Source organism: Sparus aurata, chromosome 18 (genome assembly GCF_900880675.1).
Source record: "Sparus aurata chromosome 18, fSpaAur1.1, whole genome shotgun sequence".
In the NCBI taxonomy this organism is placed as follows: domain Eukaryota; kingdom Metazoa; phylum Chordata; class Actinopteri; order Spariformes; family Sparidae; genus Sparus; species Sparus aurata.
The window spans coordinates 8097311-8223505 of NC_044204.1; the positions used below are offsets into that span (position 1 = coordinate 8097311).

The 126195-nt window shown below is 40.4% G+C and overlaps 4 protein-coding genes and 2 long non-coding RNA genes across 8 annotated transcripts in view; 2 read left to right on the forward strand and 4 right to left on the reverse strand.

Moving 5' to 3' along the window:
- The first annotated feature begins 2747 nt into the window (after nt 1-2747).
- On the forward strand, nt 2748-17518 carry hspa9 (heat shock protein 9). Its single transcript, XM_030396535.1, has 16 exons — nt 2748-3079; nt 3868-3917; nt 6691-6778; nt 9158-9339; nt 9513-9637; nt 9747-9820; nt 11272-11378; nt 11516-11678; nt 11768-11860; nt 12762-12971; nt 13860-14087; nt 14226-14448; nt 15069-15163; nt 15351-15443; nt 15784-15924; nt 16304-17518. The coding sequence occupies exons 1-16, from the start codon at nt 2999-3001 to the stop codon at nt 16394-16396; spliced, it is 2046 nt and encodes a 681-aa protein (XP_030252395.1). The 5' UTR covers nt 2748-2998; the 3' UTR covers nt 16397-17518.
- Nucleotides 17519-28602: 11084 nt separating this feature from the next.
- Nucleotides 28603-30219, reverse strand: LOC115568331 (DNA damage-inducible transcript 4-like protein). The gene is made up of 2 exons (XM_030395524.1): nt 29950-30219; nt 28603-29414 (listed from the first exon to the last, which is right to left on the reverse strand). The coding sequence occupies exons 1-2, from the start codon at nt 30050-30052 to the stop codon at nt 28969-28971; spliced, it is 549 nt and encodes a 182-aa protein (XP_030251384.1). The 5' UTR covers nt 30053-30219; the 3' UTR covers nt 28603-28968.
- Nucleotides 30220-43576: 13357 nt separating this feature from the next.
- Nucleotides 43577-83350, reverse strand: enpp6 (ectonucleotide pyrophosphatase/phosphodiesterase 6). The gene is made up of 8 exons (XM_030397340.1): nt 82966-83350; nt 77028-77207; nt 68274-68385; nt 52528-52669; nt 52204-52383; nt 45596-45733; nt 44358-44481; nt 43577-44028 (listed from the first exon to the last, which is right to left on the reverse strand). Exons 1-8 carry the CDS (start codon nt 83219-83221, stop codon nt 43817-43819), a joined length of 1344 nt encoding a protein of 447 aa, XP_030253200.1. The 5' UTR covers nt 83222-83350; the 3' UTR covers nt 43577-43816.
- On the reverse strand, nt 58359-62359 carry LOC115569312 (uncharacterized). Its single transcript, XR_003981531.1, has 4 exons — nt 60824-62359; nt 59611-59681; nt 58672-58806; nt 58359-58563 (listed from the first exon to the last, which is right to left on the reverse strand). It is a non-coding gene; the product is annotated as an uncharacterized LOC115569312 (long non-coding RNA).
- A 14731-nt stretch (nt 83351-98081) lies between the features above and the next one.
- LOC115568538 (storkhead-box protein 2-like) overlaps nt 98082-126195 on the reverse strand; it is a 60622-nt gene continuing 32508 nt past the window's right edge. For all 3 annotated transcript variants that reach the window (XM_030395881.1, XM_030395880.1, XM_030395882.1), the window contains 3 exons: nt 115017-115169; nt 109460-111854; nt 98082-105859 (listed from right to left, as the gene is read on the reverse strand). In XM_030395881.1, the coding sequence (XP_030251741.1) occupies nt 105655-105859; nt 109460-111854; nt 115017-115169 (2753 nt within the window). In that variant the 3' untranslated portion in view covers nt 98082-105654. The remainder of the gene's footprint in view (nt 105860-109459; nt 111855-115016; nt 115170-126195) is intronic.
- Nucleotides 126192-126195, forward strand: part of LOC115568539 (uncharacterized) — a 22561-nt gene continuing 22557 nt past the window's right edge. Inside the window, exon 1 of the long non-coding RNA XR_003981421.1 lies at nt 126192-126195. This exon is cut by the window's right edge and continues 131 nt beyond it. This is a non-coding gene — a long non-coding RNA (uncharacterized LOC115568539).

Here is a 126195-nt window from a genome sequence, read left to right on the forward strand (position 1 = left end):
GTCAGTCAATCTTTCAGTGACAAGCAGCACATATCGTCATGTGTTGGAGGATCGGTGTGTGCCGATGAGCAGCAAATGACATACCTTCGGCCACTTTTCAATCTTGGCATCATTCTAGTACTGCGGCCCCATTATGCACAAATTACAGTCATTGCAAATACAGTGCATCACATCATAGGACCCTGAGATAACAGAGAAAGCACAATCCTATGAGTGAAGGAAGCTGTTTTTAATGCATTTATGTTAATGCAGCTGTTGTGTTCCTGCCTCTCTCTCCATGATGTCAACAGAGGTCAAAGTAACATTTGAATGAATACAAACAAATGTGCCTTATGGCTAACAATATTATTTTTAAAATTAAACATGATTTTTGTAAATGTAATATATTAGCGCTAATTACATGTTTATGACTTGAAATTCAAAGTTTAGGACCTAGGACTTGACTCTGGACTTGAGAGGAAAGACTTGAGACTTACTTGTGACTTGAAAAACAGTGTCTCTGTCCCCTCTGGACAGTTAAAGACAAGCACAGAGATTGAAACCAACAAAGCCAACCAACCAGAGGTGGGAATTGAGCAGTATGATTGAACCCTCTGCTGTTCAAACAGAACTAAACAGTGACGAGGAGTGATACAGTGCATTTCTTCTGATTTCCCTTGTTAGATCTATAAACAAAATTTTATGTTGGTAGCTATTGTCACAGTCCAACAACGGTGAAGCTGCATTTTTAAATTGATATATTGCGAGATTTGTCGTCTCATCCTTAGCAGTCAGTCTTGAAATTGTGGACACACTTCATTCACTTGTGTTGAGGCAAAGTTGTACAGTATGCAGCACATGTGGAGATGAGATGTATGGCAACAAAAACTGTGATAAATAAAATATGTGTCATCAGTGTGGGGAGAGTGATAAAGCATGGTGAACAGACTGTCCAAACAGAAGTAGATTGAATTAATGAGAATAAGAGCCAAGAAAGGGTCATTCCAGGAAGCAGGTAGGATATTTTTTAAAATCTTTTATTGTTTCCTAGCTTTTCTGGCCACGGTGACTAACCGTGCTGCCGAGGCAGGAATGCAAACAGAAATAATAGAAATAGTTGTTGATGCTGCAAAACAGTTTTTGGGTATCACAAGGTTTTCAGGCCCTCTCAGAGCATAGATTGAGAGGAGTTGGTTTATTATATCAAAGAGTGAGTTGAGAGGTGGGGGGAAATATTCTCATTCTCTTGCTTTTCTTTTCTTTTTTCTTGTTAACAGTTGATAAGATCATGTATATTTTCAATCTGGAAGACGACGGTGATGCAACATCTTTTGTGCAAACCCCCTTTAAAAACCACAGAAGAAGAAGCACAATAGGGCTAAACCTAACTTCAATCCAAACAACTGCAGCGAGTTAAAACAGGAATAATTAGCAAGAATAAAGTAAGAAATCACTGGTAACAATTCTGCAGCGGATGATCGACTCAATGACCTTCAGTGAGGTGTCCCCTCTCCCAACATGCTGCAACATTTCTCACATGTTGTTCCAGAGTTAGATAATCACATTCATATCTTATTTGTCTTCTACAGTATTTGTTTTGCTGCATCTTAACACTAATCTACGATGTTAAACTGTCGTGCGTGCGCTGATGGACTTCTTTCTGTTTGTTTGTCGTCTACAATTTAAAACATCCTGATGTAAAACAGAAAAGACGATGACATGTAGTAGTATTAATTATATTGTTGTAGGTTCTTGCTTAAATCCAACATTTGGTGACAAGAGTGTAACTGTTGGGTGATGTATTCACAGGCATGCTGGAGTGGCGATGCTCTCAGGGCTCTGTCAAGGAGGGACTATGTGTGAGTGTCACCACAAAAGTTTAAATAAATGTACAGCCCTGCATACATAGACAGATCTTATAATACCATGACATGTCTTTCATAGTGATGTATATACAAAAAAAAATCCTGAAAAAATACATGTCATTCCTCATTACCAAGAGGGTGCACTTGCACACTGGGGATCAATTGAATCCCTCCAATGAACTTTCAGGATTTTAACTGCACAGACAATAACTTAAGTCTGATTTTACAATACATATATGGAGGTTGAGAAGCTTTAGATTAAGTTACAAGGTGCCATGCTCAGGGTTTTGCTGTGGTTGTAGATGTTATCCACTGCTGCCATGTGACAACATAACTCACTCAGTTGGTTTGGAATCTTAAGTAACTGTGTGGTATTGCAAATATTGATTCCAGCTATTCAGCTGCAATGATTAGCTGTTTTCCTCTGCCTGATGTGAGTTAATAGAATTATTTGGGCATTGTTGGTTATATAATACAAGACTTCACCTTGGGTTCCAAGACTCATACATAAATGTGTCGATATTGATTATAATAGCGTTATATGCACACACAATCGTCTGCCAAAAAAGAAAAAAAAAATGGTATTTCATGATACAGCAGATAACTTCATTCAGCATCCCTGACGTAACACACGTGAAACTCCCCTGTACCTCCGTTACATCATGACCTTCACATGCCCACTGCGTGTATCTGTCCGACTCTGTTCATGATCACAAAAAAGCAAAAAGAAACATAAATGTGTTCAGTTCCGCTACCGAAAACATTTAATGTCGTATATGTATCATATTACCCATACAATACTATATCCATTTCAGAAACAATTCAAAAATATTTTTTTAACTGTTGAAAATCACGCAGGCAGCGAATGTGTCACCCGGTTAGAGGTCCTGCAGCGGTGCATGGTGCAACATGTGTTGGATAATTCCAGAAGAAGCGACGCAGTTGCTTTGCTGTAACAGTCCAAAGACGAGAGGTTTTGCTGAACCAGAGCACTAGCTTCACCTGGGACACACCGTCTTTGAGTCTACAGACACCCGGAGTCTTCACAACTATCTTCTCTTATTAGCTGTTCAGCAGTTCGGAGAGTTTGTTTCGACATTAACCGTCGCAGTCGATTTATTAAATTGTGTTAGCCCGGTAGCCCAGTTGTCAAAATGTTGAGTGTCGCCAGAAACGTTTCAAGGACTCTCCCGACAAGCAGCTGTACGAAAGATGTGTCCTCTTTAATCAAGAAGGTGAGTACAAAACACTACGCTGTAAGTAATCGCTCTTACGATTAAATGGATCAAGTTGTGAGATTTGACAAGAAGCCGACTAGCTTAGCATGCTAATAGTGTTAGCTTGAGGCCAGTTTAATTAACGTTGACTAATAAGATGTTATTTATAGACAGCTATCAAGAGCGTTGTTAACCTGGAATTGTTAACACGAACATGAAGCTGTGTTATGCCAAACAATGCGAATCATTATGTGATTCATTGATGCACCTGGATTCACAATGCAGGGGAGGTGCTAACGTTAGGTGCTCGAGGCTAAGCTAACAGCCAACATTTTACAGTACGTCTCAATTGTCACGCAGTTGGTTAAACTTGGCACTGCATTGTGTTTAAATGCAATCTTCAGTGGTATTTTAATCACTCGATTTAAGTGTTTATAAGATAGACCACCACTGGTAACAATACTGCAGCGGATGATCGAATCAATGACCTTCAGTGAGGTGTCCCCTCTCCCAACATGCTGCAACATTTCTCACATGTTGTTCCAGAGTTAGATAATCACATTCATATCTTATTTGTCTTCTACAGTATTTGTTTTGCTGCATCTTAACACTAATCTACAATGTTAAACTGTCTTGCATGCGCTGATGGACTTCTTTCTGTTTGTTTGTTGTCTACAATTTATAACATCTTGACGTAAAACATAAAAGAAGATGACATGTAGTAGTATTGATTATATTGTTTTAGGTTCTTGCATAAATCCAACATTTGGTGACAAGAGTGTAACTGTTGGGTGATGTATTCACAGGCATGCTGGAGTGGCGATGCTCTCCGGGCTCTGTCAAGGAGGAACTATGCGTGAGTATCACCACAAAAGCTTTGATGGTATAATGTGTCCTGTAAAAATCCAGGTGAAAAAGTGATGACCAGTAGCAAAGGTGTTAAGTAATACATTTAAACCAGTGGAAATACTGGGATAAATCGGAGATCCTATCCCAATTCATAGTTTTCATGCGGCTTCACACCTGAAACACCCCCTTGGACGGCAAATGATAATTTCCCGCTGCCCTCCAGCATAGAAAGCAATGATAAATTCCATTTGGAACCAGTATCGTTTTGCCAAAATGCCAGATAGTTGAACTATCGGGTGTACTAACAGACGGGGAGACAAGCCTGGGATATTTTTCTACCGAATTCCATTAGAAAGAGAAAACCCAGAGAGGAGATTGTGGATTCGTGCCATAAGACTCTGTCCCCTAGAAGGTCAAACAATGGCAGCCGTCCAAATACACACATCTGGCGCGAACGCTTCGTCAAAGTTAAGCGCTAGTCAACCCAAGTATATACTTTTATCAATTAGTGTATATTTAGCCAGAGGTACTTTTACAATGAAGTCTTTCCTGCTCTTCATTTCCTAAACAGGGTCATGATTTAACCATCCAAATCGAAAATACATGTAACTGTTCTCACTTTTATAAACTTTCATCCTGGCAGCAGTATAAAGTGAGGATTCTTCATAAGGTATTTAAACTAAACAATATGAATGTCTATGTATTCAGTGTTGCATTTACAACGCAGGAGAGGCACTAGGTTCTCAGGGCTAAGCTAACAGGCAACATTTTACACTGTCTGAATTGTCACACAGTAAACTTTGTTGGTGGTTTTTGTTTTGGGGTGATGTCCAGGGTACATGTACAATAATAATATAAATACAATAACGTTCAGTGTCAAGTGTTAATTACTAATCACCTTTGCTTTTGCAATGAAGAACTTATTGCGCTTCACCTCCCAAATGACGTCATCATTATCCCATCCAGATCAAAAATGCATATGAATATAAATATGAATACCCGGAAATGTCACTGGAGTCGAGCTCTGGCAGGGACCTGGCGGTTTTTTATGGCTGAAATACTGCAGCGGTAGCTGTATATGGATCGCAAGTGCTCAACACCTGCAGTTTATGTACATATAGTTCCTTTTCTATGGCTGACGGGTGATCTAAACAACTGTGCACAGGAAAATTTACCAGGTTTTGACATGTCTCTAAGGGAAGTCCTCCAGGTTAGAGTGTGGGTCATGTGACTTAAAACCATGAATAGTGACTTTTGATTGTAGTTACTCACATAGGTCCTTAGGATTAGGAAGTAGGAAGGCTGTTTTAAGTAGCATTTTCTGGCATCGGAAACTCTTCTCGGGAATTTTAAATCAAGCTTTGATTGTTGTTAAATTTTAATGTTGTCTTCAATCTAAAAAAACAAAAACAAAGAAAAAACATCGAATTGATATGATCAGGATGGAATTGGTCAGAATCATAACCCTGTCTTGTCTCCCCATCTGTAAGTGCGTCCGATAGCACACCAACTATTTAGCATTTTGGTGAAACAAAACTGGTTCCAAATGGAATTGATTACACATGGGGAAAGCATCATCCAACTTGTCCTTCAGACATACTCAGACTCAAGTATAATTGCATCCAGCAATTGTGCTACTAGTTTAGCTATTTTCTTAACAGCTTGGGTGTTGCCTTCTCAACATTTCAGACAGAATTCATGAACGCATAGCTAAATATCAGTCTGCAGCCTGCTCACACATGTTACTCGTGTTACTGTATTTTCTTAGTGTAGTAAGTACGTATTTCTTTTATCACAACATTATAGAGTCACTAATAGTGAATTGTTGAGCATGGCTGACAAGATGTATTAAAAAATGTTCGTAGAAACTGTGATGTATTATCACATTTTTCTCTATTGTGGTTTATTGTTCAAAATAGTTCTTGCACAGTAGTCAATAATGTTTGTTTGTGTAGAGTATACGAAAATAAAGCAATACTTCATTCTCATTTTAAATTGTTACATTTTTTCGCTTAAAGAGGTAACAAAAAGAACCGTTAAAATCTTAACAAGACCCATCCTTACAGGCGAGATGGCTGGCCAATCAAGCCCAGTAATGCCATGGTCCGCAAACAAGTTACTAGTCCTGCTGGAAAGGAAATCGGCATCCATACAGTAAAATCCAGAAAAAAAAAGTTTTCCATGATATCGTAATTTGTATTAGAGCTGCAACTGTATATTCATGCAAACGCGCTCTTCACACCGGTGTAAAGGTGTAGCTGACACTTTTTATTGATTTTTTTTGGGGGGGGGGGGGGGGGGGGCCCAACACGCTGGTGCTGAACTGCAACCACTTGTGGTGCTCAATTTGGCACTTGGGACATTTAAATCCATTAGATGCAGATTTTTACTGGTAACTGTATCAAATTGCGCTCATAGATGCCAGCCACCAAGAAAACCCTGTTTTGTCTTTAGTTTTTTCATTCATTAAGATCCAACCATTATTCCCTGAGGAATTAACAAAAATAAACACCCTATCACATAATCTTGAAAAACTGAGAGGAAAAAATCCTGGATATGTCCCTTTATCCAGATCCACACCAAAAGTTAATGGGATCTATTCTTAAATGAGACCCATCCTCCAGTGTCATGGTAATCTGTTCAAAAGTGCTCGCGTAAGCCTGCTGACAAACTAGCATTTTCACTTAAGAAAGTGTAACGATCACCTCGGTTGACTTTTAGAACATTCTAGTAAAACTTGTTTGATATGTCGATGATGCTAAATGTGTCATGTGTTGTAGGTCAGAAGCTGTCAAGGGAGCAGTCATTGGAATTGACCTGGGTACAACCAACTCATGTGTGGCAGTCATGGAGGGGAAACAGGCCAAGGTGAGGATGAATGGACACTTAAGCATCTGTCATTGATGGTACAACTATATAGCTCAGCTGATCAACATGCAAGTCTTTGACCTTAACGGTTCAGTATGTTAAATTTGGAAAGTCACACACTGACCATTAAAGGACCAAGGGACCATACTGTTTGATAATCCACCCACACCTTTCTGACAACCGATTGGGACTCTGTCAAGTTGTTGGTTTCACTTGCAGAAATGGTCCGATACAATCACACACACTCTATGCTGTATCTGGTCAGCTGTTGGGACATGTGAAAGGGTGCAGGCATCTCTGTAGCTTTTTTTCAATCTTAACTAGGAGTAGTCAAAATTAACAATTCAGTTTGATTTTTGATTTTCCATTTTATAATAAACAAAAAAGTGCAGCACTAAACACCTAACTGATATTAAAGAGCTAGCTGTGATGAAGGCTGACCGTTGCGGTGCTTCATTTTTCCTATATTACGGCCAAAAAGCTGCACCTGAACACACTGCAAAACCTGCAGCTGGCAGCCCCCAAGCTTGTATATTCTCAGGCAATAGACAAACCTTTTGTTATGATTGAGCAGCATTTTTTATACCAGTCTCGCCAATGTAGCTGCTCCTAATGGAGAATATGCCTCTTAAAAAGTTAGGAATGGCACTGGTGAAGACGGAGAGGGGAGAAAAACAAGGATGAACTGCACTAAAAGAGTGAAATCATGGATACTACAGTGAACGGCTTAAGGGGCTCTCCCTTTCCTGTCCAATTTTTTTTTTTTTGCACCTAAACAGCTGGGTAATGATCTCTCACCAAAGAACATAAATAAATAAAAAATAAATCTCAAAAAAGAGAGAAATACAAGCACGTCTTCTAATCCTTCGGTTGGGAACGCTTTGTGTTGTTGCGTTTATTAAAGGGATATTCTGGTGTAAGTTTAATGCATGGTCTAAATCACCGTGAAACTGAGAGATCAAATTAGCAGATCGCTAATTTACGGAGTTTTATCAACCTCAGAAACGACCGCACGACAACAATACACCAAAAAGCCAAAAATAATGCTCAGAACAGCACCAAACTTCAGCAACAGTACAAATAGGGTCTCAGCACATAGTCCGGGGCATCTAACCTCCGCTAGCTTAGCTGGATTTGTACTGAAAAGCTGACTAAATTCTCTCTTCTGCAGCAGCTTCCTGTTGACGGGAAGTCCCGACGACTCGATTACCGAGTGCAGTAGAGTTCCGCGGCTCATGGATGAAAATGTATGATTATGACTCCATGGAAAAGCAATCAAAGTTCATATGTGTCTTACCTGCCAGTTTATAACAGTTATTATCGAGAGCGGACAGGGAAAAGAACGGAATTGAGCATTTCTAACCGCACTCGGTAATCGTCGCGTCTGGACTTCCCCGACCTGGAAGCTGATGGAGGAGAGTTGAAATCTGTTTTTAGCTTCCCAATAGCTTCCCTAGCTAAGCTAGCGGAGGTTGGATGCCCCGGACTATGTGCTGAGACCCTATTTGTACTGTTGCTGAAGTTTGGTGCTGTTCTGAGCATTATTTGTGGCTTTTTGGTGGTGGTTTATATTTGGATCCATTTACTGCAGTGTATTGTTGTCTTGCGGTCATTTCTGAGGTTGATAAAACTCCGTAAATTAGCGGTCTGCTAACTTGATCTCTCGAGAGGGAGTGTAACACAGTTTCACGGTGATTTAGACCATGGAATAAAGTTACACTGGAATATCCCTTTAAACATACGTGTAATAACCACCCTGTACACTACAAAATGGATACTGCACAGCCCCCTTTTGTGTGTTTTCTTAAATGTGTTTTAAAAATGTTTTGAGATGTGAATCATTTGTATTGCTGAGCTTGTCAAAGGAGAATCTCTAGTTAGGTATTTGTGTTATCTAAATAAATGCCAATAACAAGTAGAAGAGTGAAGTAGATTTTTAATTTTTTTTTGGGGGGGGGGGGCGCGGAATTCCTTGGTGTTTTGTCTCACACATTAAAAGATTGAGGTAGCTTCAATTTAGTGCAATAGTTTTGTTTTAGTGTGTCTTTGGCCAGTCAAGGGATGACGTCCCCAACTGGTGTTTCCTTTGACAACAAGCAGTGACTCTGAATGGGAGCTCAGACCAATTGAGACATACTCCCCAGTTTCACCCTCCTTTATATCTGCTCCCGATTCTGTACAGTCATGGAAGCTCACATGCATAACCACAAAATTTCACTGGGAACATCTCACATCACACCTGAGACTTTTACGCAGGCCAAGAACAAGGACCATAGTTTAAGAGACAACTTGCGAGTAAACGGGGGTTGGTCCATCATTTCGAGTCGATGAGCGGTGAAGTATCTGGAAGCAGCTGAAGAATGTATCTTTATGCCTCAGGTGCTGGAGAATGCAGAGGGGGCCAGGACGACTCCTTCAGTCATCGCCTTCACAGCAGAAGGGGAACGTCTTGTGGGCATGCCCGCTAAACGCCAGTCCGTTACCAACCCTCAGAATACACTGTACGCCACCAAGAGACTGATCGGACGGCGCTTTGATGACCCTGAGGTCCAGAAAGACATGTGGGTGCATCTTTGACCTTGTAATATAAATCATTTTCACTTTTTTCCAAAATTTGATTGTAGATACAAACTACTCAGAACTTTTAAACCAAGATAAATAACTCACTGCGTAAATGTTTAACTGAATTTTGCGCTGCGCTCATCAGACTAACTTGAATTTGTTTCATTAACAGGAAGAACGTCCCCTACAAGATTGTACGCGCATCGAACGGGGATGCTTGGGTGGAGGCTCATGGGAAGATGTATTCACCTAGCCAGGCTGGAGCCTTCGTCCTGATGAAGATGAAGGAGACTGCAGGTATGACTACAACTGCACTGGATAAGTAATGTTGCGTTAGTGTTTGTTTTTGACTTTACATCATCATATGTGAGCAATGGTTTTATTGATGATTTTGTGTGTCTGGCAGAGAACTACCTGGGAACTAAAGTGAAGAACGCTGTGGTCACTGTTCCAGCCTACTTCAACGACTCTCAGAGACAGGTACACACACAAACCCACACAACATGTTTAAGCTTCGTGGTCCAGTGTGTATCCTTTGTATCATTGCTCTGATTGATCCTTCCCCTGAAAGTATCACATGAGAACTGAAACAATCCAACAACAGCTTTAAGATCTTTAATAGAAGATCTATAAAACCTGATCATGGTACCTAATCATACAGCAGCAGAATATTTAAAAGATGAACCTTTGATGCTCTAGTCTCTGTTTTCTGTTGGGACTTGGTATTTTAACTTTATATCAAGTATTCATCTACTGGAGTTTTTTGATCAGATAATTGCTGGCCTTCAGTGGTATAGTCACTCATGTCAAACAACTATTTGAATGTGCCTATTAGAAACAGATTTTTTTCCCTTTGCATTTGCTGCAGTAGAGTGTCAGCTTCAGGTTTTGACATGAACAATCTCATGTTGTGTTGTATGCATGAACAAGTAAATGTGGACAGTTTTGATCCTATTCTCTGCTTTTTTTAATCTATAGTCTGGTGTTCATATGTGGAAGGGGGGCTATGTGACCTGACACTTTTGAGTGGTGGCGAATATCCATCCACATTGACTTCCATTGAGATATGCAACAAGATGCATACCCCTTTTTCTATTTTTATTGTCACTATTATTTACCTTTTTAGAGTGTTAAGTTTTCAACAATCAGTGCGTTTACATGCACAGCTTAGTCGGATTACAGCCATAGTTCGACTATGCTACTCAACCAGACAACTGCAATTATCCGAGTATACATGCCGGTGAGAAAATCGGATTATTGGCCGGAGCATGTCATACCCCGGTACACTAGGTGGCGCTGTACCCATTTCAACTAGTGGTAACAGAGCCACCTCCGGCTGACCTCTTTACGTCACCAGCTGCCTCGGCATTCAAGAAAGATGGCGTATGAGGAGCGAGACGAAGCTACATCTTTGTACATTTAATATATGGTGTACATGATAATTACACAAACTAGGTGCACAATGGTGCTCTCTCTTACGGTGATTTCGGAGGAAAGACGCCGCCGCCGCCGTCCGTCTACTTCCAGCTCACGGCCCCGGGGGAAAAATCTTGCACCTGCGCAGAACACAAAATCCGATCCAATCTGATGGAACGTATACATGCAGGAGTAACGCGACTATCAATCAAATAATCTGGGTGCTTTAATTCGACTATGAGAAATCCGATCCGGTCCGATTTTAGTCTGACTAAGGTGTATACATGCATCTTAAAAATCCCATCATAGTCAGACTAACGCAGTAATTCGAGTGTCATGTAAACGCACTGACTGAACGTCTCTCTTACCTGGTAGACATCAAAATAGGGAGAGGCACTCAAAGTTGGCACTCAATAGCATTTTTATAGTTTTTATCGAGATATATTTCACCCATGCAATGAACCCTTCACAAGATGGAATAATTCTCTAATATTTGATCTACTTGTGACTTCCAGGCTACCAAAGATGCCGGTCAGATCTCTGGTCTGAATGTCCTGCGTGTGATCAATGAGCCAACAGCTGCTGCTCTGGCCTACGGCCTGGACAAGACCCAGGACAAAATGTGAGTAGAGAAGGAAGAACACTACCACTGCTACAGTCAGAAGGATCCGTTCTCACTGAAACAGTAAAACAGACAGCATAATAGGTGGTTCTGCATAAAGAGAAGGTGCTTAACTGTTTTTGGTATGGTGTTCCCAGTATTGCTGTCTATGATCTGGGCGGAGGTACATTTGATATCTCAGTCCTGGAGATCCAGAAGGGAGTGTTTGAAGTGAAGTCCACCAACGGCGACACCTTCCTGGGAGGAGAAGACTTCGACCAGCATCTCCTGAGACACATTGTTAAGGAGTTCAAGAGAGAGGTGAATGATTCAGTCCGTCTTTACAAACACCTCTGACCTATTATCTGGTCTGCAAGAGCAGGATCTTATGACTGTTTTTGTCTTTTCAGTCCGGTGTGGATCTGACCAAAGACAGCATGGCTCTTCAGAGAGTCCGAGAGGCTGCTGAGAAGGCCAAGTGTGAACTGTCCTCCTCGCTGCAGGTACACAGAACATCCTTACCCTGCACATTTCTGACCAGTTCAGATAGAAAATGGGAGGGATGCACGATCATTTATTTATTGTTGTGTCTTTAAACCTTTATTGTTTTTGAGTATTTAAATCAATTGACAGTTCTTATTCAACAGATCGTGTCAAAGCATTTATTTGAAATAGAAAAATGCTCTATGAGTGTGTTATTAAGTATGTTTAATATTTTCCACTGTGTTAAACTACAAAATTAAATGAACATTTGTAGAGTCACAGCTGATTGTTTTGTGGGCAATTGATGTCAGTGATGTCAATTAGATAGTTAGAGCTGCAGAATATTCAGTCATTCACCTTTACCAACTACATCTCAGCATTTTACCCTGAGTTGCACATCAACTAAACTTTTGGAACCTTTTTGAAAATGCAGAAATGTAGACAAATTAATTATCGTTCATTGGTCCCAGGACGCAGGTAATTATAGGTTATCAGTATCAGTTGAAAACATTTATATCACGCAGCCCAACAGAAATTGGAACTATACCTTAAACTCAGCTCCGTCAGCACTAAGTCTGTGTATTCCTCACTGCCACACACATGAGATTACGTTATTGCTTAAGCCCAGGATCCAGCTCTAAGTCAGCTGTCCAGACAGTGTGTGTCTGTCTCAGTGTTACAGTGCTGGTAGAGAAGGTCCTGCCTCGTAGGTCATTGCAGCAGGTTCTGTTTTAGAGTCTGCTGCTGCTGCAGGACTCGGCCCTGTGACAGTGGACTGTCAATACTGATTGCAAGGCAGGCCTAGTACAGCGCCATTCAGACATCTCAACTGTTATATTATTTATTACCTAAACCTCAGCATGGGATGTTTTGTACCTGCTGTAACTGAATATGTTCACATTATGTTTTTCCTCGCTTCAGACTGACATCAACCTCCCCTACCTGACCATGGATGCTTCTGGGCCTAAACATCTCAACATGAAGTTGAGTCGTGCTCAGTTTGAAGGCATCGTGGCTGACTTGATCCGCCGCACCGTGGCCCCGTGTCAAAAAGCCATGCAGGATGCCGAGGTGTCCAAGGGAGACATAGGAGAGGTGCTCCTGGTTGGAGGCATGTCCCGAATGCCCAAGGTACCCCCTGACTACAAGTCCTAACATTGTGTCTTCAGTTAATCTTGAATTATGGGAAGGGGAACAGTAAATCACACGCAGCTACCAAAATGTCAAGGATACCACTGTTTTTATCGCCCATCTGCTGCAGTTCAGTTGGCAAGGTGACATTATTCTGCCAAAAAAGGCAGCATGGTACAGTAATATAACAATTGCATTATGATTAACAATTAGTGGGAGCGATCATTTTTGCATCATAAATGTAATTTTAACTGAAAAGACTTCTCAGGTTCTCTATCAAACTTGCAGATTTTTTTGGTCAGTCATCTCTGCAGATGATCTGTTTGTTTCCTTGCAGCTACTAGCCTAGGTTACAGGGTTTTGTTGCAGTGACAAACAGTCACTACACATCTTCATTTTACCTTGAAGTTAGTTTCCACCTGAAGAGTCATGTAGTGAAGATTATTAATTCTGCTGCCCAAAAGTGGCATAACAAGTATTGTGGATTATGCGTTTTGGGAAGATTTAAACAACATTGTTAGACCATGAGCAATGTCAGAACAGACGGTGCTTTGAAGTGCTTGCATTCAGCTCTGTTAGTCCATTATCAAAGACATCTTTCTTTTTTTTTTTTGCCAGGGTTGGGTTTAATCAAGCACAAATTGTTCACTGTTGACCCTTTTATTGTCAGGGGCGTTTCATATTTACCCCATTGTGTCATTGTTTCTGCTGTAAAGGTTCGACTTGCTGTCTGGCATTGTGTAAATGTTTAATTAGATAATTCCTGTACAAATAATACATTAGGTTTTGTTTTTTTCATCCAGCAATAATCCATCATCAGTTGTGTGATAGTAGTTATACTTTTATGAATTACAAGTAATAACACTCAGTGATTGTTTGTCTCTGTAGGTTCAACAGACGGTTCAGGACCTGTTTGGCCGTGCTCCCAGCAAGTCTGTCAACCCTGATGAGGCCGTTGCCATTGGAGCAGCCATCCAGGGTGGTGTTTTGGCTGGTGATGTCACTGATGTGCTGCTGTTGGATGTGACACCGCTGTCTCTGGGTATTGAAACATTGGGTGGAGTCTTCACCAAACTCATCAACCGGAACACCACAATTCCCACAAAGAAGAGTCAGGTACTTTAACCAGCAGCTTCATATGAGTTATGAATTGACTGGCATAAAGCTGTCCTCATGTGATTGAATCACTCAGGACAGATGTTGATACCAAATGTGAAATAAAGTGTCCTAAAGTTCCTGACTGCTCCCCTTCAGGTGTTCTCTACAGCAGCTGATGGACAGACTCAGGTGGAGATCAAGGTGTGCCAGGGAGAGAGGGAGATGGCATCAGACAACAAGGTGCTGGGTCAGTTCACTCTGGTGGGAATCCCCCCTGCCCCACGTGGTGTTCCTCAGATTGAGGTAACATTTGACATTGACGCTAACGGCATCGTCCACGTCTCCGCCAAGGACAAGGGCACAGGCCGAGAACAGCAGAGTGAGTGTTATTTATTCAGTGGGAGCATTCTGTTCACTTGATTGCTAAACATTCTTTCTTTCTTTTTTGGATATTTAAGCCTTCAGTTAGAATGAATCAATTCTGAATGCTAATGTTTATACATGTTTTTATGACCACCAAGGACTGAACATTTTTTCTACTTGCAGAGTAAGCATCAGTAAATAAGCTTGGCAACAAACTGTTCCAGAAAACTTTTTTTTTTAATACCAAATTGTTTCTTCAAAGATGATGGTTCACCACTGTCCTTCCAGGGTTAAATAATTTGTTGGACAGTTCTTAACCCAATTTTAGTAGTTTCAGCAATCTCCTTAGTTGTTTTCTTTGCTTTATGCCAGCCAGTAATTTTTCCACGACCACAGGATGTGTCTTCAGACATGGTGGTTTAAGAAATAAGAAGCAACTCACTGCATCAGTTAGGGTTAAATAAGTTGTTGCCAGCTGAAACATATTAATCACATATTAAGCAGTAATTATCCAATGGAAGGCTCTCACCCATTTGCTTAGTTAAATCAATGTGGTGATTTCTTATTTTTGCCAGGCAGTGTAAAAGTGTCGAGTGCTAGCATAAAGAGTGTCTCGTCTGTCTGCCCTCTCCTCAGTTGTTATCCAGTCATCAGGAGGCCTCAGTAAAGACGACATCGAAAACATGGTCAAGAATGCTGAGAAGTACGCCGAGGAGGACAGGAGGAGAAAGGTAAGCAACGGGAAACATGAAGTGGGTCAACATCTCAAGTTTCTGTGCTTGTGAAGGTAATTCAGTCCAAGTGAAAGATGGTTAAGATGTAGAAGTGCTATAAAGCCACCCGATGGTGTGTTTAGGGTGTATGTATTACACAGCCACACTCTTGTTCTCCTCTCACCCTCATTGTTGTCATTGTCAGGACCGTGTGGAGGCTGTCAACATGGCCGAGGGCATCGTTCATGACACAGAATCCAAGATGGAGGAGTTCAAGGACCAGCTTCCTGCTGATGAGGTACAGCTTTGTTTTCAGTTTATGCTGTAAATTTGCTGCTTTGAATCATGAAGTGTAAGTCAATTCATTGACATTTCTAATTGCAGTTAGCCTTGCTTAATGGATGAGATTGATTAATTCTTGAGATGAGAGGAAACCTTTTTAAGTAGCAATCTGAAAGTATGGGAGGTAGCAAGATTCTGAAAGTCAGGCACTGAATCCCATCAACATGGTCATTGACATGTAACAACACTGCCTGCAGTATTTGTATTTGATGACACAATTGGAATCCTCCATACTTCTACTGCTCATGACTCACTTTTAGACGTTAATGTTTCCTCTGTGATCTGTCTACCCACAGTGCACCAAACTGAAGGAGGAGATCTCAAAGGTCAGGGATCTTCTGGCCAACAAGGATTCAGAAACAGGAGAGAACATCAAGCAGGCGGCCACCACCCTACAGCAGGCCTCTCTCAAGCTCTTTGAAATGGCATACAAGAAGGTAGGATCATGCATTCAGTGTTCGAAAACGACTGTTAAAATTATCATTAAAGTCAAGTATCTCTGGTCGGGTCATGGTGAGATTTCTCATAGTGTCTGTTTCACACATATTGTTAGAAAATGTAAGACCATGTTTAAAAGTAGTTGTTTCAGATGTATTACCTATCTGTAAAGGATTCATTAGAAATGTCCTAAATGAACATTGTATTTTAATACTTACAATTACCCATTAAATTGCATAGTTCTTTATAACAAACAAAATCTTTAGAAATGCTTGGAAATTTAATTTAAATCAATTAGGGAGCTGAAAAATAAATCTTTGCCAGCTCCAATCTGACATGTGCTCGTACTCAGCTATAGCCTCTTCTTCCTCCCTGCAGATGGCAGCAGAGCGGGAGGGCAGCAGCGGTGGCAGCGGCGGCAGCAGCAGCTCAGGCTCGTCAGAAGGAGAGAAGAAAGAAGGCCAGCAGTAGACCTTTGCACTTGGGTGTCATGTGGTTTCCATGACGACAGAGGACTGCAGTGCTCGGGGGTATAGACTGGGTGGGGAGTGTGGCGGTCGTGCGTTACAAGCTGAATCTTAGTCATTCTCTCTGTAACATACAATTATACTGTGTTTTGGCAGTAAAATACTCGAGAGAGAGAAGTTAAATGTCAATATATGCTCCACCATGTCCAAGGATATCCTGTCTGTAATTTAATTGTCTCAAAACAATGTCATGTTTGTTATTTTTACAAAGCTGTTAATTTCCATAGTGGTAAACGTTTTTTGTTTTGTCTAAAATATCATAGGTTTCATGTTTGTGTATGACTTCCATCAGTTTTAAGTGTTTCTACCAGTTGAGCTGGGTTCAGAAGCTTGCTCACTGTTCAAGCTTTGGTACAGCAGATGGCCCTACTCCGTCTACATAATATATTTCTGTGCAGTGCTCCATCAATTATAGTTATCTTGTTTTAATAGTGCACTCAACAACTTGAAGATGGGAAGTTACTGTAGAAAATATTTAAATATATATATGACTTTTCATGTCAGAAACTTGGCCCCCATCAGTTGTCCTGAATGCACTCTAAAGATTTAAAAAATTAATGCAGAACTGTGATAATGAGGTTTTTTTTTTTTCATTTCACCAGTTTATTATTTCAATGTGTACAAATGTTTTTCTTATGTTCTCCAAGGCCAGGGGACATCACTGTCATATTGGCTGATAGCAGGATGGACAGAATACAAATAGTGTGAGTGTGTGTGTGTGTGAGAATCTGAATGTTCAAGTTGCACAATAGAGAATGAGGCCTTAGTTTACCTCTCATTACATACAGGAGGAAGAGTTGTACAGGATGGTGGAGATTCAGTACAAGCCCAGCCGTGTCATTCCCCAACAGAAGGAATTGAAGTTGCTGCCATAAACTGCTCTGTGTAACTGGATTGTTGCTGGGTGCCTGTGTGATAGTGATCCAAGCAGCCCTGTGTATGAATGAACCAAATTAAAATTGGGGGAGGTGTTATTTAGGGGTGTGTGATTATTATTGGAGTGACAATTGAGGGTCATGAAAACTGTTGCTGTCTTTTCTAATAAAAATCTGATGGATGGAATTAAAATGTGCAGTAGTTTCTCATTCCAAAATGTAAATATACATTCATTTGAACCTGTCCAATGCTTTATTTTATCATGTATAAACTAATTACATCAACTTCAATCATACTGTGTTTTTATCACTACAAATTTAATGACCAATAACCAGACCAAAATAGTCTCAGAAGAAGGGTTCACTTTAAATGTAAACATTTGTAAAATATTTTAATCTGCTTGAATGAGAAAATGGCAGAAAAACGTCTCTGAAATTATGAATGATCAATTAGAAAAATAGACACAATCGATTCCCAATTAAGATGAATTTTCTGTGTTTGAATGGAGTGAATACGTTGGAAAATGTTGAAGGAGTTAAGGGCCAAACTTTCTGACCCGGAAGATATATATTGTGAATGCCTCCCGCATTTAGTAAAAATAAGCAAAAGCAAAATAATCTGAATGGGTTATTAACTTTGTGAGTGCAATAGCAAGTAGGATTCAGAAAAGGGGAAGTATTGCCACATAAATAGAAAATAAATAAAAAGCTCTTAAACAGTCAGTTAAGTCAGTCAGTCTTAAACAAAGCAGAATGTCACCATGCAGCAAACATACATACATACACAGTTTTATTCTGTAAATTATCATATTCCCTTTAGGTAATTTTTGACGTGGTTGTTCTGAGTTCCTCTCAGAAGGGTGTTCCCCAGTCCGGGGGCGTTCATGGATAAATACAAGTATCTTTAAATCTCATGTCCAGACGGATAGCAAAAAGTGCTCCACCTTATTTTTTTTTATTTGACAAAAGCCCGATGGCAACAGGAGGGAGAGGTCCTCTTTCAGTCGTCCAACGCAAAGCCAATGAGGTAGAGATTATGTTTCTACCAACGAGGGATATCTCTGTTAGCACTGCTGAATGATAAAAAGTGCTAATTTGTCACATAAAATTATCAGGTTCTCAGCCAGAATAGTCCCACTACCTCTTCAAAAATTATTTCTGGTATGAGAAAAATCCAGAGTGTAGAAATACTAGAGCTGCAGGCAGACCCTTCCACAGTTTAACCCCTGATCTTCCATAAATGTCGAGTCACATTCTTAAAAGAATAGTGGATGAAGTAAACCTAAGATGAAAACACTTTAAAAAAAATTTAAAAATAAATATATATATATATATATATATATATATATATATAGAGAGAGAGAGAGAGAGAGAGAGAGAGAGAGAGAGAGAGAGAGAGAGAGAGATCTATATATATATAATGTTGACATTAAATCAAAGAGTGTGAAGTCCGGTCAGTTAAAACCCTTTCCATTTTTCCTTTGATACAAATAGTAGTATCATGACCATGTTATAACATTCTTTGCAAAAGCCTGTAATTCATACGATAGACTTCACTGAGAGTGTCTGTATGCACATGAGATTTCTGTGAGTGTGTGCTTGTGTGTGTGAGCACATCAGGTCTAGACACAGTGGCATGAGCTCTGCCTTACTCACAGGTGAGTAACATGGTCTGACACACGCCATTCAGACACACACACACACACCTGGTGGAGCATCGGATGTGTATCCACGAAACACTGGACTGTATTTTTCTTTTCCATGTTTAGCTCAAGGTTTACTCCCACCACCATTTCAAATGATAACCTGAATTAGATCCACAGATGTTTAACCAACATGAATAAGGAATACTGTTGCTCTTCATTTTATAGGGAGTATCAAAATGCCCATAGTAGTTATGTGTATAGAACAGGAACTATTAAAGTGTCACATTAGTTATAAAATTGATACATTCTTGTTAACATGAAGGATTGGCATTTAGTCCTGACCCTGGTTGGATTGCACACACACACACACACTGGGCTGTCCTCCCTCCCGGGCTGACGTGAGAACACACACTGAGCAGGAAGGTTTCTGCTGCAGGTTAACTTCTCTCTCATGACTCACCTTCTTGGGAAATATCCCTGCTGCTGTGACATCATGGCTGCCCACCAATCGCATTCAGATTAGAAGCTGTCATCAGAAAGACAAACCACCAAGGAGGAAGTGTTTCATTTTCAGAGAAACTGCAGGGGAACTACAGTGTGTGCTGTATGACGGTATAGCCACACCAACACTGTCTCTCTTTCTCTCTGGGATTGTGAGACGGTTCGTAAAACAAAACTACTGTCATCCAGTTCTTTATTTGTCCCTTTCATGATACACACTTGGCTTACATGTGAGTGAAATATTGTTCTCCAAAGCAACATTCAGTTGACAAGACATCTTAAAAGAAAGTCACTAAAACTAAAATTAAACAAAAAACAAAGAAATCAGTCCCTTGATGAATATTTATGTGAAACCAATAAATCTGTCCTCAAAATCAAAAATCAATCAAAATAGAACAGAGTGAGCAATCTTTAACTTATGAAATAAGTGATATTATATGCTACGAATGTTCCAATCAGGTTTTTTTAGTCCTTTGATATTTAGTATCGGCCGATAACGAGTCCCGATCTCATACTTAGCTTTAACTAATATTTTCCTGTATAATACAGCTGCATTAGGAAAAAAATACCTGCATCCAAGCTGTTCCTCAATAGGTTTTTTTATGTTGTTGAAACAAAGTATATACTGGCTCTGGCTATGGCTCTTTCTTATTCTGCATATGCTATTGCAACATTGGCCTCCACCTTCCCATCCATGGTCCTGAATTTCAGCTGTCTAAAAGTGAACCCTCTTGTCAGTCACTCTGTCTCTAGCCCCATTCACACTGCTGTTTGCATGCAGGAATCCTGAGCCAAATCTCTCTATCCTCCTCTGTGTGAAAGTTCCAGATGAGGCGAGGGGTGAAATTTCACTCTGAAGGTAGTATCAGGGCCGCATTATTGGCGACCCGAACCAGTGTGAACGGATAAGATGGCGGCGCGGAGCGGGGGCGTATTGATCGTACAGTCTGATAACTGACTCAACTTAATAAAGAGAAATTTCCCACAAAGCAATGTTACATGACCAAACAAAAGTAACACAGTAACTGTGACTGTCTTTGGCAACTTTTATAAGGAAAAAAATACCACAGCTGTACGTGGAGAAGCGTCTGTCCTCCCGCCTGTCCTACCAACACTTTGTCACATTTCTGCCCGAAAAACAGCATCTGTCACCGGCAAAAACCTTTAACTCACAGAGTGTTTGTGATGAAAAAAAATCTCCACGACGGTCAGCCCTCCAGACCGAGACTTCAGTGAACTTTTCCCCAGAAAACAGCCTCAGTCCTCGCAAGTGAGTCAGACAGGTCCAGTTTACTGATGGCGATTATGTAATTATGTAATTTAGTGCGAAAAACCTAACTTGTCACTTTCCAGGATGTTTGGTGGGTCAGGATCTCGATCACTACACATTATAACAGCATCCATATAATTATGAACTATCTGCGGGTCAAGATTGACGGGGGGACACAGGGGAAACACACCGTCATCATCATCATGACATCTACCGTCACCACTCTTTAGGAGCTGCAGTGCCGACTTTCTGTTTGAATTACACAGCAGTTCGTCTTTAAGGAAGAGATGCTTCGCTCTGTGTGAATCACCATCGGCGGAGAATTGGCGAACCACTGCTCCAGAGATAATGCAGAGACGCTGTGTCAAAAGGGCTTCTGTGTGGGAAGACGGGGCCCTGCCGCTGGCATACCACAGAGTGCAGCATAAGAGCCCTGTGAGGAGTAGCAAGCCAGAGAAAACACTAGTTGAGATTTGGAGGAATAAAAACAAAGATGGAATTGGTTTCAAAGCCGAACGCGACAGCTGCATTTAGGGAGCACTACGGATTCAAACCGAATGACCGTGGTAAACCACTTATCCTGGACGAGCCGGTATGTCGCATTTGTTGTAAAACAGTAGCAACTCAAAGCGGCAATACAACAAACATGCGTCTGCACATAAAGCGTAATCATCCGATGCAATTTTCCCAGCTGGGAAAAAAAAAATTCAACTAAAGCTCTAGAGGGGCCGTCTCCGTCTTCCCTCTGTCTTAGTCAACAAACAAATTACAAACAGGACGGTGCAAAATGGTGCGCACTCACAGACCGTGTAGTTTGTTACATCGCTAAAGAGATGCAGCCCTTTAATACTGTCAAAAAGCTGGCATTATGACAAATGCCGCAAACATTTGACAGCTGGTACGAATTGCCTGGGAGAACATACGTGTCACAAACGGCAATTCCACAACTGTACAACCGCATGAAAGACGACATACTAAAGGGTTAGGGTTGCTAACAGAGACTGAGAGTCCTTTTTATTTATTGCTTTTGGTTGTTTTGTTTATTCATTTTGGATATTTAAAATGTCTTCTTCACATTTCAATTCCAATGTTAAATATTCTTTGGAAATAAAAGTTTATTGATCTTTGAAAGGGTGTTCTTTCATTATTATGCCATTATCATTATATTATTTGAAAAAATGGTCTCAAAATTTGCTACCGTGACAGGCCTAGTCCCTGCACACTGGCTCTATTCAACCCTCCTTCCCTGCCGGCATGCCTCTCTACCTGCAACCCCGTCATCATATCCACATCACCCTCTAGCACCAGTTTGTCGAATAAACCACTTGTTCACTACTTCCTGTCTCCACTGTCTGCATTTGGGTCCGAAAATATAATCTCAACCCCAACAATTCAGTGTACTGTTCCTCCTTTAGTACAGCCAGTGTCACAATGCTGTCAGTGTCCTCCATCCACCATCCTCCATGTGTCAGCTGATGTCAGCTGACTGGGACGAAGTGTTTTTGGTGGCGAACAGGTCAGACCTGTTTCTGATCATGTTGTAGTGGCAGTGACAAAAACTCGTGTCTGCAGATGAGAGTCACTGTTGTGTTTTTAAAAATCCTTATCTAATGAAGTAGTCACATGGACAAAACACACAACCATCTCAGCATCCTGATGAAACAACTGCCTTGAGAGGAAAGTTATTGACATACAAACTTGTACTGTTTGTTACAGCAAAAACTCAAAACAGTTTAAACTACAGTCCACAAAGTTTGTTACTCTTAATGGCTTAATTGCCTGTAAAAAAAATAAATAAATCTGAAATCATTATTGTGTAGTACTTTATTATAAGTTAATAACATTATCCCAAGAGTTGGCTGGAGTCAAAAGTGGAGTTCCTATTTCTGAAATCAGCCAATCAGCTGAAAGATGAAAAACTAAAGTAGCAGTGTTTTCAAACCACTACACCTTTGTCAATATATTCTACACATTCTTTTACTACATTAAAATAACTTCTAGATTTATTTTTTTTTTTAACTGTACATGTTACATCATCTGAACACGCAGTATTCATGAACTGCTGATAATTCCGGGTGATTGGGATCATCTGATGACTCTGTCCTTCCCCTCACCGCTGCCCTGTTGATCTGACAGACGCTATAAACAAATCTGATGAAACCTCGCCGAGCAGTTTCAACTAAAGCTGTGCGGGTCATGAGATGCACGTGAGAAGCTCAGAGAGAGGCGTGGTGTCAGGTGTCAGACAGTCATAAAACACACTCCTGTACACCTGAGCTCTGCTGCCGTCAGTCTGCCTGTACTTTTCCTCTGTTTTTATCTTGTTCTCCTGATTTACCTATGACCACGACAAATTTTGCGGGAAATAAAACATTTATTGATACAAAACTTTGAATGAAAGCTTATTGGATCAAATGAAAGATATAATATATAACAATTCTGTACGTAAATGTCGACAAACTAGACCTTGGTTTTATTTTGTTGAGTTGGGTATTTATTTACAGTATAGTTACAGTGTGTTTCATTTGGTGGTCTGTCTCTATAACTGCTGGGGAAATATCAGCAGATACATCAGAGTGAGGAGGACATTGAACTTGACTAAATGTAATGGCAAAATGTTGAGACAAATACATTTTTGCCAGAGTCACGAAGATAAACACTGACCAACAATGGTGGTTGTTTAACAATGATAACTCTCCCATGCCACTAATCATACTTATTATTATTATTAAAATCAAAATGTTTAACACACTCTAACCGCCTTTAGCTTTGATTACAACACGATTTCGCTGGGGTGTTGTTTCGATAGGCTGAGTGAACGCTGGTGCGTTTGGCTGTCGCTGCTCACTCCAACACTTAGTTTGTTTGTTCGCTTGCTGATCTGTTTTCTACAAAATACTGGATTTAAGCTGAAACCATGGTGAATCTCAAAATGCTGTTGTGGATCACACTTTCCACCATGCTATCCTTCATTGCCACTGCTAACCAACTGAGATACTCACCGGATGAACTGTACCGGCCTGGTCAAACTACGAACCTCCAAGAGCTCTTCAGCTCCACCGAGACCTTCTTTTCCGGTGACCAAGGTCCATTCACTGTGGATCTCGCCGTAACCACAGCTGTGGTAGCGGTGACGCTGGGACTGTTTACGACCCGTCATAAGTTCCGCCCTCTACAACATCCGATCCGTCACCAACAAAGGTCCTCTGGTCAGCGGCTTCATCGCAGATCACAAGCTTGACTATTTATGTCTCGCGTAAACCTGGCAGCAACAGAATGATTTCCTACATCTAAATTTGCATAAAGCTTGCGCACTGTATACCAACAGACAGTAGAAGGAGAAACCGAAAAACAACAAGAAGAAGACGAAAATGGCTAGTCGGCTGTCCATAATCCTTTTCCGCTCAGCGTAGTGGCAGAGGAGCATAGTACTTTGCCCTAGTAACCCTATTAGGCTCAATATCTTCTGCGGCACGAACACAAGCATGTAGTCCGCCACTGTTGTTGTTGTTCTTATGAGACGTCGCGGGGTTCAGAGGTCGAAGGCTCGAGGTCGAGGGGTGGGGCGATGGCGTCATCGATACGCAAAGTATGCAGATTTGCTGTCCAAACAAGAACGCAAGGGCAACGTTTTCAAAATTTTCCACCCTGAGACCAGGTTTCAAAAAAGTGCGTTTACAGGATCCATGTGGACGATCGGCCAAAATGATGCAAAACATGTGCGTTTACACACAAAAGCATTTCCATGTGAATGCCCCTAAAACTAACATCACTACCTGATCAGTCCTTCTTTCAAACTACTGGCTGTTAAGCTCTGTGGACCTACACCCACCATTATTGCTGTTCTGCACAGACCACCCAAACCATCAAATGTTTTTATCTCTGAACTCTCAACAGTTTTAACTTTCCTTTGTGCAATGTCTCCTAATATAATCCTTATGGGGGATTTTAATGTTGTTTGTCCTCCTACAAGACAGTTACCAAGTAGCCTCTTCTGCTTTCCTTCTCTTTCTTTGTAAGTATTCAGGTTCTCCCTCAGATTTCACCAGAACCAGGCCACGCTCCACACACACTCGTCTCAACCCAACACACAAACACGTACACGTCGGTCTTCACCTCTCATCTCTTTTCTAGCTCTCATTCTCTTCTAGTCTAGTGGCATTAAAGGAAGCAAAATGATTTCAAAGATAGTTGTAAGGATTTAAGTTATTGTTAAAGCCCTTACAAATGCCCACAGTTATTGGTGTTAATCAATAATAATGTAACTGAAAATGTTTAATAACAATGTAACACTTTCCTTTTGGTCATTTCAGAGTGCTTCCTGGCCTGTCATCTGAGCATTTAGGCTGTTCCGACATAAAGACATGATTAAAGATTATAGCCTTAATATTGACAAAAGCCACCTTTCAAGCTTTTAAGGGGAAAATATGTAAGACTGAGTTAAAAATATCTATTTCTTGTGTTGCAGAGAAGTGAGCATGCAAACCAGCTAGCTCCAGCCCGTCCCGGTCGAAAGCTTCTGTGTAAGCAGTGAAAATGCCAACACTTGTCCCAGAGACCCCAGGCCAGACTGCTAGCTGCACAGCTTAATGAGCTTACTGGCCAATGGTAGCTACGGTTAGAGGCAGTAAGCGGCTCCTCCAGTAATGCAGTGATTTGCCTTGTATGATTTGGATTTTTTTTTCTTTGCAAAAGTAAACAAGAAATCCCAAACTAGGTGTGTGGTCATTTGTGACATTTCCATAGTTTGCTATGGCCAAATCTTGCTCGGCCACAAAAACAAATCTAAAGGATCCTGATCAATATTTTTGCAGTTGTGTGATTTATGAGAACACACAACTTAAAATATATATAGATAAATAAATAAATAATATTACAATCGGCTGATACATTGATTTGTTAGAAATTCTAAACTACGAAATACCAATATAAGAGAACTCTAGTATCAGTCGCACCATACTTATGAGTAAAAACTGTTAAAATTATTGAAACTGTAAATCTTTAACACAGCGTCCAAAACAAATGTCTTAATTTTATGTGTACAATAATGAATTAAGCCCCTGACACTAAATATTCATCACTAAATAAACAATCGAAGACACATTTGAAGACGAAAAGTTCAACACTCTTTTACACTTTTATTGGTAGAATGAATATAATAACTTCATAACTGTCACCACCCTTTGATTCAAATGATGCTACTTCCTGATTGGTGCATGCAGGTAAATAACATAATCTTTTTCACCATCAGCCCCGCCCAGCGAGAAGAGCTTAGACAAAAGTAAACACAAATACAGAAGTCTCTCTTGTAAAATGACTTGTGAATTGACTTGACACATTTCTGTGGCCTGTTTGTGTTCCCTGTTGGTGGAAAGACGCTGTCTCGTCCATCAGGTTTTACAACAGTCGTGGTGGCAAGATGTGAGATAGCGTTGCTCCAACCACTACACCTAGTTATCAAATACTCAGTAATACTCAAAAAAACTACTTAAAATACCAGCATTACCCAGCCACACTCTGCTGTATAGATGTGTGATATGGAAACAAGTAAAGGGCCTTGTCTCTCCCGCTTTCTCTCTCTGATGGTTTCACAGAAACACACTGTCTGTGTCACCATCATTAACTTTTAAGTTCTGTTTGGACACCAGGCTTCCGTTGACCTTCTGTTAAGGATCCCATGCTGGTTTCCTGTGTTTTTATGTTTCCGTGCGGGTGTCTGTGTCTCTGTGTGTTCTAATTTTCTTTTCTCCTTTTTGTTCTTGTTTTTGATCATCATGGTTTTTTTTTATGTTCTTCATTTGGGGAGGAAGCCTTCCGAGGTTGACTTTGCTGTGTATTTTTATGCAGAGGTCAATCGCGTGAGGAGGCCCACCACAGGGCCTCCCTTCACTCCTGCTCTCTTTCTTTTTCACTGTTTTTTTTTCATCTGTCTCTCTGCTGCAGGACAGAGACAACAGGGGTCACCGTAGTGCCATGGAGGCTGACCTCAAAATTAAAAAATAGACTGAGATCTCAGAGACACTTGAAGAGACAAAGAGACATTCAGAAGGTTCGTCATGTCCTTCTGCAGAGGAGGAAGAGCAAAGAGAAGGAAAAACATCACGAGCAAAAGCTTGTAACAGAAGCCTTTTCAGATTTGCTTGTGTTGAACCACAGATACATTAATGCTGGTACTGCATGTGCAATGAGACCAAGATACTGAATCTATACCAGTATCATTACTGCTCAAATACAAATCTGAGATCCAAATACAAGCTGTCATAAATCTAAACAACCAGATTTTCTGCCTCTTTTGATAAGGAGCTGAAGCTGATGACATCACCAAACTATTAGCTGTTGTCTGCTTTGCTTAGTAATAAATGAAAAAGTCTGCGTGTGTTGTCCATGTTTAGCCCATTAACTGCAAGTTGCATTTACATCACTGCTGACTGCTTTCCAAGGCACTAGTTTTTAGATTAACTACCTGGCATCAAGCCGCGCTGAGTTTCCATTACATTCAGGAAAATATAACATTCTTCTTCAAAAATCAAGTGATAAAGAGCAGAAGTGTGAACACTGGTGGAGATGTCAGCCCTCCCTGTAAATAATGCGGTATTGTTTGTTAAAGTTACATCAGCTGTGTGGTACGGCTGTTCGTATCTCGTTGTTGCATTCATTTACTGTCAGCCATCTGAAAACTGATTATGTTAGTTGTCTAAATCCAGAATGCAGGCTAGCTATCATGGAACTGTTGAAATGCATGTGTTTGTTTGTTTTGTTTGTTTGTTTTTTTACGTTTTTGATTTTTTTAGCACTGACAGTATACTTAACATCATGACCTTTAAAAACAATCAATTAAAGGAGAAAATAATCCATAATTCCACAGTGAAAATAATCATAAGTAGCAGTACGATACAGAAATCCAGCTTTTATATTAATGCAAGAGTCATAATAATCCAGTGATTTAAAATATATTAGTCTAACAGCCACAGGCGACATTTTCCTGCGTTTGGTACTTTGACTTTTAAAACTTTAGTTTTATTTGACTGATTATGCGTACAAGCTCAGAGGTGTACCACCATGTAATGATGACGCAACTTTGACGGAAAAACAGCAAGTAAGGAAATAGTGACTTGATCAATGACCCATCCTCACATAAATGTCACAGTTGTGGTGAAATTAATGGAAACCAGTAACTGCTTTTAAAGGTAGATTTCTGAAAACTAAATATATTCTTTGTGAAGTGGTCTGCAGTATAGTTTGAATGTGTTAGTGCGCTGAAACATCATATGTGAGGATTGTTGTTGCTGAAGTAGTGCTGATGCATCCCTACTCATCACTTAGGTACGGCCACAGTGTGCTATGTAAATACCGTAAGAAACATGTTTGTGTAGTGTGTGTTAGATAGGAGGACAAAAACAAGTTTTGTACCTGTGAGATGGATCATGTAGAGTTTTGTGTTTGGGTAGACGAGACATGTATCATGTGTTCTGTTGTACATTTGCTAAATAAAAAGATTATTTGATCTAAAACTAAAATGGTGTCTGATGTTTAGTTGCAGTTAAATTTAGTTGGAGGTCTTGGATCAGCACCTAGTCGTTCACCTCAGAATGTTTCACTTGGTAGAGAGATTTCTTTGGTAACATGACTTGCAGCGTTCGCTTTCTTAGAAGTCTGTCATCACCAGCTGCCTTCAGTTTTCTAAATGGGCTTATTGAAATCATCTTGTGTAATCAGCCTTCCTTGCAAACAAGTGGTGAATAAAGACGTAAGAAGACAGTCATTGAGGATGTGGCCCCATAATTGTTAGTAGAAAATGTCCATCCATATACACTGCAACATAGATGTATATTCAAACACAAACACAGGACAAACAAGATTATAGTGTAAACAAAATGTATTTTACAATTGCATAAATAATACAAGTACAGCACACTTCAGGAGTGAGACCTGCCCATTCCTGCAAGGAAGTTTCCATGTCTACAGTGTACACTTTAACATTCAACCATTCTGTGCAAAATACTGTCGTCACGTGGGCTACAGTAGGAAAACAAGCAGTGGGACCTCGTGCTCCATGACATCCATACATGAAATAAAGAACAGTCCACTTCCTTGGAAACTCCAGCATTTTCCAGTGCAGTACAGGCCACACCTTGTGCATGTAGCCTGTACATGTAAGATGAAGCTGAGAATAAACTTCACACAAAAAAAGAAAGGAAGAGGGAACAATGGATGCGTTTAGATTCTAGCTAAAATCATGAATGATCGGGCTGGCAGAGGAGTAGAGCTTCCTCTTCACCAGCCGGTACTCTGGTCTCAGCTTTAACACTTTGCTGGTATCAAAGATTTGCATGAGGGCCGGCCAGCCGTCCTCCTTGTCCGCCTTGAAGATCACGGACAGTTCAAATGTTGGGGTGACACTTCGGTCTGGGAAGATGCGCCCCAAAGACTTCAGGCCATCTTTGTGCTCTACGTAGACCTTGATGCAGGCGCCCTGGAGCCCGCAGGGCTCATCAGCCGAGGAGCGCACCACGTCCTGTCCCACCCTTGTAGTCATCTGGCGAGGAAGCAGCAGCACCTGGCAGTGGAGGGTGGAAGCTTTAGCCTCTGTGAGACAGAGCTCGATCTGCCGGGTCACATGCTGCTGAAGGAGCCGCTCTTCATGCTCCAAACCTGCATCCATGTTGGCAACTGTAAAAAAAGAAAGAGTGTTGTTAGAATAAATCAGTCTACAAAATTAAAAGTTTTATGTATGCTGAAACTCAAATGCAATTCTAGTGTGTCATAAATAAATTCATAAGTTTGACCCTTTGCCCTATCAAATGTACTTTTACTCATTACATTTATCACATGATGAATGTCTTGCAACACTGCACTAAATCATCAGAGTCAGGTCTTTGTATCAGCAGCTGAGAGCAGAAGCAGTGTGAACATCTCAGCATGACATCAGCTGATTCAAGACCAACATCAGTTACATCAGAAACATCCTCAACAGAGAGGTCAGCTTATTCTCCTGCTCTTCTGCCAAGTCATATAGTTCTAGTCTCTATGTGGTTACTTTAACGTCAGCGCATTAATATTACAACTATTCAAACTCTTACTACTATTTAACTATTAAAAAAAAATATTACAACTAAGTACACTGACTTTTTAAATTCAAATTTTTGCCGTTTCTTATTGTCTATCACTCACAAAATCTACATTCAGCTATTTAAAAACAACTTACATGGAGAGTTTTCCGTCTCATCGCAGCTTTCGACGCTTCCCCGCCGGGCTGAGGGGCTCCTCGTGCCCGGGGAGGTGAGCTGGGAGAAATACTTTCCAATCATCTCTACGACGCTTTCTTCCTCCGAAAAGAAGAGCAGAGCCGTGGTATACACCGTCCCGATTCCTGTTCGTGAAGCTCCGGTTTCTCCTCCAAGCGAGTGGTGTGTGTCTTCTCCATGTATTGAGTAAAGGTGAGCAGAGCGGCTGTCGAGGGGCAGCGGAGGCTTTTATACCGGCAGGTTGCATCAGCTGAGCCGCTCACATGTGGGCGGGGCTAACGCGGCAGTCCAGAAAGTTCCTGGCAGCTCACGCGACATGCCCTGACATCTCACAGAGGGAGGAGGAGCGAGCCGACAGCTGTGACGTAGAGAGGTAACTATTGGTCACATACTGCACAGAGTGATAGAGTTAACTCTATGGCACTGATACTGCAGAATTACAGGACCAATAACTTGTATTTGTTTTTATTTGTCATTATTTTGAGAGTGGGGGGTTATTTTACAGCAATAGCCACCTAGCTGTACCGGCCACTAGCATCACAAATAGCATCAGAGCTCATTCTTCAAATTATGCCTTACTTATAATTATTGTTTTGTCACTAAATACTACATATAGAAATTCTCATCCAAAACATAGGCTATGATTATCTGATGTGATGCGGAGTCAATTAAAGCTACCTAACAGATCTCTGTTCACTTACGTTTCACTAAACAAACACATTTATTTGTTAATAATGAGGGGTAGATGAAAAGCAAGTGTTTTCAGGGCACATACCGATACAGATAATTAATGATTACAGATAACCCATCCGCAGTAAAGTGAAGTTCTTAATTGTTCCATTTTCAGGTACTTTACATAAGTATTTCCTTTCTCTGCTACTTTATACCTTCCTCTTAAATGTGCGGGATCCTCAAATATTTATTATTTTTCATGAGCACGGTGTGCAGAGTGTGTGCTGGAAGTCCATCAGTGAAGAAGAACTTTGGATCCAAGTGCCATTTTTACATTTTTACTGTACAATACAATAGGTGCTTGCTTTGGGTAGTTGCCCACTCTTAAACTTCAGATATAAATCCCTCCATGGGAAGAAGTTTGGGCATACCTGACCTAGAGAATTAGAGGGCATGGACATTCAGCTGAAAATATGATAATGCCAATTTGTCTCCAGGCAAGCGTTTAATTCAACATATGTGGAAATGTTGGGACCCACAGATGAAGTAATTCATTGTGGATTTCAAAATTGACTCTGAACTGAACTCAGTGTCCCAGAATATCCCATTCTTCACACCTAGGTGCAAATTCAGCTTTGAGCTACTATTGGTCAGGGTGACAGACTCCCCTCTGATCAGATGGTCAAAACTCCAGCGCCTTCCTTGTTCTTTCTCTCTCACTCGACGCCTTCTACTCCTTCGACTTCTTATAGGAAAATGGAGAGGGCTTCTTATCCTCTCCATTTCCCCCCACGGAGCTGCCTGCCCTCAAGATCTCTTCTTCTGGGCCTAACAGCTGTGTAGAGCTGCGAGCTGCATTCCCAGCCGGCCCAAAGAACTAGTGATGTGTCAGTCGTGAACGAAACGGCTCTTAGAGCCGGCTCTTTGAAGTGAATGATTAGAGCCGGCTCCTGTCTGGGAGTCGGAGCCGCTTCTCTTTTTCTTTCTCTCTAATTTTTTCCTGTTCAAGCTGCACGTGTTTGGCCAACTACTTGATGTGTGGTGGCATGTGTGTGTCCACACTGAGCAGGAGCAGGAGGGGGAGGGGCTTACAGACACAGCACACATAGAGGAGAGAGGCAGACGCGAGAGGGAGAGAGAAAGAGAACAGCTGCTGCAGAGACAACGCTGGAAAGGTGACAATATGAGTGACGGCAGGAAACGAAGCAAAATTTGGATGCATTTCAATAACATTGGTAATACTAACGCAAAGTGTAGAGTATGCAAGGTGAAAATATCATATAGAGCAGGCTCTGCAAATAACCTGCACAGACATATAAGAACCGTACATCCATCAGTGCAGTTACAGGAAAAGAGACAGGCAAGTGAACCTGCAACTACTGAAGGTGCCAGTTCGTCTACTGCAACTGTTGCTGCTGCGTCAGTGTCTACATCCAGTGCATCACCACAACCACCTTGACCTCCAACCCAGAGCTCGATGAGACAATTTTTGTAAAAAGCAATGACCTCAGTAAGAGAGAACACAATTGATGAGGAATTGGCTGAAATGGTTGCATCTGATTTCCAACTATCTTCGATCGTGGATGACAAAGGATTCAAAAGCTTTACTCATGCTCTCAATCCAATGTATGCAATTCCAAGCAGGAAAACTCTCCCAAAAAATTATCCCAAGCCTATAAGACAAAGAACGTGCTTCACTGCAAGAGAGAGTTAAAAAAGCCACAGCAGTTTGCCTGACTACTGACTGCTGGACATCCCGAACCACCACATCCTACATGTCAGTTACATGCCACTTTGTTGAAAATTACAAAATGGTGTCCTGTCTTCTGGATTGATTTTTTCATTGACTGACACACTTCTGAAAACTTAGCAGAAGAGCTGCTCAAAGTGGCAAAAGAGTTCGACGTGGAAAACAAAGTGGTTCGCTGTGTTGGTGACAATGCAGCCAACATAACAAAAGCAATTGAAATCCTGAAATGGACCCACCACCCATGTCTTGCACACACAGTTAATTTGGTGTAAGAGATGCTCTGAAGGTGATGAAGCCCACTGTGGACCAAGTGAAGGCGATGGTGGAATTCTTCCACAACAGCCACAGAGAAGCTCAAATCTACTCAACAACAGATGGGCATGCCTGAGCTGAGGCCCAAACAGGAATGTATTACAAGTTGGAACTCAAACTTTCATATGCTAAAATGGATTCTGGAGTCCAAGGATGCAGTCATCTCTACCCTGGCTGTCATCAATGAACCTGTCAATGCTCTGAGCCAAGAGGAATAGGAGGTACTGCAGGAGGCATGCACTGTTCTGGAGCCATTTGAGCAGGTCACAGTGGAGATCAGTGCAGACAGGTACAGTGTACAAATGTTATCACATTATTATTATTGTTATTATTATTATTCTTCAATGATTATTATCATTTTCATTAGTTGTTGTTGTTGTTGTTGCATCATTGGTATGAAAATCAGATTAGACATGAATGGAAATAATAATATATACTGCTAAATAAAACAAAGCATAATTCTAACAGTAATTGTTTACTCTTTTTTTAATATGTGTTAGTTAGTGGCTGCTCTCTGTTCATCCATGGAAAGAAAGTTCCACGGAATTGAATACAATAGTAATCTCACAGAAACCAGCATGCTTGACCCATGATTCAAAAAGCTGTCCTTTAATGACAACATAACGGCTGATGAAGCTCTTCAGAGAATATCTGCAGCAGCAGCAAGATACAGCCAGCCAACTCTACTGCCGGAGGGCCAAGAGGGAGAAGAGACGATTCGACATTATTCAAATGATGCGTCACACAGGCTCAGGGTCTCTGTGTGCAACTAACCTCTATAACCTGGCATCACTTCTCACACACACAGTGTTGGGGAGACGTAAACTACATGTAGCTGAACTACATAGCTTAACTACAATTTGCTGTAACTTGCTGGTAGTTAAACTACATTCATATTTTGTGCTGCATCAAGTAATTCAACTACTTTTTGGGTCATTTTATGTAGTTTAACTACTCAATTTACAAACTACAATTTTGACCAATAACATGAAATATTTTTTTTATATAAAAAAGACCTATATAATATAAATTTTATTTTATTTTTCTTTGAAAAAGGCATGAAACATGTCATGACATGCTGAGCCAACGCTGTCACTAGCCGTTTTTAAACAGCCTCTCCGCATTATCTACATAGTTGCCAACTCTCCCGATTCACGCGGGAGACTCCCGATTTTTAACCCTATCTCCCTCGACGCTCCCGGTCAGTAATTTCTCCTGTTAATCTCCCGATTTTACAGTAAAGGAAACAAGTAAGATTGTGTCCCTATATTTGTTGCAGTATCTGACAACCCTGGCCTGCCAAAATCATTTGATTTTGATGATGACGTGATTTTTGTCTGTTTAATATCACGAGCGAATGGCGAATTTAAGTTGCACACAGTGAAAGCACCACACCCCAAGTTATCTTGAAATCGATTATTATTGTCATTACTGCTATTTGTATAATTTCTACAAGTCACCGTTGAAGTTGAGTGACTGAAATCCTCGTCATCCTATTCAAAGGCTGCAACAGGCGACTCATCGAACCGGGGTGAAGTTAGTTTCAGTTTGGATATTCTGTGGATATCTACTCGGGTCCAGCTGAGACTTTACTGAGGTTCTCCCAGTGTCAGCAGCAGGAGGACGGTCAGCTCACCTCTCAGAGCCTCGCGCTGAATCACTGGAGACTGATTTAGGGACCGTCATTAAATTACTTAGCATAAATATATTAATACAAAATAACTGCTGTTTTTTAGAATATCTTTCATGTCATGTGACCCAGTGACTCCAAACCAGCTGCAGATTGTATCAGTAAACTGGACGAGTAAGACACCTATTGTTATTATATTTTAGTGCTTCCTCTATTTAATATGAATATTAATATGCAGAAATTATGATGAATTATGATGATAAATATTATGAATTATTTCTCAATAGCTTCCATGGCATGTGGCTCACTGACTTCTGAACTGCTCAGGATGTTAACATATTTTCAAGCAGCAATGTCAGCTTCTACACTATTTTGTCTCATGTCTTAGATTCTGATTCTGAAATTCTGAAAATGATTTTTTTTTTAAAAAATCTCACGAGTAGGTTAGATTTAAAGGGTCATTTTTAAAAAAAAATTCTGGGGGGGAGCATGCCCCCAGACCCCCCTAGTGTTGCTAGGTTATCAACTCAGAGCACAGCTGCTATAAAAAAAATTAGGGGAAACACTGTTCTAAGAATTTTGGACATGTGTGGTTTAAAATACAAGGCAAGAAATTATGACAAATAAATCGCACACCTGGCGAAGGAACCTTGTTACTTGGGCCGATACACCGATGGAAAAAATCTCCCTATTTTTCACAACCCAATGTTGGCAAGTATGTATCTACGGAGCGGTGGTTCGGCAATTCTCTGCAGATGTTGATTCACACAGAGCGAAGCATCTCCGCCTTCACATCTGTAATTCACACAGAAAGCCGGCGCTGCGGCTCCTAAAGAGGCGTGACGGTACACGTCATGTTGATGACGTCGGTGTTTCCCTAGGTGTTCCCCCGTTAATCCAAAATCCGGACAGTTTATAATCATATGGATGCTGTTATAATGTGTAGTGATTGAGATCCTGACCCACCAAACATCTTGGAAAGTGACAGTTAAGTTTTTCGCGCTAAATTAGGCTACATAATTATACATAATCACCATCAGTAAACAGGACGCTGTCTGACTCTGGCACTCCTGGGACGGAGGCGGTTTTCTGGGGGAATTGCTCCCTGAAGTCTCGGTCCGGAGGGCTGACGGTCGCGGTGATTTATTTTCATCACAGACACTCGGCGAGTTAAAGTTTTTTGCTGGTGACAAACGCAGTTTTTTGAGCAGAAATGTGACGAAGGGTCGTGAGGACAGGCGGAGGACGGACAGGAGGACAGACAGGAGGACAGACGCTTCTGCACATACAGCTGTTGTATTTGTTTTCCTCATATAAGTTGCCAAAGACAGTTACAGTTACTACGTTACTTTTGTTCGGTCCTGTAACGTTGCTTTGTGGGACATTTCTCTGTATTTAGTTGAGTGAAGTACCTGTGCAGTTATCAGACTGTCAGACCGACACGCCCTCGCTCCGCGCCTCCGGATTATCCGTTCATACTGGGACGGCTCACCAATAATGCGGCCCTGATACTACCTCCAGAGGCGGATCAGCGCCGGAGCGAAATTTCCTCCCTCTCCGCATCTAAACTTTCACACAGAGGAGGGTGCGGAGAATTGGCGCAGGATCTCCGCATGCAAACGGCAGTGTGAAAGAGGCTTCTGATTGGCTTGCCGTGATGTGTCGGTCGCGAATGAAACGGCTCTTAGAGCCGGCTCTTTGAAATGAACGACCGGAGCCGGCTCCTGTCTGGGAGCTGGAGCCGCTTTGATTTTTGTTTTTTCCTCTATTTTTTTTTCTGTTCAAGCCGCACGTGATTGGTCAACTACATGACGTGTGGCGCTGTCTGTGTGTCCGCACTGAGCAGGAGGGGCGGGGCTTACAGAGAGAGAGAGCGGGAGACAGAGAGAGAGAGAGAGAGAGAGAGAGGGAGAGAGAGAGCAGCCACTACAGAGACAACGCGCTGGAAAGGTGAGAAAATGAGTGTCAGCAGGAAATGCAGGAAAATTGAGTGTTGAGTATGCAAGGTTAAAATCTCATATGGAGTAGACTCTACACAGAGCTCTCTACAACCAGAGCTCTATGACACAGTTTGTGCAAAAGGCCATGTACTTTAAAATGTATTCTTTGTAGCACTCTGTTCCATGCTGAGTATAATAAGCCATATAAATAATAATCATTTGATATAATGTATGTTTTTTACAACAGTAATTCATTTTCACATCATTTTTCATTATTTTTGGTAATAAATTAATTTAAGCAACAAAAAAATCTGAGGAGCCACTTGGGAGCCGAAAGAGCCAGCTCTTTTTAGTGAGCCGAGCCATAAGAACCGGCTCTCTTAAAAGAGCCGGAATTCCCATCACTAGTTAAAATCTCACATGTAGCAGGCTCTACAAATAACCTGCACAGGCATATTAGAACTGTACATCCATCAGTACAGTTGGAAGACAAAAGACAAGTAAGTGAACCTGCTGCTAATGAAGGTGCCAGTTTGTCTACTGCAGCTGTTGCTGCTGCTGCAGCCTCTACAGTGTCTACAACACCACCACAACCACCTGGACCTACAAACCAGAGCTCTATGACACAGTTTGTGCAAAAGGCTATGTACTTTAAAATGTATTTTTTGTAGCTCTGTTCCGTGTTGAGTATAATAAGCCATATAATTAATAAACATTTGATATAATGTATGTTTTGTACATTAGGTATTCATTTTACACATCATGTTTCATTATATTTGGTAATACATTAATTTAAAGCAAAAAAATCTGAGGAGCCAGTTGGGAGCCGAAAGAGCCAGCTCTTTTTAGTGAGCCGAGCCATAAGAACCGGCTCTCTTAAAAGAGCTGGAATTCCCATCACTAAACTACATGTAGTTTTACAAGCTACGCTTTAAAAGTAGCTTCCCCATCACTGCACACACACACACACACACACACACTCAGCTTGATCTCAGCTACACACCTGTAAAGTTTCATGACTACGTCCTGCAAAGTTATGGTGCTATCACATTGACAAAATGTGTTCACAGTTTCAGAAAAGTTGAGATCCCTACACTCATGCCATTCACTTTTCACAGTAAAAAAGGACATTATACCTAGTCCTTACAGTGATAAAGAAATATATAAGAGCAATGTGTAATGATGGTTGTCGTAATTACAATCTAGTTACAATGAAGTTAAAGCTGGATAAGTATAAGAAACAGAGTAAATCAAATGAAGCGTTTCTCACAATGAGAAGCCAGGTAGTGGAGGAGAGCTCTGGCTCAGGCTTGCGTGTCGACTGAAGACGAGGTGGAGGGAACACACACTTACACTGGTGGAGTGCACACCGCTTATATAACACAGTGGATCCCGGGGAGAGTTGGTGCTGGAGGCTTGGTAGTAGGTTCGTCATGGAACTGATCCTGAGAAAGAGGCAAAGTTAGATCTTTGGATGAAAAACAAAACACAAGATACTCAGTAGACACTAGCACTAACGGTTTGACCATGTACCTTTTCGATCTTGCGAAATCATTAGTCAGCGAGCAGAGAGGGTGTTTCAGCTGCCGCTGATTGCCACAATGGATCAGGGGAAAACCTCACCCAGCCTCTCCAAAGCACCTCTGAAAACACAACAAGCATAGAACAACCACAAAAAGGGCCACACCAACAATCCAAAAATGACAGCCAAATCAGGATTGGTTCACAATCCTTTCAAATCCTGCTAGAGACCATTTTGTGATAGGATCTCACCAGAAAAAGGAATGCACAACAACAAAACGTGGTTCATGTTCACTTGTTTCGCCAAACTCATACAAACAAACAACATATGGTGCTATTGTCATTTTGCGGGCAGTGGTAGGGTAATGCCCAGACTGGCAGCACTTGCCCCTCTCCCATTACCACCACAGAGGTGCCCTTAAAGGGATATTCCGGTGTAAATTTAATCCATGGTCTAACACACCGTGAAACTGTGTTAGACTCCCTCTCGAGAGATCAAGTTAGCAGACCGCTAATTTACAGAGTGTTATCAACCTCAGAAACAACCGCACGACATCAATACATTGCAGTAAATGGGTCCAAATATAAACCGCCACCAAAAAGCCACAAATAATGCTCAGAACAGCACCAAACTTCAGCAACAGTACAAATAGGGTCTCAGCACATAGTCTGGGGCATCTAATGTCCGCTAGCTTAGCTGAATTTCTACTGAAAGCTGGCAAAATGTACCTCTCTTCTGCAGCAGCTTCCTGTTGACGGGAAGTCCCGACGACTCGATTACCGAGTGCAGTAGAGTTCCGCGGCTCATGGATGAAAATGTATGGTTATGACTCCATGGAAAAGCAATCAAAGTTCATATGTGTCTTACCTGCCAGTTTATAACAGTTATTATCGAGAGCTGACAGGGAAAAGAACAGAATTGAGCATTTCTAACCGCACTCAGTAATCGTCGCGTCGGGACTTCCCCGACCCGGAAGCTGATGGAGGAGAGTTGAAGTCTGTTTTTAGCATCCCAATAGCTTCCCTAGCTAAGCTAGCGGAGGTTAGATGCCCCGGACTATGTGCTGAGACCCTATTTGTACTGTTGCTGAAGTTTGGTGCTGTTCTGAGCATTATTTGTGGCTTTTTGGTGGTGGTTTATATTTGGATCCATTTACTGCAGTGTATTGTTGTCGTGCGGTCGTTTCTGAGGTTGATAAAACTCCGTAAATTAGCGGTCTGCTAACTTGATCTCTCGAGAGGGAGTGTAACACAGTTTCACAGTGATTTAGACCATGGATTAAATTTACACCGGAATATCCCTTTAAGGCCCTTAATCCCGACTGCAGATGAAACTGTGGCTGTACTGAGGAGCTTTCAGGTGTGAATGAGTTACTGTGTGAATGTGATCAGGGCACTCCCTGAAAAAGAGAAACTCCCCTCAATAAATTAAGGTTTAAAAATGTACAGCATTTACTGTATTGATAATTGTTCTACTCTTTACAGTCACTGTATTGGTAGGGTTGATAACCAAAAGAATAAACTTTTAAAACTCTTCACAACATGCATGCAACTGACATGATATTGAAAATTCTCACTTAGCTTGTCAGATACAGTCATTTCCTTCTCATAATGTCAATGAATTCAACTTTAACTGTTCACCTGAACTGTTTATAATGTTGTATACAGTATCATTGTAACCCTTGACCATTGGTCTGGTCTTGGTTTCAGTGGACAGTAAAATGGCTGCCATGGCTGTCTCGTGTCCATCTCTGAAAATGTTCAGGGCCCCAAATTATACAACTGTACCAAGTTTCATGCTTTCATGAAAAAGTGAAGGATTTACCTTAGATCTGTTGCATATGTAGACTATGTCCACATAGAATGATTCTATGATCTATCTTTCTTAGGGGTGTGGATCTGAAGATTGCAGATTGTGATCAATCTCGAAGGAATCAACAAATTACTTTTCAGGTGAATCATACAGATTGTGGCAATTACTGTCCTCTTTCTGTTTCCAAACTTCACAAAAACTTACTGTTCTGCACCAATCACTTCTGTTTGTTGTGTGCATGCTTATTATATGCGCAGGAGTGCAGCACCACTACTGTCTCTCTGTGAGGCTATTTTTCTAAAGGCCATTGAAGGACAGGAAGGTTGTGTAGAAGCAAAATGTATCATTACCTTTTGGCCTTACATATTACTCTTTTCAATATGTGTGAGTTACATGGACGCACCCCATGTCATAAAATCTGACATGGGGTGAGTGGCTTTTTGCTAATGAACTGTGTTGAACTAGAATAAACATTCCATTCTTAGGAAACTACTCAAGGCCATCTCATCTTCAACCATAAACCTGCCTTTTTGTCCTCTGTACTTCTAAAGCCGTTTTTAGACAGGGCAGCAAGCCACCAATTTGCCCGTCCTTTTGGCGGCTAGGTCCGCGGTTTTAGACAGAGGGCGGCAAATTGGGGGTCTGTTTTGGTCCGCCGATTCGCCGCCTCGGAGGGTACACTTATTTGTGCCTCCATTGCTATCTAAATCCGTCAATGTGCCGGCCCCTGCATGAGATGGGCGGAGGTGTCGATGACCTGCACAGCCGTCGAGTTATAAAACCAAGTCAGACTTACCCAGAACGCCTGGGTATGCAGAGCCTTACCTCTCAGCTGAAATTGATTGACTCTGTCATTCTCTATTTTTCTGTTTTACCTTCTATTAAATAATAAAAAAGACAACCTTTTGTTGATCCATCCTTTATCTGTTCACTTCTCTACAAGGGGAAATAATAATTTCCACTACAAACTTAGCAACGAGGATGGGATTGGATGTGTGACCTATATTTTACTGTGCCCCCTCTTGGTGGTTGTACTCACATGATGGGGTAAAGAGCCCTCTTGAACGGTTGGTCCCGTGTCTGTAGCCCTTTTTGTTGCTAAATTATACGCCTTCAAACATACACCAGGTTAAGGTTCAGTAAAAGTAATTATAATCATCATATCAACATATGTTATTTACTAGATAAATAAAGACCTTTCCAATGATCCATTTGGTTTAGGTATAGGATAAAGTTTTGGTCATGGTCACAAGCCAGTAGGCTTATAGTTTTTGAGAGCACATATTGAAGGTCCAAAATATCCAATTAAGCTAAATGTTAATTTTTGTGGACTAAAAACTGACCAAAATGAGTCACAATAAGAAATTGCAATACTATTTACAATTTAGGTCATTATTACTGGTTACCAATGTATGTGTAAGTTTTTATACATCCCTGGATTTTTTAGGATTCTTGGTTATAGGATCTTATGTCATGATGACAGTCACTTCAATCGAATTTGTTTTATTAGCCAACAGATTTTATGCACACACCAACACACAAATACAGAGTGCTTTATTGGATGGCATGGCTCAATAGTAATGCGGTAGGCACAAAACAGAAGTTGAACGCAGCAGGTCCACCTTATGCGTCGTAGTTTATATAATAACCAGCATAGCAACGACCTGGCAAGACCTGCTACTAGTAAAACTAAGACTCATACACATTCACTGCATGAAGATCCAAACAAAAAATGCACATTACTCGCTAGAAATGTTATCAAAAGAAATTTTTTATTTCAGAAGTATCTTAAAGTATAGCATTTTCCACTGACAATAAAAACAATCATTTTCCCAGAGAAATGTATCAGTCACATGACATGGATACTGGCCAATCACAAAAAAACCTACATTTCAATTGTCATAACATATCTTTTCTGTATCCATTTTGCCAGCTACCCTCCAGTGATAATCATACATGGAAATTATTTCTTCTTCTATTTAACAATCTTGACAACAGGACTGTGTAAAAAACAAGTAATGTTGTTGTTTACTTTACAGCAAATAAAAAGAGTTATGCACAATCTCTGGCCAAGATTGGAGTTGCAGGCTTATTTTGTCATTCAAGTTTAATTGATTACCTTGAATAACATTTATAATAAGCAAATAAAGATTTAGCAGGCAATTGATCAGTCATCACCTAACAAACTTCTAACTTCTAGTCAAAAGTAATAATATAATAATTGACTTCATGTTTTGTGTAGAAAACAATGTTATCAATTTTCGGCTTATCTCTGTGAAAAAAGCATGTTTTTGCACAGTAGAATAAATAAGGCTGGATGTCAGTGAAAAGTGTTTTTTAAGGAAGTTTTCTACCAGGGAATGTGTTAAGTTGGATCATTATTATGACAAACATGGTTTCAATTGTTTCTCAATTCCTTTTTGGTCAAAGTCATTCATGCCCATTCTAGAGTTTCTCTGTGAAATAAGCTTCTTTTTGAACAGTAAAGGAAATTAAGCAATATTTTAGTGAAAAATCGTTTTTAAAGCAAGTTTCCTATCAAGGAATGTGTAAATTTGGATAAATATTATGTCAAAAATGGTTTAAATTAAGTCAAACTTCATGTTTTGTCTACAGGACAGTCATGTCAATTTGTGGCTTATATTGGCGAAAAAATGCCTATTTTTGCACAGTGAGGTAAATTCAGCTTAATTTCAATGAAAAAATGTTTTTCAAGCAAGTTTCCATCCAAGGTGTAGTTGTTGATGAAGCTTCTGACTCATCCAGGTCATGGTAACGATTGGAATGTAAATGGTTAAAAAGGTTCCACTTTATTATCAGTAGAAAGTCAGTCCAGCGACTAGAACAGAGAAGCAACATAATTAGAGGATCAGTCTAAGGCTGGAAATTGCTGTGTCATTGAGAGAGAAAGGTGGAGAAAACAAAAAAAAACTCTGCTTAAAGGGATATTCCGGTTTAATCCATATTCTAACACACCGTGACACCGAGTAGGACCCCCCCACGAGAGATAAAGTTTGCAGACCGCTAGCTTGCGTAGTTTTAGCAACCTCAGAAACGACCGCAGGACAACAATACACTGCAGTAAATGGGTCCAAGTATAAACCGCCATCAAAAAGCCACAAATAATGCTCAGAACAGCACCAAACTTCAGCAACATTAGAAACAGGGTCCCAGCACATATTTCGAGGCATCAAACATTTGATGTTGTTGCCGGATTTGTTGGAAAAGATGAACAAAACTCACCACCCGAGAAGCCTTCCTTGTTGTGGGGAAGCCCTGTGAGTCGATTACCGAGTGCAGTGGAGTTCCGCAGCTCAATGATGATCATTACTGCGGGATCTAAATCAAGCTGAAGATAATTTTTCTGAGGTTTTTCCAGCTGCTCTCCACTCTAGCGATGATGTCACGCAATACACATCCGTTATAAAATCTGAAGACGAGCCAGTAAACCTCAAAACTAAAGATTTGATCATTTCAAAACTGTAAAGGATTTTAAAAAGCTGAAATACTTGCTGAATAGTTTAAAGTTTTTTAACTTCTGAAACTGAATGAATGAATGTCTTTAGGTCAGAATATGAAGAAATCTTCAAATCCTCTTCAAACCCACCGCATGGGTTTGAAGAGGATTTGAAGATTTCTTCATCTGCTTCCATTGTAAAAATGCAAATTGCAGAAAAAGCTGAATATTTCAAATAGTACATTTTGATGGTTGAATGGTTTCTGTAGCTCAAAAGTTGTTGGAGATGATACCTTTTGATTGAAGACAGAATAATATTAAAAATATATAAGAAAGGGTAAGTGCTGAATCAGCATTCACAATAACTAGAGCTAGCATTTTTCACTTTCAGTTATTTCATCAACTTTCTATCAATTGGCAGAGTAAACTACGCAGTTTTTCCAGCTAAAATCAGCTGAACTTGGAAAAATGTGAAAATTACACACGTCATACTTAATGTCAAAATTACATTTTAATTTTTGTTTGACATGTAATGTAATGCTGTTCCACCTCAGACATCAACACATTTTGATCATACATGGAAAGCTGGAGAAGGAAAAAAACAACTTTAGCCTAGGGCTCTTAAGTATGCAGATTGGAAATAAAGTGTTGTAGGAATGGAGATGTTTTTCCCAGTCCAATTAGGAAGTTGGCAAACTTGTAGACCCTTTAAGGCTTCATTTAGGTTACATTTTAGTCCCACTGAGCCATATATATTACTAAGAAACCAATACAGCAGGTCCAAATGGTTGTGGGCTGGGATGGACCAACAGAGCAATTCAATAAGTATTCCACCCGAGACCAGGAGCCATTGTTGGGTAAAGGTTCCACTCCCAATGTCCGGCACATCACGTTATAGACATCTACTGCTCGAATTGGAGCTGCACGAACATTCCGCTTGAAATCTAGATGAAATGAGGTAAACTAAATTAGATCTACATTTCAATTATATAACTTCAAATTATGATTTACAATACTGAACTTAACTTTAACCTTTTACCCCACACAATTCACAGTCTCCATCTGGAAAAAGACACTCAGGGTACATCCCAACTTCATGCTCGGGGTTATATCTAAATTATTAGGAATTGTAGCATCTTTTCACGAACATGGTAAACCCAGCTTTAGACACACATTTCTTAACATATAGCATTGTAAAGCAGGGTGTTGCTTGCTTGATTGATCTCAAGTGTACAAGAATGACCAGATTCTTAAAATATGATTTGTTTGTTACCAGGTCCAGTCGCCAGGAAAAAACCTCTCATGTCAAGGAACTCGTTGTCGTAACCATGCCAGCCATTTTGCCATGCCAACGGCTCCCCAGAGTCATTTTTCCAGTATGGGAGTCTTGCCTTGTTCTAGGGTGAGAACACACCACACACACATCAATAAACAGACAACATATTATACAGTTGAATTGCAGAATAGGAGATTAAGAGTGCTGTGTTAACTGCTATTTCCACAGTCAAGAAAGAACTATCAAGATTGATGGTTCACTACAGAGTTTGCTTAAAAACAAAAAGAGTGAGTGAAACGTTATGTTTACATTCGATGTGACATTAATACAATGTGTGTATCCCTAAACTCTGACTAAACTGTCAAATACATTTCCTTCCAAAAATCTTAAGGTGTTTTCAATTCAGCAATGTGTACATCCATATTTATTTATTGACAAAAACTGTTCACAAGGTAGAGAACTGACATTTACAATGTAGTGGCAAAGGAAGACAACGGTTAGCTTAGGGTCAAGGATGTCCTTTGACAAGACCCTCCTCTGGACCTTAAACCTCCCTGCCTGAGGTAGACAGGTAGGCAGTCAGATCATGCAAACAATCCAAAAAGGACTGGGCAACAAGGCTGAGTCAAATTGGCATGAGCCAAATACTTTGACACTAGGGACGAAGACAGACTGGCTGTGGGAACAATCACAAGGAAACAAATAAATATATAGAATAAAAAAACAAATACGAAAGGAAGGTGTGGATGATTAGACACAGGTGAAACACTTTAGGAAGAGGCAGACAATCACAATGGCGGGAAAAACTGGGCAGCAAGCAGGGATCTGAAATGTGAGGAGGCATGAGTCACACAAAATAAAGCAAGATGAAATGTGAAAAATAAAGAAAAAATAGCCTAAGCAGTCTCCACCAGCCTTGCTGGTGGATTGTTGAATATCTTGAAATATTACCACCACCTAATGGAAAAGTGTGAAACCATTCCCAGGAAACATCACCATTGAAACATCATTAATTTTTGAGTCAACAGAGATCAAAAATCCCCGAGCTGCTCGAAATCACAGACAGTTGAAACAGCTGTAGTTACTTCTATGTCAACAGAGCATTCTAAGTATGTGGCTACCTGAGTAAATCTGTGTCAAATCATATCTTTACATGCGCTTCAAAAGCAGTTGTGAAGTAAAGTACACTTTTCCCTACCTAATGTGTTGTTGCAAGGAAAAATATATTATATTACCTCAGTGATGAACCAGCCCGGGTCAGCCAACAGCGTCAGCGGTGAAACAAACTTTCCTCCTTTGAAATGGAAACGTTCAGGGATCTCTTCTCTTGCATAAACAAACATGTTTGGGACCTGGGACAATGCAGAATACACCTATGCATAGAACAAACAGGCACACAGGCACAGACACACACAAACACTGTTATTGGAATTATTTTAATAACAAACCTTATAAAGCATCATTCTTCAAATGAGTATTGTTACAGCCTAGTGACTCCCTGTGGCTTGCCTGTAGGCTTCATATCGAAATACATGATCCTTCACATGCCAAGCCCTCCTTTTGAAATTCCTCCCTAGCAAAAGTTGTTAGTGACCAAGAATACACAGCAATTGTATTATTGTTGATTCACTTCAACAAATTGAGTTTGCTGCACTTTTGCAGGGCACTATTATTAGAACTCGCTTATGTTAGCGTAATATTAATAAAAAAATATCCATAGATTTTCATCCAACTTACTCAATAACCAAGTGGAAAAACAAACCATGGCCAGAAAAAGCAACAAAGATCGTAATAATAATATAACAACAGCTAGCTAGGTTAGCACGCTGTAAGCAAATCAGATCCTGCCGCCACTGGGGCTCCCCTAGGAGCCATAGTGGCCTATCTACACTACTTTCAATACTGCTCCAACATCCTGAATGCACGCCATGGCCTCCATAAGGTGTTGTTGTGATGGCTCCATATCTGAAAATGTTCAGCTGTACCAATTTTCATACTTCTATGAAAAATTGAAGACTTTTCCACATATCACATTGACTATCTTGTTTCCACTGAGTCACATCTCACAATGTCCCTGAATTCATCATCAGTGCTGTCAATGTTGTATATGGTGTCATTGTAATCCTTGGTCATCAAACCATAGGGGTAGACATAGGGTTAGACATCACCATCACCAAACATCATTCTGTATTTTGCATCATGTATCCTGAACCAAACATGATAACATCATGTTTGGTTCAGGAGACATGATGCAAAATACAGAATTCATTTATGGTTGTAAGTTAAACATTTTCTCAAGGGTGTGATTTGTACAAAGAAAGAAGTAACTTAATATATAAGACTTGCCGCATGTACATGCAAAAGTAGTTAAGAATTTGTAGTTTCACAAAGAGACGGTCCTGTTAACTCAACAACTCAAAATTGTTTTGTTTATTCTTTTTAAGGGAGTCTGGGGATAATGTGCTAGCTAAACAGTGTGTTCACAAAAATCTGCTACTTATCGTACAGTACAACAGCTGACTAGCATTACAGCGGAGCTTTTTGTGCACTCAATGGGCCATCGTCCAACAGGTCTTCTAGCACCACAAGGTGAACTGTCATACTGGGATAAAGAGCTTTTGTACAGTGACCATACAAATGCTGTGTCAGAAGCTTAGTAAAATGAATATTGATGGATAACATGGATATTGATTGTGGTTTAAACTACACAGATGTGTATGTTGGACACTAGAGGGGACTCTAAGATAAGGACTATCCAGGCCACAATGTATGTTGGGGGATGTAGCATGTTTTGGTGAGCAACCAGTAAAGTCATGTTAACTTTACCTCCTTGCAGCCACATCTTTATTCACTCACCTTGAAAGAATGCAACATGGCATGGTGTAAGAAGTGAGCCAGTGATAGAAAGAAGAGTATATGCGATAAGCAGAAACAGTGAGTTTGACATCGGAAGAGAGAGGATGCCCTGAAGAGCTACGCAAGTAAGCATGTCGCAGGGAGGACAGCAATTGACAGAGTAGCGTGAACAACAGCAACCTCATAGGACCTCTACAACATTCTCGATAATCTGTCAGAGCCCTTCGATTTCTCAAAGCTACACCAATGGGAAAAGTGGATCAGATGCTTCAAACACTTCAGAATGGCAAGTGACCTCGACAAATCATTGCGAGCTAATCAGGTGAATACACTAATATACTGCATGGGTGACAAGGTGGATGATGTCTTGGAGGGGCTAACAATAACTGCAGAGCAGAAATTAGTGTATGACACCATCAGCGCTGGCTCCACAATGTTTTTGTGCCCAAGACAATGTGATTTATGAGTGTGCCAAATTTAATCTGTATATGTGTCTATGTGCACTGGCTGAAGATTGCGAGTATGACAAACTGTTAAAAAGACAGGATCGTTGTTGCCATTAGAGACACTGAAATTGTGCAAGTCATCCAGAAGTGTGAGTGCTCTCACTGAAGATGAGGACATATTCCTTGGCACGCTGGATGCAGGCAAAAATGCATGTAGTCTGGACTAAAATTCATGATAGTTACTAAGGCAGATGATACTTTTGTACCAGAGCAGGTACAACAGCACTGATCTGGACTCTGTAAAACAAAACTGTCCTAAGCTGTGTGATGGATTAGGCTTATACAGCAACCATACACAGTCAAAGTCAGACTGGATGCCAAGCCTGTGTTCTGAAACTGCCATGCCGTGTCCCACTGCCTCTGATGGGAAAAGTAAAGATGGAAGCATCTAGGAGTCTTCAGCTAGAGCAGCTGACGGTGCGATGCTCCAAAGAAATTCCAAAGACATCCTCATCTGCATCGACCTCTCTCCCCTCAAAGAAGCCGTGTGCAGGAAAAGGTTTATCCTTCCGTCAGTGCACCAGATGCTAGGCATGCTGTCTGGTGAAAAGATCTTCACAAATTTGGATGCCAACATTGGGGTTTGGGAGATCCCATTGTCAAAAGACTGTGCCAGCTAAACAACCTTCATCATTCTGTTTGGGAGCTACTGTTTCAAGCACCTTTCACTGTGGGATAGTGTCCGCACCGGAACACTACCAGGCCCAGACCTGGGCATGTGAAAGGTTCAGCGACTTTATCACTGGAGTCTGTTCTGGAGAACAACCACAAGCCACTTGTGAGCCTGCTGGGAGGACAAGCTTTGGATGCACTCCCACCCACAATTGAAAGATTCAGGATGACACTCATGAGATACAGATACTTTGTCAAACAGATCCAGTGAAGAGTCTAGGGCAGAGGTCTTCAACAGGGGGTCTGCTACCCCTAGGGGTTCCGCAGAAGTACTGCAGGGGGATCGTGACATTTTTGGTTCATTATTACATTTTTTATATCTAGAAAAAAAAGAAAATTTCCCCAAATATGTTCCCACAAATTACATATTGTAGCGACTGACTAAATGGAGGCAGAAGAAGTTAGCTCTCTCAAGCTGGGCACTGGTTCACACATAGCACAAGACGCTGCAGCTCCTATCCACAACAGCCAACTAACTGAAGCAGTATATTATTATGCCAAGTGTGTGAATATATTACAAGGGTAATTTGATCTTTTTGTAACTCGACCAAAAATCTCCACAAGCACAAGAGAGATGCCCTCCACCTCAGAAACTGAACTCTGAAGTTTGGATTTACCTTCAAGGAGACAGATGGCATTGAATTACCAATGTGTATCATTTGCTCTACTGTGCTGTCAAACAATCTAATTAATCTATTTGCTACACAATCAGCAGATGTGTCAAAGGACGCCCAGCTTCTGCCATTTGATCAACATGAAATGCAGGAGGAATTTTTGTTTTGTAAGTGGCTTCATGAACACACAACTAGTTATGAGATCTTTAAAGTGATTGTCGTTTTTTCAGAGAAAATGACATTCCATTGGCAAAATGTAGTGCGCTGTGCACCGATGGTGCAAGAGCCATGGCTGGTTTTAAAAGTGGACTATTTGCGCTTGTAAAGGATGTGGCTCCACAAGTGATTTGAGCACACTGCATGCTACAAAGACTGCTGAATTGTCAGGTGTCATTGACTTGATTGTGAAAGTTGTCAGTACAGTCAGTAGGAGTGCTTTGCAAACACGTCTCTTCTCTAACCTCTTTGCTGCTGAGGGAGAAGAACACTGCGCTACTGTACCATTCTGAGGTTCGATGGCTTTCACGTGGAACAGTGTTGTCAGATGTGTTGGAATGACGCATGTCTATTTTTAGAGTTTTTACTTCTCCAAAAGCGCACAGACTTGGCTGCACTTTTCAGTGACAATGTGTGGGTCACCAAACTTGCATATCTTACTGAAATTTCTTGCTGAGCTAATCAAACTTTATAGTTCCATGCAAGGTCGTAATAACCATGCCATTCAGCTGCATGACAGAATGGAAGGCTCTCTCAAAAAAGACGATGGAGGGAGTGTGTGCTCTCCTCTCCCCTCTGGTAACAGGCGCAATTCTTGTGCACTTGGAGGTGCTCAAGGGTAAATTTAGGAACTACTTTCTGAGGCTGACTCCTGGTACAGGGACAAGACATGGATCCAGTTTCTATTCAGAGACAATGCAGCAGACGGCACATGTCTGTGACAGAGGAGGATCAGCTCATCCAACTATCCACTGACAGTATGTTCAAAAACATATAAGAAACTAAACCACTCACCCAGTTCTGGATGTCCTGCCAGAAAGACAACACCAAATAAAGACATTTTCAACAACAACTGAAGTTATGTTTATCTCCCATCGTAAAAGGTCTGAATAGGCCACTTTGATGCACCATGATGTCAATTATGTGTGTACCATGCTAAAATGTCCATTATAAAAGAGATAGTTCTGGTTTTTGATGAGCCTCATTTTATTACACTATATGTATAATATATAGTTACACTCCTGTGACCTGTGTCTTGCATCAGTATGACTTCGCAATACAAATTGTATCAACGTCTTAGATTTTGTTGTTAATTTTGATTTACTGGGAGGGCTGAGTATCTTTTAGCATGCTTTCAATTGTGTCTCTGTATTGTTGATGCATCTATGTGTTGCTTGCCAACCATTCAGCTAAGTTTTGCTATAGAATTACATAGCTTGGTAGAAGAATAATTATTCATGATCAATTAATTACAGATGTTTTTTTGCTGTGTTATTTTGTGAAATCTTTCCATGTGTACCCTGTAACCATTTTACAAATGTAGTACGTCAAGGCTGTGATTTACAGTGATTTGAGAACAACAACCATCAGATCCTGATGAACAAATTATTCAAGCTGAAAATCATTACTTGAACATCGTATAATTTGTTGAGAAAGAAATTAAGTAAATGGAAACCAAAATCATCAACCCATTGAGGGCTGGATTTAAAATCACATCGAAAATCAAAGTAAAATTCAAATCACAGGCTGACCCAACTTCCAGTTTTATCATGGCAACTCATAATGGGACTCAGGAGTGTGTATGGTCCCTGTGTGTATGGAGTGTCTGTATGCACTCCAGACATCTGTGCATGCTCCTGATGAGTCGGCAAATGGTGTCCTGGGCGATCTCCTCCCAGACCTGGATTAGGGCAGCAGTGAGGTCTGTAGTGGTGCTTGGAGGCATCAGTTCATTGATACATAACATCCCATAGGTGCCAAATTTGATTTAGGTCAGGGGAACAAGAGGGACACCATCCAGGAACTGCCTACACACACTCTGGCTTCATGAGGCCGAGCATTGTCCTTCACCAGGAGGAACCCAGGCCCACTACAGCAGCGTAAGGTCTGACTCATCCCGGTACCTAACAGCAGTCAAGGTACCAGTGGCTATCACATGGAGGTCTGTGTGACCCTCCAAGGATATGTGTCCCCAGACCATCACTAACCCATCGCCAAACTGTTCTTGCTGGGTGGCATTGCATGCAGCATATTGTTCACTGCGGCATCTCCAGACTCTTTCAAGCCTGTCACTTACGCTCAGTGTTAACCTGATCTCATCTGTAAAGAGGACGGGGCGCCGTGGTGGACCTGCAAATTCTGGTGTTCCCTCGCTAATACCAATCGAGCTGCATGTTGCTGGGCTTTGAAAACAGGTATCACTGGAAGACGTCAGGCCCTCATGCTCTGCTTTTTGACAGTTTGGTCAGCACACCGGTAGCATGCTGGAGGCCATATAATAGGGCACTGGCAGTGCTCCTCCTGTTCCTTCTAACATATAGGAGTAGATACCGGTCTTGCTGCTGGCTTGATGCCCTTCTATGGCCCTGTCCAGCTCTGTGCTGGAGACACAGCAAACCTTCTTGTGACCGCACACATGGTATGCCATGCTGGAGGAGCTGGATTGCTTGTGCAACCTGATTGGACTGCAGGTACTACCTCATGCTACCATTGGTGACAAGGACACTAACAGAACCCTAAACTAGAGAAGAATCAGTCAGGAAGGATCAGGCAAGAGCAATTGTCTGTGGCCACCACATGCAAAACCATTCCCTTTTTGGTGGTTGTCTTGCTTTTGCCTCTTGCACCTGTTGTCACTTTCATATGCACCAAAGCAGGTGAAATTGATTTACTTCCTTAAATGTTCAGATTGATATCCCTGAAGTTTAACTAAATTGGTGTTATACTGTGACAATTAAGTGTTTCCTTTATTTTTTTGAGCAGTGTAGCTTAGATGAGTAGATTCATCAGATTTCGTTGGAGACAAGGAGAGTATGATATAGTTTAATCATTTATCAACCTGGACCCAGACACTGTCTTTAGTGTATCTCTACACCTTATGAATTTTGTATGAATAACTTATAATATTTCTATCTGACTATTCTGACTTTCAGTCAGAAAAGTGTTAACTGTAGTGCAGAAAATAAATTATGGTCTCACCTCTTGGTACTTGTCATCTTTAGGCCACAAACTGACCACTGGTCCTCTGTCCATCATCTTGACAATGTCCGACATGTTGATATACTGATCCAGCTCTATGACCTTCTCCATCCACTGGATCTTTGTCATGCCATGGTCTGAGAATAGCACGATGTTCAGCTGGTTCACCATGTTCTTCTCCTGCAAAGAAAATCACAACATACAAAAGGAATACATAAATAAAACACTATATAACAAGAAAAGCAGCAGCAGCTGTAATTATATTAACAAAAGTTATTTATATATATATACAGATAAATAATATTATATGCTATGTGAACTTACTTTGATTTTTTTGTTCAGCATCTGCATGGCCAGATCCAGTTGCCGTACAGCTGTTCTGACTTGATGAGAGTCTGGACCGAAGTGATGTCCCTCCACATCTATTTTCTCATAATATATTGCTGCCATGGCCGCTTGCCCTGACCTAAACACACACACACACACACACACACACACACACAGAAGCACACAAACACTCATAAGTCATCTGCTGTTACCATTATTGACATACATGTGGTTTCATCCATTTTCAATGGTAGGTCATTTTATATAGAATCCAGCTATATGAAGCTACAGAGTGACCTGCGACACAGTCACTGCATGATGGGCATGAGAGAAAATAAATCAAAGTTGAGCTCCAACTTCAATGGCAACTTGTTGAATGTTGACATTGTTGCTGGCTATACTTGGCTAGTAAGTCTGAAAGTGAGTAAGTCTCTACCTCAGAATTCACTGGTTCTGCATAATCAAATTATCATCCATCCTCAGTCTTTTACTTATTTTCCAAATAAACACACACATAGCAAGCATAAAGCACACAGTACCATTACACAAAACAACAGAGACGTGACTCATACCCAGAGCTACCAGAAATAAAACTGCCAGTTGAAAGCCAAAAATAAAAACAAAGGGAAAATAGATGACTGCACCTTCTGCAAGGAGGATCAGGGGGTTAATGAAACAAACACAAAGAGGAAACACATACAAATGGGACTTCCAAATAAGAAATGATTTACACAGAATAAAGATAAAACCTAACAGCAAAACTTATGAGTTAATTTCAGCAGTCATCAACAGCGTCACCATCTTTTGGAAATAGTATTGTGAATTCCTTTTACAATGTTTCATCGGACCTGTTCTGTCATAACAAGAAAGCATTTTTTTAGCAACCTCATGAAAAATGAAGATGATGTTCACCTCAAGTTATATACTTAATATACTATATATACTTTTTTGTTGCAAATATGGTAAATAATTGTATAGAGACTTAGTAGAATCAACTAAACTTTTCTTATTAACTCAATGCAAATGTGCAAGTGTTATTTATGATTATGGTTCACTTGTTGATGAAGGGTTTCAGTCATCCAGGTCATGGTAATTCTAAGTGCTAAATCACTGGCAACTGGACTTGTTTCATGAGTGAACTCTTAGTTTCAGAGTTGTTAGGGCCATTTGTGAGTCTTCGACTCAACCAGTTCAGTTTTTATGTGAGAGGTTAGGGCTAGGTGAGCCCAGGTGTGAATGATTGTTAAGCGGTTTGGGGAGGGAACTCAGTACAGTATTGTAGGTGAGTGATAAGTAGTGTAAGTAGTGTAATGGTAATTCCACCTTAACTTTGATGAACGCTGGGATTAAAATTACTATTTTCAGCCCAACTGCATGCAAGTAAAACACTGCTAGTATTGTCTCTTCAAACTTAATGCTGCACTGTTATGGTAAATTGACCATAACATGATTAGAAATGTTTAACCGGTGTCTAATAGTGGTTGGGTGAGTACCTCGACTCCAGTTAATATAATGAGTAAAGGTGTTGTAGCCAATTTTGATGTGTGAATATGTTATGTTGTTTATGCCTTTGGTGAGTCATGTAAATTGCAGTGCTGCTTGTCCACAGGCGCACCAGGGGGCATAGACAGGGAATCACGGTGGTAACGTAGTCTATATAGGGGAAACACCGGTGAACAGGTAGAGGGGAATTAGGATCATTAAGAGGCCACACAGTTTTCGTAACTATTTTTTTGTGTTTGTCCGAGATGTTTTCTGTTATAATTATCATAACGTTAGTCTTTTCTGTTTTCTTTTATATTTACACGTTGGTTTAAGTTCAGTCATTCAACACAGCCAGTTTTCTGTAAATATTTTTTCACTACATAAAATAAATGGTAAAATGTATTCGTCATGACAGAACCCTTTTGAACAACTACACGTTAGAAATGACTTAAAATTCCCTCAAGTGGCAATTTTGTTGAAGCACTGTGACACGGAGTGACTGATTTAAAAACAGATGCTCTCGCCTTCATTGAGATGAATCCAATAGGTTATTAATCTGGGCATTTTCAGTGGTGTAACTGATCTGATCTTCCCTTATTGGAACCAGCTGTCTGTCTGTGGCATAGCCTTCAGTGGTGATTGGATGTTACTTGAAAGGTGTAACTAATCAGTTAGTGCTGTGAGTGGAACATTGATGGAGACTACAGAGTGAATAGGTATAAAATCATCTCTTGTATGTATCATAGAACACTATACAGTATACTATTGATGGTATGCTAAGTAGATATAATAAATCTGTAAATTTTTCTTTGAAGGAAACCAATTGGTAGTTGGTTTTAATCATTTATTTTAATCTTCTAAATCTGACTTCCACAGAGAGGAACTTTGAGTGTTTGGGCCTGATCCCTGTCTGTCATACTAGCCAGATTGTCTATGAAAATGTTCTGGAAAAGTCCTGAAAAATCATCTAGAGGAAAGATCTGGCTTGTAAGGAATTGCGCCCAGAAATGGTCCACCATTATTTAACGATGACACAACCATCTCCTTGTGAGTGTGTCCAGAGCATAGGACACCTCCGGTAGGGAGTAATCCTGCCGCCCCATCAAGGACATGTTTGGCATGAAGAGATCCGGGTCCACCAAGTCTGATGGCACGTGTCCTAAGGGTTTTGCATTAGAGATGCCTTCTACCTCGAGCAGGACTTCTTCTTGGAGAGACTGGGTACCGATAACCAACAGCGGAGCTTTTTAAGTAGATGAATATCATTCTCCTGAACACCACCAAAGTGGGAAGCTGCTAGTGGATTGTACTCAAACTTTATCCGTTGCTTGGCAAGTTGTTCCTGAAGCTATGGCTCCATGTGCTCTCTGCACCTCGAAGTTTGTGTCCTGATCCCTGTGAATTTCAGATGGGGTGCGTCTGTGGGCGATGAACCACCTCATTGCTAAGAGGGAGGCAGCTGTGGCTAGTCAGAAGATCCAAAGTGACACATCATGTTGTGATACATTTGAAAATGACTGCCCAATGTTTCTCACTGTGCTACCCAACTATGACAAAGTGGTCAAAAGCAGTCCAGTCGAAAAGAATGGAGCCTTCAGAAACTGCAGACGCCAATCATCACTGGAGCCACTAGCTTTCCTCTCAACTTCTTGCATTGAATGCAAGTCATCTGATAATGCTCGATGTCCTTTCACCCTGAGCTTGGCAAAGACTCTGTCGGGCCTTGAGTTGAGTAGGTGTGCTTCTGTGTCCTTGATACTGGGTCTTAAGGGAGGACAGCTGGACTCCTGTCAATGCTGCAAAGACGTCTAACCATGGCATCAACTTCTGATGCTTGAAGCCACTGTGGACTTTGCTAAAACGAGAAGATATACAGAGTGTAGTTAATAGCTTTATTGTGACCTCCAGTGGTCCAAAGACCCACGGTAGGGTGATGTTTACCAGGTCGGGGAGTTTCCTCTCCCAGATAAACCAGGCCTCCAGAATGTCAGCTGGGAGGTTCAGGTCATTCCAGCTTATCTTCTTTGCCCATAGCTTCTGGACAAGAGCCATGGCTGGTATTATGGTGGGAATAATGACTTCAATTGGATCATATTGACATATTGGCCACACAGCAGATCTTGATGAACAAATTATTCAAGTTGAACATTTTGGAAATTAATTATCACTGATAATTTGTTTTGTTTTTTGTGATAATTTTTTTTTTTTTATTGATTAACTGAGATTAGCAGGATACAACACATATTTTACATAACAAAACAAATAAAAGACTCCAACAGATACAGAAATATATGCAAGACAGAGAGTGTTGGATTCAGCAGCACATGGTGAAAGCAAGCACATATTAACTGGAGCACGTAGGAATGCCGGGACCAGCCTCAGCACTTCCACACCTCCTCGCAGGATTTAGACCACACTTTCAACTTTACAGTCGCATCCATCACAAGAACCATATATTACACAACACCCGACCTGCAAAATTTGCTTAAATCATAAAATCAACCAAATTAACCAAAAACTTAAAGGAGAACTTCGGTCGATTTAAACATGCAGCTTCATTGCTCAAGCTACCCTTGACTTGCCAGTACCGAAGACGCGAACAAATTTGGTCCAGCCATTACAGAGCTCTGTGAACGGAGACTTCGCATTGAACGCTAACAGCATGGGGTCAGAACTTTACACTGTGTTTTAAGCGTCTTAACATGCTCCACATCTCACACCAAAAGTTATGCAACATCAGCAGACACCTTAGCACACAGCACTGTAGCGTGTATGACTCAAAATGAATAAAAAAGTAGTTAAAACAGTGTGTTTGTGCAAGGAGCTACTTACCTGTTTGTTGACATCCGTGTGTTCCGGTAGCAAGACCAAACTAGCATATCCATCGAGTGTGCACTTAACAGGCTTAACAGGCTATTGTAAGGCTCATGGCTCATGACAGGCTGTAACATGGACATGTACATTATGAACATAAACACGAAAATGCTGGAATACGTTTCCCTCTCCGCCAGTGAGGGAGTAAGTGCACGCTCGACGGATTGACAAGCTTGGTCTAGCTACCGGAAGACACGGATGTCAACAAACAGGTAAGTAGCTCTTTGCACAAACACACAGTTTTAACTACTTTTTTATTCAGTTTGAGTCATACACGCTACAGTGCGGTGTGCTAAGGTGTCTGCTGATGTTGCATAACTTTTGGTGTGAGATGTGGAGCATGTTAAGACGCTTAAAACACAGTGTAAAGTTCTGACCCCATGCTGTTAGCGTTCAATGCGAAGTCTCCGTTCAAGGAGCTCTGTAATGGCTGGACCAAATTTGTTCGCGTCTTCGGTACTGGCAAGTCAAGGGTAGCTTGAGCAATGAAGCTGCATGTTTAAATCGACCGAAGTTCTCCTTTAAGCCAATACATTAACTAAAAATAAAACAGACAAAACCAACAAAAGATGTGCCACCTTCCCTCCCCCCACCCACCCATCCAGAAGTCATACACAATTGTATGGAGGGAAACTCTACGACCACACATTCACCTATACAGGGAACAAAAATAACTAGCCAAGATCAGGATATGATCATTCTAATAACTCCTTTAGTGAGTTGGCCACAGCCCGCCAACTATTCAAAGTGGATTCTTTTGCACCATTGATTCTGGCAGTCGACATCTCCATGAATACAACATCTGGTGCTGGTGATAATTTGTTGAGAACCAAATTATGTAACAACGGTCAGTAGAAACCAAAAACATTAACCCACTGAGGGCTGGTTTCAAAAAAACTGAAAATCAAAGTGTGTATGGTCCTCATGTGCCTGTATGCATTCCCGGCATCTATTCCCAGTTGTGTTAACATCTTCCAATGCTTGTTAGCCAGTGGTTAACCATGCTATGGCCAGAGAGGTCAATTGAGTTAGATAACATGCAACATTTGATGAGAGTTTCATATGGTCTGTATTTTGACTACTGCTATTAGTTACTATTAGTTAGTTGTTTTGTTCTTTGTTTATTTCTTTATTATTAATTTGACCCTACTAATTTTAACACATCCACGTGTGCAACCCTGCATTGTGGCAGATCAAGGATGAGTTTGTAAGAATTGTGCCTATATACCTGATGCCTTAAACATCCAGTAAAGATCTATAAATTCAAAATCAGTCTCTGTGTCCGGATCCAACGCTCCCAATTGGTGAAATCTGACCAAGGTTATAAGTGGTCCAAACCTCGAAGAGTTGAGAGTAGGAGGCAGAGCGGCAGTCCACCATTCTCCTCTTCATTTCTTAAAGAACAGTTACCTGTGACAACTTCTAGATGGATTTAGTAGTGGACCAAAAAGTGCACACAAAACAGGGAGTAGATTAAAGTGCAATTTATTGAACACGATGAACAATAGGCAGGTGGAGGTGAAGACCTCGGACTAAGGCAGGTGGCTCCATGTGACGATGGTACAGACATGGTACAGACTGTGTGCTCAGGGGACCAAGAGAGTGCAGAGTGGCAGAGGTGCTGGTGACTGGGTGGCGTTTGGCCGAGGAGCTGGTCCAGAAGAAGTTCACACACTGAAGAAGCGGTGAAACAGGCAAAGTTAGAACAATAGCAAAACAAAAAACAATCTAGAAACTCTAGAGAGACTTGAAATCACTGGGATCTTCTGGTGGATCATGTACCATAACTATAGAATAAGCTGGCCGCAAAACAGAGAGGAAACCAGGGTATAAGAAGGCAAGCGGATTACTCCCAAATGTGGGAAGTTGCAAACGCTCTGGTCAGCAGGAAACCACACCCAGCCTCTCCCAGCACCTCTGAAACACAAAGCATAACAAATACCAAAAAAAGAAGACACAGTAAAGTCCAAACCATGACAACAAACCATGACAGCAAACCATGACACCTCATATGTCCCCCAACCACTTTAAAAAAGTGGAGTTGATTATTCCTAACCTAATCTAAAGTATGATTAGTTTTAAAACCTTTGTCTTAGTCTCGCTCACCTAACCTGGAAAAAACAATGCAGCCATTCCTTTTGGTTATATTGTAACATGCTTCTGGTCTTCAGTCTGATTTTCTTGAATTTCCTGAGTTTTTATCAAGTATAGCTCTTATAAAAAATAGGATAATTATCATGAGGGATTTGAATATTCACATGGACATTAATGATAGCCTTGGTACTGCATTTATCTCATTATTAGTTTCGATCAGCGATTGGCAAAGTACCCACATTTCCTTAAAGCTAGGGTCTGTAATGTTGTTCAGAAACACATTTTGTTATACTGGGTGAAATGATCCTGCTATCCTGAGAGTAGTCAATATATTATGTATTCAGAAAAAGGAACGAAAATAATCGGACCTCTGTGGCAGCTGTAGGACTGAGAAAAATCTGACCAATCCGTGCCATCCGGCCCGGATAGCACGGATTGGTCAAATGCCTTCATGTCTCGTTCTGTCCCTCCCTCCTCCGCGTGTGCACATGTTACGTTTCACTGATGCCGGAAATATGGAACTTAGAGGAGGTGCCACTTTCAAATCTTGCTAGCTCTCCAGGATTGTAGACCCTAGCTTTAAGGCAACATAATTGGGGAAACCTTCTTCATTATACTTTCACTCACCATCCTATGCCCATCTCAGTTGATGCCCCACCCCCCACGTCAGGGCCAAAATTCTTCAAAAAACATGGGACCTGAAAGAATAAAAAAAATCTGAAACAAAAAAGCTAGATTTGAGTGCAAAAAAATAAGATCTGAATATGAAAACATAAAATCTGCAACTGAAGAACCCAAATATGAACTTATATGTAAGTTAATTTAAAATAAATAATTAATTCAAAAGAATATCAAAAATATCGTTTTCCCACACTTACTTTTATTTTAGAGATCTATAAGGTTTTAACATGATTAAAATTAACAGAACTTTTGGCCTTGATCTGGCTTCATACATCATAGAACTGAAACAGCATTGGTCAAAGTTATAAATTATCTCCTTATTGCATCTGACAAGACTGGGACATTTAATTGGCATTGGCCAAGACATGCTTAGAGCTGCTTTATGTTCTTAGATCGATCTTAGTTTGTATAGGTTAACTATCCTCATTGCATACCAAAGTTAGTTACAGGGGTTCCTCAAGAAGGTATCAATAGGTAAGTAGATGGTATCATTAGAAAACACTCTATATCGATCATTATTGTGCAGATGATACAGAATTATGCTCATGCTTTTGTCACAAATTGTTACAAATAGGGGGCAGTAATTTCCGTTTTCTCAAGTTTTTTTTTTTTTTATGAAATTGTGATTTATCTTAAACATTTAATTTGTTTCTATGCAAATACATTATGGCACATTGTTAAAAATTATGACTAATTACTGCAACAGTCACACATAAATTACCATAAACATATAAGGATATAAGGCAAAAAGTTTAGTTCAGACCAGTGTTTTTTTTTTATTAGAACATGTAAGCACCATGTTTATTATACTACGTGAACAGTGATATGACCAGGCTAAGATATATACAATGTGAATTCTGTAGTGTTTTGAATATTTTTTGTAAAGCCTTCTGAACATGTAAGATATGATTAGCAATATCTTTACTCTGAATATCTTTTCAATCTGATGATGTCAGTACTCATAACACATACGCACATTGCTACCCTCTTTCAGGAGAAAAGTAAAAAACAGGTTTGTACAAAACTAATGATTCTATTTTATCATACAGCAGAAACATGGGATGTGGAGAAAAACATTTTCATCTGACCACATGATTTTTACAGGGCACTCGGCTGACAGAGTACAAACAAGTGAAATCTTCAGCAGCTGTAGACTTACTTGTTACTGCCACTCGGTCCAATACTTGATAGAGCAGCAGCTTCCAGCTCTGAAGGCCTGGTTGTTTCTTCATGGGGGTAGAAGCCAGAGCTGCTCTTTGTCCTTTCCTGGAGCAAGAATTTCACATCCTAAAATTGTATAGCAAAGTTATAAAACAGCCTCATAATGTAAAGTTGTAACAATATGAAGAATTCAAAGAAAATATTTGGTCTGCTCCTGGTTCCGTTTGTATGAGTTTGTGTATACAGTACGTTAACATTATAGCTCACTTAGCTCAGCTTCAGTAACACCACAAAACAAGAAAACAATCACATCACGCTGAATGATGCAGTTTGTGTTGTCCTTAGTTACACTTAAGATATTTTTCAGTAAAAAAACAATGTTATATTTAACATATTGGTCTAAAGAAATGTTGTTACTTCATCTTTTAACTCACCAACAGCTGTCTCCAGAATTGGAAAGCCTTCACAAAATGTACTCCTGTTTAGTTTCTTTTTACGTTGCTTCTCTTCTCTGCCACAGACATGGTTTCTTTTCAGGAGTTGTTGTTTGAGATGATGATTAAAGTTGTTTTTATGAAGTTTCTGCATCTTTGTGTTTACTGAATAACTAACTGAGGCTCTTAACTTCTCTGAGGTTGTTCCTCTGGCCAGCTTGACTTCATTATCCTCTCCTACGGCACATTAGAGGCTACAGTGACTCACTATTACCCATCAGGCCAGGAGGTAATATTACTAAAGGGACCGCTTGAGAAGCTAGAAAAGGCTACAGTGACTCACTATCGTCCCCCAGGATAGACGTGCTTATTACAAAAGAGACGGCCTGTCCTTGAGCATAATGTCAGATCTGTTACTTCACACTCTGTTGATATGGTTAGTTCATTTTTTAAATGTATTAGATGTTCCCATTAATCGTGCTGCTCTGGTCTTCTTGAGTCCTATTATCATCATCATCATCATCATCATCATCATCATCATCATCACCACCACCACAACAGAAGTTGTCAGGGACAATAAAATTCATCATGCTGAACACAGAGACACAGCTATACTCCCTTGTCTGTCTTTACAGACAGATCTTAGTTGCAAACTATTCTATCTCTAACTTTTCAACTTGTAGATGGACCAATTTATGGAAAACATGTAAAGTAATTGTGTAGTAAGGCACTTAATGGTGGTGACATTTATGTCATGCGACTGCAGTGAGGTCTGTTCATCTGTAAAGGTTATCTTGCTGAACAAAACATGTAAGAATCATAAGATTATTTTCAGCAATACTCCAAAATCGATTTAAAAAAATCCCACTGGCTTTTTGTCGAAGGTTGCCCTACAAAAATACTTCATCCCTAAACATCTCTATTATTGTTAAATCTGTACATCTTCATGCTCCACACAGAAGGATGTCAAAAACTTTGTTTGCTTTTCAGACAGAGACTTCATAAATAAAGATGGATCATTAGACCTTTCTAGGGCAATTGTGGAGGATGATCATCATCCCTCCAAGTGTTTTTTGCCATGCTCCTCTCCTTCTATTCAGTGTCTGAAATGGTAATAACTGCCTATGGTGTAAATACTGTATATATGTATATATATATGTATATATATATACATATATATATGTGTATATATATATATATATATATATATATATATATATATATATATATATGTGTATATATATATATATATATATATATATATATATATATATATATATATATATATATATATATATATATATATATATAAAAATATATGGTGTTTTAGAACATGCAATCATTTTGAAATGATAAAATTATAACTACGTATATATACATATATATATATATATATATACATATATAGATATATATATATATATAGATATATATATATATATATATATATATATATATATATATATATATATATATATATATATATATGGTGTTTTAGAACATGCAATCATTTTGAAATGATAAAATTATAACTACGTTTAAAAATCTGCTAATTTACAGGATACCACATTAGCAGGGTAGAATCAACAAACTAAGTTACATATACAAAGATTCCCCAACTCTGATTCAGAGTGGTGAAACCATAAGCCATAAACTTGGATATTATGCAAGTTTACGCAGTTGTCTTCACACTGCTCTTTGATTGGCTGTTTTTCTACCCAAGAACTCTTGGGCCGGGGAGATTTTGAGGTCATAAAATAGCATTGTTTTGCCTGCACCTAGATACCTCCTCAGAAAAACATGTGTCAAGTGTCCACTTTCAGTGACATTGTTTTTCATTAAACTTCGACCATGTAATACTATATTATGTGGACTCTGAGGCTTATTTTTGCATGTAGGGCAAAAAGGGTTAAAAACTTTTCGATTGTTATTGTGTGTTGAAAAATGGCTTGACTGTCTTTTAACTGAAGTGGGAGGTCGAACAGTAGGTAACCACCTCATTTAGATATGAATTAATTCTGCACCGGAGTAAGTTAACATGACACAAGTTAGTGAACAACGTGATAGGTATAGATAGGTTTCTGAATGCTGCAAGTTTTACAACAAGCAGTCATGACTAACAGGGTTAGTTTTCATTTTAGTGTAGATTATCAGATTGGATTTAAAAACAAGAATAACTCATTTGCTTGTGAGATAATCGATAGTATGAACTACAGGGAGTTACAGGTTAGTAGCTAGTTTGCTTTAAGTTCTTGTTAGGTGTTCCTGATTCATTCTGATGTGTAAGCATGACTGGAAAGAGATTTGCACTAGAGTCTAAGGGTGAAAATGTACATTTATTTGTATTCAATAAAACTATTAATTTTATTTGTCTGAATGTGACATGTTTTATCAGGTTTTACAAATGATATCCATTTCTAATTATGCTGGGTCATGTGAAAAATATGTAAAATTGCAGTAAACTGTTTTTTAAGTTGCAAAAAAAAAGTGGGTGAGGGAGAAGGGCTGCCTGAATAATGAAAGAATAAAACTCAATAATGACATCACACCTGTCTAATTCTACTGTTGACTATGTGTATGAACATTCTTTCTGGACTTTCTGAAAGTGTATGAACACAAATTTACTGATAATACACAGTGGAGGAGAGGATGAGGACAAGTTCCAGAGTTCCTATTTCATCACGCTTCAAGCACACAGCCAGCTGAGCTGAAAGCACACTCACTGGCTGTGCTTGTTGCTGGAATGCATAGCACCTCTTGAGCAAGCATGGAGAGGAGAGGTTAATTGAGGATATTTGAGGAAAACTGTGTGTTGAATTGCGATTTACAGAGAGAGTGACAGAAGGAAAAGAAGTAGAAAAGAAATGAAAACTGGACTATTGCACACAGTATGTTTATGTAATTTTTTTTCTGCAATGAGCATGATCAATTGAAAAGTATTGCAAAGGCAGGGCTGAGAATAAGCTGCCCCTAAGTCAATAACAATTGGTTTTGTAGCACAACCCATAGGTTGTCATGGATTTTCAAATCCCAACATAAATTGAAACACACTCTCAGGCTGATTTTGGAAATAGGTCTACCAAGGCTGCTGAATTTTGGCTGATTGAACTTCTAGAACGAAGTAGGCTTGAACCTGGCACATAGCCATTTGTGACTATATACATTATTATTTGTCCGATGCCACAGTTCAAATTGCGTGAGCTGGAATGAACGAGGACATCCCTGCTCCAAAAATTGGCTTCTCTATCTCTTATACTTTTGTAAATATTCAGCTGTTTTTCAGCAAAATTTCTGAGTTCAGCTTTTTAAGCACTTTCAGCCTTGTACTTTAGCAGAGTGCCAGTTTTGTCTCCTGCCCTAACACCCTCATATTTCGCTCTACAGAAATAAAAAACACATCACAGAGTTCAGCAATATGTCCTGTTACTTACTGTATACATATGTTTTGGCCATAACCATTACAGTTTTTTCAAGACTAGCTAGGAGTTTGTGAGGTGTTTTTCTACGTGACTCAAATTGTGCCTATTCATTGTGATTGGAGACATTCTCAAATTCCTTTCTGCTCTGCTTCAGCATACATTCAGCAAGAGAAACGCTTCAGCTATCAAAATGTTCAGCTTTCCACATGCATATTACACCTTGACCTATACAAAGGTCTGTTGGTGCCTTAACTGCTTATTTTTGCCGATTTTGCACAGGCAGTATTCCTCCTACATCGTTAACACAATTTATTTCAATTTTACATGCCAATATTCTGTTATAGTGTTTGCATAATTCTGTTTATTTCTGAGACACAATGCTGTAAAGTTAACAACAACATAACTTATTTTTCACACAGTATTGTCGACAAGATTATTAGAATGAAGAAGAAAAGAATTTCCATCTTGGATTATATATAGTATCTGACAAAAATGATATAGAAAATATATTACATGATAATTCACCAATAGGCCTATCCTGTCCATGATTAGACTTTGTGGTGGCCAGTTTTGTGGGTCTGTTTTTTGTACTTCGTTTTTCAGAGGTGCTTGGTGAGGCTGGATGTGTTTTTCTGCTGGCCGGAGCTTTTGCCAATCCACACACCTGCAGTGCATTGGACTTAATCAGCACCTGCTCTAATACCCTGGTCTTCCCCTTCCCACACTGCCAGATTATTGTTGCCAGCTCCAGTAAGTGACCGCACCATTCCTGTGGACCAGCTCCTCGACAACTTGCCACCCAGCCTCCCGCACCTCTGCCACCCTGCACAACCCTGACTGCCTGGGCCGGCTTTCTGTTTAACTGTGAGCCTCCCCATTCCGCCTGCAGAGCCCACCTGCCATCACCTGAGCTCACTACCTCTACCTGCCTGCTATTTTCATTGTGTTCAATAATTTCATAAATATAAATATTGAAACACTTCATGACGTGTGAAACATGGAGCCATCAGGACATGGAGAGCAGGTATTTCTTACATAACTTTCAGCAACAACCATAACTGTCCCTGAGCATTTAGAGTGATCCTGGCTTTGTGTGTGGTGCAACAAAAAAAAGTTTAGGTCAGGGAACACAACAAGGGAATAAGTAAAGTCTCAAATTCACAAAACAAATACTGAAAAAAACATGAACCCTTGGCTATATCTTCTTTTACTGTTTTACTACACCTTTTAAGAAATGCAAATGCCCATAGGCTACTGGGATATGGACTGTCTTATCAAGGCTCTGCACTGTGTGTTAAGCTTCAGTATAAGTAGCAGTCTCTGAAAACATGACAGATTCATAAATCCCATTTAAGGGAAAGGTGATACCCGATATGGTTCACTAAGAAACAGTTTTTCCCTCTATAAAATAAAATCAATTAATCTAAGAGGAGGGTGTATAACCACATGCATATGTTCAAACTTAACCACCCTGCTAATTAAAAAAGGGACAAATTAAAAACATACCAGATGGAATATTATAACCACCACCATATTAACACAGCCAACAAAATTACCTGAGTGTGTTATAACCTATAACCTGTTTGTTATCATTGGTATCAGCAAACATGCACAGAAAAGAAATGTCAAAAAAAGCATTGCAAAAGTGATGAATTCTTGAACTTACTGCTCCTAATTCATTAGAACTGGATTATTAAGCTGTCAAATATAAGTAAATAATGATAATTAATTGAATTAATGAAACCTTTTTAGTGCAAAATAGACATACCTGTGTTGACAACAATGTTCCTTACCTTCAATGGCCTTCACGAATATGAAAGAATAACCCTTGTAATGTTGGCTCATAGAGGGCAGTCCTGCTAAATAATGTACCTATGCTAACTGCTATAACTCATGTTGCATTGTTGACGATACGTAAGTGCACTTGAAGCAATTCTTCCTATCTTTCTAAACACTATTACTACTACATATTATTATTATTATTATTATTATTATTATTATTATTATTATTATTATCATTATCATTATCATTATTATCATCATCATCATCATTAGTATTATTATTATTATTATTATTATTATTATTATTATTATTAGTAGTAGTAGTAGTAGTAGTAGTAGTAGTAGTAGTTTCAGTAACAATGAGCCTGAAAGGAATGGATAGAAGTTTTCTTGGTTGAACGCTGTACTAGAATGTCGGAAAATATATCCTAACAAACATGAAACAAACACTTGAAATAAATATAATTTTAATAATACTAATATGGTAGAATTCAACTACATAGATAATCATGGTGATATGTACAGAAACCAGTATATTACTGCAATCCCAGATAGTCAATAAATTTATGTAAAGTTGGAAGCAGAAAACAAGGACAATTGGTACCACCATTTCTATGATTCATATGAAAAGTAGACTGTTGGTGCCTTCAAGATCAATCAAAATCTGCAATCTTCCAATTGCCCACCCCTAAAATAGTTCGCTAGATAACAGAATAGCACATGGAATTGATAAAAAAGATCCCAAGATTTCCAGATACCAAACATATAAGGGTGAATTACATGAAAGTGGGTAGGCTACTGTCTATTATTATGATCAACACATCTGGTCTTTTACATTTGATGTAGCCTTGTGCCACTGGTGCAACCATTACTTAGTGTACCAACTAGCCAGTAGCAGAGCTGAGGTTTTTGTAATAACACCAACCTGCTACCAGGGAAAACCTCAAAGTAGACATGTTAAGCATGCTTATCCAAAAAAAAAAAAATGGTACAGCATTCATGATATATAGCAACTAGCTGGCAAATGCCACCACTGGTGTCAACACTCATGTCACGTAAAATGTAAGACTATTTTCTGTATAGTCTTGGCCTGTAAATTGCACTTAAAATGCTCTTATTTGAAATAATCTTACCTGCAAAGAATGTGGATCCACTTTGCTTCACGATTAGCAGTGAGCTAAATTCCTCCTAGACTGATGTCATTTGGAGTCCTCCAGTAATGTTATTCATATCCATATAAATAGACGATGACAGCCTCAGAACCTACCGTTTAGTGTAGTAGTCCCCTTTTAACCCATGTCTATGTGGCTGATAATCACTGAAAACATATATTTAATCGAGTAATAACAAAAACAGGGGACTGCAGGCTGTAATTTAACTGTGAGTGTCTAATAGTGCTGCAGATGAGTTTACAATGGAGTCAGTTGAAAGCCCACTGTCTGAAACTGACGCTAAGAATGACCTTGTGCATCCAAAACAGTCGCAAAACATCTGTACGTAGTCAAAAACTGACTGTCAAATGAAGTTCAATTCTACAATGTTCAAAAAATGTAATTAATTTTTTACATTGAACTTTCCCTCTCATATGCCACTCCCCCATTTTCTGTTGTTCACTTAAGAAAATTCAGTAACTTGTTTTTATCTTCTGTGCCCTAAATTTGGATTTGAGTTTGCTAAAATGTCTTGTGCTTTGTCTCATGGAATCAACATGCAAGCGTCAGTCTATCCTCGATTTAAAGCTCAGTTTTCGTTGTATGCAATGGATTAGAGGAAACACATGGTACTTGACAGATGCAGGTCACTGCATTGTTACCTCAGGACGTTGAGAGCATTCACTATTGAGTCTGTAAGGTTTTTCTCTGATGGGTTGTAGACATATTCCTCACAGAATGATGGACGGACACCAAGAATTTCCACCTCACAACCTGAAGACACAAACACACACACGTGAAATTACTGCATCATTTCCAGACAGTATTATGATTAATACTACGAATGCTCTCAGAACTCAAAGTAATTTCTTACCTAAACTTTAAACTTTAGAATTGGACATTTGTGAACAGGAGACAGACTTTGTGGTTCAAAGCAAATAACAAGAAAAAAGAAAAGAATACAATAACAATATGACAACCTTTGGTTGCTCATGTTGATTTAATTTCATATCAAATGTCAGTATAGATGATTTCAAAGTACAGCTGGTGTCCTTGACCTCTAATTCTATTTTTTTTTTTATTATATAGTGATTGTAAATTAACTATTTAATTGGTAGGCCAGTAGCTTGGAAAGGATTCCTGTTCATCGTGTAATATGTAGATGAGTAGGATTACATCTTTGATCTGATTGCATTAAAACACAGTGACAGTGATCACAGAAAACAGGTAGAGACTTATTGCAGCTTTAATGCAAGCTACTCTGGCTAAATAGACCCCACGAGTAAAAATGTTGAAGTGAGACCTGTGAGCAGAAAGTAAAAAAGTCTGTGAACACACAATATGAACATTAGAACACTTTGTGAGGCAGCAGGATTTGTGAGATCATGTAATTATGTGATCTTGCAAAACCATCTTGCAAGCCTTAGCTAAGCTGGTTGTGGCTGAACCACAGTTTTCAGACTAATCAGCATCCTATGAGGAACTACTGGCAAATACAGCTGTGGTTTAGATGATTGATGGTAATATATTTGACAACTTTGTTGGCTCCTAATGAGGGTAGTGTAGATGCTGTTATAGCATCTACAACATTAGAACTGGAAAATATTTTTTCATTGAAAGATAAGCAGAGAATGGCAGTGAAAGCTTTTCTGGATGGAACAGATGTTTCTGCTCTTTTCCCAGCTGGCTTTGGCAATGCAGCCTCCCAGTATGGCTAAGATATTCTAAGATATGTACATTGTTGTGGAAACAGAGTCTTCGTGTGAGGAGTAGGCTCTCCTGTGTTTTGCCATTAGCTTATGGATGGGTTGTTTGGTTTACCCAATGTACAGATCTGTTGAATCCTGGTTCCATTTTCTGTTTGACTCTTTTGTTTGTGGTTAGAAAGGGAGGGGAATGAACAGAAATACATCAGGGGAGCACTTAAACCTGTGGCTACCCTAACAGGGTCTTTGTCAAAATCTCTAAAAGATCTAGAGCGGACAAAGAGGAAGAGATGAAAAAAATCAGAACATGTCATTCCTTATGTCATAGAAATATCTGATAAACTCTGGAGAATACTTAAAAAACACCACATCATGTTTCACATCAAACCTAGTAACAAAGTGAGGCAAAAACGTTCAGCCTCAAACACAAAACACCAAGGCAGGTTTAATTTGTTCAACGCAGCCAGGATTGCACAGATTTGTACATTGGGGAAACAAAACCATAAGCAAATAGTACAACACAGGAGATTCCTCAGGTCAAGTGTCTGCTGTCCCCTTACATCTAAAGGAGAAAGGTAATTCATTTGAAGACACCTATGTAAACATCTTGGCCAGAGAGGACAGATGGTTTCAAAAAGGTGATAAAGAATCCACCACGTCAAACTGGAACCACCACCTTTGAACAGAGGAGGTGGCTTACTACATTACTTATCACCCAGTGACAACACGAGTTCCCACCCCAGAAAGCTTAACAACCATTCACACTTGGACCCACTTAGCCCTAACGGCCCACATGAATGCCAGTTGGTTTAATGACCCACAAGTGGCCCTAACGACTCTGAAACTCAGAGTGCAAATATCCATAACAACTCTGTAAGACACTCCCATTCAGATTTTAAAAGTCTGCAACTCCCCCCCAGTTAGTTAGAACTAAAGAAGCCTCTCTAGATTTCAAATAAGTCCAGTTGCCTACAATAAAACACTTAGAACAGTCTTGTAATATTTTTTATAGCTAGTGTTAGCTATTCAGAAGAAAATGCACAGAAAAGAGGACAAACTCCTTAACCCATAATGCTTATAGCTGCAAACGGATCGACCAAACAAAAACCAACATGACTGTCTTATTTTAAATATTCAGAAATCGACCTTACTTACACAAGAACAATAATACATTTAGTTTACTTTAATGTGCTGTAACGTAAACATTACCCTAAGAGGACTGCATGAGAGTGCTGCAAACTAGCTAAGTTAACATTACAAATGAGTAGCAATTTCTTTAAAAAATATGATAATAAGCAAACATTCCCAGACAGATAAAAAATATGTACATAAATATATCATTTATGGTATTGTTTGCTCAGTCCAGAGCTCCCTCTGCTTGGTGGAAAAGGTCACCCCCCATCTCTTTGGTCTTCTCCATGTTTAACTCCAGGGCCGATTTATCACACCACTCCACAAACTGCGTACTTTACCAGATGACAGTCTGGTTTGTGGACCTGCAGTGTGAAGTATGAAGAGCAGAGGTGAGAGGATGCAGCCCTGTGGGGGGCCTGTAGAGGTGACCGAGACTTCGGAGGCAGTGTCATTGACCAGCACCCTCTGTGATCTGTTGGTCAGGAAGTCTGTAACCCACAGGATCAGCTGGTCGTCCAGGTTGAGGTGGGTGGAGAGTTTCTCTTTTAGGATGTGTGGCTGTCGGGTGTTGAATGCAGAAGAGAAGTCTGCAAACAGTTGTCTGGCTGTAGTGTTGGGGTGTTCCAGGTGTTTGTGTAGCGTGTCCATGAGTGTTTTGGCATCATTAACCCTTCTGCCTGCACGGTACAAGAACTGGAGGGGGTCAGGTACCGTGATGATGTGTCTTCTTATGACCCTCTCCATAGCCCCCTTCATGAGAGGGGTGAGAGCCACAGGACTGAGGTCATTCATAGCTTTGACTGAGCCCTTTCTGCGGATGGGGACCACTGTGGCGCCCCCAGCTGTTCTGCACAGCACCGCAGGACATTGCCACTGATGTTGTCTGGGCCAGGTGCTGTGCTCTCCTTGGTCCTCCTGAGGGCTCTCACCACCTCCTCCTTGTTGAAGGAGAGTTTAGCTGCTGCAAGCTTGAGGGACGAGATGATTGGTTCTAGCAGGGTGGTGCTGTCTGTCTCTCGAATCTTGAAAAAAAGGAGTTGAGGTCATAGGGGAGGGATTCTGGGCTTGCTATCTGGACTGTCCTGTGGGTGGAGGGAGCAGTGTACACAGCAGCCATGTTCTTAAACTCCTGCCCAGCTGAGTGGAGGCTTCCTTGTGTAAAATCTTTCTCAACCTTGTTCTTATACATGGTATTTTTTGTTAACCTTTTATTCAGAATCAGTGCCGGTGAAGAATACCCTTTTCTTTTTATTGAAAATTACTTTGAGTTCTTTGGTTATCCATGGTTTATTGTTAGGGAAAATCTTTACTGTTTTCGTGGGAATTATGTTATCCACACAAAATAAGAGGTATGAGGACACCAATGTTCACTTGCTCACTGATGATGCTGGAGGGGGCAAGATGGTCAGGGGTTATGAGTTCCAGTTTGTTTACAGTTTTCTTTGTGTGTTCTATGGCAGTGGAAGCGTTAGCTCTGGGGTGATTGTAAACCAGGATGAAAAACAGCTGTGGGAACTCTCTGGGGAGGTACAGAGGATGGAGGGAGAGGCCCAGAAGCTTGATGTCAGTTTTGTACATCTCCTCTCCGATGATGACCGTTGAGCACCAGCATGTGTTTACATAGAGACACGCACCGTCGTCATGTTGTTTCCGGGTGAGCTCTGTGTGTCCACTGTCTGTTTTTTTAAACCACATCTCTGTAAATGCAAAAATGGAGGTGGTCCTGCATTCATGCATGTGGTTAATGTTGGCTTGCAGCTCTTCTGTTTTGTGACGCAACAAGCACACCCCAGCCAGGATGACTGAGGGGAGCGCTGGTGTTTACATTTCTCACTCTCAAGTCTGGCCCTTTTTCCACCCTTCTCTTTCCCCTCTTGGTTCCCTTCTTTTTGTTGATATTTCAGTCCCAGTTTTCTGAAGAAGTCCCCTTTTTCTGAAGACTGTAACTGGTCACTGTCCAATATCCACAGACTGCTACATATGTAGATACAATCTACATCTACAATACATAGAACTAATGAGGGCATCCCTCTAATGGCCTCTGACTGTGACAAGTGTCATCTACTACACCCAAATACATAAAATTGCGCACCCAGGAACTACACCCAGTCATACATGTGATGAGACAGGTGTGACAAAAAAAAGAAATTGCACAAGCAAATGTCTGTCACAAACTGAGGCCCCTGCTGCCAACCTTCTGAGTATGGTTCCAGGTCAAATGAAATGGTCTATCAAAGGCAGATAATAGAATAGACTAGAATAGAATAGAATATGCCTTAGATGGTCATTTCAAACTGTGACTGTTTTCTCCAATTAAAAGAAAATCTTTTAAGTTTTGGACTTCAGACTATTAGCTCAATCCTACAGCTTGTGCTACATTGGACATTTATTTTTATATACTAACACAACTACTTCTTGCTTCCTGGTGAGCCCCTCCTACAAATCAAACCGCTCACTTACCTGAAGAAACCTTTTGCAATGCATTTGATGAATTGTATAAAATGGGTATGCTTTAATTTGTGCTCCATTCGATTGCAGTCTCAAGTATATTTGTTATTTCCCTTTAAAGGAAAAAGGAGGGGAAATGTAGGAGTAAATCATTTTAATGAGCTTTTGTTTTTTCAGTTTCTTTGTATTATTTGGTGTCATCATGACAGTGCACTCAAACCATTTTACATAGATTAAGAGAGCTCTATGATTAAATCCTCTGTTATGATGTGAGGACAGCCCAGACACAAGTCTCTTTGATAGAACTTTTGATAGACCTCAGTCCAGCCCTGCGAGGAGTCACACCAGAATCTCAGCTGCTAATTTTCATCATTATAACAGTAAACGTAGCTACACTGAGGTGTACTCTGTTTCACCCAGCAAGCCCATATAATCAGCCATATACCTTGAAACAGTTGTGTATTTCCCAAACCTATTGTTTCCTGTTGTCTATATAAAAGTGTAGTGATTTATGCAACATTAATAGGAATTTGTGTTAAATTTGGCTATCAATAACAATTAATGATGATCAAAGATAATTATTAATTATGATAATTAATAAGAGCCAATTTACATTAGATCACCTTGGGGGCTCCACCCTTCAAGAAAGTAAAAGATAGCCAATGCACCAAATCAGTCTCAGGTACTAAACTGTCAGAGACCAAGCACCCATGGAGCCATATTCTCCCAGTCAGAGGTGCACGTGATTGAAAGGAAAGGGGGTTTATAGGCTTTGTCAGCTGCCTCCAGGAGCAGACAGAGCTTGGTGATAGGTTTTGAATTATGTTTGTCTTGGTTTTAACCAAGACACTACGGACAAGTCCTTTTGATCCTGGAAAAGTCTCGGCTATATACCCCTATGTGTTTTTAATTGTAGTAGATGATTTGGAGTGAGGGGCTCAAGGTGGTTTAGTTCATTTGTCACCGTTGTAATTGCTCAGTCATTTATGATTGCCTTAACATCACACAAGCCTGTGTGTAGAGCTACATCATCCAAGGTTTGTTCTTTCAGGACAGAATAGAGAACTTTTTTGAACTACCTTATTATCCTTTCCCACACTCCTCTGTGGTGTGCTCCTGAGGGAGGGTTACACATCAATTCCTTTGTTGAGTAGTGTTATTGATTTTGTCATTATCCAGTAATTTCACTCAATCTGCCAATTCCTTTTGTGTGCCAATATAGTTTGTGCCTTAATCTGATTTTATAGCCTTCTCCTCCGGTCAGCAAATTATTTATGCAAATTTCCTTTTGAGAAGACGCATCTGGTCTTTCAATGACAATCTCTTGTCATGATCCAAGTTAAGACTATCCTTTTTTTGTCTTCTGATTTATCTGTAAAAAGAGTTCCACTCATTTCAGCATCCAAGCTACAGCTCTCTTCAGCCCATTCCATGATGAGTAATATTTAATGAGCTTGTTTATTGGAGTTTCCTCTGTCATGCAAGTAACAATGCTGGTATCAAGAGCTTCCTTCCACACTTCAGGGTCATAGGGGTGGATAGAGCCAAGCTCTACTGAAATTCTTGGCCATAGAACTCTGGACCATGAAGCCATCTTTTGAAACTCAAAAAGGGTTCAATGCTCAATGACCATTATCAGATGGCATGTCCCTTTTCTCCCTGTACTCCTTCTCTGGGATTCACATGCATATTGTTTTTCAAGAAGCTTCACAATACGAACTGAGATTCGCTTCACCAGTGCTACAAGACGTTCAATATCCATAGAAGTGGAAGCATTCACCGGTCCGTTAACTAGCCACCCTAGCCTTCTAACTGCATAGGGGCCATCCCCTTGGCTATTGACTATTCTCCATGGTTATAGAGCTTTTGGAGTATTTAATCCAGTAAGCTTTTCCACATTGGGATCAATCTCCTTCATCCGGATTTCCTGCAGTTGAGGCAAGGCAAGGCAAGGCAAGTTTATTTGTATAGCACAATTCAGACACAAGGCAACTCAAAGTGCTTTACAGGCACACACAAATTACATTAAAAGACAAACATTTCATTTAAAAGACATTAAAAATTGCATTATAAAAAAAAAAAAAAACTCAGAGTAATAATGCAGTTCAAAGACTTGAATTGCTTCAGTTAAAAGCAGTGGCAAAAAGAAATGTTTTAAGTCTTGATTTAAAAGAGGTGAGTGTTGGAGCAGACCTGCAATTTTCAGGCCCTTTGAGGCCATTTCTTTTAGGTCCGCCTGGGTAAGAATGTTTGTAACAGGGATTTCTTTCTGTGTGTATATCATGGGCAACTTAAAAAATGTACCATCTTTCACATGGCCTACTTCCAAACCAGTCTAACTCATTCTTGACAGGCTTCTCTGTTTCCATAGTCTGTAGAAGAACCTCAGTTCTCTGGCCTCTAGCATTAGGCTGCCCCATCAGCTAAGAGAGCAGCTCTCTGTTTGGCAACTTTAAAGCGGGCAGAGGAAATAGTAGTTGATTCTGATTATCCTTTGACCTTTGAGGAGTGCTTATGCCTTGATTTGTTGGAAACACTGTCCTGGGGTTGAATAAGTAGCTGTAGACGTTTTTGGCTCAAACCAATTCTTTGTCGTCTATTCCTTTTTTTCCTCGGACAAGAGCATCTGAACAGATACATGAACCTCAACAAATTCATCAAGTGACCTTTGAAATAATGAAATAATGCAGCACTCTCATTCACCATTTCAACATTTCCACCAGGCACTAGTAATGCTTTAATTTCATTCATTCTGCAAGTGCATGCACCAAGCTTTCCCTTGCTGGTTGCACTAGGTGATTTGAAATTTTTCAACGATGGGATCATCCATGGACATTTTTTTCCCTTTTAATCTACCACTTTAACTCTCCATTTGCAAAGCATTTATTTATTTACTCCATTTAGTTCATATTATTCCTGCTTGCAGTTCTGGTTCACATCATACTTATTCATTTTACCAGCATCTCAATATTTTTCCTGATTCAATTTCCCATTTCATATCAGGTTCCACATCCATCAAGATATCACTGCATTTTTGATATTGTTTTGTCAAACTTCTATTGATATGCACACCTCGGCACTCCCATAGCTGAACAAAGCGATTCCATCCAAACACAGAATTTCATTCATAAATGTATCCAGCGCAAAGCTGGCTCAGTTTACTCACAGACCTACGTGCTCTCTTCTCATACACTGATGCGATCAATCCTTAGAAGATCAGCTGAGTTTTCTGTAGATTGTGGATTAAAACAGTGTGCGGTGTCTTTTGACTAATTGTAGCGTCTTCTTAGCAAATTTTCAAGTAACTTAGAAACTTGCCTTTGTAAGGGGATGTGGTTTGTTTCGAACAATCATGAAGATCTTTGTTACGTTGCATCACATCGATTTATTATTGTAATGCACCGTGTTCAATATGATAAACATAAACGTTCTCCTTACAGAATAACAAAAGCATACATTGGTGTGTGCAGTCAAACCATGACTCTCACCATGATTTCAATAAGTTTCCAATTTAGCTAAACATTGAGAGGATTTGTCACTCCCATCTGGCTACCACAGATGCAGTACATATTAAAAAACAGCAGGGGGAGACTTTCAACCATACATATCCAGAGATAATATCAAAAGTAAATACTCTTACAACCATCAAGGTAATTAATCAAACAATAATATCATAAAAGTATAATAGAATCAATAGATAAAGTAAAACAACTCTAACCCTAACCCTAACCCCAACAGTAGGTAAGCTACACGGTAGCAGAAGCTTCATTGCTCCACCTCTGTTTAAACAGGATTGGATCAGGTCATCTGTGTTTTGGCAGAGCCTAAAACCCAAGTCACATTCAATCTAGTTTCACATGTTAAACAGAAGAAACTTGTAATTAAAAAAACTAAAACCTTTGTGTTCCACCAAAGATACAGTACAAACCATTACAGGACCTGTGCAAATAGTTGTATGGATTAAATAGATGTCTATCTGTTTTGTCAGAGGAACCCGAAAGAGACAACAAAATAACAGGTCTGAAACAGAGGCAGTCAACTTGCTTTGCAGTTTGCAAAATGCCAAATTTACTGTGTACATGCAGACATCTTCAGTTGATTGTTGAGGTTAACAATGTGTGTGCTTACCAGGCCAGTAGTACATGAAAACCTTTTTTCCCAGTTTCTGCAGGGTGACCCATAATGGCTCTGAGCCATCCCACCAAAGAGGCAGCCGACTGTCAGGATTGGTCCCAATCAGAAACTCCTTCTTGGAGGCAACGTCCCACATGTAGTTTCCAGTCATCTGATGAACATCACAGTGACGGCCTGATAAAAATCAACATAAATAACAAAAAATAACATCTGAGTATCCAAAGCCTGATTATTTGATTATTGAGAGTTTAATAAGAGTTCCAGTGTTGTCCAAAAATGATTAAAACCACATTAGTGCCACGATGACACACACACACAGAAATTAGGTGAGGGTGAGGCCTTTAACCCCAAGAACACCATAGCTATTGTCAGGCATGGTGCTGGTAATATGCCGTGGGGCTGTTTGCTGCCAGTGGATCTGGTGCTCTAAAGAAAGTAAATGGAATAATGAAAAAGGAGGATTATCTCCAAATTATTCAGGAAAACCTAAAATCATCAGCTAGAAGATTGGGTCTTGGGTGCAACTGGAATTTCCAACAGGACAATATTCCCCAAAATACATTAAGTGGTAAAGTAATGGCTAAATCGGGCTAGCGTTGAGGTTTTGGAGATGCCTCTAAATTCTATTCTCCTCTAAAATAACAAAACATAAGGACATTTGTCATTGTGCAGCATTCTGAGGACTGCGGTGTACTAAGAAAATGTAAAAATAAAGTTCCCAGGGTGGTTGTTGAACATTTATTTGTGTATAGTGTGAAAACAACCAGAGAACTAACACACCCTTGTGGGGCACCAGTGCTAATTGATCTAGATTTTGAAAAACAGCTGTTGACTCTGACACCCTGACTTTGATTGGTTAAAAAGGAAAAATCTCACTTGATTAAAAAAGGATTGACACTCATCTGCTTCAGTTTTAAAAACAAGCAGATGAGGTTGCATTGTATTACAAGCTGAGCTACAATCAACAAACACAATCTTTGTGTAAGCTTTGGGGTCTTCTGCTTGACAGTGAGGTGAGAGATGCTGTTAATAACTTCATCAGTGCCCCTCCCTTGCCAATCCCTGCTGACCTCTGCCTTGAGCACATTTGCGGTTGAGTTCCTTTCATTCTTCTTTCACACCTGTTGCTATAGTCCTTTACACTTCAGTTATATAAGGCTTATTGTTAGTGTACATTGTAATGTCCTTTTTCCAAGTTGTTGTTTTGACCAAGTTGTCTACACAAAATTGTATGTAGTCTGTTACGGTTTCAGTTTCCTCATCAATTTTCAATTCATGAAATATGTCCGAGTTTGTGCAGAGGAAAGATCCTTTTGAGTTTTTCCATGCTGTCTCTCTCCCATACAGTCGCTTCCTTGGTTGGTAGCTTACTCCTTTTAAAACAGTCTTGTAGATTGGTATTAGCTGGATAGATATGGTCAAAATTTTAAAGGGGGGATTTGGTTTTGCAGTATATGCATTTCTAATGTTTCGATAACTTTTATCTAAAAGTAGATTCTACGTCACCTGTGCATACAGTCTCCTTCATGTTGTGGTGCCTACACAAGCTGTCATTCCCTAAATTAAACACAAACGGACAGAGTCTGCTCTGTCTCTGTAAACACCTTCATGCTGGATTGACCGTACTTGCAACTCACCCTCATACTGGTGCGGAGTTCTTCTTTTTCGTTTCTCAGCAACCTTACATTGCTGAGTATCATACGTTGTGTCAAACTATTTTATAACACAGTGTGTTCCAATATAATCCTATGTTACATACTTTGTGCGGGTAGAAAAAACATGTATCCTGAGTGCAGAGTGCACACAGAGTGAAGAAGGCCTATCTATCATTCACTGGGCTTGGAAGGCCTAGCTACATATTGTAAGAGGGCTCAGTTGAACTCTGTGGAAGAGAGATGTGCAATGTAAGGAACTCAGCTGACCCCTATGGGGTGGAGCACAGGCCTGTCAGCCGCTTTATAGTTTTTTTTCCACCTGCCAACAACAAGAGATTATAGTCCATTTCTTTGTGGAGCCAAGAGTTTAATCATATACTGATCATACCTTTTATACTTTGGAGTTACCGATGTGGGCCATAAAGAAGGCTACAAAATTACTTTAGAGTCAATAAACACAGTTATAAAAAGGTACATGCACACTTGGCTAAAACAACAGCAACAACAACATAACCAACATGCACAAGTCGCAAAAGGGTTTTACTGTCATTTTTGGTAACTCATAAGTACTGTATTGTAACATAATGAGTTACTTTTAAAAGAACCGTTTCCCAACACTGTTAGTAGTTTCATATTAACTGTTACAATTCATCCAATGAGTAAGCAGTAGTGTGGTTCAGCTTTGAAATTGTCTTCTATAACTTTCCTTTTAACAAACTGACATGGTTAAAGCATGGACAGGAAGGCTCTACAGCAGGTGATCAAAACCGCCTTGAACATCATTGGTGCCCATCTACAGAGCATTAGTGATATTGGAAACCCTGCTATCATACCACTAGACTATGGAGCAGTTTCTTTCACCAGGCTGTGAGGCCCCTCAATTCATCCTCAACACTCCACTAGCATAAAGGGACATCTCTGAATTTCTTTCTATAACCCCGGCATTGTAAAATGCACATTGTTTGTTTTGATCCGAAAGAATATTAAAGTCAAATCTGAAGAAAGTTAGCATCAAGTAGTACTGATTGAATAAAGGGAGGTGTTGATGAATTGGATGCATGTGCTTGAAGTGAAGGTGTGTGTGTGTGTGTGCCTGTGTGGGTGGGGGCGCATGCATGTGTATGTCTCCAGCCAGTGATTCTTTCAACAATAGAATGTGCTAGATCAAAACACATACATCAGCAATAACTGGCAGGCTCCAAAGCTCACATCCAATTGGCCAGCATGGCCTGTTGTATTTAGGGCTTAGTTATATACAACACACAGGCATGAATCACACACTGTTAGGATGGCTGTGGAGCTTCCAGACTTTTAACACAGGCGGCTTAAGGCAGAGGTTATTTCACCCAAACTGACAACCCTTAAACCCTCACATAAAAAATTCTATGGACCACACTCAAGTGACATCAAAACTACACAACATATACATCTAGAAGAAAATAGTATATAATAATATGAAATAATGTGCATGCTCTTAAAGTAAGATACATATAACAACAGAATCCTATAAACTCTATAACTTCCCCCTCATAACATGGTATCTTCCTAAACCTTATTCTGGTGCAGAGATACCCGGGGACTCTTTTGGCCAAGCACACTGGAGAGACAAAGACTACTTGTTGGTGGACTACTGGAGAAACAGGAGGCCCCCAGTCCCCATCAACATCCAGGGGGAGGAGGTGGAGAGGGTGGACTCATACAAGTACCTCTGGGTCTAACCAATAGACAAACTGAGCACATAGCACATACAGTGTAAGTTATACAATAAATGGGAAAGTTGAGTGAGGTACATGCAAGTACTAAGCTTGCTCAACTGTTATTGGACCACAGGGCTTGGGAAGGGTCAACTGTATTAGCTCTGGGCCTACTTAATTGCACTCGCAAACTTGACCTGACATGTCTTGGTGCAGCATTTATCGATTTATATATTTCGCAACAAAATGTCTATCAGCTTACAACAAAGTACAAGCTGTTGCAATTCCATCTTGACACATGAGCAGTTCCTCTCCCTGCAGTGTCAAGCAGCATCTGAAAAAAGCTTCCAACATACTTTTCACATTCCAAGGACAGCTGTGGACTTCAGTAAACCCAAGACCCTGTGTATTGGAAACAGTGGGTGCAGCACTATCTTTTGAGGTGGACTGTTTTCATACATTCTATGAGGTGACTTGTGCACCACTTTTATGCACCTTCAAATAAAAGCAATAAACTATGTCAGCAGAAAGTCACTGCAGCATCAGCAGCTGTAGGCTTGGGCCAAGATCAGATATTGTCGAACATCACAATTATCACCATCATAAGCGGTGAAAGATTAGCTGCTCTAAATATATTATACTATTAACACTGACTAGCATGAATAGTATGAATAAATAAAGGAGTGATTGCTCCCTTTGCAGCAACACATACAACACGTTGAAATAACTAAATAATGTTAAATAGGAACTTTTAAATTAAATATATAATCGACATAAAATACAAATAAAAACAGAAACTAGGTATCTTACGTGAAAACATGATGTTTCTCTACCACGTGTTCTTTGTACAAACGTAACCAGACCATAAACACAGCACTGTTACAGGATAAAAACTGAAAAGCTAAAGAAGTAAAAGTCTCAACCACAGATATGTGGTCTGCAGAAATGCTAACTACCAACATGTTTTTCTGGCATTAAAGTTGCTATGTAAGTTGAGTACTGGACCACAATGACCAGCAATACATTTGGAGGTGAGAAGGTGAGGCCTCTCACCCCAAGAACCTCATACCTGATGGTTATAGTATTATGCTGTTGGGCTGTTTTGCTATCAGTGGATCTGATGCTCTAAATGAAATTAAAGGAATAATGCAGAAGGAGGATTATCTCCAAATTCTTCAGGAAAACCTAAAAATCATCAGCCAGATGATTGGGTCTTGGTGCATTTGGGTGTACCATAAGGACAGTAATCTGAAACTCATGTCATAAGGGAAATGTTGGGTCTCTGCAAATAAGTGAATCAAGGATTAGGGTCTAGACTCACTCAATTCGGAAAGTATCATGAGATGACTGATGAGATGATGATTTTTTGTGAATATAGGCTACACAGATAATGACTTATTAGAAAAGGAATGGATTAATAAAGTTAGATTTTTTCAGGTTTTGGAATGGCCTTCACAAAGCCCTGACTTGAACCTCATCAAGCACATGACTGTACTGAAGAAACACGTTTGTGCCAGGAAACTAACACATTTAGGTGAACTTCACCGATTCTGTCAAGAAAGGTGGCTAAAAATTAAGCCAGAGGACTACCAGCAGCTTGTGGATGGCTATCAAAAGCACCTTATGGAGGTGATAATGGCTAAGGGACATTTAACTAAATATCACAACTGCTGTATGTACATTTTCCACCCAGCAGATTTGGTCTTAGTTCATCATTGAACCAAACTTCATGAAAAATTTTTGTGAAGTAGTATCTGTTCCACTCAGAAATATTCCAGTTGTATAAATCTGTGGAACTCAAGACTACTATGCAATACAGGATAGGCTGGAAAGGAAAAAGAGGAGAAACACTGGATAGGCAGAAGAGGAAAGTAGATGGAGGAGAAAGGCCAAGATATGATTACAGAGCATGTCAATTATTATTATTATTATTTAATTACTCCACCAATGTCTGTGAGCTACAAAACATAAAAATGAGTGTTATGTAATATGGCTGTTTTCTCTATCATGGTGTGCCTGCTTGTCAGTGGTGTTATGCAAATAAGTAAAAGTAAATTAATTTATGTAATGAACTTAAGTATAAATTCAAAGTACAAAAACATTACTTGAGTATTTTCTTATATTTATCTCTCCTCCATTAAATCTCCATGCAAATGTTATTTTTCTTACACTATATTATCTGATAACATTAGTTAATACTTGTCAGATTTCAATGTTTCATAAACACATGGATTAAAATGCATCCTCAGAAAGCTAGAAACAGGCTGTTTTTCTAACACTAGAAATTTGACTTTTAAGAGATGCGTGCTCTCAAAGACAGTCATGCGGATCTTATGCGTTACTGTAAATTAAACTGCTCTACAAGAAGTTGATTAAACATCTAGTTAGTACCTCTTATCAGGCAGCCGACTCATAGTAAATCACGAGAAAACAATTATCGTCCCCCATTTTTTTCTCGTAATCAATAACGTTGGATACTTGTAAGATATATTGACTGCCTAACCTGACATGTCCCCGGTTGTCATTTTAGAAATCTAGTCTAGGTAGATAGGAAAGTTATGGATGGATAGATGGAGAGATTACCTGTCATTAAGGAGTAGTAATTGGGATATGATAAACTCGGGAAGTCCGGCGTCATGTAGTCAACCTTCACACCATTGCTCACGAGCTCACGGAATCCGGGTAACACTCGCAGGTCGTCGATGTAATCGTAGCGGAATCCATCAATCAGAAACACAAGCAGCGGACGGGCTGCGAGACACAGCCGCCCCGCTCCTAACAGCAGCAGCAGTGAAGGGAAGAGTCGTAGGGGGCACATGGGTGTCCGTCTTGGGGACATGACTGTGCCGATGTGTGCTTTTCAACGGATCACAGCGTGGAGTGCCGAACATGCGACGATTGGTGCCAAGTGGGAAAGTGCAGTAGGCTATTCAGCAGATACTGTCCCCTTACTTCACACCATTGTGGGTTGGGTTACAGTCTGGGTGCATTTGTATGGAAGGCCAAATGGACCATAATCGCCCCAGCCATGTGTAGCAAAAAGGGGTCAATGAGGTGACACCTGAATGAGAATTCAATGTCACCATGGCGTGAAACATTAGAGCGGCTTTAAATGCTTGTAAACTAGATGTGGTCAACCAGGCGTTTATTGTGACTCATTGTAGCATTATTTGCATCTCAACCTGGCATTGCACCAAAAGGCTCATAATTATCTAAATTTAAAGAGTTACTGAATTGATCAAAATCAAAATCTTGCCATTTAAGTGCAGAGTATTTAAGTTCTAAACATTGTTTTATAAATCTACATATAATTGTAGTTGCAAGAATTATACATTTTGATTGAATTTTGAATTTTAAGAATGTCCAACATCCAAAAGGGATGAAAGAAAAATAAAAACAATAATAAAATAGAAATCAACGTGCAAACAACAAACAAAAAGGCAGATACTTTGACAGACATTGATGTAAGAAAGTAATTTGGTTACAATAATGTGGTGGGCATTAGCATGTGGCAAAAATTACAACTGTATTACACCAGACAACCAGTTTCTTACCAAACAGTGTTCTGTTACTATAGTTTAGTTCCTTATATTTTTCTAAGTATATGTGTTGTGTACTATGAAAGGTAGTGGTCCCTTTAAAATACACAGGAAGTTGGTATCAAGACGTCATGTTCAGGTAGTAAAGGACACGTGTCCTTGTCCGGCTGTCTGTTTCCACCAATAAACATCTGCTTACATTTTATGCCATAAGCAGCATCGTCTGCATGAAATGTCATTTTACATCGTTATGTTCGATTGCAATTCATTATTTGTCATACAAAAATGTTCTATGTAATTTGATCCTCAATGTTAGTCTTGGTTGATCTTTTCATGTGCTACAGTTTCCATGATGTGAACCCTTCATGCGTTTTCATTTACAGTAACTGTAAGAAAGCCCTACAGGTCAAGGTCCAACAGCACCGTATACTGGTGCAAAGACAACTAGCGGTGAACAAGTCAGGACATGTCCAGTCACACTGAAATGCAGCCAGTGTTGCCAGATTGGGCGGTTTTCCACCCAATTGGGCTACTTTTGTTGACGCCAGGCGTGAAAAAAATACGTTGGGCAGGTGAATAAAATTTGGGCTGCTTTTGTCCACATTTGGCAAGTTTTTGATATTGTGAAAACAGCACTCTGAACTGCAGGAGCCCATGAGGAGCGCCGGAGGAGCAAGTTAAATAAAAAAAAAGCGACAACCCCACCCCCCGGCTGACGGCAAGGAGCGTCCCCCCCCCCCCGGCTGACGGCGAGGAGCGTCTCTCTCTTCACCCCCCCCCCCCCCCCCCCCCCCGAGAAGTCTCTCTCTCTCTCTCTCTCTCTCTCTCTCTCGCCTCCCCGCGCTAACAGCGAGAAGCTGCTTGAATTAGCTCAGTAGCCTGTGTCTCAACAGTAGTTAGCTGCCCTTTGCTAGCACTGCAGCTACATTTGGATTGTGAGGACTTAATGATGAATATTTCGTTTGTAACGTCAATATTACAACTCAGTCTATTTGTTGTCATTGTGACCATGCTTATTGTTAATAGAGTTTAAAGATTGAATTATTTACTGTGGTTAACAGTCATTATGTAAAGCTATCATGCTGTTTAGCATGTTTTGCCTCTGCTAATGTTATGTTGGAAATTGTACTGCTTATTCCACCACTAATATTGCATCTTTGTTGTTGTATTATGTTTAAGTAGTGGTTTAAGTTAGGGATATTACTGGTGAACCTTAAAATCTTATGCTCATATAGCAGCTTATTTACAGATGTTTATTTGATTTAACTGCTGAATAACATTTCGAGCATTGTTGTAATACAGTTTTTCCTTTCTTTATTTTCAGACCACACACAGACACACATACGTTGTACAGTTATATGAAAGTCCAACAACTTCATTAAGGGAAGTCAAAACAGATCTCTCTCCAAGTGCCTTAATTCTCTGACCGGAATGATAGTCCATAATCTGCCGCCTCAACCAGCAATCCGTTTACAGAGGCTCGCCCTCAAACAGTAACAGTTACATAAATTGTAAAATAAAACAGTAATTAGTAGGCTATTTACTGTATTTTTAGTTACAGGTAGTTTATTTTTTTACTATATAAGATAAAACACAGTAATTTCCAATACAGTATAATGCAGTATAAAGTTTATTCATCAATTATTATTTCACTTAACGTATCAACAAATCAATTGCAGTATCTGGACATCTTAAAGAAACTTATCAAAGTTTATTTAAAATACAGATTACATTCACAACTGCTGTGTCTTACATGTTTTACAAAGTCCTTCAAGTGCATAAATGTACATACTGTATATAAAAATAAGTCTGATAGAAAACTGAGTGGGGTGGATTTAAAATGCATTTAGAAATAAAAGCATGTCATTCAGTGCGTTTACATGACACTCAAGAGAACCGAATTACTGGGCTAGTCTGACTATGAACGGATCTTTAAGATGCATGTATACACCTTAGTCTGACTAAAATCGGACCGGATCGGATTTCTCATAGTCGAATTAAAGCACCCAGATTATTCGATTGATAGTCGCATTACTCCTGCATGTATACGTTCCAGCGGATCGGATCGATTTTGCGTTCTGCGCAGGCGCGAGATTTTTTCCCCGGGGCCGTGAGCCGGAAGTAGACGGGCGGCGGCACCTAGTTTGTGTAATTATCGTGTACACCATATACGAAATGTACAAAGATGTAGCTTCGTCTCGCTCTTCGTACGCCATCTTTCTTGAATGCCGAGGCAGCTGGTGACGTAATGAGGTCAGCCGGAGGTGGCTCTGTTACCACTAGTTGAAAAGGGTACAGCGCCACCTAGTGTACCGGGGTATGACATGCTCCGGCCCAATAATCCGATTTTCTCACCGGCATGTATACTCGGACAATTGCAGTTGTCTGATTGAGGAGCATAGTCGAAGTATGGCTGTAATCCGACTAAGCTGTGCATGTAAACGCACTGATTGAGGTAAAGGAAGGTAACCAATAACATTAACATTAAATTTAAGAAGAATCTTTATTTGATGTCTAAACAACACAAAGTTAATTTTGTACTTTTTTAAACCACCCTCTGAAGTCCAAGAAACTGTCCATGCCTTACCTAGACTTAGAAGGGAATCTCAAATCATAAGAGCAGGGCTGTAAACTAGCGGTCGCCACTCGTCAAATGCGACTAAAATATTTCCCTGGTGACTTAATTTTGGAGGGATACATGCCACGGGGCGGGTAAATGTTTGTCCCGATGGTCTGGGGCACCGAAAAGGGGGGGATAAGGGGAAGGATTCTATGGGCCCATCATTGACAGGGGCCCAGAAAGGCCCCTAATAAAATTATAATACTGACAAAAATAATATGACACTAATTTGTTAGTTTATAATCATAATATATGCATCACTTAATGCACTGATAATAACACTATGTTTATTTTAGAAACATTTCTCAAGGCCCCCCCCTTACGTAAAATGGTTCGGTCCTGCCATTTGATCAACTGAACTGCTGCGCGGTGCGGTGTATTCAGTCAGTAAGGAGACTGAGAGAAGGTAAAATGCCCCAGAAGTCGGGTAGCCTAAAAAAGAAAGACAAAAAGATTAGGCAGGAGAGAGAAGTAAAGGGGCGTCAGTATGTCACCCAGTTTTTCCAAAAACAAGGTGGGTTTGGTTCATATGGTGGAAAGTTCTGGAACACATTAGTCTGTTGTTTATCTTAACCTTGTGGTTTTTAAGCTAGCTCACTTTTCTCCCCATATTAGCTCATATTTTGGAAGAAAACTTAGGATTTTTAGATTTCACTGTTCACGTTTAGCAAGCTGCCCATATTTAATCAGTTGACCACCCCTCCTGTCAAAAATGATGCATGTTTGAACAGACACATCAAGTGCAGCAGCACCAGCCGCAGCTGTCTGTGAGCCCTGTGAGCCCCCTACCCCTGAACCAGCCCCAGTACCCCCACCTACCCCTGAACCAGCCCCAGTAGGCCTACCCACAACTGAGGAAGGAGGTGAGCAGCTCTGTGTTGAATTAATCTAGGATTATGGAAAAAAGATCATTCTGAAATAAAAACACAAAGTGTATTTATTTCAGAATGATTTAAATGGTTTAAAAAGCATATAGCCTATAACTTTATTTTATTTTGTTGAAATTTAGCTATCACTGAAACTGAACTATAAACTCACTGACATACTATGTTTGGTCAGTAGTTTGGGACTCTCACCCCTTGCTTTGCAGTAGGAAAAGAGGAGAAATTTTCTGGTGCTTGCAGACTAAGTGACTGCTCTCAATCCAACGACCATAGAGCCTCATTTATGTATTTAATTCCACCACGTACAGCTTTGGAGATAAATTATTATTATTATTATTTTTAAGAGATTTTTTTAACAAAATATAAACGTATATAACAAACTTAATAAAAACAACAACAAAAACATAATGTAAGACAGCATACAGTTTTTACATTGAGTGCAGTGGCTGGTCTAAGTGTGTTTGTGGGGGGTGATGTGCATGTTTGAAAGAGAAATTGTGTGGTATTGCTATAATAGTAATTTTGGAGATAAATTAGACCTAAATGCAGGGCTACAAGAGGGAGACAGTGAGCAGTGGGGTACTGGTTGTGAAAATCACATTTTCTTTTGTTATTTTTGATCAAATCACTGACAGTAAAACAGAATGGTGGGAGGAAACCTGAATCTGGTGATTGTGATGCTATTTCAAATGGTATTACAGGAAATTCTATATAATTCATGTATGTCATGCATTTGAATTTTTCAGGTAATTTAATTAGGTAATTTAAGAGAATTTTATGTTTTAACCATTATAGTTGCAGACTTGCAGACAATGAATCTAAATTCCATTGTATTCTGAGTGTTCAGTGCTTCCCCTACCAAGTAACTGTCATGTTGTTCTTTTCACACATATAGGAAATTATAGTCAATAATATTATTAAAATGCACAGTTTTATGTAAACAGCATAACACATTTTCGCCGGCCTTATGGCCGGCTATACAGGGGCCCAGTAATATTTCTTGTCATGGGGCCCAAAATCCCTGGCAGCGCCCCTGCCGATGGTCGTGCTCTTGCAGTAAATTATGCATGATATAGCAAAACATTGTAGTAGCTGTAAAGTGATAAATTATGACGGTAGCAAACGTTAGTGCTAAACCGGCTATTTGTTGTGTGTCGCACTGAAGTAGCTCCCCCGACGTCACCGCTGTAGAAAATAGTTCCCCTCAGAAGCAACGTAGCGTGCGCGTCACCGCTCTTTAAAAGTTTGGCGCAGTGACTGTGATTCGAGCGGAGCAATGACGACACCTCTAACTCATGAGCTGAGGGAAGTTGTACTTAAGTTGCGCATAATTTCTATACGACTTCCTTCAATTAGGTTTCAGTTTGATAATCAAGTGGCTTAATATGAGAACAGTTGTCACGTCACAAAACGTGTAAAACCATGGGTCTATCAAATTCAGTGTAAATGTTATTATTATTACTATTACAGAGCCTGATAGTTAATTAATGAGTGTTTCCTTTGTCAAAGTTTTGCACTGTTCAAGTTTTCAATTTGCAATGTTATGAAATTTAATTAATAATATTAAAATGTATTTCTAAATAATACTTTGGCCTCTTTTCTAAGCATGTATTGTTATATAATACTGTTATCTCCATGAAAAGTATTGAAACAGGTGTATATGCAACAAAAAGAGGCAATTTATTATTTGGCCGGTAAAAGATTGACTTGGCCGGTAGATTCTTTCATCTACCGGTCCCCTTGGCAGGTGAGCCAAAAAGTTAGTTTACAGCCCTGCATAAGAGTAAAGAGAAATGGACGATTGTCCTATAAAGGTCATCAGCTGTTCAAAACTGTCAACTGGAACTAGTGAGGTCTCTGCTTAAGTGAAACTCTCGCCAAAAAGCAACCGAGGCTTTCTTTGTGATTGAATATGAGTCAAACCTTTGTGTAAAAGCATAATTGTGCAGAGCGCATGGGGCACTGGCACGCTAGCATCGCGAGCATTTAGAACATTGTTTGTGTGTCCAAAAACCTTCTTTTTAGTAAACTCTTTGTACACGAAACGAAACTACGGTACATCCTAAAAGTGCCTCTTTCTTCGCAATTATGCATTTACACAAAGGTTTGACTCATATTCAATTACAAATAAAGCCTTGGTTGCTTTTTGGCGAGAGTTTCACTTTAAACTGAAAGGGATCCATCCCTAGTATGAGGATATCACAATCAGAAGAAGAAGAAGATTTGATGGAAATTGACCTGTTTGAGAACAGTGCACTTTGCGAGGCAGAAAACACTCATGAAGACGATGAAGACGATGATGAAAGTATTGATGATCCTCAATTATACAATGACCATGAACCAGAGCCACAGTCAGACAAAATGCAACAGGATGGTGATGACCCTAAATAGAAATATTGTACTCGAGTCATGTCTACAGCCAACTGATGTTTCAGAGGACATATTAAGCTTCAGTGAGGGAATCTACTTTGTTACCCTCTAAGGAAACAAACCAGTAAGCTTTTTTCAAAACACCTAAACTTGAGGTGATGACTTTTCCAGTTAAGTTTCCTACCGGTCAAAACACAATAGATGAAAACAAGCTTGTTAAAGTAACACCTTGCAGTTATTTAAAAACTAGGCTTTGCTGTGTCAATGACCGTTTTGCTAGAGATACAGATTTGTTCTTTGCTCAGTTTTTTAGAGAATTACATCTGGCCACTTACAGCATGAAAATACAGCTGTGAAAAGGCAGGCCTTCCCCTCAAGATGGCCGCAGAATAACAAATACCATGTTGCAAGACAAACGTGAAGTTGAAAGACTAGTGTATAACAAGGATGCACTATGATTTAATATTCCACTGAAAACAACAAGAGATCTGTTTACCATGATTAGACAGCTTGGACACCTACATGGTTTAGTACTTTTTCTGCAGCGGAAATTCTTTGAAAAGAGGTTATCACAGCAATTAAGGCTCAACAAGATGAAGAAGTGAATTTTGATGAGCTCGATTGATCCTCCAAGTGCGACATTTAATGTAGCAATCCTTTGACAACAAAGCGCTTGTTGGACAAATGCATTGAGGCACTGTTTAGAGATTTGATCCTACTACCACCTCAGAACCAATTGGCAAGTGTGGGTGGAGGAAGCACCATAACTTACTTTGCCCGGTTGTACGGCTACTATTTTATCATACATGAACAAAAACATAAAAATAGGCACCAGAACTACAGTGATCACAATGTTGCTTAAATCAAAATCTGGTTTTCAAAAGAGGAAAGAGAGGAAAGAGAGAGAGGACAGACAAAGGAAAGGGTGTCAATCTGTAACCAAGTTTTTCACCAAGAAAGGTGGGTGGCCTATAGTCTGTGAGTGGTATTAGCCTGTTGGCTTAATGTCCATAGTGAAATAAGCTAGCTCGCTACAGACTAGTGTTCGCCTACATTTCATCAATATTTAATCAGTGCAGGGAAACGTTAGGGCTGCCCCCAAATAGTTGACCAAGCACTGGTCGACCAAAAACTCATTAGCCGACCAAAATTTCATTGGTCGATTGGTCGCAGGAAAAAAACAAAAAAACATTTGGCGCTGTGTCTTGCCAAAATTAAGTCAAAATCTATGTGACTGCCGGCTGGCCTTTATATAAAAGGCTGGAGGGCTTTTAATTTGAAGGGCCAGATACAGGGAGTCGTGACACTCACTCACTGTCAGTGGGGTTTTTTTAACACGGCAGGTCCCTTCGCGGTTAAACAGCTAACAATTAATAGCCAACCATGTCGGGAAAGACGTCGAAAATATGGGATCATTTTGAAAAAAAGAAGGATGACCCCAAGAAGGTGACATGCAAACTCTGCAATAAAAACTCTCTACAAGCGCATCCACTTTACTGCGGAGATGACACAGCGCCCTCCACCTCCATGGCATCCTCCACTTCATCAATGATGCAGCAAAAGCTTGTTATGAAAATCCCTCTTTCCGATAAAAGGAAAAGAGATATCACGGACAAAATTGTAGACCTGCACTAGGCTGGGAAGAGTGAATCTGCAATAGGTAAGCAGCTTGGTGTGAAGAAATCAACTGTGGGAGCAATTAATGGAAAATGGAAGACATACAACACCACTGATAATCTCCCTCGATCTGGGGCTCCACACAAGATCTCACCCCGTGGGGTCAAAATGATCACAAGAACGGTGAGCAAAAATCCCAGAACCACACGGGGGGACCTAGTGAATGACCTGCAGAGAGCTGGGACCAAAGTAACAAAGGCTACCATCAGTAACACACTACGCCGCCAGGGACTCAAATCCTGCAGTGCCAGACATGTCCCTCTGCTTAAGCCAGTACATGTCCAGGCCCTTCTGAAGTTTGCTAGAGAGCATTTGGATGATCCAGAAGAGGATTGGGAGAATGTCATATGATCAGATGAAACCAAAATAGAACTTTTTGGTAAAAACTCAACTTGTCGTGTTTGGAGGAGAAAGAATGCTGAGTTGCATCCAAAGAACACCATACCTACTGTGAAGCATGGGGGTGGAAACATCATGCTTTGGGGCTGTTTTTCTGCAAAGGGACCAGGACGACTGATCCGTGTAAAGGAAAGAATGAATGGGGCCATGTATCGTGAGACTTTGAGTGAAAACCTCCTTCCATCAGCAAGGGCATTGAAGATGAAACGTGGCTGGGTCTTTCAGCATGACAATGATCCCAAACACACCGCCCGGGCAACGAAGGAGTGGCTTCGTAAGAAGCATTTCAAGGTCCTGGAGTGGCCTAGCCAGTCTCCATATCTCAACCCCATAGAAAATCTTTGGAGGGAGTTGAAAGTCCGTGTTGCCCAGCAACAGCCCCAAAACATCACTGCTCTAGAGGAGATCAGTGCGTGAAAATCTTGTGAAGACTTCCAGAAAACGTTTGACCTCTGTCATTGCCAACAAAGGGTATATAACAAAGTATTGAGATGAACTTTTGTTATTGACCAAATACTTATTTTCCACCATAATTTGCAAATAAATTATTTAAAAATCAGACAATGTGATTTTCTGGATTTTTTTTTCTCATTTTGTCTCTCATAGTTGAGGTATACCTATGATGAAAATTACAGGCCTCTCTCATCTTTTTAAGTGGGACAACTTGCACAATTGGTGGCTGACTAAATACTTTTTTGCTCCACTGTATATATACTGTATATATCACATGCATTGTGTACATCCTACAGAGCCAGGGCCCTTTCAGGTAGAAGGAGGAAGAAGTGTGGAAGCAGAGGAAGAAGGGAAAGAAAGTAACAGTGATGATGAGGATGAGAGATGCATTGTGGAAGAAGACACACAAAGTCATAAAAAGGATGACCCAGGTTTTTGGCAAGCAGATTTGACTGATAGGGACAGCGTTTTGTAAGGGCACTGGCCACCAGAGGAGATGATGATGTACTGCCACAGGATTCTGAGGGAAAACCATTCCCAGAATACTTATTGTACAGTACGGCAGCCAATGGGAGGGAAAAGGTGAAGAGAGACTGGGTAACTTACAGCAAATCTTCCAATGCATTGTATTGCATCCCATGTGTTCTTTACTCTCATTTACAAAAAAGTCCTTCTCTTAGTGCAACAGCCAAAAGGGATATAAAATGTCTGATGTAAAGTGGCGTCGGATGTATGATAAATTCCCTGTCCATGAGAAGAATACAGCACACAGAGATTGCTATTTGAAATGGAAGAACTTGCAACAGCCAGTAATTGACTCTCAGTTGCAAAAGCAGATCCAAACAGAAACTGAGAAGAACAGAGCTCTCTTGCAGAGAATCCTGGATGTATCACTGCACTTGGCATCTAGGAATTTACCTTTCAGGGATAAAACCAAATACCTAGATGATATCCAAAATGGAAATCTCATAGGCACAGTAGAGCTTTTGTCTCATTACGATTCACTGCTTAATGAGGACTTGCAAAAAGTTAGGGACCAAAAAAAGGAACCGGGCTGACACATTATCTGAGCTCTGACATTCAGAATGAATTTATTGATTTATGTGGCACCAGACACTTCCCACACTGAGCAGAATGTGGTGCTCATCAGATATGTGAGGTATAACAAAGAAAGAGACGACTGGGAGATCATGGAACGGGTCTTAGAATTTGAAGACTTTCACAAAAAAAACAGGAAGTGAGTTAGCAGAAATGATTGAAAATTGTGCTTGATGACAAAGGGATAGATATTGGAGACTGCAGCCTCAAGGCAGACCCAACATTGAGTCCAGTTCTGCTTCAAGGTTTCTGTCTGTTAAAGTGCAACTTTTTCTCGCTACTGTCGCCAAGTGGTAGGAAATGTTGGGTCTCTGTAAATAAATTAATCAAGGAGTATGGTCTAGACCAGGGGTGGGCAAACTTTTTGGCTCAGGGGCCACATTGACTTTAAACATTTGACAGATGGCAGGGCCAGCACTAGATGCTTACATATCAAACATAAACATATAAAAGGCATTACAGTGTTAATACTTACATTCATTTTTAGCGGGAACAGTGCTGTTGATCACCCTTTTTCTTTTTTGCCAGTGCATCGAAGTCTGGAGTCATCATTGAGCATGTTTGGGATGCTCTGGATACGACACGTATACAATACGTATACGACAGCGTGTTCCAGTTCCTGCCAATATCCAGCAAGTTCGCACAGCCACTGTTTTTCTGACCCCCAAAGCAAAGCAAAACTGGCACATTTCACAGTGGCCTTTTATTGTGGCCAGCCTAAGGCACACCTGTGCAATAATCATGCCGTCTAATCAGCATCTTGATATGCCACACCTGCGAGGTGGATGGACTATCTCGGCAAAGGAGAAGTGCTCACTAACACAGATTTAGACAGATTTGTGATCAATATTTGAGAGAAATGGTTCTTTTGTGTATATAAAGAATGTTTTAGATCTTTGAGTTCAGCTCATGAAAAATGGGAGCAAAAACTAAAGTGTTGCGTTTATATTTTTGTTCAGTGTAGTTTTGTTGTGGCAATTCTCAGAACAGATCTGAGGTGTTCATCACACTAAAAGGCTGCTCTCACACATACATAAAGCCAAACAACACCAGCATCCTCTGTGCCATCTTCTGGATGTTTGGAAGTTTGGCTGCGCTTAAAGCCCCTGTACAGAGTTTTTAACTGGTTATGCAAAAGTCTCTGGTTTCTGCTGATGTGTCTGTGTTACCTACAACAGCAAATGAGCCCATCAGCGTGAAGATACGCTATTTCTAAGTAGTCTAATTCTATACCTCTGAAAGGCCTTGGTCGGGTCGGACCACTGACGAAACGATTTACGGCAGTCAGACCGGAACTGACGACATTCAGGATACGGCATAGCTGTTTTGTTGCTACGCTAGCCAGTGCTAACCGAGCTAAAACTTTTGTCATGGCTGATAATGATACAAAGAAAAGAAAAAGAATTCGAACCGAAGACCAACGAAAGGCCAAGAGGGAATCCGATCGAGCTAGGGCTAAAACACGGATAAACATTGGCAATTCCTTCCAGAGATGGAGAGAGTTGCGGGGCTTGAAGGGAGGGTCGGATCCAGAATTCGCCCGATTCCTCCTAGACAGGTTTGTAAATTTTATTTCATTTATGAAATGTAATGCGGGACGTAGTTTACAGCAATACATGAATTTATGTTGTTACAACAAAGCTGGCTAACGTTACCACTAGATTAGCTTTAGATACTACACTCGTGAAAACGACAACAAACGTCTTAGATCACGCATCCATTTCAGCTGTGTGTATCAGCCCAGCCGACCTGCAACGATGCATCGGTAATATCCTCTGTCATTATAAATGATTCAGTTTCTTACTTAGAACAAAACATCCATCACAATCACTGTGACTTTGCTGTAACGCTAGCTCTGTAGCACCGTGGGTAATATTTATAGCTGGGAAATTGCAGTGCAACAGCAGCATTACTTTGTTTAACTGGCGGCATATTATATTAAGTAGAAATACAAATAGACACATTACCTCGTCCATATGCACGCTGCAGATAGCTGCTAAAAAAAAAAAAAAAAAAAAGTTTTCAAAGAAAGTCCCGTCGTCTTTCCGCTGTTTCCAAAACAAATCTACACGCACCGGCCAGACAAACGTCTTCACGACAGTGGGCGCTAGAGCTCATGGGAAATGCAGTCTTCATTCCGGCAAAACACCACCGCTTTCGTCCAGCGGGGCCGCCAAAATCAACACTAAATGAAAAGTCTGTACAGGGGCTTTAATAAAGCATAAAACTCATCGAGTTTAAGAGAGTTGAACTTCTCCTTTAAGACGGTGTCACACTGGAGATCAGTCAGTTCCAAATGTAACTCCTGTGGCGCCGCTTCAGGGTCTCGTGTAAAAGGACATGACACCAGCTGAAGTGACTTGTCAATTTTTCCAAAATCGGAGAACCAACGGCAGAATTCTCCATGCAGGTCATCCATTGATTTCCTGTATTTTTTCACATGTCGAGGGGCCTCTTTCAGCGTAGTCAGCGTGGGGAAATGAGTGAAGGACTTGTTTGACATTTGTTTTGAGAATAAAGCTAGCTTGGTTTTGATGGCTCTGACGTTTGTGTACATTTCATGCACAAACTGGTCTTTCCCTTGTAGCTTTACGTTCAGCTCATTCATGTATGTCAGTATGTCCACAGCAAAAGCTAAATCACAAAGCCAATCTGTGTCACTCAGCTCAGGAAAATCGTCAGCTTTCTCATGTAGCTCCAAAAATGAGATAATCTCCTGTTTGAGTTCCCACACTCGTTGACATACTTTCCCCAAACTTTCCCCAAATAAGCGGACATTAGAGTCCTGGTGATCAGTGTCAGTTTCTTCAAGAAAATTAATAAACTGATGATGCTGAAGTCTCCTCGCTCAAATAAAGTTAACAAGTTTTACAACTGGCTTCACTATGTGGCCAAGCTGCAATACGGATTTACACAGTACTTCCTGGTGGATTATGCAGTGTAGGAAAATTACCTCCTGCTCAGGGTTGTCCTCTTTCACACTTTCCTGGATTCTTTTGAGCAGCCCGACTTTCCAGTCAGATTTGGCGATCCATCTGTGTAACGTCGGCACGCATACTCCAAGGTAGCCTGTGCCTCATGATGACCCCCGACACGCTGTCATACAAGTCCTCTCCCAGCGTTTTCCTCTTTAGTGATTCCATGGCCAAAAACTCCTCCGTTATCTCAAAATTGCCATTAATCCCTCTGATGTAAATTAAAAGCTGAGCAGTGTCCTTTATGTCATTACTTTCATCCAGTGCCAAGGAATATAATGTAAATGACTCCGCTTTTTTGTTTAGCTTGCTAGCTAAGTCTTTATCAATTAGCTCAACACAGCCAGCCAGTGTCCTGTGTGATAAGTTAATTTGTTCTTGCTCTCAGGTCACAAGATACCTGCTGTCTCTACCATGCACTCTTTGAGAAACTCCTCTTCGGATAAAGTCTTGCTGGTATTTGCTAATTTGAATGCCAGCAAATAACTTGCCTTCGTGCTTGATTCTTGGATGGCAGTTTGTCAGATGAAGGTGTTTTGCTGAGCCTGCAAACTAGATGCCAGCCTCTGGGCGGTAGCCGTCCGTTCTTGCGTTGACTGGTTGTTAGCGTAATTAGAAGGCTTGGTGGAAAAGTGACGGCTGATGTTGTATTCCTTTAAAACCGCAACGGTTTCTTGGCAAATAAGACATACAGCCTTTGAGCAGACTTCAGTGAAAAAGTATTTATTTGTCCATTCCTTATTAAACACTCTGCACTCACTGTCGACTTTTCTTTTCTTTGGCCCACTCATTGTTTCAGATGGGTTCAGAGCAGTAGCAGAGTAATAACAAAGAGTAGCCTGGCTCTGCAAAATCAAGTCAATGTATCACTGCGCCTAATGCACCACCTGGTGATTTGATTTGGGCAATTCTGTACCAATCTTCTGCAGGCCGGATTTAAATGATCAACGGGCCGGATGTGGCCGGCGGGCCGTAGTTTGCCCACCCCGGTCTAGACCTGCTCAATTTGTAGTGTCATGAGATGAATTTGTTATGAACTGGCGCTATAGAAATAAAGACTGATTGATTGATTGATACTTTTATCTCTACTCAAGTAATTATTTATGAAAAGTAACAGCACTTACTTAAGTGTGTTTTTATTTCTCTACCCAACTTTGGTATTTAATGTCTGTGCTCCCACTTCTTTCTGCCAGTTCATCTTAGTTCCTTGAATTTTTTAATTCGAGAAAATCTAGCTAATATGCTAGCTAATCTAGTATGTCAGAGTGTGTGCTTGTGATGAAGCCTCTTCAGACATGCCCACGTTGAGGCGTTTTTTTAATTTCCAGGGTAAAAGCACTTTATCCAAAACTCAGTGTCAGGAGTGCCCACATAGAGGTGAAGATGGAATTGAGTTAAAAATGTTTGTTGTTTGGTGTCAGTGCAGGAGCTTTATATATTTGGCTATGGCACTAGGGTGTACTTCTGTGTAAAACACATCTTTTAATTAATACATTATATATTTACCATAATTTCATGGTCCCAGCCCCAGCTGCATAATAAGCAAACCCACAGGTTACTACAATCTCTATCCCCAGGTATTTGTTCTATGTTCTGTTGACGTTTTCTGTTGGGCCCCAAGAACTTACAGCGTTTCTTCCGCATAAGGCCGCAACATTAAACACATTAAATCACACAACAGTGGTGTAAACAAACATCGTTTTTTTTATTATCTTAAAAAGTAGCACAATCCCTATAGGGTATCACATACACTACAACAACAGTAACACCATACTACACACCAAAGGGACTTTCAGATATTTAGACATTTAAAAAATCCCTCTTTTTATTGTTTAAATTATTTGACTAGGCATGACAGATAAACATCATTTACAGGTATGACATGTCGTCACTATTAGAAACAAAGTTATTGTTTAACCTCCATTTTTATAAACCACCACCGATGTTAAGGGAAGACATTTCATGGACTGTCAGTGTAGCAAAAGGGATGGAAAGTTACAGGACTGTGGCTGGAGAGGCATAGGTGTTGAAGGAGGGCCACTGGGCCAGACACTAGCAGGGAGGATTGGGGTGGGGGCAGTGCAATCAGACGTGAGGAATGGAACCCATGACCTCCATCAGGCAGGGGACTACATCCCTTCTTTATTAGTGGAACAGAGAGAAGAACCCCACTGTCAGTGGAACAGGGGTGAAAACCCTAAACTATGGTATGATTTAACAACAGCAATAATTTGAGTAGGTGTCTATTTAGATAATCTGCAAGTACTTTATAATCAATTAATTGGTTTGAGTAATTTTTACGAGAGAAAAACATCTGAATATCGAATTCCAACTTCTTCAGTGTTCACATTTTCTGGTTACTTTACTTCTTGATGATGGTACTGAATATCTTTGGGTTGTGGACAAAACAAGATGTTAAGGATGTCACCTCGGGTTTTGGGAAACGCTAATCAACATTTTTCACAATTTTCTGACATCCTATATACAAAACAACTAATCGATGAATTGAGAAAATTATAGAACAATTTATCAAAGATTAAAATAGTACTTAGTTGCAGCCCTGTATTACACTGTAGGGACAGAAACTGAACTGTAGTGGTTAACCCAAGATTAGTGGTACAATTGAAAGTGAAACTACTGTATTTGTAGGGACAATGCACCCCTAAATGGTAAAGGTGCAACAGCAACATAATCTAGACTTATGCTTGTCCGCGTGTCTATCTGTGGTCATAGAATATGGGATGAAACCAAAGTTCATTGGTAGAACTAGCACTACAAACATCTGTAGAGGCATAGTTGGGTCTGGAACCCTCCCTCCTGTAATGATAAAGTAAGACTTAAAGCCTACTGTTGTGTGCTTTGTAAGGAATTTGAAGCCTACTATTGGGTTAGTGCACTGACAAGTAGAATGATAACCCCTCTGACATTGTAGACTAATGGCTACAATCCTTGAAGACTCTAAGAAAAGAAACTAGAATCAGACTTATTGGCACCACCCCCAAGTTTAAATAAGACTTGGATTTTAGTCCTTAGCACATCTAGGGACTATAACCAAAGAACTATCCCAGTGGTAGAAAAGAGATGAGAATCATAAACAGGAAGACAGACAAATCAATAAAAAGGGATAGAATATAAATCATTAACCTTGGTTAATGGAGGGAGAAGAAGTTAAAGCCTCTGTATTCATAATTTGAAGCACACTGAACCTTTGACTGTGGTGGTAACAAATAATGGTGGACCCTTGTGCAGTAGCAAGATAACTGGATATGCCAGATGGTTTGTCACAGAACCAGCTAGAAAGGCGCTGCTAGAAACTGTTTGAAGAGGACAGGCACTTTCAAATTCTTGCAGGTGATTGGACAAACCATCTGTCAGTCACAATCAATTATGGGCTAACTTCAACCAATCAGAGCAACAGTAGGAGAGCACGGCCGGCAGCGGAGCCAGATAGTATATCAAACTTACCAAAGCCAGTCAAGGGACGAGAGCAAACTTTTTTCCAATTTAGAAGAGGCCCTTGGTGCCTTTCTGTGTTCTTTTTGAATTAAATATACTATCCAGTTCTAAATAAACTAATGTTTGCAGCATCTAAGCTAACCTCAAGGAGGTTCCATTGTTGTTCTCAAATGAAGATAAGCTTTTCTTGTCACTTGTCACATCTAAGCCATGCCCACAGCTGGCAGTAGTTCCCCACTGGACACTGTTCAGATCAACCACTGTGTGTTCGGCCATAAATTCAAAGTTTGAAGCCTGGCAAAATGGATTTGCAACATCACATGACCATGTGATTTCACCAATCCAGCTTTCTCACACGGTAAGTGGCAAGATGCAGAGCAGAACTAGTAGAATGAAAATATAAAGGTAAGGGAGAAGAAAATCTACTCCTGGTTTGGTTGTGCATTCCAAAAAACACAGGGGCCTATTTAACTTATCTATGGCGCATGGTCTAAAGACCATGGCTCAAGTGCATTTAGGGCATTTAACTCCCTTTTGCTTGGTAAACAGTGGATAATCTGGATTTAAACTAAGGTGTAACGCACAAAAGGGGCTGTATTTAGACTCTTAATTAGTATTATGTGTGGTTATGCTTATAACATAAACTAAACAACTCAGCGTTTTATCTCTCATTCCCTTTAATAGCATATGGCGCCAGGAAGCAGCATTTAAAATTTTATGCAATGCAAATTAAACAATAGCACTCGTATTCACTGATAGTCAGGGATGTGGTCTTTGGCTGGTGGACCCTCACACCAACTCTATTTGAATATAAGAGAATAAAAACTATTGCCATCCCCTTGTGTAAATGTGATGCATGGATCAGGCGGGATGGGTCAAAAAATTATCATTCTGTTTAAGAGTGGATGGGAGGCGGTTGGTTGAAATAGTCTTTAATGAGGAATATATTGATTACCTGTAGCAGTTCTACAGCAGCAGAGAGGATAAGTTTGTCTCTCCATAAAGAGAGTTAGAGCACGCATTTATGGATGAGGCACAGAAACTAAACTTCCCACACACAGAGTTCAGATTTGTACAGGGATATTGTTTGGAGTAAAGCAGCCATCCTCCTGGTAAATGCTGAGCCCCATCAGAGTTGTCTACACATATTTCAGAAAATAAAAAGTAATTAAAAATATAGTCCTTTTTCTCTGGAGAGTTTCATCTGTCCTGTCAAGTTTATAACTAATGTTTATCGTTTTGCTGCTTAAATGTGCCACAGCAGTTGCTGCAGTGACATTACTGCATGCACGGAAATTTTAAAAATTATTGAAAGCAGCCTCTTTAATCACTGAAGTGTACAACCAGGTGTGAACCCACCTATGCAGGCATCTCTTACTGTCTGAATAATGCGCCCTTTAAGTAGCAGGAAGAATACTGTGCCTATGACTGTTGACAAATTTTTGTTGGTCAATGCTTTCTGCTGCCTCAGCATAGCAATGCACCCAAGGGTGTACACCTGACCACACTTAATTCTAAGATAGTCCCACAAATGGGCGCAAGTACATTTGCTACTTACACAGCATGGATGGGCACTGAACGGAAAAATGACAACTGCATTGGTCAGAAACAGGAAGTGACACAAGGGCCCAATGTATTTGCAAGTAAGAGGCCAAGTAAGGGTTGCTGTCCTTGTGAGTACACTTGTGACTCCTACTGGTGAGTCATGGTGCCAGTACTGTTGCCCAGACCAACAGTACAGTTAGCTGTGACAAGGACTGCAAGGCAAAGGAGACTGAACATCCCACATTGAGAGAAATATATGGAAATATTTTTTTTGTTAAGAAAAACATCAGTTAACTGAAAGTGAGAACAACATATGTCCTTATATACACCATTCATTAACCAAAAGTAGCTCTACTTGCATCTGTTACTGAGGCACACTTAAAGGGTCAGTAAGATTCAAATGAAGTGCTCGTTGGATCGAGCAACAACAATCATTTCTGATGTCGACATTAATTCAGCCAAGAAGAGGCTAAGCTGGCAGACTTATCCCCCTGCCTTTGTGTGGAAATCATGAACACACTTAAAGTGTGTACCATTGAAAGAACCGTTGTCAGCGAAGAAAGGGAAAAATCAGGGAGTCCAGCACCTGGATGTGTAGTGTGTTAGTGTATATACGTGTGTCTATGCATTTGTGTGTGTATAGACATTCACAGGCTAGAGGCTGATGACAGTGTGATAGTAGAAAGGATGGACTGTGTTTTTGCTGCTGTGGAGGTAGTTGTAAAGGAGCCTTGTGGGACAACAACACTGGGATGACTGACAGCTCCCTGAGCCTATAGGAGGATAGGATCTATAGGACTGCAGGCCTTTTGAGATTGTTAAATCCAGCTCAGCTCAGGTCTGGATTATAATTAAACTACACATTTCAAATTTAAGTAGTAGTAAGTCACATCCGTGCCATAGTTAGTGGTCACCCCGTCCATAGGTTCAGTCACTGTGTAATCCCAGTCCTGTTCATCCAAATGCTTCATAGAAGGGACTAAAATAGCAAATTACTATGCAGGTGACACATAACCTATAATACAACGTGTAAGCAGCCATTTAATACTGTATTCCAAATATATTATCACTCTTTTTATTATTACTATTAGCATGGCCTCACTGACCATAATACATCTTAGCACCAGGAGTGAGAGTGACTTGAGGATTGGATTCAGACAGTTAAAAGAAAAAATCAAGTAGTCATGAACTTGGTAGAAAGGTAAATTAATGTTAAAGTTGTATATGAATAAAGAACTACTGAAATAAAAAAAAAAAAAAAGTGACATCCCTGCTTGTTGTGTATAATACGGGTCTGGATGAGTTTTTGCTAGAATCACATCTTATTTTCCTTGTTCGACACTCAGCCACCCCAAGTGCCAAAACAGCTGCTCCCAACAAATGTGCCCTCGTGCACTCTGGTCAGGCCTTTAACATGCTGCAGAATGTACTTTCTCTGACGTCCAAACTTACATTGAACTGTAATCAAATCAGTGTGTTTTGCTGGATTAAACTGAATAACTCTTAGAAGAAGTCATAAAATTGTTGTGAAGCTCAACAGGGATGTGACCATGACCGCTCTCTATTGGATGCAGCTCTGCCATTCAAGCAGTCCAATCTCTCACATTTTTGACTCAGTTGACGCATTTGACTCTGTTTCTTTGTGTTTAGTAGAATGATGGTGCTTTGTTTTTTGTTTTCCTTCATTAAGCGTTTTTTCCCCCACATGTTCTATTTATCTCCCCATCCTCCTCTCACTTCAACCGCAAAAGGAATCCAAGCAACAAATGGTGACATCTGTCCACATAAAAACAAATAAAATTATTTTCTTAGTTTATGTGTTTATTGAGGTCCTGCTGTGATGATGCAATCTAGTGTCCAGTGCAACGCTGAAGAGAAGAGAAGAGAAGAGAAGAGAAGAGAAGAGAAGAGAAGAGAAGAGAAGAGAAGAGAAAAGAAGAGAAGACTTAATTAATCTCCAGAGGAAAATTCAGATGTCACAGCAGCAACAGAAATGAAAAGGAAACACTTGAGGTACCACCCTCTGACCACCTAAGGTCTCACCTGAGCTCTAAGAGCTAGAGAAAAAACAATACAAGGAAAAGGGAAGTACATGACTGTGATGCTATGCAATTCTTGCTCAGGTGTTCATATGCACATTGGTCCACATGTAACCTCAGCTTGTCCTAATAAAAAAAAGAAAATTAATAATAATAATAAATCAGGCCTCAGGATAAGTTTTTAGAGAGCATGGCTTACAGATCATGGTGGAACATGGTGACATTGTGCTGTAGTATGGCCATGCTTGAATGTGGACCAAATTATCGTCATGATTAGCCTACATTTTCCGAGTCACTCTACTACGCCTTCTTTTATTAATGTAAATGCTTTATCTACGTCTGTACAGTAATCTTTTAAAGCTATGTAAGACTATTTATTTATTTGATTTGGGCCTTTTATTCAAGATGACAGAAAGTGGGGATGACTTGCAGCACAGGGCCACAGGTCAGATTTGAACTCTGAATCCCTGAACCCAGAAGACATCCTTTACAACATGATCACCACTCTGTGCTCCAAATAATCCCTTCTTGTGTCACCACACTGATTTTAGTCACCGATATCCATATATCTCAGTAATACTTTGTAAAAGGAATAAGATGACGTTTAACTGTGGGTTTAGTGCTGTGACCAAGTGACAAAAGCACGTGTTCTGCATGCCAGAATGGCAGCTGTTGCAATCTGTAATCTCACTGGCAGGACCTCAATAAATTGCATTGCATCTTCATTGGAAACAATTTTAAAAAAGATGCTCGCCCTCAAGAAACAACGCTATGTGGACACAGGCCCTGTACTTGAACACCACTGTAAAGTGACTCTTTGAACAAGAATACTAGTTTTGCTATATGTACAGTATTTTAAAACAAAGACAGTAACAGAATGGAGCATGCCATTGAATTTTATGTTAGCCATAAATACATATTGGCAGTTGTATACTGTGCATACATTGACTTGTATTGTAATGTAAATACTGCATTTAACTTTTCAAATGTCACCTAATATTTCTATAATGTTTTACTTTTTGTTTATTTATTTCAAATACGTTGCTATGTTTCATTACTACTCAGTCTGTCTCTGTGCTGTACAGATAATTTCTAACCCTCAGTCTTTAATAAACTTTGCTTTTTGGGAAAAACACACCTGGCCTTTTTACGAAAGTAGAATGGAGAAAAGAGCATCTGTCCATTGGACACTGGCACACTGGCTGGAATGGCAGAGGATTTGAGCTGAAACACAACACAGCTACATCCCATGGGCAATCAGGGGTCACATAAAAAGAGGGAAAAAAACTGGAGCAAATCTGTCTCTACTAAAGTGTCAACAGTTTGCAATCAAAAATCTCATTCCTGGAGCTACACCATAGGCTGTTAATATATGTGACAACAGTTGGACAGGACACTTACAAGCTGGTTAAAAACTGGCAACAGTGTTCAGGCAGTTTAGATGAGAATCATGGCATGAACTGCTTAGCTTTATTCTACAGTGGGTGTTAGTAAAAGCAGTCCTTGTTGGAGGTTACTGATTTGACAAACCACCTCACATTCTTAATGGAATAGAGTCAAGAGAATTATTTTCATGTGACTTCCTGTGGCACTGCACCTAACAGGGTTTCTGCAGGTGGTAAATTTAATGAAGACCAAACAAATTCAGTAATAGTAGGCAGCCGAGATGTGTCTCGTCAGTGTGCAACACCAGGAGTCTTCACTAGAGGGAGATGCACTTATCTGGAGCAGCTGGAATGGGAGTGGAAATAACATGACCTGAGATTACAGATTATACAAACACCCAAACACCTGCCCCACCACCTCCCACCAAACATACACACACCCACACGCACATGCACACACACATACACACTACTGGAACCCACTTAGGTGAAACAACACATTAGCTGTGTGTAAACTAGAGGCTGTAGAATGACATGGTCAGAGTCTGCCCAGTGGCCTGGTGTGTGTGTGCATGTGTGTGTGTGTGTGTGTGTGTGTGTGTGAGAGCGAGAGCGAGAGCGAGCGATAGATCAGTTTCCTGGTTGTCACAAATCCTCTGATTGCATGTGTGTCTGTGTGTTATCAGCTATAGCTCCACAGCGGACCTGTGGCAGCTCCACTGATTTAGACAGTCTGTCAGACTTAAGATGTAACAGTCCTTGGAAGTGGGACTTTAATTTCTGGCCTCTGTCCAGTGGCTCTCAGCGCTCCACCCATCCCTTGTATCTGCTTCTAGACGCTGGTGATTGACGCAAGGCAGGCGCTAGGCTTCTGGAGTTTCTCAGGTTGGGTGCTGGCAGGTTCTGGGATGGTGCGGAAGGAGAAGGGGGGACCATTGCCAGATGTTATGCCTAGATGGCCAGGGCTCAGCGCAAGGTTCTGTCGACGGTTACTTTCCACTATAGATGAGGTGTTCGACGCCAGGCTCTCTCTTGTTCTAAAGAGAGACACACAATGAGAGGTTTTACAACCCCATCACCAAAAAAAGCACTTGAAACAAACAAGAGAAAAAAACATGACCACATGACCAGTAAGATAATTTTTTGTTCATTGGGTTAAGGTTAGAAGCATACATTTATAATGACCAGCTGAATTAGAACACCCACTTCTCTACAGGCTTAATAATAATGACAAAATGTCAGTAGTGTTTATACTTAATGCATGTACACATTAAGTCAGTTACATTGAAAAACCCATCATATTCTGTCAATGTCAGCCCACCATGTAGACTAATTAACATTCTCCAAATTTACAAATTGATTTAACTTTTAATTTTGAAGGCCACCATTTGATTTGATTTTCAATTCAAACTTTATTTTCAGCAGGTAAGCTTTTTGGAGGTAAGCTGCATTCTACATCTCAAAGATGGTACTATCGAAACAAAAGTTCAACAGAACATAATCCATTACTGCTTCTCTCTAAATCATTTGTATTTAATTTGGGTAGTCTCGAAGCTATTGAGTTGTAATCTATGCTGACACTATATTATATTGAATATGTTCACTAACATTAAAGCATACTAATGACATAAGAACCCTAATTTTGCTTTGGTCAACATGATTCATAAAAAAAGATTTAACAGGAGTGTTATAATTTTCCTTTCCCCACAGCCAATGTATTAAGTACTTAAACAATGACTAAACAACATTATCCATACCCCTCCATTTTGCTCGTTCACATCTAGGGGTAGAGTGACCCAAGGGGTAGGGTGGGCTGCATGGCACTCGAAACAGAGATTTCTCAGAGGCACACTTCAAACCGAGGGTTATGTAAGGTCTTTGCCATTTCAATGTATCATGGTTCTCTTCTTTTTAACAAGCACAAAACAACTGCAACCTGTTTGCTGTTGTGTCAGTAGCTCACTAGTTAACAGCACTGAAGTTGCTGTACTCGGTAAAACTCCTCTAATATAAGTGTAGACTGGCAGGCCTGAGTTGCTAATGTTAGTCCAGAAAACGTCAAATGGAATGAACATCTTTAAACTGAGGAGGTGACACTACTTATCTGACACACTTACAATACTGTCCTGAGTTCCCTCCCGAGACAGCTTAACACCCATTAACATCTTGACCCACCTAGCACTTATGACCCACATGAATGCTGGCTAGGTCAAAAACTCACATGTGACACTAACAGTTCTGAAACATCGTTTTAATTTGTAATAGAGGACTGGTGCTCTTCTTACATTATGCTACTGTGCCCTTTTCCTCTGCAGTGGTTTAATGGCACCCACAATGATTGAATTTGCCACCACATTTGTCTATACATGTATTTGCATTTGTAAATTCTTCTGGAAATTTGGTTAAAGTCATTATGAATTTGGACTAAAATGTGTCAAGAATGCCATGATGGCTGGCACACCTGACACATTTCATACGAAATATGGTTCTGTTCTGCTTATCTTGAATAATCATTGTAAGTATAATCAAAGTAAGTATGCCTCTACTTAACAATTATGCCATTACTCTCAGTGGTAAGACAATAATCTTTCTCCACTGTTAGGAGGGAGGTATCCATCTTGCATGTGGTCTGTTTACAATTTGTTTTACCTTCTAGTGAGAGCCTTACTTGAGGATACTGTAGTATCCTACACATTGAATATAACCCACTTTCAATATTTTTTGGCCTGAGCAGTTATTACAATAATGTGTCCATTTTTTACTGCTTCTCAGTAGCAACTTACCTGGCTTACCAATAGATCCATTTTGTTATTTTATTTCATAAATACCCAATACAAAGTTTTATTCCGTCCTCCACACAATTACAGTGCAATCAAGTGCACCTACAGAGCAGCCACCTCACACTAAACTTCTGTAACACCCACATGAGTCTCTGTAAGACTCATAATTTTGTCATTGCCTGTGATCTAACAATATTAGAAAGGGTTTAAAAGTTGGCTAGTCTTACCAAATTCACTAACATTCAGCACCAAAGCAGAGAGCATCAGGTCATCAAACCAATAGAGGCCCAGGGGGTTCTTTTTTCTAGAGATTTGGAAGACTCTGTACACATAGGTGCTGTATTGCAAAAGTAAACTTGTCAATTTGGAAATATATACAGATGAAGCCGACTGCCAGCTACTGGGAAATTGGTGATGTAGCATAACAATGCCATCCACTGGGAAATAACAGAGAAAACAGAGAAGGGGAGCTGTGTTTTACCCCAGCAGGTATCAAACAACATGGTATTACAGCTAAACCAGCCACTACACTATGTTTCTGGAAACATTTTTGGAGACAAATTGACGGTGGTTCCTTTGTGCTCATCACCGCCTTGTTTTACAGTTTGGTTGGAGTTTTTTAGCCTCCTCTTCCATTGTACATAAACAAAAGGGTGGGGACTTCCAGTCTACACGTTTTCTCTCTTTTAGCTAAGTACTACACTAAAACTGTTCTTAACAGCATAGACAGTATAGTAACAGATTATTGGTTTATAATTTATCAGCACTGCCAAGTTTAGACAGTTTGATCAGAGTTTAGAGAACGATTGCAGCGGCTCTCCCTCTTCAGGTCTGTCTGAGCTCTATGTGGACGCACGCTGACAAAATGTGGGCCAAAGTTCTGTAGTCAGATGAGTGTAGGGAGCTGGGAGACCTGTTGGGATGTCCACTGAATAAGAACAAAGACATGCACTATATTGCTAATGATGTGTTACGCCTCTCTTACCTCCCAAGATACACAGAGGATTTGTGAACACACTTTTATAAACTGAATGCATCTTTTGTATCATCTGCCACTGCATGAGGAATTTCTGATAATAATATTTTTTTCAATTATACAGTGCAATGACAATGATTTCCGCTGAAAATGTTTCACCTGATCGTAATATTTAATGCGTCTTGTAACCACGCACACCCGGTGAAATACTTCAAATACAAAAATCACAGACCGAGCATATTCAAAGATTATTAGGCTACCATATCATGAGATAGTCAACATTATACACTTCAGCTTTTTGTTTTTTGCATGGAAATGAAAGTAACATGGCCGGGGCATTCATTATTTAACAAGAAGGTATTGTCGAAACCTGAGCGCTGCTTTTACCCATGATGGACAGCTATATACCTAAAGCAGGGAATTTGCTGTGGGAATGCAAAGTTTTCCACATTTACCTTAAAAAAACAAAAAAACAAAGGAACTCTTGACCTTCCTGCATGAGAAGAAGCTGACAAAAATGTACCTTAATATGTGGGTAGCTCTTAGAGTCTCTGCCACTCTCCCTGTTACAGTGGCTGTTGCTGAAAGGAGCTTCTCTTGAGATTTACCATGGGGCAAGAATGTCTTTGTGGACTTTCTATTATTACTATCAATAATGTGGTCTCACAGCAGCTGTCTTATGATGATGTCATAGATGACTTTCTTGCAAGAGTTCTATATAGTACATAGTAGTTCTATCTTTTATATTATATTTATAAATCTTTTGATGTGTCTTTTTTTTCAGGAATACTTTACTCACATTATATTATATTAGATTTTCTTAATGCCATTGTTTCTATTATACTGTTTTATTAATAAAATAAAGGAAATCAAGCTCTCACCGTGGTGAGTTGAATCCACTGTCAACAGTGACGGAGCTAGAATCCATACTGTCCAGTCTAGCGGAGTGGGCTGACTGCTGGTTCTGACTGGGCTCTGGAAGGTTCTCTTTAGCACCAGGGAAGGTGAGGGTTCTTTCAAACCTTCTTTGTAGATCCCTCTCCTTCTCTCTCTCCAACAGCCACTGCATGGTCCCTGCTCCACCACCTCCCATCCCAACAATGCCTCCTCCAGCCTTCTCATCCTCTCCTCGACCTTTAGTCCCCCCCTCCTCAAGTTCATCGTCATCTGACACATTGTAGTAGTCAAAAGAGGCCTCTGCAGCGGTGGTCATGGGTTCAAGCCCCTGTGGGTGAGCAGGTGGTGTGGCCACCAGAGGTTTTGGAGCATCAAAGGCCTCTTGGGAATCAAGTGCATCGCAGGAAAAGGACAAAGTACTGGAGGCGAGGGCCGAGGGTTTCCTCAGAGAGCTGTAGCCAGACAATGGGAGGCTTGGAGGAGGTTTGAAAAGTGTGTCCTTACTAAATATCTCCTTACGTTTCTCCTGACCTGAGGAGGCACTGTGGGGAGGTCGTCCATTAGGAAGGGGGAGGTCAGGGGTGGAGAGAGGTATTGGAGGCAGGCTGCCACCCTTAGGTCCCACTTTTGAGAAGTCCTCCTTATTTTCCAGGGGATGGGGTGTCAGTCTGTCTGTTTGCCTATCATTGCTGCCTAATTTCAATCCATCGTGGCTACTTTTGCCCAGAGTTCCTAGTGGGTTTGCTACTGTGAGAACAGCTTCGGGGAATCCTGTATAGTGGAAGTAATCATCAGGAGGGCCAGAGGTGGACAGGGGTTTGGGTGAATATGCCGGCAAGCTTTCCCTGTTCTTACTCTTTTCTAAGCTCCTGCCATCATCCAACCCCAGAGTATCCACAGGCAGCTTAGCTGCAGGGGGTGTGGCACGTGAGTAGTGAGAAGAGCTCTGATTGGTTCGCAGGGTGCCATCATCAGTATAGTAACGGCTGCGGTCATCATAATAATCAGGTGGTCCAATCAACCCAGCTCCAAGTGGTCCTTTAGAATTGTCCATGGATCTGGAACGTTCCTTGGCCTTATCACTGCGTTCATTCCTGGACTTCCTCTCCTGGGTGTGGGAGTGTGAGCGGTGGACTTTGGAGTGGTGGGCTGATGGGCCATGGCTTGGCTCGGGAAAAGGCATTTCTGTGCGCCGCTTGGCAAGCTCTCCGGACACATCCCACTCAGGGGTCACAGGCAAGTGGGAGGAGTCAAGGATGTTGGGGTTGCTGTGTGCCAGATGTAGCCGGGCCCGCTGTCGCTCCATGGCCATAGCATGTTCTCTCGGTGACCGAGCCAGTGATGATGAGTAGGCTCTGTAGTCCCTGTCAGCCAGCTCCAGGCGGGAAGCGTCGCTTTGCTCACCACGGGACACCCTTGTCTTGCTATGTGAGCGGCTAAGTTTGGTCTGAGACTGCTTCCTGTGTCTACCCCCACTTCTTCTGCTCCTAGAGCTCTGATTGGCTGACGACGCTTTGCTCCTCTGGGCACGCTCTTCTTCAAGACGCTTCATGACTGCTGTGTGCCGGGCGAGATTCTCAATGGTAAGGTCAGGATTAATTCTGCGGATGATCTCTATCTCTACCTGGCGTGGCAGCTGGCTTGGTGCGTCCTCATCACGGAGAGGCCACTCCTCAGGGGGGAACTGTGCAGAGAAGGTGGCCAGCTGCTTTGCCTTGTCCTTTTTAAAGCTCAGACGGAACAGTTTCAAACCAAATTTCCGACCTCCTGTGCCACTTGCTCCACTTGCTTGTTTGTCTACCTCTCCAGTTCCTCCTCCTCCTCCCCCACCGCCCCCTCCTCGGTGCTTGGTAAGTGTGTCCGTCTTGAAAGAGAACCCGAGGGTGCTGCGACTCTTTTCAGTGTTGCCTCCTACTTGCTGAGGAGGTGTTTGTGGAGAGTGTGGGAATGAGTATGCCTCCCGGTGGTCTTTGGGGGATCGGCGCTGCAGTGTTGTATGGTGGCTAGGGAGATCCTCTCCACGGTGACTGTTATAAAAAGAATCCCCAACGCCTCCCCCACTGTTGTTTTGGCTGGATTTTGGGTGTGTTCGATCTCGCACAACTCCAGAAGTGGATGGGGTGATAGTGCCAGAGAGAGGGGAGATGCACTGTGTCTGTTGATGCTGCTGTTGGTTCTGATGTTGCTGCTGTTGGTGTCGGTCAGCGGATCGTTCTTCTAAGTGGTACCACTTAGAGCTGGTTCGGATAAGACTTGGAGTGATGAAGTAAGTCTGAGGGGTTACAATGAAATATCCGTCAGATGTTGGGTATATCTTCCGCTCACGGACCAGCATGCTTAATGTATGGTGCAGAACCTCCTCCGTTGGTGTGGGAACACCTAAGTATAATCAGAGAAAAGAAAGTAGTTAGAGCAGTGACATGTCACACGGGTTCACATTAGATTATCTGTTAATTATGGCCTTATTAACCTACAATGCATTACTGAGTAACCTCCCGAGACAGCTAAACAACCATTCACACCTGTGCTCACCTAGCACTAGCAACCCACATGAAGGCCAGTTAAATCATCAACCAAAAGGTGGCTCTGATGACTCTGAAACTCAGAGCTCACACATGTCCTTAACAACTCTGTAAGGACACACCCACGCAGAGAGAACTGAAGAAGCCTCTTGGATGAGAGGTGAAACGTCCTCAAGAAACTGAAACAAATCCAGTTTCCTATGATTTAGCACTTAGAATTACCATGACCCAGATGACTGAGAACTTCAGCACCTTCATCCAGGTTGTTAGGGGTTAACCAAGTCTCGGTGACAATATGCACACAGCAGTCTCTGATTTCCTGTTGCTGAGTGAACCTCATCAACTTAATTTTCCTGCGGCCAAACTTTAGCCAGAGGAAGGCTTGGTAGAGGAATAGCTGTAGGTCCGAGCTGGGTCAGCTTGACTTGTAAAGCACTTTGAGCATTAATGTGACTGTAACTGTGAAATTCAAGTCCAATTTCTATACCATCATCCTGGGATGGTTGCATTGCTTTCGGTGACGTTTCGTCCGGCTGGTCCTGACTGGCCAGTTGGGAGATGCCACTGGCAGACATTTTGTCATGGTCTGTTACACTTAAACCAAACCCCACACTTCTTTTTCTGATGTTGAAGAGTGGATCTCTATAATGCGCATGCTTCAGTAGAGGGGACCATAAAGGTAAAAAAGTTGCAGAATATACCAAAATACAGCGATACAGTAAGCAATTTAAGAAGACCCACTTCATACGTGCATGTGTTGTATGACAGGGGCATGAAATTAAAGGTATTTGACCTCGCCATCAATTGTGGCCCCTGAAGTCTTAATTTAACATTCAGCTAGCTAACGGTATATCTGAAGGTAGCTTATTGACATCAAGGGCACCAAACTTAGAAAGTAAGAGCTTATCAAACACAGAAAAATGTGATACCAACGCTGTAATACTATTGGTCCACAAATCTTGTTGCTGGGATCAACTGTCAAAGATTACACAGAGATAAAGAAAAAAACAATGTAACTTTGTCAATTATTAATTCATAATAAAACAATTTAAGGAATGTAGGTACTTTTATTTTTCACCTTTATACAAGCTCTTTAGATGCATTTAAAAAATAATTTGTCTGCATAAATGTACAACGCAAAAAGAAGGAATAATTTTATCTTAATGTCATAATTTTTATTTTTATTTTCATAGCAAGTAGAAAATCAAAGATACCAAAGATAACTGTCCACGACCAGTAAAATAAAACAAGCTATAAAGGGAATCACCAAGTGAGGTTATGAGCACGGGGGACATTGTGTATTAAATTCAGTTAATAAATGTCCAGATAGCCATTCTACTTCCACCCCTCCCATTATTTTTTCATATCTTTCTCATTTATTTTCTCTGCTTCTTTTCCATTTTCTTTCCCTCACTTCCATTTTACTCTCTCTCCTAACCTCTTTCCCCTTTTCTTGCTTCTAAGTATCTGATGCTCTCTTTCCATCTGTCAGTCTGGCGGTGTTACTGCCAGTTACATCATAGCTTCCTTTAAGCCTCGGCAGAATGATGCAACACCGCTCAGACAGAGTAACTGCACATGCGCCTGCACACACACGCACACACACGCACACACACACACGCGTGCGCGCACACACACAGACACACACACACACAGCATTTTCCATCCTTTTCCCTCTGCGTCTTGCTAAACGGGAGGCCAAAACAGAGGTAAGGAGATGTAGAAAGAAGCAAGCTGTATCTGAAAGCTGCTGTTCTGTTCAGGACAGGGTATTAATCTCCACATCAGAACTCTCACACTTACACACTCTAATACATATCCAAACATATGGTACAAAATGAAGTTGGTCTCTCTACAGCAGCACTTCTATATCAATGAGACTAGTACAACTGATAAACTGTTCCAGATCCAGACTGGCACTGTGCACTGCAAAATGGTGTTGTAACTATACTTGAATTTTAAAATTTTATGCACTACCTTGAAAATTAGCGATACTTCGATAACATTTTAAGTACATGTTAAGAATGTTTCCTTATGTTAAGAACACACCCAAGAGACCACTTCTTCCCTCTGCAGCCCTCTGGAAGGCACTAAATGCCTATTTAGAATGGCAGCTCTAGACTTTAGAACAGGTTTTATCCATGTACCATCCAAAAACTGACAATAAGCAATATTCTCCAGTGCAATATTTTATATTATATTTTTGTATCATATATCCTGTGTAATAAATCTGTTTTTTAGTGTAATAATATGCTTCTGAGTCTAATATATATATATATATATTATTATTATTATCATTATTATTATAATTATAATTATAATATATATATATATATATATATATATATGTATATATATATATATATATATATATATATATATATATATATATATATATATATATATATATATATATATATATATTATGATTATAATTATAATTATAATTATAATCATAATAATTATGTTTGGCTGACATCTAAGACTCTGGCATTAAGTTTCCATTTAGAATCACATCCACGATGCCCCTGAAAAACAGAAAAATGTTCAAATCTTTGGACTGTTGATTTCCTGCTAGTTTGTACAGGCAACTTGTTTTTTTTACTTTGCTAGCCCTTGTTAAGAACACACACTTAGCCTTGAAGAGTTTTCCAGTTGTTATGGGCACAATTCAGTCACAAGTGTTGCATTTTTTGGTACATGTAATATGGCAGCAGTAATTGAAAGTTGTGGGTGATCCAGGGGGGCATAGAAAGCAGTCAGATACAGTCTCACAAAATAAAAATGCAATTCAACATAAGAGATACAGTAAGAAACAGACATTTACTGAATGTAGGTATTATATGAAATGGCCATTTTCTCCCTTTAATACAACACTATAATTAATAATATAATAAATCAATTACAACATTAATCAAAAGAATCCAAGTGTTGACGTGAAGTTACTGTGTAGAACTAGACATGAGGCTGATGGGAGATGTTGACTATTGAATGATATTGGTGTGTGAGCTGGTTTTACCTGGAAAACATGACTGCAGGTGTTCAGTGAGGGCCTCCTGAGTGACAGGCTTATGGGCGGAGTTCATAGCAGAGATAGCCAAAAGCAATACCTCACCCAAAGGGATGAACTGCGACTGGCTGATGGGGGACATACTGATGGGCGACACATCACCTGTGAAAAGACAGAAATTAGTCACTTTGAGTGATACTCGATGAAGTGCAAAGTCCCAAAAGTTGGTATCTCTTGTTGTGCTCCCTTCTGGAATGCAGACAGTAGCCCTTTTCACACAGAGACTCTGTTTTATCAAGCGAAGGCTCACCATTTCTCCCCCTTTGTTTGTTCACAATGAATCACACGTCTCCAGTGTAAAGCTGCACTAGTGTCAATTCATACAGCACTCCAGCGCTGCGGATCAAAAAGAGGCATGACGCTGAGATCTCTGTGGTTTTTTCAAGGTGTTTTCTCTGGTGTCCACCTCTTAATCTAAACATGTATCTGCCAACTGTTTAAAGTCATATGGATGCAATGATAATGTGTCATGATTGAGATCGTGACCCACCATACATCATGACAAACTCTCTCACTCTCAGGGAGGGATGCTGCTTTCTTGTGGAAAGTTCAATGAAGTCTCGGTCGGGAAGGCTGACTGTTAGGGTTAACTACAACAAAACAATAGTGGATTCTGTACCTGGCAAAGTTTTTTGCTTTCAACAGTTTCAACAGATAAAATGACAGTCTTAGCTTAATGTAGCAATGGCACCAATTGTATTGTCATTGTGGTACTTGTAGCCACTTAAAAAGAATTGATTAATTCTTATGTAAATATCTGGACTAGTTATCCACTAGCACCCAGTTAAGTCTGTCTTTAATTTGAACGGGTACAGCGTTTATACCCTTGTCAACCCGAGTAGTAGTGACCGGTAGCTATTGGTTCAAACTCTGATTGGTTGTGAAGGAAACACAACATCTGTGTGGACGTGCAAGTTTTCTGCCCTTGTCAGACGCATGTTGAAGTTAATTTCATTGACTTGTCAATACTTTTCCATCCATCTCTGTTTGGCCTAAAGGATAAGTAGAAGGCCTTTAGGCTCAAAGACTGGACCAGCCTCAAAGTGGCGAATCAAAAAATCAAAAATCAGGTGAAATTAAAATTGAAAACTAAATGAGTGTGAATTAAAATCCAATAGATGTGCAATAACTGACCCAGAAACCTTTGCAAAAGAATTCAATATATTCTATGCATGTTTGATACCCATTGCTGAAGACCTTCCACCACAAGACCCAGACAAACCGGTCCCCTTTACAATAAGCAAAGGAAGTACAGCACCCGCTTAGCCAGTGCAAGCTTGGCAATGCACCGGGGCTTGACGGCATCTCAGTAAGGGTGCTGAAGGCTGGAAAACTGCCATTATAATCCCTGTGCACAATATCAGCCTCTACCAGCCAGTTACCCTAACATCCATAATAATAAAGGATATAGAGAAGCTGCTGCTGACTGCTGTTCTGCCAGGGGTTCAGTGGCCTGCCTGCTTTACCTCCTTCAACACCTGGACTCCCAAGATCAGGTCAGGATCTTCATTGTGGAATACAGCTCTGCTTTTAATACCCTCCAAAGGCATGTGATGAGCCAGAAGTTACACCAGCTCAACACCCCCTTTTGTCTGATATATCTCATTCACAATTTCCTTAGTGACAGGCTGCAAATGGTGCAGATGGGCAAAACCACATTACCTGCACCCATCAGTAACACTGTAGCGTCACAGGGCTGTGTGCCGAGTCCATCCCTGTACCCACTTTAGACCAATGACTGCACCAGCCCATCACCCATCACCATGTCCCTCAAATACAACACAGCGATCCTTGCCCTGCTGAAAGACAACCCCTCTGTTCTGGACTACCACGACAGCATGTGTAGATAACCATCTCCACCTCAAAAGACAAAGTTTTAAAGTAAAAATAGGTCCCCCCTCACCTCAGCAGGACAGGTTATTAAAAATTATCATTAATTATCGATATGAACTGATATGAAACTTCAATTCCATGGTATACTTTTCAGCCATATTCCCCAGGCCAAGGTGTGTAGTCCAGTTGATATGCAAAAAAGCGTGAGACAAGAATGAAGTTTTGTGTTTGTATGCCAGCAGACGCTTTTTGTTATTAATTACCTGTTCAAGAAACTGTTTGCAGAGTGCATAGCAATGAGATAATGTATCTACTGTATTTGTGGCTGTGACTAATAAAGATGGATGCAAAGTATGATACGGGTTATTGCACCTTTACATTTACTCGCGCTGTGCCAAATATGAGCCTATGGCATCACTCTCACCTCTCACCTTAAGGTACCTCCCTGTTGTGTTGGATGGCTTCAGCAGGCTTCAGCAGGTTTTTAAATAGGCATCCCCTCCCCTCATTGTCTCATTAGCCCTATTCACAGTGCCCTTTCAGTGCGCCAATCATTCATCAATTCTCCACATCGTCATCTGTACGAAAGTTACAGATGCGGAGAGGGGGGACAGTTTCAAGACTCCAGCTGCAGGCTCTGATCTAAGTATCAGAGCCTACAGCTGGAGTCTGTGCAAATGGAAAAAGCCTGAGGGCCGGATCAGAGATGTGTCGATTTGATGGTGTTCACAGTATGACAGCTAAACACATCCTTCACTCATCAAATAAAAGAGATATGTCCGGCACTTCAACCCACCTGTCCCCGGCAGCCGAGCCAGGAGGCTCCCACAGTTGAATGATGGTGATTATGTGACATGATTCAGAGCAAAAAACAGACAACTGTTGTTGTAGTTACTGTCTCAAAAAACTTGTATTGGAAAAAATCACTGCAATGACCAGCCCTCCCAACCGAGACTTCAGTAAACCTTCCCCCAGAAAACAGCATCCCCCCTCAAGAGTGAAAGCCAGACATGGTCTGCTGTTTACTAATGGGTATTAATGTAATTATGTTATTAAGAGCAAAAATATTTAACTTTGACACTTTCCAGGATGTATGGCGGGTCAGGATGTGAATCACAACACATAATAACTGATTCTAAACAGTGGACGGACACATGTTTAGATTTACTGGTGGAAAGCGTAGAAAACAGGTTTAAAAAACACTCCATGATGTGAATCTGCCAGGGGCGGTTCCAGGGGGGGGCCAACAGGGGCCAGTGCCCACGTAACTCTGAGTCTGGACCCCCCTGTGGCCCCCCTGACAGGGAGTCTGCATTAATAATACAATGACAGATTTCTTGCAATAATTTTGTTCTGAAGGGAAAGGCAGAAATAAAGTGTCTCGGCAGTTTACTACCCAATCAAAATTGCTGAAATTGTAAACACTGCTTTGTCTGAATGAGGGATTTGTCCTTTTTTCCGGGTTGTATGTGCCCCCTTACAAAAAAGCCGGCCCCAACCTGGCCCCCCTATTAAATCTGGTCTAGAACTGCCACTGGAACCTGCCTCTTTTGGTTCTGCAGCGTCGTCGTGCTGCATGAGTTGACACACATGAGCGGCTTTACCCCAACAGTGCTTGGTTCATTGTGAACAAACAATGGCGGAAAAAGGCGAGCCTTCACTGGCAATAATGTGGAGTCTGTGTGAAAAGGGCTATTGATTTAGGCCTGTGACATCTTTCGGGGGCTCAATAGTAGAGCCAGCGCCCTGGTACCACCTCTACTGTCCTCCACTCAATAATGGTGTTAGTGTGACAATAGTAAAACACATTAAACTTTATTAAAATTATCTTCATATTTATCATATGTCAGCCTACATTGTAATAATAGTTGTAATCCAGCAACTTTAACAAAACAACTAGAGACCATCTTGTGATGGGATTGCACCAGAACAAGAAATGTTTAACAATAAACAATGATATAGTTCACTTCTTTCACCAGACTCACTTCTCTAATGTCATCTGTTCCATTCCACCATTCACATTACAGCAGCTGTGATCCCATTGAAAGAAGATCAAGAGGAGGCTAACAAGAGGACAGAGATGTTGTTTTGGCCATCTCAACTATTCAGGCAGGATATTTCAGTCAGATTAAAAAGCTGAAGAAATCGACAGAGACAGAGCTGCAATTGAATTAGCGTAAGAGGAGCAGCGACTGTCCCGAGCCTGACAACAAACAGCAATTTGCTCACATTGACAGCAGAAACAGAAAAAAATCTGCTGCAATGAATGTAGGAGCACATTCAACATTTGATACTGTCGCTGACAACCAACCTGAAGCAGTGCATGTGCATTTCATGAATTGTTTACTCCTGGCTTGCATAGGTGTGCTTTAAAAAAACTAAGACCAACAGGGCTGAGAGGAAAGATGACTACTGAGTTAGTTGTCTGTTGTCTAATGCTATGTTTTGGTCGGCAAAATAGAGGCCACAAGCTGGATCATTGATACACAGACACGATGAGTTTAAAATAAAGCCATGTAGAAGAAAGCAGAACCTGAAAAACATTCATTTAAATGTAAAAATAAAGATTTATTAAGACCAAAGAATATGATATATCTATCCATTTGAGGACTTAATTATGGCAAACACTAGTCCTGGATATGAGTAATTTCAAGTTTCCTGAGAAATGTAATTACCAAAAACAGCGGAAAACAAATGTAATTTAAAACATTTTAATATATTTAGCAAATATATAGGCCTCCAGTTTAATTTTGAAACATATGCAAAAGCTATGTGTGTGTGTGTGTGTGTGTGTGTGTGTGTGTGTGTGTGTGTGTGTGTGTGTGTGTGTGTGTGTGTGCCTGCGGAAAACATACACTTAAGTTTATTGTAATAAGTAAATACACAGCACCTAAACTTAAAGCACATAAGGACTACGAAATGACTCTTTAAATGTCTGTTAGCCAGCCATCAAGATGAGCGGAGATGAACAAGAGAGAGTTTTTTTATGAGCAGGAGAGACCATTTCAAGAGTACAACACAAGAGGCGCATTGACTGCACACAGCCAAGCAGCATCTCCACTTGCTGCATTGCTACAAACCCAACAGGTGACATAGTCCAACCTTGTGGTAAATCTGCAGCAAGCCATCTCCCTGACCTCCAAACCAGCTCCAGAGAGAAACTTACCTGACGAAAACTGTAACCAAAGGACTGTAGGTGGCTCACAGCCTCACACCAGCAACCTCTGAGCCCTAACAGGATAATCCACCTCAGCTTCAGTGAAACAAATTACTCTGACTTTTAATTAATTTCTTCGAATTTAGTATTTCTTGATATATGACCTGAATTAACAGGCTACCTGTGACTGCTGGGGGTCATCAATATACAATTATTGTTTTATCCGTCCACTCAACCACATTTCATATTATTTCTTCTGTTGTATTCATTGAAAGTTTTACAACATAAAACGTAAATATCATTTATATCATTTTCTCACTTCTCAGTTTTTTATTGCAAAAAATATTATGAATGATAATTTCTTCTCACTTGACTAACATCGAAACAATATAAAATAAACCATGTGTATAAGACACATATTACTATAAAGAGGTGGCGTGTCAGAAGGTAGCATGCAATGGATCCTGGTACATGTAGGAAGGCTGCACAAGCAGGCAAACTCTAATAATCATAATAGTCATTTTTAATCAGGACACTCACTCACACTCATGAAGGAATTTGTTGCCTCAATTATATACATTTACCATCAACGTTGATTGGGATATCCATATAAAATATGGTGAATTTCTAGTGGAAAGATAAATATAAACACAAATATTAATCATTAATCATCAATTATTAATTATTATTATTATTATTGTTATTATTATTACTACAACTACTATTATTATTATTAAAATAATAATAATAATAAGAAGAAGAATTGTTATTATAATTATTATTATTATTATTATTATTATTATTATTATTATCATATTCTAACAATAAGAATAATGACACCTTTTTATGTTTGATTTATTTTTATTCATTGTTACCTTGTCCTCTTATACAGTATGTTTGATTAAATGTTTTTTTCCTATCTCATATGTTTTTATTATATTGTATATGTTGTATATAATTTATTATTTATATTATGTCATATAAAATGTGCTGAATAAATAAACCTGTCTTGACCTGACTTTGCATTTCCTAGTCATCAATAAATTATTAGTAGAGATCACATAATATCCATGGGAATATCACATCAAAATTATATTCAAAGTATGGTATCAAATGAAGATAGCCATGTTAGTAGTGTTGTGACACATGAGGTACAAATGTGATTTGGTTTGTGACCAAATACATGAGGAAACATTTCAAGATACTTGTATTATGTAAACCTGAGCACATTTCAATTTATCCTCAAATATTCATGTGTAGCTGTGTCAATATGTTGCACATATTATCATCTGTTTTATTTGAAACTTTTTTATCTTTGTGAACATTCTCAAAACCTGTGTGTTATATTCTCCATCGCAATGTCCACATTTCTGTAATACCAGTGTTAAATCGAATAAGTATATTCATGTTTCTGTGTCACCTGTTGTTGGGGGGGGGGGGGGGGATTTGGTATTTAATACCTTGGTTCCTGTGTTTATAGCATTTGGCGAAAACCATGGGAGGTCCTTAGGAACTAAACCAAGCCATGGACTTCTTGATATTGGCAGCCCTCCACTGCAGGTTGTCTTACAACATTAGCATTAGCCCACTTTTTCAATGAGGAGATCAGGGTGGTGGCATTGCAAGTGGCTTTGCATTTTCGAGGTGTTGCCTGTTTACTTTTACCGGACAGTTTTTGCATATCGCGAATTCTTTATCGATTTCCTGTTTATCGATTATAATATTATTAACACTCATATCTCAATTATTAATACAGTCATTACTGCTGTAGCTGCTATATCCCCCCTCTCCTTCCCTCTCGCTCTCGCTCCCTGTCTCTTGCTCAAACCAACCAATCGAAGCAGACCCTAACCCTAACCCACACCACTGAGTCCGGTTCTGCTCTGAGGTATCTGCCAGTTTTTTCTCACCACTGTTGCCAACTGCTCATGGGGGAAATGTTGGGTCTCCGTAAATAAATCAATAAAGAAGTATGGTTAGATTTGCTAGATTTGTGTAATGAGAGTAGTTTTGTTGTGAATTGGCGTTATACAGATAGAGATTGATTGATTGATTAATGACGTTAATAAATATCACTCTGTATCATTTACTAATCTACTGACAAAACATGAGACAGCAACACTGCAACAGAAATCTGCGTATAAGGATACCCAATTAGAGTGTGCCTGCACCATTCAGAGCTGAGAGCACTGAGAGTCATCATATTTCCAGATGTCTACTGTCAACATCAACCACATCAGCCTTGTGAAAGCATGTTTACATGGTGTAGGCATTGGCATTAAGCATCCATTAAGCCTTTCTTGGTCTGTTCATTCTGCATGAGGGGCTGTTTTTGGGGCTTGCATGTGTCTCTCTCCGTCTCCTGTCTTTTCGTTTCATGCAGCCCTCGCATGGGCGTACAGGCAGGTCAGTTTCTTCAGTCCTGATATTGTTGTGTTAGGACAACAACATTCAAAAAGCTTCTTACTGGATAGTGCTGTTTGCCAAGCATGCTCTGAGTTGCTAACATATATCCATATATTGATACATTAGTATATTTAAAGGGCACATTAAAACAAAACAACCACAAAATTAGCATACACACAGACGGCACCCTGGGGGTCTAAAGGCCATGTCCACACGTACCAAACCGATCTTTTTCCCCCACAGTCTTTCTGGGCATCGTTTCAAAAATATTTGCATCTAAATGGATCCATTGTAAACGGCTCTACACGCTCTAGTTCATATTCCAGGCCTATAGGTGGTGCTTGAAATTCACCAAAAACAGACGAGACGAGACAGAGCATGCGCATAAAGCTTGCACACTGGAGACAAACAGAAAGTAGAAGGAGTAACCAAACACAAGAAGAAGAAGACGAAAATGGCTAGTGCGAGGAAACCAGAATCGTTTGTGTGGACCGGTAATGAGGTCGAACCTTAATATTTTGCCCTAGTAACCCTAATAGGCTCAATATCTTCTGCAGCATGAACACAAGCACGTAGACCGGCATTGTTGTTGTTGTTGTTATGAGACGTTGTGGGGTTAAGAGGTCGAAGGCTAGAGGCGATGGCATTGATACGTAAAGTATGCGGATTCGCTGCCCACACGAGAATGCAAGGGCAATGTAAAACATGTGCGTTTACACACAAAAGCGTTTCCATGTGGATAGCTCCTAAGGTGCTTTGGCCCCGTCCTTTGTTTGTAAAATTCACACTTCCTTGTGAATCTGGGCCATGTGTGAAGAACTGAGGGTACTGATATATTATCGGGTAGGTTCTGGAGGCTCCATCCATTTGGCATTCAGATGTTTCTCAGAAACGTCTTTGTGGGGCCAGTCCTATGGCTCTTTGAGTTAAGTCCTTTGGCCACCAGACTGTGAAAAGGTTATCTCTGTTTATATACCAAAAAAATAGGGTTTGCTCTGAAAGATCCCCCCATTCACAGCAATGCAGCTGGTCAGGCGTCGGGGCAATTTGTAGATGTGAGAATCAACATGGTGCAGATGGTGATAACCATACTTTTCACTGCATAATGGTTGACTGTAAGTGTTCCTTCCACTCATTTTCTACTGATTTTACTCTTTTAATTATGCATCTAAACAGATGACTATGCAACCTGAGCTAGTCCTTTAAGATTTTACTCTCAGTATAACTTATAAGCTTTGGTATTTAATAGTATTTAACATATTCTTCAATTCAAAAGTTCTAAAAAAGGGGGGGGGGGGGGGGGGTAAATTAACTTGAGGGTAAATTGTAGGATTCAAAGAGCTCAAATGGCAGAAACTGTTCAGCAAATTCAGAACTGTCTGCCCTATAGACCAAATCACTCTGACATCGCTGTAACAACATCAGCCACCTTCAGGTAGAAAACTGGCAGTAAATTTCCACTGTGAAGATATTAAAAAATCGTCAAACTTGTTTGTCTCTGTTGTAATTTTCAGCCATAACTATAACATGTAAAGATATATTGTCAAACAGAGTGGTCTGACCTATCTGGCATTTTCTGTTCAGCTTATTTCATGTACTATATTGCTTTGTTAGCATCTTTTATATATCCACACAACAGCAACATTTATGCTAACTTGCTAGTTTGCTAGTTTAGTTCTCCAACCTTACTTTAGTGAAAGCGTTGTTATTATCGATATATGAAAGCATTAAACATGCATTTCAGATGAATTTGTATACGCTGTGAAATAACAAAATAAAAAAATACAGTCCAATTTTTGAGATGATTTTAAGATGGAAAATGTTTCATTCAGGGGTTTTTTACCCACGAGAAAAGGGAAACAACAACATTAGAGTAAAATGCAGGAAGAGCAGTCAGGCAAACTTTCCCTCTTCAAGTGTGATATCAACAATTAATGACAATATTAAGCTTATATGTGCTAGCTTGCATTGCCAGTGAATTACTCTGTTGTCTGTCTTGCTAACATCAGCTGAGCTGGGCAGTGCATTTCTTCTCTTTCTGTTTCTTGCTCCCTGTTTTCTGTGACTCTGTGCCTGACCGGAGTGACGGAGTTAAGTATAACTTTTCATTATGTTTGATAAACGCTAATGGGCAGCTGTGTTTATAAAGTGCAGCTCTAAAAGGATAACCGCGTCATGCGCAAAGAGGCATGAGAAGTGACATCAGAGCTTAGCTTACTTGACTTGAACCATGAGCTGGTTTTCTACCAAACCTTCTTGGCTACTGTCATGTTGCAGGAGAATAAAGTTGATGAGGTGCGACTCAGACACACTAAGCAACTAGAAATCAGAGACTGTGGCTAACTCATCCGAGGTCAAGCTATTGCATGGCCAACAGGACACAGGACTCCAGTAAGAGGAGAGGAGGAGGACTCAAATGCAATCAGGGCGCTTAAAGATCCAGAGAAGACAGAGAGGGGCAGACCAGAAAACACAACAACATCATCATTCCCTATGTCGTGGGAAACATCTGAGAAACTCAGGAGGATCTTTAATAAACATCATATCCTGGTTCACTTTGAACCTACCAACAAATTGAGGCAGAAACTTGTTCATCCTAAGGACAAAGCACCAGGCATGAACAGAGTAATGTAGTTTATGCTGTTCAGTGCAGCCAGGCATGCACTGATTTGTACATTGGGGAGACAAAACAACCTCTCCATAAACAAATGGTACAACACAGGTGGGCCAGCTCCTCAGGTCAAGACTCTGCTGTCCACTAACATCTGAAGGAGAAAAATCTTTCCTTTGAGGACAACAACGTAAACACCTTGGCCAGAGAAGACAAATGGTGTGAAAGAGGAGTAAGGAATTCCATCATTGTCCTTACGACCCTGAAACTCAGAACCTGCCTTTAACGACTCTGTAAGTACACACCCACACAGAAGCCCTTTTCACACAGAGACACCGCATTATCTCGCAGCGAAGGTTCGCCAATTCTCCGACTTTGTTTGTTCACACAGAAGCAGCTCCAGCGTAAAGCTGCACCAGTGTGTAATTCACACAGCAAGCCAGCGCTGCGGATTCAAAAGAGGCGTGATGGTACACGTCATGATGATGACGTCTGTGTGTTTTTCTCAATGTGTTTCCCCCAGTGTCTACCTGTTAATCTGAACATGTGCCCACTGACTGTTTATAATCATATGGATGCTGTTATAATGTTTTGTGATTGGGCTCCTGACCCACCACGCAAAAGTTATGTTTTTTGCTCTAAATTACATAATTACATAATCGCTATCAGTAAAAAGGACACTGTCTGACTGTCTCACTTGCAGGGAAGATGTTTTGTAGAGGAAAGTTCACTGAAGTCTCGGTCAGGAGGGCTGACCATCGCAGTGTTTTTTTCTAGACAGTAACTACATCAACACAATAGTGGAAGGAGACAAACACCTGGTGAGTTAAAGCTTTCTGCCGAGGACATACGCTGTTATTTGGGCGGAATTGTGGCGAAGAGTCGGACAGACAGGATAAAGGACACTTCTCCATGTATAACTGCGGTATTGTATTGTTATGGTGCCAGTTAGTACTCTGCTGGTCCTGTAACGTTGCTCTGTGGGACATTTATCTTTATTTTGTTGGATGGTCTGTTTAGTTATCACACTTAACAACCATCAGATTGACACGCCCCTGCTCCGTGCCGCCGGCTTATCCATTCACACAGATACAGTTCACAAATGCTGCGCCTCTGATACT

Bases quoted from the DNA above. Each gene is read 5' to 3' on its own strand.
- hspa9 (XM_030396535.1), top strand. From the start codon at position 2,999: ATGTTGAGTGTCGCCAGAAACGTTTCAAGGACTCTCCCGACAAGCAGC. The intron at 3,080-3,867 runs GTGAGTACAAAA...ATGTATTCACAG, and splicing joins TGTCCTCTTTAATCAAGAAG to GCATGCTGGAGTGGCGATGC. The intron at 15,925-16,303 runs GTAGGATCATGC...TCCTCCCTGCAG, and splicing joins TTGAAATGGCATACAAGAAG to ATGGCAGCAGAGCGGGAGGG.
- LOC115568331 (XM_030395524.1), bottom strand. From the start codon at position 30,052: ATGATTGGAAAGTATTTCTCCCAGCTCACCTCCCCGGGCACGAGGAGC. The intron at 29,415-29,949 runs GTAAGTTGTTTT...CTTTTTTTACAG, and splicing joins TGAGACGGAAAACTCTCCAT to TTGCCAACATGGATGCAGGT.
- enpp6 (XM_030397340.1), bottom strand. From the start codon at position 83,221: ATGTCCCCAAGACGGACACCCATGTGCCCCCTACGACTCTTCCCTTCA. The intron at 77,208-82,965 runs GTAATCTCTCCA...GATTTTTATCAG, and splicing joins TTACTACTCCTTAATGACAG to GCCGTCACTGTGATGTTCAT. The intron at 52,670-68,273 runs GTAACAATGCAG...GTGTGTGTTTAG, and splicing joins AATGCTCTCAACGTCCTGAG to GTCAGGGCAAGCGGCCATGG.